Here is a 144,179-nt window from a genome sequence, read left to right on the forward strand (position 1 = left end):
CTTCAAAGCGAAGTGGAAAGCCTGTTCTTGCCCTTTCTGTGATAGCTTTTTTTTTATACATAACTGCAACCTAGTTTATGTGACAGATGTGCCACATGGTATATAAGGCAGCAAAAATCTTCAGGCTTCCTCTAAAATCAGCCAGAAAAATTGGCGCCTGCTTGTAGCGCTCTGAAATTTTCATCAAAGGCATACTTTAGTGGTGGATTTTATCTTGTGAAATTTCAAGGCATAGCTTCCTTCCTGCAAAGAAGGAGACTAACAAACCTGCCCCAGCCAATGGCAGATGACACAAACGACCGAGTCAGTGACAGTTGTACTTGTGGTGCCATCTCCTAATGAGCTAGCACAGCGGGCAGACCATCAGGTTGTCTGCTTTGGACAGAGTGCGTATTCTGCTCACTGTGTCCCTATCTGGAGATGTGCCACAAGCACAGCCGTTGCCTAGTTGGTCACCGGTGTTGTCAGCCACCCAGACTGTAGCAAACTTTTTGGTCTCATTTTCCACAGGAAGAGGGAATCTCTTTGAAATTTGACGAGGTAAAATCCACCACAAAAATACATGCGTTGATGAAAATTTGAGATTGGTATGTTCAAGCATAAAATTTTCTGGCCGATTTTAGGACGAGCTTGGTGATTTATGCCACCCTATATTCTCTAGTGCTCATGCACATTTTTGTAGTTTTGTAAGACCTTTCTTATAAACTGGCCGATAGTCTTTAGATAGGCTGAATGGATCGTCGTTCAAGGGGTCACAAAAAGGTATTTTTTTGCATCTTTACAAATGTATTATGTGCATATCTTTAATTAATTTTTATGTTGTGAATTGACATTGTGCATATTTTCCAAAATTTGTAATCTGACCTTGTTGTTGTTGTTTTTGTACGTATACTATATACATATATATACCATCTTCAATAGCAAGGCAATATTTTTCCATTGTTTACAAAAGAAACCACACCTGCATGTTATTTGCCTTATTGCAAAGTGCCATGTTTATTGTCAACAAAACTTCTGAAATAAACGAAGCATTTGCTATCCCACAGGAGCTGTACGATTCTCTTCACTGTGTCGAGAACCATTCTTAAGATCTGAACACATGAAATTGTAAAAGTCGCAAAGGACACCGAGCAAAGTCACAGAACCAAAACAGATAACAGCCATGGCGCCCTTACTTTGTCGTACGTCAAACGGAAGGCGAGTAGTAATCACAAGCGCACAAACAGCCTAGCCATTGAAGCATTGCTGATAAAACAAAATATACTGCAATTTTAGAGCGCTACAAACAGAGCTACCTACACAGTAACTGCTATTTGACTATTTAACCTCGCCTTGCTCAAATCACATCTCGAGATATCGAGGTGATATTATTGTAACACGAGCACAGAGTGTCTTATATCTTTTTCACTTTGACTAGGAAAATAATCCTTGTGAGAAAGAGAAAGAAATAAAGAAGACTGCCAAATTGGATTTTAGAACTACTTATTGCAAACTGAAGTAAAAAAAATAAACATGACTCAGGTTCAGAGATTGAGAGAATAAGAGCGTAGTGAGACCACACTATGAGGTAGTTGCCTTCCAGATCTAACTTTTGTAATCGTCACTTTCGAAGTGGTGGTGCTTACTCTGGAAGGTGTACCAAAGGAAAATGGAGACCACTGGCCCAATTGCCTCAATGTGTTCACTTCTCACAGTGAGAGAGTTCATACTGAATGTGGACTCCTCTAGTCACTTGGCACATTCGCTGCAACACACTAAACAAAGCCGTGACCACTGCAATTAAGCACTCGCATCAACCCGTTTCCAGTTCGCAGAGAACGACAGGCGTGACAACCTTTGCGCTAGCCCCACACCAAACGATTACAGATGACACCTTTCGCCGCTTCCGGGCAAACCCTACTCCGCGAAAAAGTAAAATCCAGTTGCGCTCGCGCCGAAGTGAGAATATTGGTATGTCGGCTTCTGCCCGCCGCCGAGGACGATGTAGCGATGCGAAGCACGCTTTAAAATACTTTAGCTTCTCTCGGCTTGCCGGCAGGGAAGAGATGCACGTGGAATGAGGGGCTGGCATGAAATGATGATGGAGGGTGGCGTGGGTATGGGTTCACCTGGACGCCATGTGCGCCCAGTTCACCGGGGCAAAGAATGGATGGCACCGGATGTCTTCGGACCCCGTGGGGCCATGGCCCAGGCGTTGGTGAGGGTGGTATGCCAAGAGCTGAAGGGCGGAAAAAAGGGGCACGATTAGAATGCAAGCCCTTTCTAGGATCCGGCAGGCTTTGAAAGACAGTGTAATACAGCCAGAGGGTGTCTGTGATTCTGCTCTACTAAATTAATGTGAAGTTACTTTGTAACAGGGAGTTGTTAGTTTGCACTTATTTCTGCATGTTGCGTCGTCTTTAGACTCGGCGTCGTTGTTCGTAATCCTTCGCAGCACAGTTTAATCAAAGCTTGCAACAGAAAACCAATTTATTTCATTTAACGGCATTGTAACGGCAACATTTTGCACGCATGTCCATGGGAAAATTCTGTCATTATCAGACAAGTTTAACCAACACACTCCAATACTCGCATATTCTCAGTGCTTTGGCTTCCAATTTAAACAATACCTGAGGACAAAAGATAAACTAGCAGCAGAGGATTTCGCTGGGAGAGTCAACAGATATTCACTTGTTACTTGAAGCTGAAGTGTAAACAGGGCAGAAGAGCCACCTGCAGCTTGTTTACAATTTCTATCTACCTGCTTGCATCACCTCTCACTGAGCAGAAATCCGCAAATTGCCTCAGTACATCTCGACAACCGCAACAAAGACGAAGTTGAGAATGCACAATCCCCACTGAATAAAAATGGAGACAAATTCGTAAGTAATGCTGCCGACATTCTACAGAAAACAATCTCGACAACGAGAACATTAAACTCCATTCGTTACAAAAGTCCCACAGATCTTCCGAAATGGCACAAAGCGTATGTTTGCCCTTGCAACTCAAGTTTTGGCTCGGCGTAACTCTGACCCATCACGCCTACCGACCGACACCCCTTAGCGAGCCGACGGCGAGCTTCCCCACCTTTTCGAGCAGGTCTGCTGCTTCGACGGAGACGTGGGAGGGTATGCTGAGCCTCGTGGTTGATGTCACTCCGCCGGGGTGGCACACGACCAGGGGCTGCACAGGCCGTTTCCAGCACGTAAGTAGGCCACAGAGGCCAGCACCGTGAAAATGTTCCCACACATGTTAAAAAAAAATGCAGGAGGACACTTAAAGAGACACTGACAGGGTATTTATACAATGTTATACTCGCCGAGGTTTTTATTTGTATGTTACATGTGAGAGCCCAACTACCTAAAAAACAATTCGCGGATCGAAATTCGTTTTTTTTCTGACCGAAAACAGCCGATCGAGAACTGGCCGGTTTGAGTCACGCTCGCTCTCTTCTCCCTGGCCACGTGCCGTTTTTTATGGTTTAGACCAGGGGTCTCAAACTCACGTTAGGAGCCGGGCCGCATCCAGATATCCTAGGTTCGCAAGGGCCAGCGGGGGGGGGGGGGAAGGGGGGGTAGGTTTTGCAATAGTCGCCATTCGGAAGTGTGTGACGTCCGGTTTCTGATTTTGACCAACACGGGGTACATGCCAGATACCATCACCGCTTTTGACAACAGTCGAAATCTACACCAACCATGCTACAACTCATTTACTCAGTTTACCTGCGTAAATTATGTTGCAATCCGCAGCATTACAAAGATTATGTCCAAAACAATTTGTGAAAGCCAAGATATATTTATTCATGTGGACCACAAATATGGGAGCTAAAATTCTATGAACGCTGGCTTGACACCTGACAACGCTTAGCGGCAACGAGAAAATCAATGTCCGCCTTTAACCCTTGTGCGGAGACGATCCTCATGATCGATCGCAGATGTTCGTCGGTCATCCTTGACCGAAGTGTCGACTTGTTTACCTTTAGCAAGGAAAACAGTTGCTCGCACAAGTACGTGCTCCCGAACATGGCGATTATCCTTGCTGCTTGTTGGCGCAGCGAGGGAAAGTTTACCTCGTCGAGGAACTTGTAAAACTTCGAGACTCCGACGTCCTCAAACTTCTGCTTGAGTACAGTGTTCGCTTGCAGTTCACGCAGTTCCATCTGTAGTACAGGTGTAACGTCGTCCACTCGCACTGAGAAGGGCAAGAAAAAAGTTCAATTTCTCTTGACAGGCTGCTCACGTCCTAAAACCGTTCTTGGAATTCTTGTTGGAGATCACGCAGGAGGTCCGAAAAGGTGTCACACGATTCTTGGCTGGCGTGCCCTAGTGACTGGAGCGTCGGGAAATGGTTGAGTTTGAGCAGCCTCATTTGGCGCTCCCAGAGCTGTAACTTCGATTGAAACGCCTGGATGTCATTGTCGTAATAAGTTTGTCCTTCCCCTGAAGTTCCCCATTTAGACGGTTCAGGTACAGTTAAACCCGTTTATAACGAACAGCAGGAAACGCCACGATCAGTTCGATATAGCAAGTAATTCGATATAGCAAAAGCTATTTATAACGAACGAACGTTCGTTGTAAGGCGAGAACTTCTCTTTCTTTCTCATCTCTTCGCTTCCGCCTTGTAACCACGCGCTAAAAAGTTTTTTGTTTTTTTTTTGCATACGTGCAGAGTTTGTGTTTTTAGCTTATCTCCCCCCTCTGAATCGCTTCTTTTCGTAAGCAACGGTTTTGGAATGAATTTTTTTTTGTGCTGTGCATGCAGAAAGTATTTTTTAGCTTTCTCCCCCTTCTGATTCGCTTCTCTTCGCTCAGTTTTGTTCGCAACTTGAGCTTTTGCAATTTTCTTTATTTCCTACTTTTTTTTTTGTGAAAGGAACAGGCTATAAGACGAATATTTGCGCGTTTTTGGAAGCCTTCTTGGGAGAAAAACGTTCGATATAGCCAATAGGTTGTTCGTTATACAAAGTACTTTTGACATGCATTTTCATTTAAATTTTTTGTGAGTTCGATATTGAAAATAATTCGCTGTACGTGGGTTCGTTCTAAACGGGTTTCACTGTACTCGGTGATATCCGTGAGGAATGCGAGGGAGCAAAGCCAGCTGGAGTCGGACAGTTCAGCGACGGCCTTTCAAACGACCTTTCCTTTTTGCTTTTCAAAAAGGTATCAGTCTCGTGTCGAAGATCAAAAAACCTCAGCCACCGCACCTCAGTGTGGTACAAAATTTTGCTATGCTCGCTGCCAACCATCTCCAACAGAGATACAAACTGTCGATGGTTTAACGCTCTGGAGCGAATGAAGTTTACTGCACCAAACACAATGTCCGTGACTCCTTTCATCTGCAGTGACTTGCTGCAGAGTGCCTCTTGGTGTAAAATGCAGTTGACTGTTGCAAACCTCTTGCTGATATCCAGTCCAGTGAGTTTCGTCCTCAATCGTCCGACAAGGCCGCTTTTCTTTCCCACCATTGACGGTGCGCTGTCGGTTGCGAGGCACACCAACTTCTCCCATGGCAGCCCAGCACGATCAACCACTCGTTCGAGGGTGGAAATAATATCAGCACCTGTGGTTGTTCCTTTCATTGGCACTAGGTCCAAGAGTTCTTCTGTGACGTCCAAATCTTTGTTTACGCCCCTCACAAAAATGGCGCACTGAGTGTTGTCAGTAATATCAGTGCTCTCGTCGACGGCGAGTGAGAATGCGTTGAAGCCGTTGCATCGGGTGAATAATTCTTTCTCGACGTTTTCACTGAGCTCATTAATTCTTTCTGCCACTGTGTTTAGGGAAAGGCTTATCTTCTCAAATGTCTTCTTCATGCTGGGACAGACAGTGTCAGCAACCTCAAGCAGACACTTTTTTATGAGCAGGCCATCAGTAAATGGCTTGGACGATTTGGCGATAAGCTCGGAAACAAGAAAACTAGCTCTCACCGTTTCGTCGCTTGTTTTGACCGCCTTTTGGAAGAGGTCTTGCTGTTTTCCCGGCGACACCTTAAGTTGGGACACCATGTTCTCGCGGATCTTTCCGGTGAGGACTTCATACTTCTCTTGATGGCATGACATGAAGTGACGTCGCACATAATATTCCTTTGGCACAGCATCAGTCTGATGACAAACTAAACACGCCACCTTGTCTTGCGATTCCGTGAAGAAATAGGATAGTTCCCATCGCTCTTGAAAGAGCCACTTCTCGTCTTCAACTTTGCACTTTGCAGACGACTTGGACAAAGACATCAAGATGTCTGCTTGAGAGTTGACGTCGCAAGACTGAATTGTTGAAAGAGAACGCAACAACCTGTGCTGATCAGAGCAAATCTTGGGTGCACAACGCCACCGTCAACCGAAGATCACTGTGGGTGTGGAGAAAGGGTTACCGCATTGAGGGTAAAATGCTTTTCCAAGAACTTGAAGGGAAGCAAACAACGATGGAATCCACCAGTTATGACTGAGATAAACTTGGGTGCAAAGGATAAGTGAAGTGACAATGAACACAAAAGGGAGGGGTTGGGAGAACCCAACGCTTTGACGAGGTTATACTCCGTTCACCCCTAAGGTGACAGTGCGCTGGAGGCTACGTGTTCGCCGGACCAATCTTATTGCTTGACTTCGCTCAACGCACAGGAGTGCGGGGAGAGGGGGGTGGTCACATGGTTCAAGGCCGACAGTTGAGTGGTCCAGCAGGTGTGCAGCTTCCACCGCACTGTCAGCTTAGGAGTGAACGGAATATAGGAAGAAGGTGGGGTGGAATGGAGGGGGAGATTAGTTGCCCCGGATACGCCATCCGCATGTGTGAAGGTGTGGACCAGGATTGTACGAGGCTATGCTTCGACACTCTGCGCCAAAGACTCTTGGGAGCCCTTTGCCGACGCATCGGCTACTGCGTCCGGTCCGACTATCTATTTTTAACCAAAAGCGGCCCTCTCTCTTCCACAGACGCTATTGCATAACACCGCGCTCTACGTTTGCGTCATGTATCCTGGCATATGGTGAAAGTAGAACAGCTTGGACTTTATATTTTAGCAAGCTTTTTACACACTCGGGGTAAGCGAAAGTGAAAACATCATTAAAAAAAACAAAATTAAATAATAAAAAAAATTCACATGCTTGGCTGCGTGGGCCACAAAAAAAACGCCGCACGGGCTGCGTGTTTGAGACCCCTGGTTTAGACACAACCACCAAATATAATCTAAGTCGTGGGTCATCAAAGGCACGCACACAATATTAGAAATAGAAAAGAAATATGATACCCACTTTTTTGTGGCTTCTAAAAAGCTGCAAGTGCGTTGTTTTGGGAAAAAAAGTATCACAACCACGTGACTCCCGCCATTTTTCTCTCCTCTATATTTCTCCTTCCTCCCCAGTCCAGTTTCGGTTTCGAGCAGTTGCATTTTTTTACTTTATTAAAAATATATGTGACACTGTGGGAAAATATTGATTGGGTAGCCTTCTAACACCATAATGAATCGCCTGGCAAAAAATAAACAAATTTTGGGGGAGTCAGTGTCCTTTTAAGACTGCCTACGTGGAGGAAGGCAAAAGCATTATAGTACCGTGGGTCAAATACTTTCATGTAATGTTTCTACATGTATTAAAGTTTAGGACGACGTCCTAGAGATCGACGCCAAGTACGGCGTCTAGGACAACCTCTAGGACGACATCAAAGATGAAGTCTAGGACGATGCCAAGAATGACCTCTCTGACAACTTCTAGGATGACATCTAGGACGACCTTAAGGACGACGTTGAGAACGATGCCTAGAGGACAACATCGACAACAACGCACGTCTAGGACGACGTCGAGAACAACGCCTAAAGGACGACGTTTAGGATGACCTCTAGGACGACACCAGGGATGACATCGTCCTTCAGCATGCGATTGAGCGGCTGCCTGAGTGGTCACGTAAACGTTTTGGTACCTTTCGTATCGCCGACGAGTTTTCGCTCAAGGACTTTGAAGGTCGACTGAACGATGAGACATATAAGTAGGGTTCGGAGTTTTCGGTTTAAACCGATAAAAACCGATAAATTTACGCCGAATCCATTTTCGGAAATTCGGTTTTAACCGAAAAAGGTCAGTTTGTAGGTTCGTCATTTTCGGTTTAAACCGATCAAAAAGCATCTAGTCCGTTTTCTAAAATTCGGTTTTAACCGAAAAAGGTCAGTTTTTTAGTGCCGCGTCGAGGTGGGTGGGGGGGGGGGGGGGGGTAGTGTGTGTGGGGATTCCTCTGGTCTCCCTTCCCCGATGACTGCGATAACGGCCGCGGGTCAGAACGCTCGGCCGCCTTCGCCGTGAGCTCCGACCTGTTCATGAGGCGGAGGGCCGCCTGGCTTGGGGGACCCTCCTCTCACTCCCTCCCGGGGGGACCTCTCTCCGTCCCCCCGCTCGGATGCGAATCACTGCCGACAGGCGAGGAGGTTTCGCCTCTTGTTTTCCCGCTTTTGGGAAAGGGACTCGTCCGGGTGACCGCGAAAGAGATAGGACGAGCACCGGCGACTTCTCCGATGCTTTCCTGGTCTTGGCTCTCCGGAACCCCGCGTCTGGCAGGTAAGGACCTTTTCTTACCTTGCCGGCGCGGGGGGGCATTTTGGATGGGGACATTGTAGTTCATCTTAAGAGGGTTCTAATAAATTCATTAGCGATTTAGCGAAATTTCAATACATTGAAATTTCGCTAAATTGAAATTTGGCTTTAGCATGCAAAAAAAATTCCGAAACATTTTACGGATATGAAAACTCACCGAAAATGACATTTATTTAAGGGGCAAAGTAGTCTGCAAGTTTTGCTTGCGCCCTGTTCGACAGTAGCAGCGGCGTCATACGGCGTTCGAGCGCCCAGAGCGCTTGCACGGCATCTTGCTGCCCATGCGACGCCGTGTACCTCCTCAGTACGTCCATTGCGTCGAGCACTTCCCGAGTGCTCATGATCTCGGCAGTTTCTTCAGGATGGCGTCCAAAACGTTTGCTTTCACATCCAAAGAAAGAACTTTACGTTTCCCTATGGCAGCAAGCACGTGAGTGAACCGCCCGGTTGAAAAATAAAGCTGTTTAGGCAGTGCCAATGTTTCCAACCTACACAGCACTCTTGCCCGCACAGTTTACTTGCCCCCTTGCGCCCACAGTGTGCTTGCGCCTTTGCTTTACATCACGCTCGCAAGACGATAATCGGTCTTCTCGGTCTTCTTTTAGATGGCACTGCCCGTGCGGTCGCGCCATCACGTCGCTCTCTTCCGCTGAAGTTGGCTCCCGCGCTACCCGCGGTACAGTGGACTATGATGATCAGTGAATGTCAGTGGTGGTGCTGTTATGCCGTGTTAACTTTTTGCTCGGCATTTTCTGGCCAGCCCCGCGGAATGCGCTTTGCCGCATGCCTCGCCGGCGCTACCGGCGCCCCATCCTTGGGCAGCCTAGGAACGTTGGAAGGCCTGTCCCCGTGAAGAAACCTATCAAGCGCTCGCGTTTGCGCATAATTTTTTTTTAACCACAATTTTTTTGCGAAGTTGTTCTTTAGAGTCTATTCATTTATTGCCTTCTATGGCAATGGCGCTTCGTTCTATTGAAATAGCAGCAAAATAGACTTCGTTATATAGAGACTAAAAATACATGGGGTCTATGAGCAAGAAATTATGAAAAATAAAATACTTCGTTAAATCGAGGATTTCGTTACATTGAAGTTCGTTATATCGAGGTTCGACTGTATTATTTTATGAGAGCAGGTGGGCCTCCTTTATTCTTGAGACCCACCTACCGTTTTAAGGAGGGGGGGATGTGGGGATTATTCTGGTCTCCCTTCCCCGATAGCTGCGATAACGGCCGCGGGTCGGAACGCTCGGCCGCCTTCGCCGTGAGCTCTGACCTGTTCGTGAGGCGGAGGGCCGCCTGGCTTGGGGGACCCTCCTCTCACTCTCTCCCGGGGGGACCTCTTTCCGTCCCCCCGCTCGGATGCGAATCACTGCCGACAGGCAAGGAGGTTTCGCCTCTTGCTTTCCCGCTTTCGGGAAAGGGACTCGTTCGGGTGACCGCGAAAGAGATAGGACGTGCGTCGGCGACTTCTCCGATGCTTTCCCGGTCTTGGCTCTCCGGAACCCCACGTCTGGCAGGTAAGGACCTTTTCTTACCTTGCCGGCGTGAGGGGGCATTTTGGATGGGGACATTGTAGTTCATCTTAAGAGGGTTCTAATAAATTCTCTTGGACTCTGTCCTTACTCTGGTATGTGTGTCTTCTCTTCCGCTATATTCGAGAGAGTGAGACAAGGTAGACGATCATTGGCACCGACGGAGGTGATTAATCGAACCGACCCGCTGGTAATGTGGCCCTAAACGTTTGTCCCTATTGCCGCGGAGATGTGGCGACCGCGTGCTACTAGGTTTGATGCCCCCTTTGAGATCGCCGCCGCTGTTGAGACAACCCTTTGGTTACTCTATCGGTACCTGTGTTAGTCGGTAGCTAGCAAATCCCACAAGTGGGCTTTGCAAGGTTCGAAATTGCATGACGTCTTCATGATTGACCTCTTCCAAGGTTCAACATGCAACAAAAGAGGTCTTGGATTGGACTTCGCGGGACATGGGCTAGTGTAAAGTTTTTCGCTTCCTGCACTTCAGAGGACATCGAGGAAAGCCGTTAATACCTTTCTTAACACCCTCTCTCAAAGTTCCCTTTGGTTAAAAACATAAATACAGTGTATTTTTTTTTTGCCATTCCGCTGGTTTTTTACGGTCATCACCTCGGACAGTCACGTCGTCAGAATGGGAAAGAAAAAGAAGCGCGCTAAAGATTATGCCCCCGCGAATTCCGCGATTTTGAGCTGTGTCCCAATGGAAGTTGTAGCGAAGATCACGTATGTACATATGCCGTTATTCTTTGAGTGATCACAAACATCACAGCTACAAGGATCATCTGATCCGGTGTCCAATGGACATGGTGTTTTTTAATATTCACCGAAAAAAAAACGGTAAACTTTTTTGGGACTAAATATACACCGAAAAAAAACGAAATTGAAATTTTGAAATCAACACCAAAAAAAGTATGCCGAATTTTGAAAAAATAAAAACCGAAAACACGAAACCCTACATATAAGGCCTTTGCCTTAATAAGGCGTTGACATCTAGTGGTAGCACCACACTTCCTTCACACTGCGTGACATCGGGTCATGGGGCGTCAATTTCCTCGCTAAATTTAGTGGGCAAATTGAGGTCACACGAACTGACGTCGCTTGACGTGGCGACGTGACGTGACCTCACAGCGTCAAGTTGTGGCGTTGCAATACAGTGACGTCAACCTCCCCGCTAAATTTAGCTAGCAAACGAATGGACAAACAGACGAATTTCTGGGAGCGGGGGGTTCCGTTAGATATTGCCGGTTCTTTGCCGTGTCCCACAAATCGACTGCGGCGACAGCTGAGGCGCTGCACCCTCCGCTGTACATTAACGGTGACATCGCAGTGTCACGTGACATCACGGTATCATGTGGCAACAGTGTCACCTGATGTCACAGTCTCGTGATGTCACTTGACACTGTGGAATATCTTCCCGCCAAATTTAGTGGAAAAACTTTCCCCCTAAATTTGGTAGAAAACTTTTCCCCTGAATTTAGCGGACAAATTTTCCAGGGTGTCGCACGAGGTCGTGTGACACTGTTATGCCGTGCCACGATCGACGCGAAACATGATCCAGGATCTGCGGCAAAACCTTGCCAATAACGGCTGTCGCCGTAAAAGCATTCTGTGCTTTAAAAGGTTTGAATGTTGGTCAGAATATCAACACTACACTCATTTTGCAGTGAAATCTAGGGAGTGTGCTTTCCCCATGGCACGGGTAGACTGCAGCAACGTGACACTTGCGGCGGTGGTGCAGCAAACGTTGCTTTTCCGTTTGCAGGGCGGAACGTACGGACCAAAGTCCCTCCTCCCGAGAGGGCTTGTGCACTCTGGAGAAGTTGCAACTTTGCTCCTGTGCTACGTGCAACAAAGTCTCTTTTGTTCAGACGATGGAGTCCTCAAAAGTTTTATCTCGAGGAATGCCTCGCTATCTTGACAGAGAGCCAAGGAACTCCTCCCAGTCTCGACATTGAAGCGATAAAGCAGTTGAGAAATTTACGAATCTTGTAAACAGTATAATGCACATGTACTAGAGTGTTTGGCTCATATGCATCAGTGAGTAATTTAAACTGCAAAAGAACCCTACTTAGAGGCAGAGACGCCCGAGATAATTTGGGACCTCGGGGGACCCATGATGGCACTCTGGGGGACCCCTGGGTTCCTAGGAACCTGGTTTGGGAGCCGATGATCTAAAAAGTAAACACCACTATACAGGGCATTTCTTTTTAACAGATTCGTTTAAAAAGAGCCATGAAAGCTACACTAATGTGGTTTGTGCAGGCGAGTTATACGGCCAGGGGACATAGTATGAGGGGATAACCGTAGCGATCGGTCGGCTAATTAACTGACATTTGTTAATAATGTTTTAATTATTAAAAATAAACATGATTCTAATTAGGAGCTTGCTAAGGGTTATCGAAAACCACTAAATCGGTCAATATTAGAGACTTGGAGCACGTGGAAAGCACGACGAAGCGCTAAAATTGCTACTCGTGCAGCTGGAGAAAGGCTACCGGTGCGATAACGCACCCGCATGGTTTCTCCTTTTCTTATCATCCACATTTTCTCGCCCCAGCCTGTTGAATGAGTACAGTAAGTTTAGTGCCCTACTGCGCTAGACCTCTTGCGAAATCGAAGCAATCAGTGCGGCGTAGTGCCGCGCAAAGTATCTCGGGAACCCTTTGGTCATGGTTTCAGTTTTGATTAGCCAACCTCGACTCGCGAGATCCCGTCACGACCATATACAGTCAAACCCGTTTATCACGAACAGCAGAAAACGCCACGATCAGTTCGATATAGCAAGTAGTTCGATATAGCAAAAAACATTTACAACGAACTTCCACGATGACTTCGTTGTAAGGTAGAGAGCTTCTCTTTCTTTCTCATCTCTTCACTTCCGCCTTGTGACAACTCGGCAAATCTTTTTTTTTTTTTTCTTTTTTTTTTTTGCATGCGTGCAGAGTTTTTTTTTTTTTATCTTCCCTTCTGAATTGCTTCTCTTTGTGAATAAACGTTTTGGGATGAAACGTTTTTTTTTTTTCTGTGCGTGCGTGCAGAGTGTATCTTTTTTAGCTTTCTCCCCCTTCTGAATCACTTCTCTTCGCTCAATTTTGTGTGCAACTTGAACTTTTGGAATTTTCTTTCTTTCCTACTTCTTTTTTTACGGGAAGGGACAGGCTAGAAGGCGATTGCTAACGCGTTTTCGGAAGCCTTCCCAGGGGGAAAAGTTTGATATAGCCAATATGTTGTTCGTTATTAAATATACTTTTTACATGCATTTTTATTTAAAATCTCTGTGAGTTCGATATACACAATAATTCGCTGTATGTGGGTTCGTTCTAAACGGGTTTCACTGTAGAGTGCTTGGATTTTCGAATATGCGACTTTACTTAAATTTATAATACTGAAGGTGTTGTCTACCAATACGGATAGAATGCTAGGGAACGTTTCTTGGGGGGCTCCCGACATACTAGATTTTGTGAGCAAGTAAACACACGAAGAAGTAGAAGTCTACTCGTGCTGTTCCATCGTCTCAATGTCCTAGACTTCTTAAATGATTTGGGACCCGAGAGGGTTGTGCTGCACTTTGGAGTTGTAACCAGGCCGCCAGAAAGGCATGCGACGAGGCAGGCCGTACTTGTACTCCTCGCCAAGTCGAGGCAGGTCCTTACGACCGCCGGAGGTCCGTGTTTCAAGGGGGGTTCTTACGAAGATGATTGGGTGCAATGCGAGCGCCGACTGTATTTTTATGCAGTGCTGAGATGTACTACTTCGTCATTGGGGCAATCGAAATTGAAACCATGCCACCCCTCTCCATGGCCTGAGAAGTCCGATAGTCCAATGCGCACAGTATTGCATGCAGGAATTTTCGGAAGAAGTCTCTTTCCTCATACTCTGTCTTTCGAAAGATTTAGTGGTTTTCGATGATGCTCAGCAAGTTTCTAATTAGAACTATGTCTATTTTCATGAATTAAAAAGTTTATCAACAAATTTTAGTTACTTATTTGACTTATTGGGATGTTCCCCTGGCCGCATAACTCTCCTGCACAAACTGCATTAGCGTGTCTTACGCAGCTTTTTTAAAACAAATTTGTAAAGCCCAAAAAGAAACACCCTGCACATCTGAAAGCACACTGGCCACTATACTATTCTGATGAAACTTACCGCTCCTACAAACAACTCGTATAAAATGGCCCCAAAGCTCCACCAATCACAGGCAGGGGTCACTGGACCAAGCTGGTCAATCTCTGAAAGGAACAAGCAAACATGCGACTTTGTCAGTAATGTTTCGTGCACAGTCCGATCAATAGTTCTTTCTTTCTATCCAGTGGTAAATTTTCAAATAGGTTTTTCGAATTTCTTTTTCACCTGCCTTGAGCAACAGCAGCAAGTGATGCAACATCAAGATATATTACTATAGTATCAATCCAGACATCAGAACGTCACTGAATAGGTTCAGTGCTGTCATAAGCTGCACACGCAAAGGCTAAAAAGGAGTCTTCAGTCTGACACAATTCACGAGTGTTCCTGAAGTGCTCATAAATCAATGAAAGTGAAGTAACAAACCTTATGCTGGCTCAATGTGCTTTAGCTCTGGTGATTCTAACAAGGCTAGTGTGAACTATATATGAAAGACAGCCACAGGTGCCAAATGCCGTATGCATAGTCCATTCCTCTTTGCTATCAGTCTTGCATAGACTTCTTTCAAAGCGATGGCTTTACGGGTGACACTGCAGAAATTTAGAGGTCGGCTGTCGTCGCTGCTATGAAAAACCCTTTTCTCCCCTCTTAGCGCAAAGCCAGGGAAGTCTGGTTTTCCTGTTGGCCGTGCCGCGCAAAGACAGGAAAGAGGGGAGCCCTTGCGTCCCGCCAGTAGCGGTGCAATAAGGGAGAGTCTGCTTCAATCACTTGTTTTCAAACATTACTCGTGTTATTATACGAAATCCCACTTTGGCAATATCCAGTAGCTATGCGTAATATTGGATGGTTTTAGAAACTTCCACTGTGTTCGATTTCGCCATAATGTCTCTACTTCTTGAACCCAACTCGAAATGTAAAGCCGTTCTGCTAAAACTCGTCGCATTGCAGCCACCTTCCCCGCAGAGCTTCGCCTCGTTTCTCCGCTTGCGTTCCCCCCTCTACTCAACTTCAGCATCACCCCCTCCCTTCACCGCTCAACGTCATGAGGGAAACCTATGAAACCTACGGCCGCGCACTCTTCCTAATGACGCCGGTGGTTTGAGGCTTGCATTTGCAAAGCGAGTGCTCATCCGCCCGAGTTCGCAGCGGTGGCCACCGCTGCGAACTAACACGCGCATGCAATGCCTCGCCTTAACCACTTACTTCACATATCACCGAGCACTCATGGCGGTCGTCAGTGGCATCCACGACGCCAACCACGATGACAATGAGAATTAACCACGTCGCACCTCTGTCCTCACGTACATGACGGCACCATTTTGCCAGGATTGCATGACTGTGCTACAGCTATTGCTTTTACTTCTTCGCACACTGTGGGCAAAAAATACACCTTTTTGTTTCACGGCTCTACAATTTAAGGGCTAGTTTCCCCAGGATCGTGTCCGGTACCAAACAAATGTCGACACCCATGGTACACACAACAATCTGGTCGCCGCCGTCGCTCATAGATGGCGGTACCTGTCCAGAGTGTCGTGTTTGCCGGTTGTCTGCTTGCCACGCTTGCCGCCATCGCTCATAGATCGCGGTAACCTTTCCAGCCTCGGCAACCAGACAACTGGAACTGGTTGCTGCCGTCACTCATAGATGGCGGCAACGTTTTTTCAAAGGAAGAAGAGCGGGAACGAAACGAGCGGCGATGTGCGCAGCAGCGCAAATGGTTCCGCAATCGCCGCAAGGCTGCATCGAGCACTTCAGATTCCCTTGCAAAAGAAGAGAAGATCGCTCGCCTGGAAAGCCACCGCTGAGAACAGAAGCTACAGCTCCGCTGCTCTTCCCTTCTTGAAAAGGCTGAAAACTTTTTGACTTAATTATATCTTTTTAATTACGTCAGTTTGCCAAGTGGCGTAGGATCAAAAGTTTAATAAATGAGGTGTATTCAGCTGAGAATGATGTGAAAGAAGGAAGGCCAGAAGAATAAGCACCAAATGACAAGACAAATTATGTTTTAAAGAGTTTTGTAGCGGAAATCCAGGGAACATGGCAATAAATGTCAATCAACTTGTAACTTATGGGTACACTAAGAACATACAAAGATATTGTTGTGGTCCCAGTTCATGACAAGAGTGCTGTTTCATGAATTTGTGGCTCAAACGTTTTGGCCTCAAGGAAACTAGCTATCTTGAGGAACAGTCAAGGAGGACATTCAGGAACCCTTCCCCCATCAGGGCATTCTTGCAATAAAACGGTCAAGAAGCTAATAAATTTCGTAAACAAGTTAAATTCGTTTATATCGAACTCGCAAAAGAATGTCTACCAGTTCGATATAGCGGGTTATTCGATATAAAAGTTTTAATGAATTTGACTATCAAAAATTTGCATCCTGCTGATATATTACACAATGAAATAGCCTTGCATCTTCTGCTTTTTCTTCATTGGATCCGCGATAACCATATTTTTCTACGTTATCGACAAACTCCAAAATGCTGAGGCCGCTGCCTTCTATATTCGCGCATTAGCGCCGAACTATGTCGAGAGCATGGAGCATGTCCGAGCAGGAGCACCTCCTGCAAAGCGCCGTTTTGCTCTGCAAGTTGGCTTTCCCCTACGGCATTCGGCTGCGTTGGGGGAAAAGCCAGCTAGCAGACGAAGCTGGCTTTTTTTTTTCCTCTGGGCGGTTGACCGCCCGGAAGAGCTCCCTCTCCCCGCTCAATACGCAAAAGAGATTTTTTTTCTTCATTCAAGCAATCAACGTGATTGCTCAAAAAAAAAAAAAAAAAAAGCTGGCGTGTTTTGCAAGCTGGCTTTTTCCTAAATCGGGCGCTCGCGTTGGGGAAAAACGAGCTTGCAAAGCAGAACGGCGCTCTTGGCAGTTCGATATATCGGTAGCGGCTGCTATTTTTGTTTGATGTAACCATAGTTTTTGCTATATATTATCACTGTAACATTACTGTGCACACAAATTGTTCGATATAAGGGATAATTCTATGTAAACGGATCCGATATAGTCGGGCTTGACTGTAATACATATACCAGGGATAAAAAAGGGAGTATTTGACTCAAGTATACATCGATGCATCTCTCAGCTCGCATGAGAATCAGTGACGGTCGAGGGAATTTGGCAGCCATTGTGTCTGGAAACCACTTTAAGAATATGTGCTCTACATGACCAGCAATTCAGACATGGAAACCCAGGAAGGGGGGGGGGGGGGGGGGGGGGGGGGGGGGGGGGGGGGGGGGGGGGGGGGGAGGGGGGGAGGACGGACAACACAAAGCTCCAAACAGCTGAAGTTTTATTAAGCCGAATCATCCTTAAATAGGCCAACGACCAAAAAGAGTACACACCAAACAAAAAAGAAGAAAAAGATTGAACACTTTCAACAAGCACACTAAGGAAAAAGCTATCCAAGGACAGTAACACAAGAAACCCAAAGCACACGTCACACCCACACAATTCCCAAACATAAAAAAAAAGGTCACGCCTGCTGGACACAAAGGAAAAACTACTCAACCTAGATCAATGCCCCTTCCCCCCAAACACACACACACTAAAAAAACAAAGAATAAGAATTTAGAAACGTTTTAGCAGGTTCGTTCAAGAGCACAGACATGTTACTTAAAGGCTGACATACAACCTCGGTTTTCTGCAAGGAAGATAATTATCTTAGCTATCCTCTCTCCTAAAGTGCGAGGGGAACCAAGTTAGAGCAAAGTAAAAAATGAAAAGGATATAGGAAAGGAGGTGGCAGGCAAAAGTGGAAAGCGTGGAGTGTATGTTTGCCTTTAAACATGAAATCTTGTGCTAGCTACTATATATGCAAAGAATATCTTACAACTTGTTGTTTAGTGCGTGTTCGTCAGTCATGTTTGAAGCTTTGTGTTTTGTCCGTCCCATTTTGCCTCCGCTCCTGGGTTACCATGTCAGTAGTGAACCAGCTCACCTGCACACTTGCTTTAGTTTCGGCAATTCAGGCTTGCACCTTGTGGGGCTTGTGATCCCTCAACATTCTGTCGCGTCAGCGTTTTGGCGCACCGTGGCGGCCGCGCTGACGTAGCGAGAGGTGGCGCTGCTTACCACTGTGAGTGGCTTCCTCCTCTCCCCCTTTGGGGCGATTTCCGTAACGAACCCTCGCACAAAGGAGATTGACGTGTCGCTCCTTGATTGGCCACTTCGCCCCCGCCGTTATCTTAAAACCAGCAGACAGCAGTATTTCCGCTCTCTTCTTCCTGGGATTCGGCGGCGGCGACAACGGGGAACCGTCCGGTGCACCAGTGAGCGTTTACCCCGTCCTTTGTACCTTTGTGAACGACCGTTCGGCCGTGGGCGATCTCCACACCAACGGCGTTCACCAGCTTATAGCCGCTGTGTTCTTGTTATTTGTTTCATTGTAAATAAACAGTTTATCACCGTTACCAAAGTGACTGGTGTCTGATTGCGCTCAAAGAGCAGCATGCCACGCGAGTATGAACCCGCTTCGCAGTAGAGCGTCTTGCCGCGAACGTGGTACTCCCAAAGCAGTGGCCCCAAGGAGAACCACAACCTAGACTGGTTACTTCCCAATAATTAAATGTGACATGCTATTAAAATATCTAGAATTTTTTTATTTTAAGGCTACTAAGCCAAGATAGCTAGCACGGCAGTATGTTTTTTCCAAGTTTTGTCATACGTAGAACTTGAAACTAAAATAAACTCGGTACACGGTAATGCAACGAGCGACTTTCCAAGTTGGTGAAGTGAGCCAACATCCTCTTTTATAACAGATTGTGATGCAGTACACGTGGCTTGCACCGACGTCACGTCGCACTCTTTTGACCACCACAAAAGAGAGAGAGAGAGAGGGAAGCTGCTTTTCTAGGAATTTCGAGTGACAGGTTAATCTACCACGACCTTCCGGAAGAACGGCGCCATCTGGGCAAATCCGGGAGACACGCAAAAGGGTCGTGGTAAGAGTGGAGCTCTTTCTTTACCTCCTCTCTGGCGACATTTTTACGACGTCATTGGGAGGAAATCAAGGGACCAGTTTTTTGGACGCAGCAAACGCACCCATCGGAGACGCGTTTCGGGCACCGCGGTATTGGGATACAAGTTTGTCGTTCGATCCTCCGGTAGAGCTTCGCAACCAAAGTCATCGACACGACGGGAATGGCGGGTGAGTAGTTTCGGTTACCCTGCCTCCGGTGCAAGTTTCCTACCACCGATGACGCTTTGACGTACCACAAGCCTCGAGCGAGCGCACGCGGCCAATGCGCGGGAAAAGGCAACAAGCGCTTGCCGGAGGCTGGACATCTGAAAGAGACACCCTGCCCTTCTCGTTTTACGGCCACTACAAGTGTACTTAACTGCCAAAACTCCAAGCTTGCCCCGTTCTATTTCATTGCAAAGAGTGGAGGAGAGAGAAAATGTGTCAGGAGAGCTTACCGGGGGCGGAATACTGGTTCTCTCTGGAAAACTGGCTCGGAGTGCGATCTACGCAGTTGAACTGACAGCAGTAGGTCAGGACGATGTGACCTGTTAAGAGAAATAGAAAACGATTTACCGTGTGAGCAAAAGATGTACCGAATGTGTAAAGACAATGAATTCTGAAAAATGCAGAGAGCAGAGCGAGATTCTTTTTCTTTGTGAAATTCCCCACGTAGAAGTATGGAAGGTGAGTGAAACAATCTAGTTTCTTCAAATTCAATTAGTACACCTTTCTCAAATGTTACAGCGAGAGACAGCTTGCATTATTGTTAGTTTAGGGACGTAGCTTTCTTTGGCCAACCACGTCACTACTGATACAGACCCACAGCATGATACGGTAAGTGACACTTGTGAGGGTGGACATGCGCATGACACAATTTTTAAAGCCCTCCTATATATGGATTGGATATATCACCGAAAATATTCAGGCCTTTTCACACACTTGCAACTCCTTAGAACAGAGTGCCTTAAAACCTCTTAAAATCTATAACGAAGAGAGAGTACAATGACACGCTGGCGCCATCCATGAGGTGACCCCGAAACTGCATTGCACTAGAGTGAAAGTCTTGCGGTGTTTGCGAGGTCAAATGTATGTACCACCTAAGAGAAATGTTGTTTATAACATTGACAACAGTTTTTCGGGCCAAGAAAAAAAGAAATTTATGCGAAAGGGATAGAAAGTATACGGGACCACTGAGTTTTTTACGATTTGATGCCAGATAGGTGGAGCAAGTGTGTTCTCTCGTCGTAAGAAAGTTTAGGAGGTTTCGAGGCACCGGTTTCAAGCAGTTGCAATTATGTAAATGGGCCTTTGTGTAAATCTGGCATTCTTGCATACTGCCTCGAAATTAAGCCAGTTTGTTCATGTTGGAAGCTTTGTATGACTTCGAAGACAGCTTATACTTATTGGTCTAAATAGCCTAGAGATATTTGGCTAGGATGCAGATAGAGCCAGAGCAGCAAGCTTTTCCAAAAAAAAGCTAAAGATGCAAAAAGCTAAAGGAATTTAATAAAGCAAATGTTTTCTTTGCACAAGCACTGCAAGTACTACTAACTATAAAAACTAGGAAAGGTAACAAACAAGAATAGCGGAGCTGAGAAGTAAAAAAAAAGAATAAAAGCACACATATTATACTATTGTTGTTTCAAACCTACGAACTGCCTTCAAAGGCGAGCGTTCTTTTTGCATTACAGCTAGGGTTCTGCGTTTTCGGCAAAAACTAGAGGTGTGCTCATATTCGAGATTTTGAATATGAATCTAATATTTTTCTTATTCGATTTGTATTCAATTCGAGAATTGCAAATTGGGAAATTTCAGAATATTCTGTTATGGCTGAATATTCGGGCAATGTACGAATATACAAGCAAATTGCGAATAATCTGTTTATGTTATAAGCCGTTTAATATGCCGTTTACGTCATAAGTAGAACTATACGTATTAGCTTACGACAAAGGAACAGTTTCGGTTTTTGTTTTGCCAGCCTGCATTGCGAGTCACTTTTCTAGCGACCTTATATTTTCTGCTGCAGGAGTAAGTTTATTTTCTGCTGCAGAAGCAGTTGTCACTACAAAAAGGGAATGCTTATGTGCTGAACATGTGGAACAATTAATTTTCTTGTGTGATAATTTGCAATAATTGCATTAGCAGCTGATATCCGACTTGCCCTCCAGAGCTTTCTGCGATCGTCTGTTTATATTGTTATATTGCGTAGTAGGTGGAAGGTAATATGTATACAAAGTTTTAGATTACAAAACCGTTTATTAAGCAGATGGCAGAAGAAATATATCGGGACTATTTTCTCTTGGAAGACAATCCCCCATTCCCTGCCCATCGCTAAAACTTGACCTATGGAAATGCTGCGTCCCGCGGTGAATGCAACACTTTTTAAGCTTGTTGTAAATTAGAGTTTGAGAAAAACGTAAACTGATTGTGGTGCGGGAAGCACAGTCCGCAATTATCGCTCCAAAACCAGCAAACTATGTTTTCTCCCCGCAAGCTTGTTGCTAGGGGGTGATGCGTCGGTGCGTCGGCTCGTCTGCTTCCCGGGGCGTCTGCAGGCGTGTATTTGCGGGACACATGTTCCTCCTTCCCGTGGATCCCGACTTCGAAGCCAGCTTTGCGATCCTTCCACGTCAACAAGTCAAACTTTTCCTTGTCATCTGTGGGATGCGACTGCGTATTGCAGTAGCAGTGCGACGGTGCGGTGCAACGAACGACGACTGCCGAGCACAAAGTCCGGGTTCCTTGACGACGGTCTGCGCGTGTTCGAGAGATTCCTCCGCGGGTCGGCGGTCGGCGGCGTTGGTGACGCGCAGTGATGCCGGGATCCTTCGCTTGCTATTGGCTGACGCGTAAAGAGATGCCCCTCCCGTTTTCCGGGGTCATCTCAGAAAGGGGGGCGTGCCGGGGACTTTGATAGCAATTTTAGTATAGGGAAATCCGCCGCGCATGACCGTAATTTTGTGATTTTTAGGATCCTTAGGGCCCGCAGATTGAGTTACCGCCATAAATAGACCATCGCAGAACGCTCCGGAGGGCCCCTTTAAAGGCAATTTCAATTATTTTCTTAAAAAAGGTCACTACCGGTTTGTGTGTTGCATTTTAACGCGATAGCGTTAAGGAGCTTGCGTCGCAGAAAATTCGGCATCGGCGTCAGCGTAGGTGGGACCGGAAAATCCTGATTGGTCAATAGGGTCATGACGTCCCAGCCACGTGACGTCGCACGTGGCAGTGACGTCATGACTCTATCGACCCGCTAAATTTGGCGGAAAAATTTTCTGCTAAATATGGTGGGAAAATTTAGCGGGAGTGCGTCACATGACTGTTGTGACGTCACGCATAACGTCCCACGTCACGCGGCAGACTGATTTTTCTAATGTGTGCTCATCCAAAAAATCAGTTCGCCGGGAAGCCGTCACTTGTGATTGGCTGTCACACGCCCTCCCCTGTTGCCTTCTTGTCCGACGGCACACCCTGGTGTTCTGCGCCACAGCGCAGAAAGGGGGCTGTGGCACGATCTTTGATCGGATTTTTAATAGGGAAATTGGCCGCCTTTGAATGTAATTTTGGATTTTTTAGGATGCTGAGAGCCCATAGACTGAATTATGAGAATAAATAGACAATCTCAGAATTCACATGAGTGCTCCTTTAAAGGCAAAGCTTAAGCATCCTCCAAGTTGTTTTACATGCTATCTAGACATGGCCAGTTTTGTACTCTTAATTTTGTCAATTTGTATAACTGATCAGTTGCACCTTTTGCCTGCATTCATGTAGAGTTGACAGGTGATTACTATAGTCGGTTACAAGTCAAGAAGGTAGGAGAAGCTCCACCCACAAGCGTGATGTGCCCGTTTCAAATCTCTCCGCAGTCGAAAGAAGAGTTCACTGGAAACACTCCTTGTTCCGCTTCAATGGATTCCAACTTGTCTCCAATCCCACTTTTAAGAAAGCGACCTTTGTATTCATCGGAGAGGGAACCGAGCCCCTGAAAGCAGCCTTTGTATCCGTCGGGGGGAAAGCTAATCCCCGAAGGTCGTATTTGTTTCCGTCGATGGGGGAGAACTCTAATCTCCTTCTCGTGGCTTCCACAATGCTAAATAAAAGTCGAAAGATAAAGCAAATATGTACGGAACGGCAAGACCCTCCTCGCGCGTTGTCCGCGACGTCACGGAAACGGTGGGACGCTATTGGATGCAAAGGTGGCGGAGGGATATCTGATTCCCTTTGAGGGGCATTCGCCGCTACCTTCTTAACCTGTAACTGACTATAGTCAAGGTACAATAGCTATGTTACAAGCTGCATTGTTCATATGCTGCCTAGTTAGGTAGTTTCATTTACTTGAAGTTGTTAGCATCATTTTCCCTTTTGAAGGTTAATAAAAAAAGTATTTGCATATTTTCTTTTGTTATTTCTTAATAACACACATATATTCGAAACATATTCAATATTCGAAGCTAGCTTTTTCTAGTGTTAATATTCAGTTCATATTCAAAAATTTTAATATTCACGCACCCCAGTAAAAATTGATAAACCACAAAAACAAACCCCTGAGCCGGTTTTACCAAAATCGATACAAACTGAACGACCCCAAATAGGAGCTGTCCTTGAACATCGGAAAACCCGAGCTATGCAGGAAGAAGTCATTTGAACAACCTGTGGAGCTGCTTTTTCTTCAAAACCACACACATTATATATCATTTTACGGAACCGTACAGCTTTATCTCATTTCCTTCTCTTGTCGGTACAGGAATGTTTTCGAAGTATCAGGGTCGCGCGTATGTTCCCTGAAGGCAGGGGAATCCCGCATCCGTGTCCCATTTTCTTCGACTTAAGACTCGCCAAATTCCGATTTTTTTACCAACACTAAAAGTTTATATATAAGAAAAAGAAAAAACACTGAATTTGAGGGTTAAAGTAATACATGGAAAAACACCCTTGAATTTGAAGAGAAATAAATCACGAAAACGCAAAGCCCTCAATACTGGAGAACCCTAAGCACTCAGACCCCCATGACAAACGGTCAGCATGCATACAAGGAAACATGTTTTTCCTCATTCAATATAAATTCAAAGTTGGCAGTAGCCTTTTGAACTTCTTGTAGAATCAGCAGACCTGAATGATTCCAGTAAGTTCCCCATACTTGACGGCAGGAAGTTATTCGGCCCCAATTGAATGTCTGGCATCTCTGCCGTAGTTGAGAAACTTTTGCCAGTGCAGTATCACCGCTAGCTTGAGGTCTTTCACTAGCGTCAAGCAGTGGTGATACACGATCGCACGCCGGTACAATGCTCACGCGGATCGAAATGGGCAGGGGTGATTGACAATAAAGTAACAAACTATCGCACAGGTTTCGAGTTTGGGTTTCTCGGCCACAAATCCAAGCCACTGCACTCACCGCCGTCTGCCAGGAGTACGTCGTGGGGGCACAAATCCTGCCGCACCACCCCAAGCCGATGGAGGTGGCACAGTGCCAGGGCCATCTCGGCCGCCCACTGCCGGACACACGCCTCGGGCAGGCGGCGCGGGGGAGCCATCTTCCTGGCCATGCCGTCCAGGTGGCGGAACGCTTCCGCCGCCCGGTACGACAAACGACGCTCCACAGGTTCGTTGTCTGCCGACGGCCACCTGTCTTCCCCGTCGCACTTGCTCTCCTCATCTGGCAACCTCTCTCCTAAAATGCCCGACATCCTTTCCGGTTTGCACGAAAGTAATCTTTTACTGTGCACGTTTTGCACCGAACAACAAGCGTTGTCTGCTAAGTGCATTGTTGGCTGTCCACTCGCACTGTCTTCAGCTTGCAGAAGATCCTTTCTTTTTTCCTGTGGCAACGATCTCTCGTCGGAGACGGTCATGGCTTTCAAAGACCAGTCGAGAAGCGAAGATTCTCGTTCTGAGATTGACGGCGAGAAAGTTTTATCGTCTACTGCTGTGGCCGACCCCTCTGGAACAGGTACAGTTTTGGACAAGCTTGCTGAGGGCCCCGTGGATGCGTCAACCAGAAGCTGATTAGGGCTTCTACATTCGCATGGCAAGGCATCATCCAACGACGCCCGCCCTTTGTCCACGGAACTTTGGTCGCGAGCGGGCGTAGCCGGTAGGGACCATTGGGTATCACAGTTTGCGATATCACAGTCGGAGGGCAGTGGCAGGGTTGGCTTTTCTGCAACAGACAAATTAAGAAGTCCTTAGAAATGCATAGTGGTATAACTATGCAATAAGCTGCACTTTCACCTACTTAACACGTGTTTGACCAAGCTACTGTTTAGAACACGGGTTCTCAATCTGGATTCCTAGAACACAGGGGTTCCTCAGAATACCCTTAAGGGCTCCCCAGCTGCCTCCTCAACCGTCCACGCCACAAAGTGTTGTTTCAGTTTGAGCACTACCATTTGAGAAGACCTATGTCACCCATTGATGCATCCTGAAACTGTTGTCATTTTAGAAGCAGCATCTGCTTTCAGTCACATCCTTCTGAAGCACTTCTCCATTCAGTAGTTAGGTTTGTTGTGCTACATATTGAACCTTTTTTGTTGTTCCTTTTGTATCTTGCCATGGCAATCTGCCTTCATGCTCAATCAAATGATGGCAGTGCATACAGAGGAAAAAAGAGCTACTTAATTAACTAACCAACCATGAATGAAACAGTCCCTACCCTGTACACCACTGTTTACAAAGTCTATAGGCTCCTGCACTGCTTTATCACATCAGTGCAGTGTATGGGAGGGGTTCCTCGGTAGTCGATTGAGGCAGATAGGACTTCCTCGAAATCAAAGAGCTAAAGGACCTTTGTTCTAGGCACTGAATGAGTCGATGTAAAGTTCACAGCAGTCCTCCTCAGTCCTTCTTTGGGGAACACAAAATAATCTTCAATAGTTTTGCACGTGAAACCCAAACTTTCATTTTAAAGAGATAGCTTGATAAAGGAACCCTCCACGGACCCTCCTCGCTCGCGCAGGTTCGACCGTAGCAAGCAAGGCCATCAGCGCCGGCAACAAAACACAACTCAGGTGCTGACACACTCCCGTGGTTTGACGTTGCAGCGTGCGCGACCAATGACGTCCCTCTCCTCCACCCTTTCAGACTGCATGCGTGGCAGCATTTCAGAAAACACGATGCAACGACGAACGGAAGCCCTTTATACATTCACAATCCTTTCACTGTGCGCCAGATCGTGTATCATTTCTGACAAAAAGTGCCGCTTGTTAAGAACCCCCGCATTTGACGGAACGTCTAGGCCGGGTGACCGAGGGAAAGCTCTCTCTTGCCTGAGGGGCTCGGGCTCACCTTCAGCGAGTCGGGACGGAGGGCAGGGGGACCGTCCCCGACGGGGCGAGGCACCGGCGGCCTCGTTGCCGGAGGGACGGGAGGGAGAGGGCTCCGCGGGCTCGAGCTCGTGCCGGCGCACGTAGTTGCCCAGGTAGTCCCAGAGGCGTCCGCCCGTGGCGTACTCGAGCACCAGGAAAAGGGCGCTCTCTGTCTCGTACACCCGGAGTAGATTTACCATGTGTGGAACCTCCTGCGGGACCACGCTCGGCACGGGGGTGGCCGGACCGCTTGGGCTCTTGTGCAACACCTGCGCGCCGGATTCCGGCGGGATTAAAGGGGCGCTATACTAAAGTGGTTCCTGAAATCGTCTCCATTTACGGTCATAACTCAATCTACGGGCCGTAGGCATCCTAAAAAAACTCGAAAGTTGATCGATGAGCATCCGATTTCCCCATTAGAAATGGGGTCGGGGGTCGCGACGCATACCTATTTTTGCGGTTTGGCGCAGAAACCAGAGAGCGCCGTCAAGCGTGCGATCGGCTCCCGCACACGATCCGCACGCTTTCGAAAATTCGGTCCGCCATTAGTCAAACCCCCTTGCCGCGGGGGAAGCGATCGTTCGCGATTGGCCGTCGCACGTCCGATGGCAAACCTCTGGTTTCTGTGCCACAAAAAAATAGCAGTGTCGCTATCTTTGATCCCGTTTTTAATGGGGAAGCTAGACACGTATCGATATAACCTTAGGCTCTTTAGAATGCCTAGAGGCTGTAGTTTGAGTTATGACCACAAATAGGCAATCTCAGAGGCCACTTTAGCGCCCCTTTGTTGACGGTGCACACATATGCATTTCAATGCGACTTGCTACGCTGCATCCACCTTCAACTGCTTACGATGAAAGGACGCATTGGCACGATCTATTCGGTGGCCCCGGACCACTTTTTTTCTTCGTTTATATCTTAATTTCTTTTTTCTAAGCGTCGTCCTTTTTTGGTGGGCTTCAAATAATTGTCACCTTGTGATTAGTGACTATTTCTCATAAATGGTGGTTAGATTTGATAGCGCAAATACCGCAAAACCTTCGATCTAGTCGCACGCAGATCGGGAGCGTTTCCGGGGCTGCCCGACAGGTGGTGCCGGCGCATTTTTTCATCGTAGGTGGTCGCGTGCTGTCACGACGCAACTGACCGAGCTTAGGTGCAAACATGCGAAACCGCCCTCAACGTGGCCGCCGTCAAACACCATGCTCCAAAAGTTGCCCCGTAAAGTCGAAGACGCGCGGGGACATCGGCCCGACATGAGACGTTTCTAAAGCCTTTCGAAAAACCTCAATGACAAGTTTTGTTGCGGCAGCTTTTTGGGCGCTTGTATTCAGGCAATTGTCCGCAGGCCCAGATAAGTCTAGATTCCTTCCTTTTCTAGACTTCCTTCTCCGTAATCGCCCACAAGCTGAGAACGGCAGGGAGGAGCTTCGGTCACCCTGCCTTCGGCACGAGCTTCCTACCTCTGGCGAGCACAGCGGAAGGCGTGGAGCACGTTCTCGAGGTCGAGCGTTTGAATAACGTGCCCTTTCGCCGTCATTCTGTTGGCGACTACAGACTGCCATAGGCGCCGATAAAATGAGAAGAGCAGGATGCGTCTGTCGAGCGCCTTTCCGCCGCGCTTTGGCTGCATGTGCGCTCGGGGTGTACGAGACCTTGAAACGTCGTCGAAGGTAGGGAGCTGGCTCCAAAGGCGGGTTAACCAAAGCTCCTCCCCACCATTCTCACCTCGTCGGCAACTCTACGAAGAGATTCGAGAGGCGGACCTTGATGACGACGGTGGTGTTGTGCTCGGTGTCCAGGGCCAGCAGCACGTTCCCGACGATCCCGATGACCTTGTACCTGGCCAGTTCCCGGACGGAGCCCCTCAGGGAAGACCCCAGAAACGGAAGCGGGCGGCCGCCCAGCGGGGCCCCCGAAGGCGCGCCAAGGGGCAAGGCTGGCTGGGGCACAGGCGCCGCGCTCAGGGACCACCGTCGCTCGCCGCCCATCTGCCGAGACAGCTGCGACTCGTAGATGTGCTCCGCCCGGGCCAGGTACTGCGCGGTCTTGCGTCGCACCGCGTCCCTGCGTCTGGCATTCCTGTCCCCTGCGGAGAGTCGAGGGAAGCTACAGTCGTTGCCATGGAGTCAATATAATGGTCCTGGGGGAAAGGTCCCGTCCATTGAGGCCGCTATAAGTACAGATTGCCGGCGACACTTAATATGCTAAAAGAAGCGAGAAAACATCACTCGCAATGTCTGTACTAATTGTTTTGCTAGCTTTTTTGGTACTGTCTCAGCAAAAAAAGACTGGCGTCGCGCCGTCATATCAAAAAGAAATAAAGTCAATAGGCGCTCGAACGACTTCCGAGTCGACGAGGCAAAACGAACTTGCCCAACCTATCGTCCGCTTTCTTTTTCCGTTCTTCCGTCACTCTCTTTCTCGTCCTTTCGCTCGGGAACACCAACACAAGTAGTTACTACTTGCCGCGTTCTGCTCCCGTCTTTACCCGCCTGGCCACCGACAAGGTGAGATTGATAGGGAGGATCTTCAGTTGTCCCACCTCCAGCGCAAGCTTTTTACCTTGAATGACTCTTTGGCGTCCCTTGAGCCCGAGCATGCACACGCTGCCAAAGCCCAGTGCGAGGCAGGAAGCCTGTGCTAAAGGCAAAGCATCCACTACGTTCTCAACCTGTCCCCGACTACAGTGTAGACCACATATAACGTATGTCGCGGGAGTCGCGAAAACCCGCACTATAAGCGGTACCGCGCTATAACCAAAACATCAATTTTTCAGGCCAAAATACATGCCATGAGACAACTTACCTTTGTAAAAGAATTTATTTTATGTTAGATGAAAAAGAAAGCTTAGTTTGAGGAAAGTCTTTATTTCACCAGACTAGTACAGTCCTGTCTCAAGTGTGTCACACATTTTGAAAGAAATGAGCGGCTTTTGCCTGGCGCAGCCTTTTAACGGCGTCGCGGGTTGCGGACGGACGTTGCGAGCGTTCAGGATTGGTAACCCTAATCACTTTTCTCCGGAGATCAAAAACGCGTGAAAATTTGCATCCTTCATACGGTACGCGCCAGTAATACCTTGAACTTTAGCACACGCATGAAATGCGTTAAATAAGAAATCCGGGCGATGTTCGAGGTGAGAAATGCTTAGAAATCACCACTGTAGTTGAAGTAAACAAGAGTAAATCTATACGCACTCCGGAGTGCATTTCGGACAGAAATGGCACTCTGCTTTTCTCGTATAAAACGAGTGGTCACAACCAGTTTTCTAAGTGGTGGCATGGCATAGGGGTCAAGGAGTCCGCTTCATACGCAAGTGGACGCGGGTTCAATCCGCGATGGGCCTACTTTTTTTTTTTTTTTTTTTTTTCAAACATTTTGTTTTGTTGAGGCATTTGGCGATATTTACATTTTTTTTTTTTTGCGATGAACAGTAAAAAAAAAAAAAAAATAGAGAATGTTGTTGAGAAACTTCGCAGAACTAAATGGTATGGGACTCCCTTTCCGGAGGTGCGATCGGGGACAGCGGGGCTTGGATTGCCGGCTGGTACTGGTTACGTTTTGTAATTAGCAGCCGATACTGTCGCCGCGAAGCAGCGTGAACGCAGGCGGGGGGCTGGGTTAACGAGCTCCCCAGTGATTCACGCGCCGTTCGAAAAGCGTGGCCCGAGCGGCATGATCTCTCGGAGGAGTGCGTATAGCCATTTCCGTCCGAAGTGCACTCCGGAGTGCGTATAGCTTTACTCAGTAAACAAACACGACGACACGGGCTTTTCTGCCATCTTGAGAGCGCCGCCACGACATTGCCGCACGAGTAGGTGGATCTTCCCTTCTAGTATGTGCTGGGTTACCATAGCGACACACAACGAAAATTCAGTCAAGGATAGCGCTTTTATGCGGAACGATGAGATGAACGCCGCCTACGAGGACGATCACAACCGACGCCATGTTTGCGGATAGAAGCAGCCGATCCGCGACCGGCATGCAACGCGCGCGAACACTTCTCCTCGACCTGCGATTGGTCTGTCGTTGCGGTTTGTTTCCAATGCAGCGGAGGCAGCGGAGGGACGCATGCACGTGAACGACACGTGCGTGCGTCCCTCCGTCGCTATGGTAACTGAAGCCTCTCTCTTCGCTTCTCCCTGCTCCTTCGAGCAACCTCCTTGCCCCGCGAGTGCCGCTTGCGCCGTCAGCGCCGTTATCTAGTGTCGCACAGGGAAGCGTGCTCGCTGCTCTGGTCGTCGGCGGGCTGTGCCAGAAACCGCACTATAGCCGGTATTTTCCTTTGCGCGCCTGCATTTTAAGCGGTATGTTATTACATGGAGTTCTATGGGAGGCGAACCGGTGGTTTAAAAAAACCGCGATATACCCGGTCCTGCACTATAAGCGGTTACGTTGTAAGTGGTCTATACTGTATTGAGTAGACGACAGAATGAGAAGGGCGGGGTGTCCCTTTCGGATGCCCGGCTTCCGGCCCGCGCTCCTCGTCTTCTGCCGTGCAGCTGCCGACTGCCCGCTGCATGCTCCGTCGAAGCTACATCCGTGGACGTGAAAGTGTTAAGGTCAGTGCCATAAATTCTATGTATTTAAAGGAACTCGAACTGGAAAGTCTAGCATCGTCTGCAAGCGGAGAACATACGTGCAGCAAGCGCGGTGCAAAATGACGGCGCGACTGGCCGATTCGTGCACCCGCAGGACTCCCGACAGATGGTACCCGCTGAAACATTGGCCATTTCACCGCACCAAAACGTTTTCAGGAGCGGTGCAGAATAAAGTATAAACTGCATGTAGGCGATTTGGCGAGCGACGAGACAAGCGATGTCGATCTGCTTCGCTGTTGCTTGGTCACTCGCGCGACGAGGCAAACTGCAAGAAAGCGACGGGAGCAAGCAACCCAGGCGATGAGCGACAATTTCTAGAAATTCAAAAACCGAGCGACGCGACGAGCGACTGTAGGAAATCTCGCTCGTTGCTAACACTGTCGCTCGCTTAATCGTTTACATGCGGTTCAGCCTTTAAGAAACTGGTCCTAATCAACGCCTAGGAAAAACGAAGGTTTGCGACGGACAAAGCATAAAACTTTGTTTTCGCCGAACATAACATAGCACAAACTTTTATTCTCTAAAACTACCGTTGAAACAGTGGAGTTTGATGTAATTTCATATTCGGGCAGTGTGGTGCCCCTTTAACTATCCCTTGTGGCTCTTTTTGCCGGTGGAAACGCGAGTTGTGAAAGCAACTGCGGTATGGTGCCTGGAACGGGTCCCCGACTTGATCGTATTTGCCATCTCGTTTTCAGCCCGACGTCGTCGTAAATGCGCCGTGTCATTGTCTGCTGTGACCTTGGTGGTGGCACAGCAGTTGAGGCAGATGATGCCTGTTTGGTGTACGTTGCTCTACAACATGACAGCCGATGGAAGCTTCGGCAGCCAGGAGTTGGGACGCCGTGACGACGGCCAAGACTAGCATTCTCTCGCCTTTTTCGCCAGCATTTCTACGACTTACCACCAGGATCGTAACGTCCAACGGCATGACACACTGGCTCGTGTCACGTCGTTTCTTGCCACTTCAAGATCGCTTTTGATGCATGGGCAGGATAGGTCGGTAAACAGACCGGTCAAAGATGCGTTCCAGGCACTACAGTGAGAAGTTTATCTAAGGGCCACGGTTACCACAAGGTGACCTTGTGCTTGCCTTGGGGGCACCCTAGGGCAAGCCTAGGGTGCCCCGAGCAACCCAGGGTGACCCCTGGGCAATTACGGGGCAACCTCGGTGCAAACCCAGGGTAACCCTGGGGCAGCGCACTTACCCTGCACCCCCTCCAACAGGGCGCCCACGGCCGCCTTGTAGTGGGTGAAGGCTCCCAGGAAATCGCCTTGGGCCTCGCTCGAGTGGGCCCGGGAAGCCCAGTTGGCCGCCGCCTGCAGGTACGCCGCGTCCCCCACGTCCAGGGGGGACACCGGGGTGCCCGGGGATGCCCCCTCTGAAGAGTTTGCCTCCGCGTCCACCCCGTCCTCCCCTCTCCTCGTCTCCCGAGTCGCTCCGTCGGCATCCTGGCAGTCGCTGAAATCTACGCCGAAAGGAGAAGGGGCCGCTATATTGATGTCCCACGGAAATCTTGACCTCGAGCCGGAAGATATAACGCTGCATTCAAAAAAACATAAGAGTGTTTAAGTCCCCTCTATAGACGTCGCGGGAAAACGTCCTGGCCACTCGGAAATGCCTTGCCCCTTCTAAAAAACACAGTCAAGCGCTCCTGGAGAGCCTTTGCCATGTTTCAGTGATGCAAGAACCTTGTATGGCACAAGAAAGGATTTCGAACATCATCTAAAACGTGTAGTTCACCAGAACCAGTTCGACAGAAGAATCAATTCGTGCTTGCATCATCCAAACCAGCAAACTTACGGCCATGCGACGAAAAAGTGATACGCTCGGTTTTAAACCTCACCAGAGACGGGTAAGCACACATTAATTGAACATGTCATGGTACTGCCAGTTATGCTTGCAGGTGGCGCCGTAGCGCTTCCGTTTAACATTTCCGTTACACTGGACCCGAGATCGTTGCAGCCCAAAATATTTGTGCCAAAAAATTAAAAAGGCGTTAGTGACAGCACCTAGAAACATTGGGTTCAGGCCTGCTAATAACACTCGCATTCTAGGAAAATTTATGGTAGTCCTCATTCTCAAGGCTGGTGGTCCATCTCGAAGAGAGACGAAGATACACCCCACTAGAAACTGTCCATGCTGTGATCAAATCGCAGTTCTGTTAGATTGGCTTGTAGTTTTGGAAAATTCAGAAGAGAAAAAATGTGTCTAATTTCATAACTGACATTTGGGAATTTTTTAACTTCTGTCCATTGGGAGAATTTGAACTCACCACCTCGAAATTGTGAGCCAAGTGCTTTGCCGGCCGAGCAATCCAAGGCTATTGGTCGGGCTGCGCAAATGCAGTCTTTGATGTGGCGCGCAAGGAAGCGGCCGCACGCTTTGCGGCCTTTCCTGTCATGCAGTGCCATCTCATGGCATGTGTCAGAAACTAGAGTGAATCTTCGGGAGGCGCGGTGTAATTCAAACGCCCTTCTCTTCTTTCCTGGAAGGCCTATCACACATTCTCTGCTTACCAGTCTTTGCCAGCCCAATTAAGCTTGTCTAGTTTTTTTGTTTTTTTTTTCCAGCCTGTCAATATAAATAAAACAATAAAAATTGATATGTCAAGCCTAGAATACTGATTGTTATTTTACCCGAGACCTTTCACCTCAGTCCCAAAAGCATTCCTCAGAATAAATACCGCATCAATAAGCCTGGTAAAATTTGTTAAATATTGGGATAATTAATTTTTATTTATTTCAAATACCCTCAGGGTAAGTACATTAAAGAGGGGAGAGAAAAAATACTAACTACAAAGTGCACATAGTAGTAATAGCAAGTTCAAACAAAACAACATCAGTAATGTTAGCAATCTCAGACTAGGCACCTAGGAACCCAGGGTTTCCCAAGAGTACCAGAGCTCCCACTGTTCCTCGACCACCCTTGTCCCTAAGCACTACCAGAGTCCTTCAACACGCTGCTGGCCACAAGACTTCTCCATAACACTATGAGAGTGCTCGGCACGCGACCACGTGCGGTGCTGGCATCGACAAGTGGGCTAGGAGCTGCCAATGTAGACAGCACTGCTGGAAGTCTGGCAACAAGAAAGTGTGTCGGAATTTTGAACACCCTCTGAATGAGCCACCCATAGATTGCCGTAACACGTCATCACACCAACAGCGTTTCATATTAATGCAAGCGTCTTTGGCTATGTACAACCAATCGACTGCTCAATCTTGCATATCCGCATTGATCTCCGAAATTTTTATTCCATTTTCTTTTTCAAAATTAACTTTAAATACCCCACTCATAATCAAAAATAAGTGCCGTGACAAGTGCCATCTAGTATGGGCACTGCGAACCTGTACGCTCAATTGACCGGCTCTTTTTTCGCTTGCAAAAACATCTCTGTTTATAAACAATCAAAAAAAGCTTATTTGAAAGTTTTCTCATTAGAGGTCAATCAGGAATGACCAGTGCTTGCATACAGTGATCAATAATAGGTGTAAAAAAAATGAAAGGCGTTTACAACTCCCTGTAACGCCGAATTGGAGCGCAGCTCTTGAGGAGGACGAGGGAATGGTACTGAGGGGAGGGTAGACCCCTCCTTCCTCCTTCTATCCTCATGATCCTGCCTGCGACTCCTCCAACTGCCTCAACCTGAAACATACCTTGCTGATGAGCCAGGCTTACTGAGACATGAAAAAAAGATGGGAGAGCAGTTTGCCGGGCGTTTTTGCCAGGCATTAAAAAATCCTCCTCCAACTGCCTCAAGCACTGCATGAGGCTGTCATCGCCGCCGCAGCACTCCACCTAGTTGCAAAGAAGACGAAGCATGTTTCGCGTTTCTCTAGTCGTGGGTACCTCTCGGGGTTCCTGATCCGACGGTTTTTTGTCTTAACCCTGGGCCCTGGCCACACACGAGGTCCACGATCTCGGCATCCGTGACGGGAGCGACAACCGAGATATCCGCATCCACAAGCGCACACGAGTCGAAGTCGTTTTCGGGAGTTGCACCGCCCCCCCCCCCCCCCCCCCCCCCCCAATCTCGTGCGCGCTTCCGTAAAGGTCGTCGCAGATCTCGGTGTCATCCGCTGGCACATCAAGTATGCGCGCGGGGGAAAAGCCGTCGACAGCGTTGATGCCAGGATGTTGAATTCCTTCGCAATTTGCATCATCAGTCGACCACCTCTCTTTACTTCTTGGATCAGCTTGACTTTCTGTTCCAGGGTCAAACACTTCTGCGCGGGCTTTGGCGGCGCCATCAGCAGTGAAGCAGGTTGCACGCAGTTACTGTACATGCGGCAGACGGGCTGTGCTGCCTTCGCAACACAGAACACAATATTAAAGACGTTGCCTCGACGCGCATGCAATCCGTAAATGCTGTGTAGACTCAAGCGCCGTTCACACATATGCAACCGAGTAAGACCGAGAGAGACCAGACCGGCTTTTAAGCCTCTTGCGACGTCTTAAGACGAGCTCCGCTGCAGCGCATCCGGTCTTAAGACGTCGCAAGAGGCTTAAAAACCGGTCTGGTCTTTCTCGGTCTTACTCGGTTGCATATGTGTGAACGGCGCTGCACTCGCACCGCGTTTTTGGCAACCGCTTCAGGAACGATTTTTTACAACCGCTTTTATGAACCGCTGGGCCACTAAACCAGAGGTTCCCAACCACTAATGTTTCGCGGGCCCCTTGTGAATCGGCGGATATGATGGAGGACGCCATTATTGGTGAGGGGAAGGGAAAGGTGTGCTGGAAAACATGCGAATCGCATGCGCTGTGACCAAGTCCACCAAGTCAAGCACAGTACAACCAAAGCTACAGAGGAGGGGGTGTATCCTGACCTGTTCAATAGGAAGAAAAGGAGGAACGAGAAAAACCCCGCACTTCTCTCTCATTCCTCCTTTCTCTCCTCTTGAACAGGTTGGCATACGCTCTCTCCCTTGTAGCTTTGGCTGTACTAAACGGTTAGTGAGATGGAGTTTTTCTTCCTTTTATTTTTATAGATAGCTTGGGAAGGTGCTTCCAAAGAGGGGGACGCCGGCAGGGGATGTGCTTCCTTGACTTGATTCCAAAGAGAACTGGGCCGCGGGCACCGTGTGAACTTTGAAGTGTTGGAACTGTCACTCAACACGTTGCCGCATTTCTCTGCGTGCGCAGAGCACCCGAAGTGGCGATCTCCCGCATTCTTTGCTCCCTTGACTCAGAATCGAGGGGCAGGTGCGTCACGGCTCCTAAGAGGTGGGTGCGACAGACACTCCGCATGCAAGGCACGTGCTTCACGCTCCTTGCGCATTTATAGCGGCGAAAGACGATATACCTTTCGCAGCTAAGCGTTTTTGCGCACATCTTGGAAGGGTTGCGCTGGCTTACATACTGTAATTTCCGCGGATTGTCCTTCGTATCAAGCATCTCCACATCTCTGGCCGTCGATACATTTCGAATAATCCGGTTCAAAATGCATGCGTTTCGATCGGGACCACGTCAAACTTAAAAAAATGCGATAATTCGTAAAAAGCGATTTCGTTATAACGAGAGATTACTGTACAGTAAACTTTCGTTAATTCTACCTCGACAGGACCTTGAAATTTGGTCGAATTATCCGAATGATCGAATTAAAAATAAAGGACAGTTAAAATAACTTCCTTTTATTGTCCAAGTACTCACGGATGGTCTGCTGCCATCTGCGCGCTTAAAACGGTGTCCAAAAGCATTATCACAAAGGACGTTTCAATACGCTGGTCCGGAGACCAGCGTAACAAAAAGTCACATTCCAAAAAAATTGCGCACTACAAAAACAAAACAAAAAATGAAAGCCGCTTACAACTCCCTGTAACGCCGAATTAGAGCGCAGCTCTTGAGGAGGAGGAGGGAAGGGCACTGGGGGGGGGGGTTAAACTAACCAGGGGGGGGGTCACGTTACCTTGGGGGTCACGTGACCCCCAATGCCGATGATGTCATCACTGACGTCACTGATGACGTCATCAGTGACGATGACGATGCGGGTACCGATGACGTCATTAGTGACGTCACTGATGACTTCACCAGTGATGATGACGATGACGATGCGAATGTCGGTGACGTCATCAGTGACGTCGCTGATGACGTCATCAGTGATGATGACGATGACGATGCGGATGCCGGTGACGACATCAGTGACGTCACTGATGACGTCATCAGTGATGATGACGATGACAATGCGGATGTCGGTGACGTCATCAGTGATGATGACGATGACGATGTGGATGCCGGTGACGTCATCAGTGATGATGACGATGACGATGTGGATGCCGGTGACGTCATCAGTGATGATGACGATGACGATGTGGATGCCGGTGACGTCATCAGTGATGATGACGATGACGATGCGGATGCCGGTGACGTCATCAGTGATGATGACGATGACGATGTGGATGCCGGTGACGTCATCAGTGATGATGACGATGACGATGTGGATGCCGGTGACGTCATCAGTGATGATGACGATGACGATGCGGATGCCGGTGACGTCATCAGTGATGACGATGACGATGTGGATGCCGGTGACGTCATCAGTGATGATGACGATGACGATGTGGATGCCGGTGACGTCATCAGTGATGATGACGATGACGATGTGGATGCCGGTGACGTCATCAGTGACGATGACGTCATCGGGGGGTCACGCGACATCGGCGGGGGTCACGTGACCTCGAGGAGGGGGCCACGTGACCTCAGGGGAGTCACGTGACTTCGGGGGGTCACGTGACCCCCCACGAGGTCACGTGACCTTGGTGGGGGGCTCGCGCGGTGCATTATGGGACATTTCCCATGATGCACCGCGCGGTTACGCCGACGCCGACGGCGACGCCGCTCAAGCCGGAAACGGGCCCCTAAGAGCTGCGCTCTAAAAAAAGCTAAAAAATAAGTTTGACGAGCCGACTTTGGCGCCGAACTGCCACACCGTCATCGACACAAAAAATTTAAAAAAAAAAGGGAACGAGAATTTGCGCTTTTTGGCGCGCAAGATGGGCCGCACACGATGCTACAGAAAAACGCTTTGAGAGAGCGCTCCGAGAAAGCTTTACGAGCTGACTTCGGCACCAGGCAACCAGACCGTCAGCAACAAAAAAAAAAAAAAAGGAAGAGAGAATTTGCGCTTTCCGGCACGTAAGATAGACCGCACACGATGCTACAGAAAAGCGCGCGACGTACGCGCTTTGAGAGCGCGCGCCAACGAGTTAGTTAGGCGCGCACTGTCTCCGCACCCAACCCCGTGCTCGCGCTACTCCACGCCAGATTGGTTGCGCTGGCTCGTGTCATTCACTACGGTCCATCTCAACGGTGTAGAGGAGTAGGCGCATATTTGCACACGTTCGGCTTGGCAGCGAAGGGCCCGTGTTGCACCGTACGTTGGTGGTTTTTCTGCCGTGGTGCTGTGCAATGTGAGCCCGCGCGCATTCGCTCTGGACGAATTATCCGATGCGGAGTCTTCCCAAGTTTGAACTATCAAACTTTTCCTCCCATAGAAAAATAGGGGCGTTTGCTGGGACTTTTTTACACGATCGAATTAAACGAAAAGTCGAATTAACCGAGGTCGAACTAATGAAAGTTCACTGTATAAGGCTTTCGCCTTAATAACAGCTGTCCATAGGGTATCAAAGCATTGATCTGTCGGCAAAAGTTGAAGATGTATCCATGTCATTTTGGACACAATTTTTTTCTTCATTGGCTATACAGCCTGAAAGTTTGTCTGCTGTTTGTGTCCCTTGCGCGTTTGTTTACCCCCTAACGCCCCTACGTGCTTCCGTTTACCCCTGACCTCGACCAATGATGGCACGTGCTCGGCTGCCTCGTCATTGCGCATTCCCCACACATTCTCTATGTTGCCTTTTGATTGGCAAGCTCCTCCTTGAATTCCGATGCACAAGAGACACATTTTGGAACACTTGTATAACGTTTAAAAGCCAGCATTCTTTTTTTTTTTTTTATTTCTTAACCAGGCCATCATTTTGGGGTTTGAATGTTTATTGTTGAGTGGTGGGGGCTTCAGCAACATCCACAGGTTAAGGGTCATATCCTCTTACCATTTGCCTTCCCCATATAAAGATGAATGCAGTTGCATTTAGAGCTTCTTTAGCATTAGCCAGAGTGTGCAGCACTTTTTGATTTGTTGTTTTTCAGGGGAATCCCACCACTGGCCGAGCCGATGGTTTCAGGTCGGCCACAGTGCTGTGATCTACGAAATTCTCAAGGACAAAGAACTGGCGGCACCCAAGTTGACAGACGCCTGGCTGGGGGTGGCTTTGCATTTTAGCAACTGGTGGCAGTTCCCAAACTGTGTGGGTGGCATCGAGTGGTAGCACGTCGCCATTATAAAAACCTGCAAAGTCCGGAACTGTTTACTATAACTACACAAACATATAGTATCCTTCTTTTTTCACTTGTTGATGCTAGTGGCAAGTTCCTGTATATCGATGTCAGGACGCCCAGCTCCAAGGGAGACACTGCCATCTGGCAAACCACTCCTCTTCAGAAGGCCGCCTGGAAGACACGAGCACTTCGTCTGGGCTACAACTTCCACCTGTGATCGTGGGGGACGATGCATTCCCTCAATTCATCCAACTAGATGAAGTGCTTTGGCGGAAACAGTCCAACACCGGAACAAAAGATCTTCAAGTATTGGTGAGTTTCATTACAAATCTTTAACCACACACCTGTTCAGTAAAGGTTGTCTGAAACCGCTTGGCATAGTATATTGTGATCACCTTCACGGCGCAGAGGCAATGTTTTGGCCTTCGGAGCACTAAGAGAAGGGTTCAAACTCCGGACAATCCCTTCCCCGAAAAGCCTTTGGAAAGCCGTGTATAGCCTCAGTTGCTTTGCATTGTAAAACCCCCAATATTTTTTTTTTAGTATGGTGCAATTTGTGTGCACTGAAGTTTTATGGATTACAAGCGCACAAGGGAACAAGGCGCAGTGCACACACAAGTACCTAGGTACAATGAACTAGGACGCACCCTTGTCACGTTTATCAATATTTATATTCGCTCGACTACACATCTTCTCGTTTCTGCGGGATAAGCGAAAGGAATGAAATCAGCTTAGTTGCACATACTCGTCTATACCAGACGTCTTGTCTGTGATCCATGAAAGTTTGCGGTGCACAAATTTGACAGTCAGATACAATTTCAATACAAATGATTGAAGTTTCCTTTTGCTTTATTTCTTTCGTTCTGGTTGTCCCGAGCACGTCGCATGACCGAAAATGCATTCACTCTTCTGGCCCACAGATTTCGGTTTCTCTTAACCACTGTGCAAGACCAGAGAGGGTGCGTTTGATGGTACAGGCACCATGTGTTCTGCACAATTTCCTGGAGGGACATCCAGACCAAGTGGAACAACTCGGGACAAGCAAAGCACCTGGAAAGAAGCCAACTTTCTTCAGCCTGAAGCCGTCAAAAGCTCTCCCCAGAGCACTTGCTGCAGCGGTGCGAGAAAGGCTGTGCAACCATTTCAGTGGACAAGGTGCCGTGTCTTCGCAGAACAAAGAAGCTGGCATTGACATTAGCCACCTCAGGAAGAAGGCGACAGTGTTGGTGCCTCCAGGCATAAAGGGGGACACTACCTGGGAATGTCAACTTCGAACCGCTCACTGAATTGGTGTGAAATCTGCAGGTGGGGCGTTTGTAGCCATATAGAAGGAGGGCATGCAAAGTTTCAGCCCTGTGAACCAATTTTATACCCCCAGAACGAAGTAAAGCATAGCTTTGGATGGAATCTGCTGAATGGATCTATAGTTGAGAAATGGTGTTGATAACCACAAATTTTTCTTGTGGAATTCATACTGGAATACCTTTTGCCAGTTACTATGAAAAGAAATTTGAGAAAATATGCATTTTCCAGGTAAAACATAATAAAGGAACATAAAAATGCGAAAATCTAAATTCGTAGTAACCGGCTCCATAAAATTTTGGCACATAAGCCGAAGATATTAAGTCTCTCGGCAGTTTATACTGAAACAATAGTTTAATTAAGGTGGGATTTATGCCAAAATGTAGATTCCAGGAAAACACGTTCAAAGTTCTCAAACCTCTAACTTTTCTTTAGCATTGGTGGACTGAAAATAATTTATAAAAAAATAACTATGCACTGTAAACATATGAAACTTTCTGGGAATAGTATTCTCTATATGTTGGTAGATGTAAATGGGGCATTTTTCAAAATCACTTTTTTGCAGAAATTTTTTTTTCGGGGTAGTGTCTCCCCATCCTGTTTAAGGTTGCCTTGTACAGCTCTACAAGGGACTGCAGTTCCACATAATTGTTCCTTCTTTGTTGTACATGCTACATTTTTGCTCAAAAACACGGAAGTATTTTTCAAACTGAGGCTTTTATGTGTGCTAGCACGGAGCAGAAAAAAAAGCTGAAGCGATTTGTTCATTGAAGTTTGCATACATACCAAACTTGTGTTTGTTTCAGGGGAATATATATCAAAGTGAAACATGAGCAGTACCAAAAATCGACCCTAGGCAGAGGGGGGGTCCAGCAGCTTGCAACTTACTGCAAGCTCTCTGGTAATATCTACAATAACTTACATTTCAACGCAAAGATTTGGTTATGTCATGCAATAGGTATTAGTTCACAATAATTGCTTGCATTAAAATAAAATGCAGAGGCATGCTGTGAGACGTGTTTATTCCAGGTGTACAGTGACTGCCAACAGAACCGCTATCTGGCATCTCGCCCTCGCCTTGGCACGGCCACCGCCGTGCCAAACGCAGCACTGTCATCTAGTGTTGGTGCCTCCATGCGCTCTGTCAGCTTTGCAAGCGCTTCCGTCCTTTGTTCCATAAGGGACAGTTCTGCCCCATCTTCATTTTTTTTGAAGGATCCGAAGCTCATTCTCTCTCAGCCAGGGAGGGGCTTGCCCGGGGCGGCTCCAGGGCTCGGTGCAGGGCTCTGTCCAGAGCACACATTCCGGGCTCCTCTCGTCCGAATCCCACAGCCGCATGCCAACAGAGTCGCTAGAAACCTGCACATGATTGTGTCATAAATGCAGCTGTGTCTTCAGCAATGGCCGTGGGGGACCTGTGAAGCCTGCCATATAAAAGATACTTCGATACAGGTGCAAAGTCCCAACTGTTCTGACAATACCTCCTTCATGGTTTTCTTCTTTCTGGTACCTCCATGGTACAGTAAAGCGTACAGGTATTATGACAAATGTATAAGGCAGCAAAGAAAAAGCATTCCTTCCCACTTGAGGACGTTGCAATAAGGCTGGAAGTTGGTTACTGTTTGACACTCCAAACCCGAGAAAAAGGTAAAAAAAATGTAAATGTCTAAAAATAATTGGTTGACTGTAATCACTACAGTCAAGATGTTTCGTGCTTATTCATTTGAACCTTCAGCTCTGGTTTTATTATGTGAAATCTTCCTTGCTCTCGTTTACGCGCTACCACAGTCATGCATGATTAGAAAATTTTGAACGCACAACAAAACATAGCGCACTTACCTTGCCCAGGGGTACCTACTTCCGCAAAGTCAACGCTGAAGATCCCTGTCCCTGCTCAGGTTGTCGCTCCATCCAGGAAGCGCAAGGCAGAAAAAAACTTCCATTTCCCGCTGAACACTTCTTCAGCTTCTTGGCCACTTTTTGTCTTTAAAATCTTCATTGTTCCATCCCTGTAGGCTCTTCTTTCATTCTGAAGAAAGCCTTTCAGAATATCTGTTCACGACGTGAACAGTAAAAATAATAAAACAGTTGTCAGAGCTGGGAGAACACAGGCCACACTATATATGCACAAGCTGTGACACTAACAATTTGATTAAATGGATAACCTTATAGTTAATATGCAACCTCAGGGAAACATGCTTGCTCAGGTTCGTTCGCTACCGGTGGGAGCACCTGGATCAAAAACTCGAGCTGCAGAACCGCAGGCATACCTAAGCCACAGCCGATGATAGATCTGCACACACGCTCTCGTCAAGTGCCGGAACTCGATTTCCACCCCCGCCTGTTTCGATTTGGATGAGCATCATAACAGCCTGTGGTTGTGAAATCTCTACGGCGTGGTGCACATCAAAAGAGCTTACTGCACTGGTCAAATTGCTCCCCCTTGAAGCTGGCAGATACACTTCCCACAGTCTAAACATACAAACAACAAATTTGACTACATTCAAGCGTCCTGTGAGGTTGTGATAGTGTTGTACATGTCAGCAGCCGCAGGGCCCATATGTGCACTGAACAAAGACGTCACTCACCCACTGTGTACGGCGCAAATTGCGGGAACCGCAGTAACACTTCTTCGGCAATCTTCTCCCATATTGACGCCTTGAGGTTTGTTTTCAAATAGTTTGCTGCTTATGTCCTAGAGCGCAGGAAACTCCTCAATGAGAGAAATAAAAAAAATATATGGCGTCGTTATTCAACTTTGCCATTTCATGTGGGACTACTACCACAGCACTACTATGACAGTAATGGCACAGGCGATTCCAAAAAGTGTGAAAAGAACGCGGAGGCCCCCGTGGCCATACGAGGCAAAAGAGTATCGCTAAAAGCAGCAAAATGCGAACTACTCCGCCGCCCACCTGCGGAGCTTTCGTGCTGACAGAAGGAGCCCTCCGCGTCTCCGCCACGGAGGAGGACGGCGCCGCGAGGCATCAAAAAGGGATGACGTATATTTCACGCGATGCGCGATCCACGGAGGAAGGTGGCGGATTTCTTCTTTGTGTAGATACCTCGAGGTCATCCTAGAAGTCGTCCTTGAGTTTGTGCTAGACCTCGTCCTTAAGGTCGTCCTAGATGTCATCCTTGAAGTCGTCCTAGACGTTGTCCTCTAGGCGTCGTCCTCGAGGTCGTCCTAGATGTCGTACAGGTAACAGCTTCGCTGGTCCTCCTTCACGTGAAGTGGAAGGGCTCTACAATTTTATTGAAATAAAGATTTTTTTCTGAAAAATTTGAATTCTGAGGCTATATCCTCCTTTCAAACCCTGTTCTGTCGGACTCGGTCGTAGTCGGTTGCAACAGTCCCCAAAGTCGTGGAGTGTAAGGTCAAAGTCAGTCTTCATTGAAATAAGGTCCACCGCGAACCCTCTCCTTCTCCCAGAACGTTGCGACCGCGGTTGGTAAGGCTGTGCAATGTTTCAGACAAAGTCAATGGCTAGATAAAGATTTACTGAAATGCTGCACACAGACGTTTGTAAAGCTTCCGATTTCGAGCTCTGTTTTCGTAATGCCATCCCGGCCACAGGCCACGCAGCAACGCCGTGTCAATGCGCATTGATAGCATGCCGCGCACGGACACACACACACATATGCACCAAACAAGAAAGTTGCACAAGACCCTGCTCCTTGCAATTGGCAAGGCACCCAATATTTGCCAACACGATCGCCAACTTCCTCACTTCCCAGCTTCGCTCTTTGTCGCTTCTTTCGCCCACGCGCTCGCTCGTTGTGCCTGGTTGGTTTTTGTATTTTCTTGTTGACACATTTTTTTTACGCAATTTATTTTTTAATCTAAGATCAGCAATGGCTAGGGAGCCTAATGAAGAGAACATAGCAGTTTAGAAATGTGCTCTCACGGAACAAGCGTTCACGCCGTATACTGATCGGTCGTGTTCATTGCTGTTCATCGCGTGTATGCAAGCCAGACTTCCCAATAGTAAAACATTCTTTTATCAGCATTTCTCGTATAAAACCATGCAACTAATTCAAGTTTTTAGTTTATTGTACCTCCTGTGCAGCCACACAAGATACATACATAAGAAAAGAACATTGTTCTTTTTTAGCTTCTTTTAAACGTTTTGTGCTTACCCACCGAGACATAGCCCACCTCACATTTTTTTATGAATTTCAGGCGGCAGGAGGGTGGGCGATGACTCAGGACATTACGGTACTCATAATTGCAAATATGGGGTGGCTCACTCAGGGTGAAGTGGCCAAACAAAAACGCCCTCTCCAGGACAGTGGTGCACCTGGCAGATATTTCCAACCCTGTACCGAACTTTGGCCAAAGTTTCATGATCAGTGGCTTATAGAAGGACTCTGGCACTACTTATCACTGCCTACTGTGTGGATTACTGTTCACAAGGTCTGTAGACTTCTCCTCTACTTCATTGGCAGCAATACCAAGATCTGTAGAGGTTCTTCAGTTGTCAGTCGAGAGAAATTGGCATTCCTTAAGAGTTAAGTGTTAGAGAACCCCCGGACCGGGAGGAGAGGCCCGACTCTCGTTGCCTCACCTTCCTGCAGCCGCAGCCACTCGTCGTCGTCGTCGTTGGGACTCAGGTCCTGAAAGGGCTTCGGGAAGCTGAAGGCACAGCCCGGAGGAGAGCAGGCTTCCTCAGCGAGGTTAGCGCACACTCCGGCGGCCGACAGGATCCAGGCATTGCTCAGGGACGGGCAGTCATCTTTCTCACTCCCCTGCGACTGAGGAGTCCACAACACGTTTGCCGTGTCGGCATTGTTTCGTTCGGAACTGTTGAGCATACCCGGAGCACGGAACCTTCTCCAACCTCTTTCGAAAACGGTAATATCCGTATAAGCTGCTTAAATGAAGAATAAAAAGAACCCCATTGTGTGAAATCCGAAACTTTGATAAAGAAAAAAAGAAGAAAATTTCGACTCGAAGAACGAGACAACAGGCAGGGAGACGTTCCCCTTGCCTGTCGTCTTTTCTTCTACTTGGAAGTTTCTTATTTTGTCCCTCACCACAGTCTCGGGTTTTACACAATAGGTACAGTAGGCTCGCGATAATTCAAACTCGAATATTTCATACTTCTGGTTAATTCAAACAAACTTCAAAATTTTGGTTGTCCCGCTATGTTTTGAATGTATCCATAAGCCACTTAATTCGAGCGGTGTTTTCGTGTAATTCATACTTTTTGTTCTTGTGGTCCCACTGAGTGTGCTTCTTTACGAGCACCAGCGCACTGCAGAGAGGCGATACCTGCAGAGCTTGCTTTTGTGAGCGTTGCTTCTCAGCAGTGCACAGGGGTGGAAGCAAGCTTCAGCCTTTTGGAGCAGGTCTGGGAGCAGCAAAGGTGCCCCTTTGGAGCAGCTTTGGGGCAGTAAAAGTTCAGCTTGGGAGCAGCTCAGGAGCAACAAAAATCGAGTTTCGTAGCAGTATATGCAAATCTTGGAGCTGCTTGGTGCTATAAGCACAGATGTGTTTTCCGATATACGAAAAGAAATATGAATAAAAAAGCATCTCCATGTGACGTTCCAGAACCATTTCCAAACATGACCTTTCCTTAAATATATTCCAGCCAATAGTAAAAAAGATATTTGAATGGCTGCCATTGAGAACTGTCCTGGTGGTAGCGGGTTGGTTCCTCTCATGGATTTACAATGGTAGGCACAGGCAACTAAAGAAAAACAACTTAAACCAGACGTTCCATAAGTTAAAAACAAAACCATTTCAAGCTGCAACAGTATGGTATGAAATAAAGTCCAATACTAACCACAGTTTGTCATTAGGAAATACAAATGTTTCAAGACCCTGTTTAGCAAACAAACGTATTCCAATACTCAACAGAGTTCAAATCTACTCTATCTGATAAAAGTACAAATGCAAAATATTGAAAACTTTATGATACCACCTATACCATTTCTGCTCATACATATGCACTTAATTAACCTTTACTAAAAGAGGCATCACTGACTAAATAGAAACAAAAAAGCTTGATTAGGAGTTTAATAAAAAAAAAGAAATTGACTGACAAAACTAGCAAGTAAGACCACGAAACGGAAGATTTTCGCGGAGCGCAAGTTCGTCTGCTTCTTGCACAAGGGTCGCGTGACGTCAAAATGCCGAGCTCTTATTGGCTGATTAAAAAAATAGTGGGTATATCTCAAAGCACCGAGCATTGAGGTCTACCCACTATCATTTCAATCAAAACCAATCGGAGCTCGGCGTCGTTCTGAAGTCAGCGCATCTCCCGTGCAAGAAGCAGACGACTTGCTCTCCCCATTGCTTGGATGCGTTCTAGCACAACGGTTTAGAATTTGCTTCGCTCAGCAGGACATTCCATGCACTGTTCTCCTCGTCCTCCCGCCGGCTTGCTGTTTGGGTGCCAGCAGGTGTATTCGCCACGTACGTCGTTTACAAGAAACTCTACAGACGATTGAGGCAACCAATTATCGCTTTTATATGTAACGTTTACGACACGAATGAGGAACGCGGAAGCGGTCTCAGCAAAAGCACCCCAAACATGCAAAAATAGATATATACTATGCCAAATGTTTATTTTTTATAGAGTAGTTATTGCTTTCCTCAGAAATTAGATGATAGGTAAACAAATGCCAGCAAGCTCTTATGTACATTTATACATATAACATAAGGTCCTGAAAGAATGCTCACCCAAAATGAAAAGTAAATTGTGGTGTGTGTGTGTGTGTTTGTGTGCATGCGTGCGCGTGTGTCGAAGGGGGGGGGGGGGGGGCACTACAAGCTATGTGAAACGGAAACTCTTCAACTTCAAAGTTTCTTAACTTTTCCCTCACCACAGTCTCGGGTTTTAAACATAATGATTAACTATCACCAGCTCGCCTGCGCACTCACTGCCTTTTCATTACTGATATATATCGCAGACACGGCGAACTCGCGTGTGCGAAAAGTATGTGGGAATTCGCTCTCCTGTCACGGGTACGGCAGCAGAACGCGGAAGCAGCGCATTTGCGCTTCACAGTGCGATATTGACGCAAGAACCCGGCCCCCTCAAACTCGGGTGTCACAGGAACCAACATCGCGCGCAAAGATCACCGACAAAAAAAAAGAAAATGTGGGAACGAGTTTGGAATTTGCATGTCATAGAAGGAATGCCCCGCATAGTACAGATGCTGCAGATTCGCGTGCCACGGTGCGATAAGCACGAGAGAACCCGCGGCGAGCACGCTCGTCGCGTACCAATATCGCAAATCACGCAATAAATAAAATAAAAAAAAACAAAAAAAAAAAACGGCATGTGCGATTTTTGGGGGGCGGGCGTTTGTACGAGACTTTACGGCGATTTAATCCGTGTGTGTCGTATTTCGAATACACTCGGTCGTGCTCAGTGCCACTGTGCAAAAAAAAAAAAAAAAAAAGCCAGTTGCTAAATTAACGGATGAAGAGTACCGAGAACGTAGGTGCCCCACGTTTCACATGCAACACAATTACATATAAATTTGCTATGCATTATTTTAGAAAACTATAACTGTCTGCACATCGAATAAGCAACTTAAATCAGAAGCATGTTAGAAACCTTATTTCTGGTATAAAAACTCAGTGCACCTCAGAATCGAGGGTGCGTTGAAATTGAGTAAATACGGTACTCTCTTGGAGCTTTCAAGTGCAGCATGTCTCCACTAAAGTATATAGAAAATAAGAAAGCTTTACAAAGAAGATGTGTACACCATGTAGCATTGGCTACTACCTGCAGAATTGGATCAAACATGGCAAGGTCCGAAAAAAAGAAGCCTCTTGGTGGCCGCATGGCGTTGCAAACGTTATCGTCCTCTCCCTCCGTCGTCGTGGACCTAACAGACGCGTCCGTTTCTTCCTCCGTAGTCCGAGAATCCAGACTCAGCTGGTCCAACGCCATGATCCGGTGGGAGACGGGACGTTCCGACAGCGAGTCCCCTGCTCCCATTGAGGACACCTCTGGCAACTTGGTGCTGGGGTGATAATCGAAAGAAAACAGTCAGAAAGAAGAAAACATGTTTGTCACAAATTATAATTAACTTTGGTTGGATAGCACATTATTATTGAATTAATATATTAAAGGGATACTGGAATGAAATTTTAGCACCTATTTTATCGTCTGAATGTCAACCACGTTCTGGCCACACCACAGAGACACCAATTTAATGCGAAAACATTAACTGTCCCAAGGAGTGAACCGGTGTTATCAGCTTTTGAAGCCGTGTCAAATGGCACCTAAGTTTCCCTGTCCCAATGGAGCAAAGCCTGTCGTCTGTAGCAGGGATTTAATGGATAGGCTCCCATTGGCAGGCGCACATCATAATTTCAAGGAACGAGGCTCCCGTTGGCTAGCACGCGTCATAGTTTCAAAGAACGCCACCTCATGGCACTGTGGGCCCTGCGCCAATAGAAGGAACACGGTGGCGCACGCTTGGCCACTTCTGCTCCTCTGAACACCGACGAAAATGGCGGTGCCTCAAGCATCTACATCAGCAGCGGCCGCAATTTCGGCAGTAGCAAAACCTGCCCGTCCACGCAAGTACACCACAGACAAACTAAGGGAGTGGAATAATGCAGATCAACAAGCGAGGAGGCAGGCAGCGAAATCCACCCTTGTTGTCAAATCTCTGATACACGGCGGGCGGAACGAGCAGCAGCGCAACGCGCTAGGAGACAAAACAAGGCCTTTCGAAAGCGTGAGGCTCAAGCGGATCATGATTCAAAACGTCTCATGCGGCAAAAGGATGAGGCCCTTGAACAATGCGAGGCGGAAGCAATACGTCGCAGGTGGCATGCTTTCGCATTCCCAACTCATGAGAAGTGCTTAGGTGTCCTCGGACTTCTTATTTTGTTTCAAAAGACACCAAACAATCATTATTTAAAATAAATAAATCAATTACCAGATTGCACCTGGTGGATGTTCCCAAAGCTAATTGGAATGTTGTTCTGACCCCCTCCCCACAAAAGCAGCAACACTCCGCGAAAGTATGGCAACAAGCTGCATGAGCACGTTCCCTGTCGAACTTAGCCTAACCGGAATTTCCTTCTCTTCCGCGCCTACCGTATTCAGGGGTGGAACTCATGATATGTAATTGGGAGCAGCCACGGGAGCAGCTGAAACAGCTGTTTTGGAGCAGGTTGGGAGCAGCTAAAACTACATTCTGGAGCAGGCTAGGAGCAGCTCAGATCAGTTTTCATTGCACTTCAGCTTGTGTCTTAGACAAGCACAGGAGCAATTTCAATTGTGCTTAGCAGCACATATGAACATGAGTGGTTAGGGACCTAGGTAGATGGTATAACAGTTGAACAGGTGCGAAAACTTGAACCTTTGTAAGCCTTAATGAGAACCAAAAAGAAAGTATGTTATATTTCTGAAGATAGTGTCCTTGATAATTTCTGAGTGGCTTTCAGCTGCTCAAAATGCAAACCAGTACTGCTTATCGCATAACCCACACGTGCCCGACATAGTAATTATATGTGCGAACCACGTGATGTGCGAAAGAAACGGACGAGCAGTTGCGCGGAGGAACAGGGCAACACATTTTGAGTCTATACTATTATGCAACTCAATATTGAATGAAGCAGCAGACTCCGATTAACGGAGTTATCATATTGAAAGCGATAAGCAGGAGCAAGGTTAAAGTACGCCGAGCAGATCTGCCACTCGCGTGAGAGCTGTTGGCCGGCAAGGTTTTGAATCGGACCGCGTTTCAGTTCTATCAAATCACAATTTATCTTGCGGGAATGCGGTTCCAACTTCTAGCGATGAAGTACCAAAAGGAATCGTTAACTCATTTGTTTACAACTGGCTGACGTCCGGATCCCTTGCTGCAGAGCCTTAAGCAATTGGACGCTTAACAACTCGACTTTCTTAACTGCTGACGGTTGAAGAATAACAATCCAGTCGCAGGTGGTGTGGCGCTTGGAATCACAACCCCGAGTTTTTTCACGCGCTTCCAACTCGGGATACACAGGAAGAATAAACAGAACAAAGGATTGCAGGGTCAACTAAGCTAAACGCGCTCATTGTTGCCAGTCGAGTTGACAGAAACCAAAACCAAGATAGAATAAATCTTTTTTGCGCACGTTTAGCGATTTGGTACATAAAGGTGCGAGGTACTGGCTGCGGCGCTGTTTCAATAACATGGTGCAGGATGGCGCAGACAAATGTGTCTGGTGCAAAATGGCGCAAATGGCGCAGCCGTTCCACCCCTGCGTACTCTACTCCTGTGGGGAAGAGGAAGGGGGGAGTCTAAAGAGGAGGTGAGTCACCGTATTTATTCAAACACAAGTCAACCTTTTTTTTTCCGGAAATGTCGTCAAAAAGTAAGTGTCGACCTATAATTGTGACCAAAGAATTTCGACCTACATTTCCGACCAAATTTTGCAACCCTACCGAGGGCATGGAGCTATCGAGTCACCGAGCCGGCGTTGCGGTAGAGCTGTGCCGCTTTTTGTTTCAAAAAGCTTTTGGTGCACGAAAACAACCGCAACAGCAGCAACCGACAGCCCCCCTTGACAGTGGCGGACGCGGATGTCTTCCTCGCTATTTGTGGCATGGGCTCCTAAGTATGAATATTTTTGCCCGGCTTGTGTAGCGTGCTATTTCTGCAGCTAAACAGTGGCAGTTACGACTGGTTGTTGGAATGCGCAGTCGGCTGAGGCGTTAGTCGGGTTGTCAATTTCAAGCCGTGGCCATTTTGAACGGCTGAGTCTCCAGGTCGCTCCAAAAATGTGAGTCCATCTTCTGCTCGTCGATTTGGAGCGGGTCCCATGGAGCGGAATTTCGTCTCCCTCGTAGATTTTGAAAAGTGCTCCGGATCTACCAGTGGAATTCACCATTAGAGTCGACGTAAGGCACTTTGTCAGGGAGGGGCTGAATTCTTTCTAGACATGGGCAAGGCGTAGGTAAGCTATGGAAAGGTCGTTTGGATAAAAAGGTAAGAACAAAATCTGCTACTGCATACTGTACTGCAAATAATGGAGTCTAGCATGGAATCAATGTAAAAGGCAAGTGAAGAACACTAGAAAAAATAAATATTCTCAATTAGACAAAGCGTGCACTGGTGAAGAAAAACTGTAAAGCTCACTAGGCTTCTGCAGGAACGCCATTGAACTTGGAGGGTGACTTTGCCGGAGGTGCCAGCAGTGGAGGGTCCAGGCCAGACATCTCTTGTTCAGGCTCATCGTTCACCTCCTCGCTCCGCTGAGAAGACAATCACATATTTATCAATTAATGACTCAACTGGCAGTGATTTTGAGACTGATACAAACCCTGAAAGAATTCTAATAATAAATTTAGTGCTCCTTAGGCTCTGTCAGGCAGGAGAAAAAAGATCAAGGCAAATTTGAAATGACTCTCCATGCTGTTTGTCTGCGGAGTAACTAGCAACTTCTCTCAGAGAAGTGGTACATATAGTTTGCACCTTGGTGTTAGTTAAAGGGACACTAATACCCCCCGCCCCCCCACTAAAAATGTTTTTTATTTTTTGTCAAGCGATTTAATATGGTCTCAGAAGATTACCTAATTAATATTTTGCAACAGCGTCACATATATTTTTAATAAAGTAAAAAAAATGCAACTGCTCAAAACCAAAACTGAACAAGGGAGGAAGAAGAAATGTAGAGGAGGAGAGAGTTGCTGGAAGTCAATAGCTACACCCAACTGCGTTTTCTTTTTTTTTTTTTTTCCTTCAATGTTCTGGTTGTGCGAAGTAGAAGAAAAACGTGCACGTCCTATGTCGCGCGAAAAACCCAAGACAAGCATGAAATGCTTGTCTTGGGTTTTTTCGACATTTGCACGTTTTTCAAGCTCTTACCTATTTGTATTCATAAGACGAGAGATGTCTTAAGCCAGGAGAAGGATCGGCGACTTGGCGATGTCTTCATGTGAATCAGCTTTGCGGTCGGGCGTGTCATACGGAATAAATCCTAATTATTTTGATCGGTAAACAATTTCTCTTTCAAGGCTAGACCGATTTGCCAGTAACACAAACAACAGTTCTGAAGTAGAGGTCCCATGCCTGTCGTCCAACGCCATTGCTTAGTCCGCTTCGTTCAGCCGTCCAGCCCACGACTCCCGCGATACGACCCCATGTTGAGAATTACGCAGAAAATGCACAGGGTGCTTCTGCTTTTCTGTGCAACCTTTTTTTTTTTTTTTTTTTTCCCACATATTTTTTGTTTTTTAGAAGCCACAAAAATGGGTACCACAGTTTCTTCCATTTTTGATATTGAGTATGTGCCTTCGACAGCCTGCAACTTTGATTATACTCAGTGTGTGTGTCTAAACCATAAAGAATAGCACATGACCACGGAGAAGAGAGTGAGCGCGACTCAAACCGGCGAGTTCTCGATTGGTTGCTTTCAGGCGGAAAGAAAACAAATTTCGAGCCGCAAATCGTGTTCTGTTTAGTTGGGCTCTCATATGTCATGTAAAAATAAAAACATTGGCGTGCATAAACATTCTGTCAGTGCCCCTTTAAGATGTCTTTAAATATAGTTCCAGATGGTTCATTTTTAGTGTGAATTCCGTGCTTCTTAACACATCTCTAATTGGAATGTGCCAAGTAAGATTATTATCTTGAAAGTTGATTAGTGGAAGTTAGGTAACTACCGTAATTTGCTAATGGTAACTTTACGCTTACTACCCAACATCTGCCACAGTCGATAACATTATTTTGCAGGAATTGCTTCTTTGTTTCTAGTGTTCTGTCTCTTTTTTTTTTTAATTATTGTCTTCTTAGAAAAAGACTATTGTATATCCATTACCATTGAGACATTTATATTGAATATTTTGTCAAATCAATAGCGCAGTTACCCCAGTTAAGGTTACCCTCACTTTTGACCTCCAAACCAGTTGACATATGCACATTCTTTTGTAACTGAGGTATGCTTACAAGGTACTCAGCACGTGGAAAAACGGAGCAAACTGCTAATTTTCTAGAATACGAGTTTCAGGGAAAACAGAAACACAATGCAATTTAAAATAAGCCTTGAGCCTCTTCGCACACAACATGGCCAATCACAAGACAGCATTATGAAGACGCACCACCATTAGGATTATATCCCCACACTCTGTCTCAAATGTTGAATTCCTAAGATTTAGCTACCATAACTGCCTGCCCACCAAAACTAATACACAGGTCCTAACATTTGCTATGCATAAATGGATTTACAATCCATTTATGCATGTTTTTCAGTCAGACTTTACGCAAGTTTTTCAGTCAGACTTGGTATTATTATTTTCTTTTAGTTAATCGCTAGCGGACGTTCCTTAGTCAGCTAATGATCGGACTAAGGCACGTCAGTTGCCATCATTACAAAATTAAGAAAAGTGTTTTCAATCAAAATAAATTTACCCGCTGCCTTTTAACACAAAAATAAGCAGTATAGTTTTTGCAGTGAAGCCGACCTGCGGAAACTGCGTTTGGCCGTTACGAGAAAGTGGGAGCGATTTCAATCACTTCTAGAAAAGATACAACAAAAAAAAGGGGGAAATTGCATCAAGCCAATTGAAAGTTCATATGATCAACAGCAATAATAAAAAATTAAACAAAATAAAAAATGGCCTTTTTCGATAAAGTGGGTTCAAAATATAGGTTAATCTCAGTTTCGACAATATCTCAAATTTTATATAAAAAAATTCCGTGAAAATGAAATAAACTAAACTTATGCCCATCGATAGCCCATGTGTAGGGCTACACCCGCATAGTATTTGGTAAGCGACAAATATAATAACTCATGAATTACAAGGCTCTGAAGATGCCACCGGATTGTCAAAGAGACAATGTTTGGCATTTTTTACCACAATAAACAAAAATACAAAAGTACATTTCTTTGAACTAAAAAAATGGTTGAAATAAGATATAAGTGCACAAAAAATAACTGTGAGTTTTGTATGCTTTCTGTATTCATACCAGTGTACAGAACTGGGTACAAAAATCCCGGAGTAAAAAACATACTTTCACCCTGGCTCCACCTATTATTTTTTTGTGAAGCAAAATTTTTTTTTTTATTTGGAAAGCGGTTTTGTTTTTAGCAGAAAAGGGGAAATCACATATATATATATATTTTTTAAATCAAAAGACCCACACCGACAAGGCTGTTCGATTTCAAATGAAACCACCCATATACACTCCGTGCGGGAACTATAGGGGGCGCTTTGAAAAACGCGCGCAGCGCCGCTAGCGGAGGAGCTGGCGTTCGACTGTGAGGCGCGTTCAGCAGCCTGCGGCGACTTTTCGCATGCCAAGCTGTGGCGGCGGAAGCGCGCACGGGCGAAACTTTTGCTTTTTGAGCCGATAAGTTGAGGGTGACGTTGCATGAGTACTGGGGTAGACCTAAGAAGGGCATCTAGCTGTTCTCCACTTCTTATATATTGAGTTTGAGTCGTTATTAGGGGTAATTTCTCTAGTTGCGGCCGAATTCCGAAAAACAAGACGGCCGCCACCTTGATTGCTCTGGGTGGGAAATTTATTTCGCTCGTCGCTGTAAACCTAGAACTGCTGGAACGATGATATTTGGAGGCGAGTGGGATGTTCACTAAGTTTGTGCAGGAAGAGTGCCAAGTTTCTTTAAGACAGCAGGTGTGAGAGTTAAGTTTCTAATGAATAAAGAAACAAAGCTGTACGGGATATCCATTATTCGACCCAAAATGTTGTGTTATAGCGGGCTGTGTAAAGCGCAGATTTGGGCACACAGGTGCTTGGTCTTGACAGTAACATGATACAGCACTTATTATAAAAAAAAAAAAAAAAGGTGGCATAGGGAAACCAGGTGAAATGGTTTGGGCGGTGTAACTCAATGGGAACCGGTTTTGGCAATGAAAAGGCTGTCAAGAGAATATCACTGGTCGGGGGAGGTGGAGACTTTAGAGGTAGGAAGGGACTAGGGTGGACTGTACTTCCAATTGAAACAACTTTACGAAAGGTGGTTCCAAAGCCGAGAAAACAAAGTTGTCGACCAAAACACGGTTTGGCCGCCAAGGGCTTTTGCGGTCTGCTGTTGTGTAATAACCTGTTGTGCGAGGTCCTGATTTTCGGCGCACAGGTATTTTGACATGACCGTCACTTGGCACAACACTTATTATAACAAAAAGAGTTGGCATAGCGAAACCAGGTGGAAATTTAGTTTGGGCGGCGTAACTAAATGGGAACTGGCTTTGACCGTCAAAGGCTGTCAGATAATACCACTCATCGTAGGAGGTGCACACATTACAGGTAGGAAGGGACCAGTGGACGGTAATTCCAGTTCGAACCACTTTGCAATAGGTGGCTCTAAAGCCGAGAAAAACAAAATTGTTGTCTACAGAACTCGGGGTGTCAGCGTTTCCACATCCAAAAGGAGGCTGATCAAGAAAGAAAGCACACCACATTAACTTCCATACTCAAACGTTGTATCTCCAGTGATTCCGAGTTTCATTGTTGTTTTCTTTAGATTTATATTTGTCACTTTTTTTACCGTTTGAATTTTTCTTCATGAAGTACAGATTGCGTGCCATAGTTGTCCGGAAATATCATCGACACGGACGATGGGGACGAAACTTCTTTGGAGGGCATTCCTCCAACGAAATTGGCACTGCATACCCGCGAGTGTGGGATGGCGTTTCAGTTCGTCCCATCGGCGCTAACATATGTAGGCGTTACTGGTACGAAAACAAACGCAGAGCGCAAAGCGGAAGTGTAGCTAGAACATGTCAGCCGTGCCGACAGAGTGGCACACATGATCGGGAGACCAAATTTCTCGCGTCGTACGGCACGGCTACATCGTTGTCGCTTTTCCACAAAACATCGGCGAGGTGAAAAACTGTGAAACTTTGTCTCCACGAGATACGATGCATAACTATTGAAGCACTTAATGACGCAGCACAGGCAGCAAGCACTTCATGCTGTGAACTCAGCGCAACCGCACCACTCCGACTTCAATGCGTACCAACGTACGCGGCGTGGTTTCGGTTTCGTTTTCTCTGGGGTACTCACTGCCTACCTTCGGTACCGGCCGCGCGGCGGCGCGCCAGTCGCGTCGCACGGAGTGTATAGCAAGATTAAGAAATTAAATTAAAGGTTACCTGCCTGCAACCTGCACCATACAGCTTAACCATGTTGAATATACCTGAGACTGGGGTAGAAAGGAACATAAAAGTCGAAGAAACAGAAAGGGACAGGACGACGTCTCAAACTCAGCTACCAGGTTTATTTAGTCCTCCTCCTTATATAGCCCACAAACAGCCCCTTTGTGTTGGTGGTGGTTTGTTGCCCCTTTGTGTTGGTGGTGGGCTGTTTGTGGGCTATATAAGGAGGACTAAATAAACCTGGTAGCCGAGTTTGAGACGTCGTCCTGTCCCTTTCTGTTTCTTCGAATTTTACGTTCCTTTCTACCCCAGTCTCAGGTATATTCAACATGGTTAACATGCACCAGCTCGCCTGCACCCTTACTATTTTATCTCTGACCATACAGCTTGAAAGTTAAAAAAAAAAGAACCTTGCAACATGGTTATGATGGGACTCACCTCAAAGAACTTGACAAAGACTTGGCTGTTGAACAGGACGGGGTACTTGGCAGCAAACTCCAGGAGGTGCAGTGCAGACTGACGGCGCTCTTCGACCACATCCTCTTCAAAACGACCTTGAGGTAATAAGGGAGGTAAAACGAAAACATATCACCTCGTCATTGCCTCACATACAAACATCAATGGGGTACTGAAGCCATTTCCAACATTTCATTTTTTAGTTATCATTACATGGTTGCAACATGTTGCAGAGACATTGAAGGTGATAAAGACAGAAATCAGTGCATGAGCTTTGAAACTAAATCCCAAAGGACATAGTAGGAGCTTCAGCTGCTTCGAATCAGTAAGTCCTTGATACATAAACCTAGCTTTTCCGTCAGCACATGTGATGGCACGAATTGTGCTTACCTACAATTTGATGAGAACTGCAAACAGTGGCATTGGAACAGAGAGGGAAAGGGGCAATCCCCCCCACCCCAAAGAAGAAGAAAAAAATTCCACAATGTTTCTTTTTGCTACTTCCTCATCTTCTGAACCGTTCTAATGCCACTGACTGCAAAGTCAAATGGGCTTACATATTAAACTAGCTACGCTGACACTAATACACCAGCCACAAGGTAAAATTTAAGATCAGTTCCATCCACTAACGTCTGATCGACCAATCAGTGTGCGTCACTCCTGGCACTGTGCAGAGCATACACGACGTGTGTAGTCAGAACCACCAAGCTGATTTCAGATCACTTAAGGTCAGTAGATGGAACCGACGTGAAATTTTACCGTGTCGCAGGACTATTGTCATTATTAGGAACAGAACAAACATGACTGAACAGCATGGATAATGATGCTCATACTAAGAAGAGATAAACATCACAGTTCCTTACATTGCCAGTTGACAGACTCAGATTCACGAGAGCAATAAAATATGGAACATGACAGTGATCTCATTTTGATGTCCGACCACCTCGTACAGTACTGCCAGACACAACTGGGAAACCAAACAATGAGCACCGGGCTCACTCACCAAAAAATTGGGCTTTTGCAAACTTCGGAAAGTTTCCCTTTAGGTGAAGGCCTTGGTAAATCAGTAGGAGAGCCTTGTAGAGCTTGCTGAAGTCGCTGTATCTTTTCCACACAATCACCTAGTTCAACAACAGAAAAAAAGAGCAGACGATAAAATACGATTTGTGTAAAATATTGAGACACGCTGTCCACCGTTGACAAGTCGCTCAATAGAATTGCTTACCTGCGATGCAGCTTCCACTGAATTTTTCGGGAAAACCTAGAACACAACATATATGTACGTCAGAAATGACACAGTGCATCAACGGTGGCTCAGAATATCGGCGGTGTAACCCAAACGCGCTAAATACTCTCTTTCTAAAAAAAAAAAGAAGAAAAAAAAAGGGCAGCGTAATTTATTGCCTAATTGCATGCAACCTCATAACGCGATCTTGTGCTGCGAAAATCTTGTTTGCAGTTTGCGACATTAAATTAGGATGCCGAGTCAGAGAACGTCTTTCCTGCAGACGCTGTTGTTTATACAGACGGAAGGCACCATTGAGGAAAATTACCGAGTTTCATAACAACCTAGATACCTCTCGGACATTAAAAATGAGAAATAAACAAAATAAAATAATCGTTCGGCCGCCAAACCGAAAGGCTGGAACGCTTTGACAAAGCAACGCGAGTTCATACCTTTGAGACAACTTTGTAGACGGTGTATCCCTTCTTGTGGAGCGTTGGGTTGGATACGTAAAAGCTTCTGACCCAATCGTTATGGTCTGGGAACCTTGACATGTCACTCCAAAGCACGCATAGAACGGATCAATGTGCGTCAATGTGCGCTAAGTAAAGATGCTGCTGACATGATCACACAACCGCTCGACGCTCGACCGTTCTCACGCGGCTACAGGGTTCCGCTGTTTGCTTGCCTTTGTGCTCACAACGTAGAAATTTACCGAAAAGCTTAGAGATTTCGGCTTAATTCTTGGAGGAGTCGACAAACACAGAAAAATCTAGTCTATTCGAAAAAAATTACAGTAGCTTGCGAGTCGATGAGCTTCCACCACAGAAAAGCAACAAAACAAGGAAATCGCTAGTCACGGATTGGATTGGATTGAATACTTAACTTCGTCTTCGTCTATTTCAGTATTGGTCTGACTTTATACTTTTATACTTTAATTCCTTAAAGAAGTTAACGTCCACTTTGAGACGCAACTCATAGAACTGTAAAACCAAGGCGTGAAACTACAATTTATCGCTGTTTTACAAATAAAACCAATAAAACACCACGGGCGCTCTTTGCGGCCTAGTTTCGGTTTGAAGCCGCGGTTTCAAGGATCACATTTCTCGTTCAGTAGCGTCCACTACGAAATGTTTAATCAACCGGAGCGTCTAGAGTTCTGTCCAGACGGAACAGTAGCAGACGCAGTAGAGTTCTTTCCAGACGGAACTATAGCAAGCCCAGCAGAGTTCCGTCCAGACGGAACGAGCCTCGTAGAGCCCAGTCATGGGCACGTTACCTATAAAATGTAAGTGTTACAGTCACAGTTACTCAGGGAAAAAAGTAACTTTGCTACAGTTACAGTTAAAAAATTGAAAGAGTAACTTGTTACAGTTACTTCGCTAAAGTAACGCCTTCTTCGTTACTTTACAATAAATATTAGACAACATTGACCCCGTAAGTGACTACGTCACAACATGGCGTCTGGCTCAAACAAATCGTTGCTAGGGACGTTGCTATGGTGTAATGCATGGAGGCTCCACATGAGGCTAGATTTTTGCTTACAAGTAGGTAAATATATATATATATTTTTTTTTTTTGTAAGCAACCTAACTTCTTGATATCTAATTATGAAGATGTTCTTGTCGTCTCAGTGTCGTACTGCAACGATGAAAGCCATTTCTGAAGTATTGCACTCCGCATTGCTTTGGTAGCAGACGACGCGATAGATTTGCTGGCCTCTGTTGCAGCGGTAAACGAGCGACAAAAACAAGTGTATCGCCATGGCCAAAGAGGCCTCCGCAATGTGCGCTTTTTTCTGTGAAGAACCCAGCTTAGTTCAGAGGGGTGAAAATGCCGTAAAATCAAACCACGTCATGCAGATCAGTTACGACGACGACCTGAAGTGCATTACCGGCGTAGTGCAGGTCAGCATGAGAAACAAATCGTACGTCGTCGAGGTAAGTCGTTTGGTATTATTATTGGTGTTGATGTCGCTGGCCTGTAATAAGGCGGAGCCTCCTGAGGGGGCGGTTCACCGAATGATACTTTAGCGAATAATTGGGCGCCGCAAAGCGGCGTTTACGTGTGGGCCAATACACACACACATGTGGGTTTACATTTTTTGTAATGAGCCGCCTCAGACTGTCGCCGCGAAGCGGCGTAAAGCGCAGCGCGACGGATGGGTTAACGCGCGCCCCCGTTGTTGCCCCGGAGGCTCCGCCTTATTACAGGCCAGCGACATCAATACCTTATTATTATTGAGGTAGTCAGGTTATTAAAAAAATGCATGTCTATCGCGATTTCGCAGTATTTTGATTTTTTTCCCCTTGGTATACATCAAATTTCGTGGACGTGCTCTTTTCATGAAGATCTCCATCGAACCCGCGATGCGAGTACAATCTGTAATAAACTCACCTTATGTTTTTTATCCAGTTCTTTCGCGCTTTGGGGTCTTGCGGAAATCTGAAAAAACTGCAAGAATCTTTCTCCACGCGATGATTACAACCAGGTACGAAGCACCCTCCCACAGCGCAAATCCCCAAACAAAATTTGGGATCTCAACCGATCGCCTGAAGTGCTTTTCTCACGGGTGCAATGCGATCTTTTGCAGACGATCATCTCAATCGAGCCCGGACTTTCAATAAACCATATTTTGCATCGCACCCCACTATGAATTCTTATAAGTGTCTTAAACTCATCATATTTCAAACAAATGCAATATCAGAATATCGTCTTTATTCACACAATTGAGACGCCAGCGCCGGCTTGGCCGGCGGACGTGTGGGCAGACGGCATACTACTTGCATTCGTCGTCTGCTGCAGGCATCTTGAGGACCGGAAGTTGCAGTCGTAAACATTTCAGAAACAAGCGATTACCGGCACACTTCTGTCGGAACATATATGCCATTCAAGCTTTCTATATCTGTGATTTTTAGAAGTTTAAATCCTACTCCTGATTTTTGAACGGTCGGGTTTTCGTAGCGAAATATAGCCACATGTATTTGTCCATAACAACGACCCTAGAAACGGTTTGTTTGGACCCATGACGTCTTACTTACGGAGTCAATTAAAAATAAATTAGCATAGAATAGAAAACAATAGTTTTATTTCCAATACATACATCTTTAAAAAGTGCAATGATGAGCCGGTGTAAGCCTCAAGAGCTTGTGTACCTGACTCGGCGCAGTAGGTGACAAATTCAGTACGTGTAACATCAGTATAAAATGCCCATTCACCTTCGAAATAACTTATTCAAGGTTAAGCAGGGACCAAGAAAAACAGATCGAAAGACGGCATCACACTGCAGAACAATACGCACTGTCCTGAGAAAAAAACAATCAGAGGGAAAAGAGTAACCACCATCTAAATTGTTTACTGGTCTAAATTCCGTAGTGCTTCTTTTAAGTTTTTGTCTTGATGTGGCAGCAAATAGGGATTCTGGCATGCTGTTGAATCGGGCGTGTCCGGGTATGGTGACCAGAATGACGTCACGGGAAAACTATGCAGAGTTAAACACGAAGTATAGGTGCATGCCAATCAACAGGCAACCTGAAGAATGCGAAGAAGAGATGATGTTGGGGCCGCAAGGAATTGCGCCGTCACTGGTTGAGATGTAGGGAAAATAGCACACGCTTGCCTTCCGACAAAATTCGAGGGTAAACAACTGCACAAGGTGCGCAAAGAGCAGACGAATTTGCTTGCTGTCGCATACTTATCAGGGTTAACAGACTGAAGTGCCAAATGTTTACGTAACTTACTCTAAAAATGCCATATTTGAGCCTGTAAACCACTGATTTCTGCTATTAACCCAAGTGCTTTGAGGCATTTTGGTGTGCCCGGCACTGGTCAGAATTAGCCTAATACTAGCCAAATAGCCAACTGCCATTTTTTCCCGCCAACTGCAAAATAAAACTAGCCCAATTTGGCTATTTATAGCCCAACCTGGCAACCCTGTCGGTTATCTGGTTTAGTTTACAACGCAGGAATACAGGTCTCAGATAGGTACTTCCGCCCACAGCCCCGGACCGGAAGTGTGTCCGACGCGCCACCACCGCGCCGTGACGTAACAGAGATGAGTTCGTGAGAGATGAGTGTTACGTAACGGCGCGGTGGTGGCGCGTCGGACACACTTCCGGTCCGGGGCTGTGGGCGGAAGTACCCATCTGAGACCTGTATTCCTGCGTTGTTTTGAAAGGAACCAGACAAAAACCTGCCTTCTTGTCCAAACGCTGCGACTGGGGCTGTACCAAAAGGGTCGAGAAAGGTTTGAAGGTCAGTTTTCTTGCCCTCGGTTCGTCCAAGAACGTGGATATGTGCCGTGAAAAGGGAAAACCAGACGCCGTTGGACCACGATTGCTTGGGCGGGAAGCATTTTGGGTTGAGTTCACGGATACTTCTGCCCATCAGATTTATTTGTTTTGTTCCAAAATGAACGCCGGAAAACCGTCAAGTTGTACGGACCATCTGCGGACTACGCTCAGTGCGTCTTCAAGTTCGAACGGTCGCCTGATCGTTCGAACTGTCGTCTGCTCTTTCAAACGTTTCAGTGCTTGTCGTCTGCTCTTTTAGAGGACACCGGCCCGCAGACCAAACGTAGGCCCGGTACTTGCGATAAGAAGTAAGTGCAGGCCTCAAAAGACTTAAGTTTGAAGGTTGGTAAGCAGGCTCGACGTAAACAGTAGATACAAGGAGATGTTGATCATTGTTACCAGTGGCCGTCACCGACTTGTTATGCCTGATTCACTTGGTTAGATTCTGCTTGCGATTTTCAGTATCGACGTCGACCATCTCAGCTACGGTTCACGCTTTTGCAGTCCGAGCGACGTCGCTACTGAAAATTACGAGCGAAACCTCATCATATGAATCAGGCTTTAGCGTACATACTGCGGCGTCCACGCGGAATGAATCGCCGCATGTCAGATTATTCACGCGAAGTTTTGCGGTGTAACGAGCCTCGTTAATTTCGCTGACGCCGCTCAAGTAGTCAGACATCGTTAGGAGGACGTATACTCAACAATTCCAACGCGAAAATGAGCGCGGGGGCTCACACCGAGGCCGACAACATCGCATTTCAATGGTTTGTTTATGGGCGACGGCGAGCTTCTTGCCCACACCCCCATCGCGCATGCGCGGCGCCGGTGGCGTCCGCTAGGGGTGCTCCGGGCGCTCCGGTTTGTTTGTAAACATGAGTTGGTGTATAGGGGTGTCGCGAACTTTTGTCGAACCAGAATTTTAGGTCGACCTTTCGGGGTTCGACTGGATCGAACCGGTTCGACGAACCTTCGAACTTTTCACCAGATTCGACCGGTTCGAGTTTGTGGACAGTGTGGCCAGACCTTAATACAACCATGTCTAAGTTTGGAGAATTTTTTTTTATACAAAGGGTTATTTTATTTTATAAACAGTTGCGATTAAAAGAAACTAATTCTAATCACTGAAGAGGTTAATAACTTAATTTTTTGTACTGTATTAACTGAAATAACCAATCAGCGGTGCCTTTACTTCATCTCTTAGCCATCACCATCTAATCCGAAGCCAGATGGCCAGCCTGTCGCGCATGCGCACACGAGTCGAACCTCAATACAAGGTTCGTCGAATTTTTCACTAAAAGTTCGAAAAAGTCAAACCTGGTCGAACTCGAACCTCGGCCGGTTCGCGACACCCCTACATTTCCGGACGCGGGAAGCCGCGCCCGGAAATACGAAACTGCGCAACTACCAAATTTTCGAGATTTCGACAGAAGGGAAGTTATTGCAGCGTAATGAGTATGCTGCTTTTTATAAACCTTAGAATAGCTCAGAATTTTGTTGCAACGTTAAATTATCACTGTTTATATTGCTGAGAGTTTTCAGTCTTCGCGATTACCATTGCGACTGTCGTCCTTCAGCTGGCAACATTGCTTTCTTTCTCTCGTGTTCTGTCGCTTTCTTTCGCGATCTTTCACTCGGGACCCAGGATGTCGGCGCGCGGGATTTGCCACTCCTCCTCACCCACCTTTACCCACCTGACCTCAAGGTGAAGGTGAAGCCCATCCAGCTCTCCTCCACGCTATGGTGCCTGGAACGCGTCTCCGACTGGTGTGTTTACCGCGGCCAAAAAAGTGGTCCCTCGATTTCCGCCTGATGACGTCATAAAAGTGTCATGCTGTCGCCGGTCGCGACCCTGGCGGCGTCTCAACAGTTGTGATAAAAATGGCAGACGCCTGTTCTGCTGCAGGTCGCTTTCCATTGTGACAGTTCACGGAAGCTAGGGCAGCCGGAAGTTGGGACGCCTAAAGCGACGCCGTGACGACAGCGACACTCGCGTTCGCTCGTGCTTTTCGCCAGCATTTCTACGGCCAACCGCCAGGATCGCAACAGGCAACAGCATGACACTCGCGTCATTTGTTGCCACATTGGGACCACTTTTGATGTATGGGCGGGATAGGGCGCTAAACACACCAGTCGAAGACGCAATCGAGGCACCATATCCACGCTCCCGAAATGCCGAGAGAGAGAACAAGTGGAAAGGATGTGCACTACCGACTAAATCGCGTCTAGCGCCGACAATATTGCTCTAAACAAGTTTGTTTCTTTTTTTTGACACGCGTGTCCTAACCAAGCTGTCAAAAAAAAAAAAAAAAAATAATAATAAACTTTTTTTTTCTTTTTGGGGGCCCTTTAAGATCAAACGGGTAAAGCTGCATTGTCATTTTTCAAAACTGAGCAGGTTTCATTTACAGGAACTCGCGCGTGGTGGCTCACTGTTCTACCGTCGTCGTAGTTGCGGCCCCCCAACTTTAAAAGCTTCCTCACAGCACACAACTCCCCCCGCTTTTTAAGGTACCACTGCATTACCAACACGTGAAGGCCAAACAAAACACAAAGATATCTATACTGTCTCAAGAAATAAAGCAGCAAAAGAAACAAAAAAAAAAAAAAAAAAATCTTGACGCTGTAAAATTAGAGCAAAAATCAAAATCTATTATCCATTAAAGGTTTAACAAATTCGTGCTACAGAACCAGATGCCGAAGGAAAGAACGTCTTATCCTTGCTAGGCCGCTTTATCTTGCAGCGTGATCCAAAGACAGCAGCAGCATATCCTCGGGGTCATGAGAAGTCATCAGTCCGAACTCGTCGTTCCGTCATTCGGAGAAATGACATGACACGCCACACACAAGCACGCAAAACGCCCGCCGAGCGTGGAAATGAACTTTACTACCCATGCGCCTATGCGTAGTGAGAATATGAAGGCTCTTCGGAGTTTCTGATGTTCCGTGCAACGAAAAGATTGAACTAATAACGAATTGCAACGGATGCCACCTCGACATGCAAAGCAGAAAGCAAGACGGACCGTCATCGCATCCGTGAACGACTCGATGGAGGAAAATTTTCATAAAGTGAGGGAGACTTCGCCAATAATAGGGAAATTTTAGGCGTCCAATGCCCGTCAGGTCTGCGCTACAGGCGGTCGCCCTCTGTCCGGAGGCCCTATTTAAGAACGTCCATCGTCTACTCAAGATCCTGGCGATTCTGCCCGTAACAACGGCGGAAGCTGAGCGCTCGTTCTCTTCACTACGGCGGTTAAAACCATGCCTGAGAGTGACTGCTCGGTCTTGCGCTTTTGAATGTTCACCGCGACATTGAAGTTCAAGCGGAGAACGTTTTGGATATTTTTTGCCGTGAACGCAGGCGGCTGCATCTGAAATGATAAAGAGAGGCTGTAAATTGCTTTCTGAAATAACTAGTCAAAGTTATCTTTTTATTCGCGGTAATTTCTAGTCGAAAGCACGTAATTCTGATCAGCACTCGTTGCTTACAGTGCAGTTGTTTTTACAATTAATTTAATATTCCTTAAATCACTGACATTGTTTTTTATCATTAACATCTGTTCGATTTATGATGTTCACTTTGGTTTGATTGAACTGTGCAATTCAGTAAATATAATTTGTTATACTTTGCCTTGAAATTGCCATCCTTCACCCCACAAATGTTTCGAAATATCTATGTACTGTGATCTATGTACTGTGATCAAGTTCCGTCATCATGATGGATTCATCTGGGCTCGGGAGATTTTGTTCGCAGATGGTAGGTGTTTCTAGTGCGCCGATTTCATATTTTTTGTTGTACCGTTGGTCCCGCAAAGTCACTTGCACCCTGCGGAACGTGCGTTCGGTGCTTTTGCCCCCAAACACGCCGAATGTAAGGATCTCCGTCCCGATTTGTTTGCAACCGAGTCTTTGGGACAGCTCCTCCGTAATGAAGGAGCGCTGACTGCCGCTGTCAAAAAGAATTCGGGCTATAGTCTTCTTCTGTTTTTGTTCTCGGCCCATGCGGTCACCGTCTGCAAGAACACTGCTGGCTTGCTGTTCTTTCCATTTACGTGAAGACTGACTGGTGTTTTCTTTTCCTTTTCTGTTTTGTTCGCCGCGAAAGGTCGTTCCGGTACGTAACCCGGGTCACAGATTGTAGGCGCATGCCGTCCCCGACACCTGGTGCAACACGGCGTGCTTCGGCACATTCTCGCCTTGTGGTTTGCTTTCGTGCAACGAAAGCACCTGTTGTCAGCCTGCAATCTTCGTTTTTTCTCAGTTAGTTCAATTTCGGAGTTGCAGTCAGGTGTGGCGTGTTCCTTGAATATGGAGAACAAACATTCTAAGCCTTCAGTCCTGCCATACAATGCCGCCGCGGTAGATTTTCGAAGCATCGTGTAGTTTGAAAGTTTCTTCGGCAGCTCTTGTTTAGGGAAACGAATTGCAGGCTTACCGTCGAAGTCGTCCTCTTGTTCCTCTGACGTCCTTTCCCGGCTCTCGACTTCAACTCGAATATATTTGAGTAGAGTCCGTAGGGCTTTCAGGTGGACGTCCTCTGTTGGAGACTCGGGACCGGCGCCCGTCGCTGCGGTGGCGTTCCCGGTGTCTTCCGACGACATCTTCCGGTTGTAGTCCAGGGACATATCGCTCGGTAGTGCTCGGCGAAGGACCACGTGGAGCATAGCGGAGTAAGATTCCTCGCCCACACCCAGTGCTCAAGTTCCCGGATGTGCGCCTGAAGACTCTCGTACAAGCGACGCAGTGCTCGGGCATTGCCTTGGGTACCTTCTGGATGTCCATCAGACTTTTCATGTGGTCGTGTACCATGCAGAGCCTCTCGCTTGCCGAACCGCTGCTGGAGATGGTCGATCGCGTCCGCGTAGCACTGAGTGGTAGCAGCTGATCCATCTCCGGTAAGCGATGATCTCAGGTAATTAAACTTTTCCGATGGAGTCAGTTCCAGATTCTCGTGGATTGTGGTTTCAAACTGCTCCCAGAATGCTTGCTAATTCTTCCGGTGGTCGTTGAAACTGATAAGTTATAATTTTGGAAGCTTGACTTTCGCTTTTACGGGTGTTGCTCTCCGATTGTCATTCCAGGAACCGCCTGCTTATTGGCTGCTCTCGACGCCCTTCGCCTTCTTTCTGAGCTTTGTAAGGCATCAGACGATCTTGTATAGTCTATTACTTGCGTGAACTCCATTTCCGCGTCTCTTTCGGCAAGCAAAGGCTCGATCGCTGCATCTACGTGGCTAAGTTGGTCCCGAACGAGGCTTATGCGCTCGATCAAAATTTCTAGGCTATCGATGACCGCCGCAGTCAGCTCAAGTAAGTCCTCTGCCTCGCTGAGGAGTTTTGTTACTTGCGTTCGCAGAGTCTTCCGTTTCTTCTTGAGGGCGTCCACGATCTTTCAGTCTTGCCTCGATGAAATGTTGCTTGCCTCTGTCGTTCGATAGGTATTGCTTCGGTATACCAGATTCCCTTCGCTGAGTTGTTACGTCCCGGGTTTTGGCACCAAATGTAGGAACGTCTGGTAGTCGTCGTTGGTTACGTTAAAGCAGACATTTATTTACACTACGCACAAGCAACAAAGCAGTTCGATCTGACGTGTCAATCTCACCTGTTCCGAGGCACGAGCCATCGCCACGCGCTCCCCGGCCACGAGTTCCTTGTCACGAGCTATTTTCCAAAACGTCTCTGGCCCATTTCCTCGTCTTCGGTCTCTGATCGTTGGTACAGTACGTGTTTTCATTTTCTTTGATTCTCGAATTGTTTGTTTTTCTAAAGTCAATGCGCAGATAGATTGTGTGTTCACATAGCCTCAGAGAGCACCAGCCAATGTCATTAGACGTTTTTGTTGTTTTCTTTTTTCTCAAACCCAGAGAAAAATTTTAATATATGTTTTTGCCTTTGCTTGTAACGCCTCTTGTAGCCGCCTAACTTCTAGCAGGACTGTCTCGCTAAAGTAACGCCGTTGCTTGTAGCTCGTTGCTTTTTAACACAGGATGTTCTTTTTAAAGGGATACTTCAACGAAATTTGAAATATTCCCGTCGTGTTCAAAAATAGGATGAATATGATCCACAATATCCGTAAATGACAATCGCCCGTTTGTATTTTGATCCTGGTGGCTGTATTTTTCGTTATAAACGGCCCACTCTGGCAAGCGTTCGGAGAAGGCCCAGCTTAGAGCACGTGACATCCAACGCAATCGTGACGTAGGTTGTCTCAAGACGAGCAAAGCTACGGCGAGGCTGCCGTCGAGAGGATGGCCTAGTCGTTCCAGCTACCGAAGCTGCTGCTTTTGTACGAATTTTGAGTGACGGGTTAATCTTCTATAATCTTCTAGGGGGACAATAGCGACTTCTGCGACACACAAAAGGGATTCTCGGGAAGAGGGGAGTTCCTCCTTCCCCCCTTCTCTCGTCGTGGCCGGAGACGAGACAACCTCCGTCACTAGCTGTCAAGGTTCCTAGACGAGCATTACAATCGAGGCGTTAGCGACATCCACCAGGTGCTCTTTGCTAATCGTTTAATTCGTTTTAAAATTCCTTTTTGAGGCCGTTTTAACAAGATATTGGTATGCTCCATGTGATACTGCTCTTTTGAACACATATAGACCAAAAAATGAGCGCCGAAATTTCGTTGTAGTATCCCTTTAAAGCATCAAATGCTTTTTAACACCCCCCCCCCCCCCCCCCAAATCCAAAAATTTTGGCCGTCCGCCCGTCCATACATTTTCCGCTAAACTTAGCGGGGAAATTGACGTCGGGTGACGTACATGTCAATTCAGTTTCCCCGCTAAATTTAGCGGGCAAACTTAGGTATTTGATCTAAATACCAATTCAGTTTCCCCACTAAATTTAGCGGGTAAATTGACACCACGTGACCTATACACCAGTTCAATTTTCCGCTAAAGTCATCGGGTGAAATCGACGTCACGTGACCAATTCACTAATTTAGCTTCCCCGCTAAATTTAGCGGGAATATATACGTCACGTGACCTATCAAATCCCTCCCCCCATCCCTCCCCTTATTCCGCGAGCAGGCTACCCCTCAAGCTCTATACCTTCTGCTTCAGGGACACGGCCAAGCATGTGCTGGACCATTTGCCTCTTGACAGAGGCAAATGGTCCAGCAGATGCATCCAAATGTGACACCCAATAACCTGCGGACACGTACCACCTCCTGTGGAGCTGCCCTTACTACAAAGAAACCTGGGACAAGTTTCAGCCCAGCCAAGCTCACTCTTTGGACTACTATAGCTCCACCCACTAGAGCCACCTGACAGATAAGACGCGTTGTGGAGCCTCCTCAACTTCGTCTGTGAGGCGAAGCTATAGAAGTCTCCATCTAGAACAGGGGTCTCCAAACCCTGGCCCGCGGGCCAGATCCGGACCGCGGAAGTCTTCCAACTGGCTTGCGACTGTCCGCGATCCTTCCAATGAAGCTCGGCCCGCGGCTACTTCCAGCAGACCCGCTGCTACCGGCGCAAAAGAAGTGCGCGTAAAGAAATTGCGCCGCGGCGCGCTCCAAAGGCGCAAGCTAATATACCAGAAGTAATGAGAGAAGCTGCATCGTAACGCGGGTCCTCTCGCCATATTATTAATTGAACGTTGTCATCATTGGCATAGCCATCCGTAGTCCTCTGCTTCATGCCTCTGTCCTTTGCGTTCTCATGTACGCTGTGCAAAATTTTCCATGCGCTTTGACGTTTGTCTGGTGAGTTTTCTTGGTTACAAATGTTAATGTCACGTATGGCTAAATATAAGTTTTCAGATTGGTATACGTATTCATCCACCTCACAGCTTGTTAAATGCTTACTCTAATATTAATTTCTGTGTTTAAAAGTTTGTCTAGGTTTATTTATGTTGTTTTTCCTCGTTTATGATCTCTTTTTTTCTCGGCCCTCGAAACTGCGACAGTTCCCTATCCGGCCCCTTAGCCAAAAGTCTGGAGACCCCAGATCTCCTTCCCGTGGTGTCGTGCCGCGTAGGTCCAGGTCAATCAAACCACCGGCGCCATCCCCCCTCCCTTTTTCTTCCCATCCTCAACCCCCTCCTAGGCTGTCCTCCCCATCCCTTCCTTCCCTTTGCTTTCTATCCCTCTAACCCCCTCTCCGCTCCCCCTCCCCACCCACCTCCAATTACCAACCTCTCTCTATCTCTTCCCCCCCCCCCCCCCCCTTTAGTGAAAAATCCTATATGTATAAGAAATTTCTTGGTCCAATAAACGCATATGATCAAGTAAGATCACATAAGAGCATGCAAGAACATTATAAGAGCATACAAGAACATTATAAGAGCAAGGTCAATCGAGTTCAACATTAGACTAACTTTTTGTCAGCGACTCTTTGGTGCGAACTTCATACAGCTGCAAGGTAATGCCCGGAATCTCTGATCATTCCATGGTGTACTTGTCTCTCCCAATTAAAACTCAACCGGTTAGAGAACGTACGGTCGTTACGTACAAAGACTTCAGTAGAGCGGATGATGAGGGTGTGCTCGATAAACTAGAATTGGCCTTCGACGAGTTTAAGGTTTTGAGTGAAAGTCGCACATCGCAGATTGATCACCTGTGGCATTTCTTTACGAAACTAGTTGTAGAGTGCCTTGATAAGTGCGCCCCTACCAGAACAAAAAAGAAAGCTGAACACAATCCATGGATTAACAGAGAGATTATTCAGCAGAAACAAAGAAACTCACAATGTACGTCATGCTCAAAAAAAAACAAAAAAAAAACAAAAAAAAAACGGATCTTTGCAAACGTGATAGCTTACGGCTACTCAGCAGAAATCTCAAATTAATGATTAAAAATGCTAAAGTCACATATTATAACAAAACAATGGAACATTTTATGACTTCGTCCCCTGGTAAATTCTATAGGAAACGTTCACCCCGAAAAATCAGTGTTGAAATGATATCGAAGGCCGTTCGATACAGAATGAAACTGATATTGCTAATTGTTTTAATCAATACTTTTCGAGTGTGTTTTCTAGTGATGACGGAAATTCACCCAACGTTTTCTTTACTGGAAAACGCGCCTCCCATTGCTGATTGCATAATAACAAAAGAGGGCATTTTTAATTTGTTATTGAATCTTGATACTACTAAATCTCCAGGGCCCGATGAAGTTTCTAACGAATTCTTGCAAAGATATGCAGAATCGATTAGTAACTAACTACCTTTTGAGAATCTCTCAAATGTCATTTCGTCGGGGGATAGTACCACCTGAATGGAAACGGGCGAAAGTTATTTTGATATTAAAATCTGGGGCTGCATCTTCAGTAGAAAACTACAGACCAATATCATTGACATCAACTTGTGGGAAACTTTTGGAACACATAGTTGCTGCACATATACGTCCTTTTTTTTTCTTATCAGAACACCCGATTGCTGGACGACAAACAAGGCGGGTTCCGGCGAGGCTTATCAACCACGACGCAGCTTGTAAAAGTGGTTCACAATTTCGCAGAAGTTTTGAATCGAAGGGGATAAATGGACGTCCTTTTTCTCGATTTTCAAGAGGCGTTCGATAAGGTCAACCATGGGAAGTTGCTAACGAAACTACAACTGATGCTTAAGAACCCTAAGCTCACTACATGGATTAAATCGTTTTTAACTGAGAGAACGCAGTTCATATATAGACATAAAAGGTAGAAGGTCGAAAATGTGCGAAGTTAGATCGGGGGTCCCTCAGGGGTCCGTGCTTGGGCCCTTTGTAGTGTGCTGTAAATAATCTAGATGGCGTTTTCAGCTGCATTTGAGATGGTGCCGCGCGCCGCGTGCTTGACAGCGGCACGCGCTGATTGATGTAGATATTGGAAATAAGAAGAGTCTTCACAAAAACTCCGAGCTGGTGTGACGTCTCTTCCTTTCGTCGGGGTTCCCGCCTTGGGCCCCGCACCTCGGCACCCCGCTGCCCACGCGCCGGCAATGTAAGCCTTTCCAGCATCTCTACAGGTCTTTCGGGGCGCTGTCTTTATCGTAGCTTTCCCTGTCTCTTTCCACCCATTCGTAATGGCCCCAAGCGACCACAACATCTTGGCGACGAGCTATAACCACTACATTTTGGCGACGAGGTATTTTCTTGCATTTTTTTCCATTTTCGCCCTCGTGAGTTTTTTTTATGTGAGACTCCGTGCCGGAGATGAGTGGTGGCAGCACCGGCACGTATAGTTTTCTTTTGTGTGTTAGGAAATATTTGAACGTTCGAAATGTAAGGAGGTCCTTTTGAATATTCCCATCCACCACATCTTTTGCATATGTAGTACATGAAAATACTGTCGATGCATAGCGACATTTAACGTTCCGTTTCGAGCGGCAATGGTCCATTCCGAACGCCAGTAGGGTTAGGCGTAACGCTATCCTTTGTTCTTTTTTTTCGAACGCCGTAACGGCCGTTCGAATGGTTCTTTTTCTTTCATGCAAGTAGTGCGCACCGCACGGAAGCGTCGTTCTTAATTTTCCGAGACTCGGAGAAACTGTCTCGTTTCCATTTCGGTGGAATTTTTTCGGATTTTCACCTTCGTTTTCAACTTTTGTCTCCCAACCATAGCCATAGTAGACGATAGCGTCGCTATGTTTCATGTCCATGTAGTACATCCCAATTGACTTTAAAAGGCGAAGTGAATAGATATAATAGATATTTTGTCCATCAAATATGCGTGTGTAGCCATTGGCTTCACTCATTCATAAGTTCCAAAAAAAATGGCAACAGCTTCTTTCCCGACACCTCCACCATTTCTTCCCACGCCAGGTGCCCCTGTGCAGCCTTGGTTAAATTGGAAAGCGTCGTTTTTAAATTATCTTGTGGTCCTAGAGGCTGATGAAAGCTCGCCGAAACGTAAGCGCGCGTTGTTGTGGTCCTTGCTTGGTCTCGAAGGCCAAAGAATAGTTTCAACGTTTCCATCCACGGCCCTCGCACATAGCGAGACCGTTTCCGAATTTGACGTTCTTATGACGTCGCTTGATCAGCACTTCGCAGCCAAAAAGAATGTTGTTGTCGAACGGAGGTTATTCCTCACCCGCGTCCAGTCGCAGGGAGAATGTGTCCTTGAGTACCTTGGTGCCCTACGGCACCTCGGCTCTTTTTGTGATTTTGGGGAGTCTCTTGAAACCCGCATCGCGGAAGTTTTTTTGGCTGGATTATTATCATCGGAGGTACAAGATCGGGTAATCCGAGAGTCTGCGGAAGCTGGACTACCCAGCCTCGAACGTATCGTGCTTCTGGCACAACAGTTCGAACGGGCTGCTCGAGATTGCGATCGTTACCGCCAAATTTCATCATGTCTTCCGCGTTCCGAGTCGACACAGGCCGTTGAGGCAGTACAAAGGGTTCCCGTTCGGCGTGAACAAGATGGCCGACGATCGAATTCGAATTTGAACATCCAAGATCAAAATGGAGAGCGGCGGCATGCCATTTCCTGCTCCCCCGCAAATGTTTCCTTCTCGCCGCAGCACCAGTCGCGCGAGTCGCGCGCACACACCCGCACTTTCGTGAGCCGAGTACCGCGTGATGCTCCGCCGGGCGCGCGCGCTCTTAGGCACGGGGCAGAGTTATGTCATTTCTGCGGTCGCCGACCCCATCCACGTGAGGAATGTCTTGCTTCAGGAATGTCTTGTTTTTCTTGTGGCAAACTAGGTCATTTTTCAAATGTTTGCCGGAGTTCTCCTCCATCGTCCGCTGCCAGCGATCGTCGTCAGCTGGCCTTTCCGCCGAGACGTGGTCGGGCCGCCGGTCGCCGGTACCAGCGGCTTGGAGTTGGCCGTAACCAGACAACCAGCCATGAAAGCGTGGCATTTTCTGACGAAGAGGAGCAGCAGCCGACAATTTGCACCGTCGGGTCACCGGAAGTCCTTCCAAGTGGACGCGCCGACAGTCGCCCACGGAATTTCACCGCTGATGTTCAGGTGAATGGATCTACATTACCATTACTCATTGATACTGGCTCCGAAGTTTCAATACTTTCCGAAAGCATGTTTAATAAAATTAACTCCCAGCAGCAAATCCGGCTAAGGAAACCACCGCGCACTCTTTGTTCACTACCTCCGAGGGTCCATTCCAGTCGTGGGATGTTTCCAGACCAAAGTCGGCTTCAAAGAGCGATCCGCCGAGCTACTTTTCTACGTTGTTCGCAATGGCCGATCCCTGCTTGGGACAGATGCCGTGCATAAACTTCGTCTCATTTTGTCGGGTGCTCCACTCAAATGTTTCCATGTCAATTCTGCGGACTCTTGCGCAGCCATCCCGGGACATGTAAAGTCGGCTGGAGTCCCGCAGCCCCCATGTACGGTGGAGCCCAGTCCTCCACCGCGTCCTTCAAGTGCTCCCTGCAAGCACCCTTCATTATTGTCCTCTGTTCATGGCACTCAGCCATCCACATCGTCTGAATACTACTCCAGTAGAGGCGTCTTCGGAGACCAGCCTTCAAGGGATCCGTCGACGTCGGGACCATCTTTGCAACCTTCATCGGTGAGCGATGCATCTAAGTTACCTTCTGGTTTTGAAGAATTTGAGGATCTCTTTTCTCCTGAGTTAGGGTTAGTTAAAAATCAAACTCACACAATCACTGTCCGGCACCATGTCCCGCCGGTACAGGCTAAACTTCGCCGCTTACCCATCACGTTGCGTGATGCCGTCAGTGCGGAAATTCAGAAGCTCGAGCGCCAAGGCGTTATCGAGCGCGTAAACGCGTCGGAATGGGTGTCCCCCATTGTAGTAGTTAAGAAGAAAGACGGTGGAATTAGTATGTGTGTCGATCTGCGGGCGCCAAATCAGGCAGCCGTCATTGATTCTTTTCCGCCTCCGCATATTGAGGAGCTTCTGAACTCCCTCAGTGGAGCTTCCCATTTTTCTAAGTTAGACCTTGCGTCTGCTTATCATCAGGTCCGTCTCGACCCCAAGAGTCGCGACTTAACAGCATTCATTACCCATGAAGGGCTTTTTCGTTTCGAACGAGTTTGTTTCGGGCTGGCGTCTGCACCAGCGGCCTTCCAACAGGTCATGTCCAAAATATTAAAACATTGTCCAGGAGTCCAGTTTTATCTGGACGACATCATTGTCTATGGCTCCTCCCAGAAGGAACACGATAATAATCTCAGACAAGTCCTCAAATGTATTAGAGAGGCCGGCATGAAACTAAATAGAAAAGCCGTTTTCAATGTTTCTGAACTGTCATTCCTTGGTCATCGTCTGTCTGCGGAGGGTCTAGCACCCCTTCCGTCGAAGATAGACGCGGTCCTAAATTTTCCAGTTCCATCGGAACCTTCGCAGTTGAAGGCCTTCCTAGGTCTAGTAGAATACTACAGTAAGTTTGTCCCCCATTGTGCTACTCTGGTAGAACCCCTCCGAAGTCTTCTGCGTAAGGGCGCATCTTTTGTCTGGTCGACCAACGTAAGGCCAGTTTTCAAAGTGTCAAGTCCTGCCTTCAGCAGGCTCCCATTCTTGCAATGTTCAATCCAAATCTTCCAGTTGTCGTCTCCACAGACGCGTCCAATTACGGACTAGGTGCTGTTCTCCAGCAGCAGCATGGGAAGCAACTAAAGACTGTTGCTTTCGCTTCCCGCTCTCTCTCCGAAGCAGAGCGGAAGTACTCAGCAGGAGAGAAAGAAGCTCTCGCAATCCTCTGGGCTTGCGAGAGATGGCACGTTTATCTTTGGGGTCGACATTTCGAAATTCAGACAGATCATCAAGCCCTTGTCACACTAATGTCCACTCAAGGGACAGGTGTTCGTCCACGACGCATCAGTCGTTGGACTGCTAGACTTTTCAACTATAATTTCACAATGAAGTATCGTAAAGGTAGCGACAACGTAGTTGCCGACGCTCTGTCTCGCCTTCCGGTCCCAGATACCGAAGAAGGTACGTCTTTTGAAGAAGAGGTTGTTTCAATTGTCTGTGCATGTCTCACACAGAAGGAGTTCAAGGAAGAAACTCTAAAAGATCCTGTATTACCAGTTATTAGGACATACCTTTCAAACACATGGCCCTCAGAGGAAAAGTTGCCTCCAGAATTCAAGCCGTATTTCGTTGTAAGAGACCAGCTCTCAGTCACCGATGCCTTGTTGTTCCAAGGAGAGAAAATAGTGGTTCCGTCCACTCTCCGCGATCAAGTGATTGATGTAGCTCACGAAACCCATCAAGGTATCTCGCGCACCACCAGTATCATCAAGGAGCTTTACTGGTGGCCGCATTTAAGTCAACATGTCAGGACGAAAGTTCAGAACTGTTCGGTATGTCAGTCGACAGACAAGCCTGCAAAGGCATCTCCAGCACCTCTTCAACCAGTTGAATTCCCCAACCGTCCATGGGTAAAACTGGGCATGGATATAGTAGGTCCCTTTGAACGAGCCCCAGCTCAAGAGAGGTTTTTCATTACACTGGTAGATTACCACAGTAAGTGGCCTGAAGTGGCACCAGCCCACAACGTCACGACTGCTACAGTCACTAAGTTTTTGAAGTCTGTCTTTGCCCGCGAGGGTTTGCCGCAGGAGATCACGACAGATAACGGCCCTCAATTCATTTCGAAGGAATTCAGCGATTTCTTGAAGATGCATGGCATCAAACATGTGAAGTCATCCCTTTACCATCCCCAAGCTAATGGACAGGTAGAGAGATTCCATAGAGTCCTTAAGTCTGTTATTCAGTTGGCTCTCGTCCAACATCGTCCGCTTTCCGAAGCCATTACAGAATATCTCGGGGTATTATGAAAAAACCAGCTGAACTAAGGAAAAGGTAGAGATAGAAAGAAAGACACCCGATCGCTGGTGGGTGTCTTTCTTTCTATCTCTACCTTTTCCTTAGTTCAGCTGGTTTTTTCATAATGAGTAACCAACTAGCTCAGATTACACCAATCGTTATCTCGGGGTATACCGGAGTACGCGCCATGCCGCGACTGGAGAAACGCCAGCTTTTCTTTTACACGGTCGCACCCACCGGACGCGACTGCATCTTCAAGGGCGAGGGACCCCAGAGTCCGCCGTCCCTCCGCAGGTCGTTCAGGAAAAGCTTCCTGATAGAGTCAAGGCCTATCAAACGAAGATGAAACAGTATTCCGATGCCAGGCGAGCAGTCAAGCACCCTGTTTTTGCTCCTGGGCAAGCAGTAAAGGTTTTCAAACCTAACATTAGAGGGAAAATGCGCAACAAATATGCTCCACCGCAACATATACATGAACAAGTTGGGCCAGCCACATATAGATTAGATGATGGAACCATATGGAATGCAGACAAAATGACACATACAACATTGAAACCACCCCAACGTCAGCCGTGGTGGCTTATGGATGATGACATACTACCTACTTCAACTAATGCGGCTCCAGCTATAAGCCTGGGCCATGTGCCACCTGAGGGTCCGGCACCTGCAACTTTGCGTGCTGCGGCCCCCAGCGTCACTCCTGTCCGGGCGGCCCCTGTTGCCGTTCCTGCTTTTGCGGCCCCTGTTGCCGTTCCTGTTTTTGCGGCCCCTGCTGCCGTTCCTGTTTTTGCGGCCCCTGCTGCCGTTCCTGTTTTTGCGGCCCCTGCTGCCGTTCCTGTTTTTCCTGCCCCTGCGGCCGGTCCTGTTTTTGCGGCCCCTGATGCCGGTCCTGTTCAGACGGCCCAAGAGGTCGTCCATGCCACTGCAGCCCCTGTGGCCGCCCATGCTACTGCGGCACCCGGCCCCGGCCATATTGCTGTGGTGCCTGGTGCCTATAGTCAAGCGACCCCTGGCGCTGCCCATGATCCTGCTGTGCCAGGCATCGTTCCTCATCATACGGCTCCTGCAGCCCATGTAGCTGTGGTCCCTGGTGCTGCCCATGTACCGGTAGTACCCGGTACCCTTCCTGTCCCTGGTGTACCCGGCACCAGTTCCGTGGTACCCTGTACCGTGCAAGATGCGGTGGTTTTCGGTGGCCTTCCCCCCACCGCAGTCCCCGGTGCCGTTCCTGATTCCGGTCTCCAAGCGGCCTTCCGCGCTGCTGTACCAGTCCAAGCCAGCAGCCAGCCACCAGTCCCGCCGGCTGCCCCGGCTGCAGTCTTCCAAGAGGCCTCCAGGCTCGCTTTCCAAGAGGGTCCTGAACCTTCCGTTCCTACAAGCGGTGCGATATTGAGCACCGCATCAAGTTCATCTCAACTGGGACTCGGGTATTGGAGCGAGCTGCCGTCATCTAGCTCCGTAACGGTCTCAGCGGAGTCCCTGCACTCCGTTGGGCCAAAGACCTCCATGCTTTCCGAGCCTTCAGTGGCTCCTGGTTTAGCAGAAGACCTGGATTCAAGTCCCGAGGCAACCCAAGAATCGACTTCTACATCAGGTGACGGTGGTGCAGACACACCACCAAGGACATATCATACTCCACCACAATCCCCATCGGACACTCCACCACAACGCCCCACGCGGCGTAGACGACTTCCCGCAAAATTTCGTGACTTTCAAGTGGATATGTACTCCAAAGACGCTCCTTAAAAACTCTGGGACTTAAGTCATAGTGGTTTGCAATTTCATAGTGTGCACTGTATTTTATGGGATAGATGTGAACAGATAGTTATTTTTGCATTTTTCATATGTCTTCAAATGTCAAATTTCCATGTTATGGACATGGAAGTTTTGGATGAACTGCCTTAGGTATATTTTCATGTTTCCATGTTATGTACATAGTGGTTATGGTCAAAGTGTTAATCTTTGTTTCAAATGACTCGTCAAACCGTGAGCTTTTTGAAAGTGTTATTTGTTACGTTTCTAAGGTCTAGTCATTCATTTCACTCGAAGAGGTGAAAGTGTTATTCGTGTTTCAAAGGACTCGCCAGTGACTTTTTTCGTTGCAGTGAAGAGAGCACTTTTCAGTCTGACTGAAAAGTGCTCGACATAGTACAAAGTGTATCATTTATGATTGTATCTTTCCAATGTATTTCGTTATCCTTATTTTCTCCGACCACTTCACAATTATTTTTGCTTGTACTGATTGGTTGGTAAGAATTTTGTGTGTGCGTGAACTTTGTATTTTCTTTAAGGAGTAACCTGTTTCCTTCTCTTCCCTAATAAATTATCCAACATTTATTTTTCTATTAAGGGAGGAGAAGATGTAGTGTGCTGTAAATAATCTAGATGGCGTTTTCAGCTGCATTTGAGATGGTGCCGCGCGCCGCGTGCTTGACAGCGGCACGCGCTGATTGATGTAGATATTGGAAATAAGAAGAGTCTTCACAAAAACTCCGAGCTGGTGTGACGTCTCTTCCTTTCGTCGGGGTTCCCGCCTTGGGCCCCGCACCTCGGCATCCCGCTGCCCACGCGCCGGCAATGTAAGCCTTTCCAGCATCTCTACAGGTCTTTCGGGGCGCTGTCTTTATCGTAGCTTTCCCTGTCTCTTTCCACCCATTCGTAATGGCCCCATGCGACCATAACATCTTGGCGACGAGCTATAACCACTACACCCTTGTTCTTCTTGATGTTTATTAATGACTTGGTTTCCAACTTAACTGTACACGCCAGGTTGTTCGCTGACGAATGCATCCTTTTTACCGAAGTAAAAACTGATTTGGATCAACTTAATTTCAACAGATCTCTAGCTCAGATTGGTTACTGGTGCCGAGTGGCAAATGTCACTAAATAATTCAAAGACTGTGTTTATGACTATTACTCACAAAATAAAGACCTTAAATTTTCAGTATAGTATAGACAATGAACCACTGACCCGTTTTAGAGTGCGAATACTATAGTGTTACAATATCTCATGACCTTCGTTGGGGGGCTCACATGAGCAATATCATTAGAAGAGCTAACTCAAAACTGTGATTTCTGCGACGAACCTTGAAGAAAAGCTCGAGTGACACCAAATTAACAGCGTATAAGTCGCTAGTGAGACCACTATTAGAGTATGCGGGGGAAGTTTGGGATCCTCACGCAAAGAGTGACGTGCTAAAACTGGAGAGGGTGCAGCGGCTGGCTCTGCGTTTTATTTTTTTCCAAGTTTCGCAGGCTGAACTCCCCCACCCTGAGCTGTATTCTAAAGCAAATCTCCCCTTACTAAAATATTTACGAAAAAATAAAAGACTGAAATTCTTGTTTATGATATGGAATAATCTGCTTTTGGTTGACAAAGATAGTTATTTGACACCGCATAAGTCGAGGATCTCTAGAAATAAGCACAGTCATACTCTACAACAGTACCGGTGCCTGAAGGACTGCTTTATGTATTCATTTTTTCCATTGACTATCAGCGATTGGAATCTGCTCCGCGAGGCGGTGGTTTCCTATGATTCCTTATCCTCGTTTTGCGCTCGAATCATGGGCGTACCAACCGCCGAGGGGGGGGGGGGGGGGGGTGGAGGGAGGGGGGCAAGGGGGGCGCTTGCCTATTCCAGTTCCCAGAGTGGGGAAGCAAGGTTTGTGTTTTGCCCCCCCCCCCCCCCCCCCCCCCCTTCCCCCCCCCCCCCCCCCCTGAAACAGCTGCCACTGGGCAGGGCAAATACTGGTCGGCGGCGCCCGAGAGATGCAAAGGGCCAGAGTGTCGAACCGGAACCGAACCGTTATTTTTAGCTGAACCGGTACTGAACCGAACCGAACCGAAATCTTCGCCGTCATCTTAGAACTGAAGCGGAACTGAACCGGAAAAAAATATAACGGTAGCCGGTTCAAAACGATTCACGGTAAATGTTTTTTTATTACAAAATAATGAGTGTCCGAGAAGTAAAACTTGCCAGCTGTATTTCTATGTAGTGATCAAATTGTCATATACTGAATTGCAATGTATAAACAATTGTGGGATTTTGGGGCAGTTTTGTATTGGGCCTACGATTAATCATGTGTCACGTGGTAACGCAACGTCATGGTGTCAAGATATGCGGCCAAATAATGTCACGTCACGTGGCCTTGTGACGTAGTCGCGTGACTCACCGCGGTCAAGTTGACTTAAATTGAGTACGCCACGTAGCAACTCAAGCAGGTAGGGCGAGGGAAAGGAAGGCCGGGGAGAAGGAAGCAGGCGGAACGCGGGAGAGAGGAGGAGGTTCCCCCTCTCTTTTCCAGCGTTCCATCTGCTTCTTGTTGACAGCGTGACGTCACATGCCATCACGACTTCTCACCGCGAGTCACGTGACATTTTGACGTACTCGATTGTCGCGAGCACGAGTCGAGTGCTCGGGTTCTTGTCAATCACCATCGCCAAACATTCGTGTTGGCTCGTGTTCAATCAAAGATGAGAATAGCCGAACTCTAAAGGCTAGCCCACATGGTGCGCTTTTCTCCGCGTCTGCGTCGCGTCTGCGCCTGCGCTTTGACGTCACTTCCGGCGCCGGGACGAAACGCAGCGTTTTTTGGCGCATCCCGGCGTATCTGGAGGAGCCAGATATTTTGCGTCCACGCGTCGCGTCTCGCGCTGCGTCCAGAAGGCAACAACCAATGAACCGCCGTGTTCACTAGTTGCACGGAGCGTTTGAATTTTCTCCAATGTAGGACTGTAGTTTTCGCCACAGACCTCGCGACGAAGGCGATAATAATAATAATAATACTTTTTATTTGCACATATTGCGATACCCACTCGGCAGCGTGCGAGGCTAGGCAAAAAGGTCGAGACCCTTACGCAGGTGGGCCTGCTAGCCCGCCGCCAAGTAGGGAAAGGGATACGGGAAAGGAAAATAAATAAAAACACTCAAAACAGAAAGATACACACAAATACGGGTAGCAGCCCTGTGCCATTCCAAGGCAAAGCGCACGCGCACACGCACACACACATACCCGCGCGCGCGGAGTTTACAAAATTTGCACGCTCGCGGCCTTAAATAAAAACGGCTTTTAGGCCCCGCCAACGCTAGCAGCAGGGCGAACATGGGTCGTTACGTCCTTCCCCCCGCGGATATCAGTTTATCATACCTTTTACACAAGTCCAGGGAATCCTCTCTGCTCCGCGGGAGAGGCTGACGCTGCTTCAGCGGAACAGAGAGGACCTAGCGAAGTACAAAAGCGTCCTGCACTCTGGCAGGCCAAATGTAAAGAATACAAGGACACCGAGAGACAAAGGTACAAAATTAATACTACCGGCAACAACCGCTACAACGTAACCACTGTAGCGGCCAGCGGCCAGCTGTAAATGTTTTGGCGCGGGCGATGGGGATGCCAATGGCGTATCGAAACGTGGATGAGGCGTACGCACTAAAAAGGATGAAAATTAGTGAAATTGAGCTTCATTGCGATTGCTGTAATAAAAATGAGTGCTTACTATTACTAAAATTAAATATTACGGCATGTAGCCATCATTTACCGTGCGATTTATATTTAATGTTTGCTTTTGTTTCTTAAGCGCGTCTGGCTACGTTGGGCAGACGCTTCGGAAACGCAGACGCGAAGCGCTGCACGGTAGCGCTGCGTGTGGTTTGACTGGGCGCACGCGTCCTGCTTAGCGCGCGCGCCAAGCCGAGACGCGCGTCTAGACGCACTGAAAAACGCGCCATGTGGGCTAGCCTTAATACTGGCGGTATACAATTAGCGTCAGATCACATCGTCGCGTGTTCTAATAGCGAGTGCGGAAAGGGAAGCTATTTCTTTCCTTTATTGCTTCTACATCTGCCATTGAGCGGAGATAAAAAAAACTAATGAGTGTTTTTGCAAACTATAACGTCAGGGATTATTAGCTCTAAGTGGTATTTACTGAAAGTACAAAAATTGTTGCATTAACCATTTTACATGTACACATCATTGAGGCAGCCAAACATGTTTTCGTTGTTGCTGAACTGTCTCATGAAAGTTGTCCTCGAGAATAGAAGGATTTAAAGGACTAAATCTGGCTTATTAACATGAGGATAAATAAAACTACAAGTGTGTACGGCAGGGATACCTGAAAAGAAGGATTCTAGTGGCCTTAGAGGCAGCCGCTCGAACTCTCGCAGGTTTGTTTAAACTTCGCAGTTTTTGGGTGCAAAACAAAAGAAATAGAGGGTTACTGTTAGCAAATGATAGAAATATAATTGTCGAATTGGCACCCCCAAGCGGAGGAGGGAGTGCCACAGAAACAAAAAGTATTCTCTAGAGGAGCATCGTAAAACGAAAAAAAAAAAAAGGGGGGGGGGGGAGTTTTAAAACATACTGTGTTGTAACGGTTCTCCTCTACTCCGCATGTTGGGCGCAGACCAGACAGCGTGATCCCGCAAAGCTACTTCGTTTGCAAAATCACTCCTGCCAGAAAGGGCGTTTTCGTGGTGCCAGGCGCCTGCGCTGTTCCTCACGACGCCGCACCAAGAAAGAATACTTTTTGTTTCTGAATACATGAGTTGCACTGAGCGCGAACCTTCTGCAGCGTGCAATGTGCACCACGGGATTGGATTTTCTCAGCAAAAAGAAATTTCTGACCGCAAGCATATAGTGCGATGATGTCACGTGCAAACCATGCTAAACAGTGCAGTTTTCTGGTTAAATGGGATGTTCTCAACACAATACTCGGTTTCACTTTAAGTGTAAGTGTAGCAGAAGCTAAAAGAGCGAGCTCTGGGCTTGCAACGTTCTTGCCAAACACGCGCGCTCCTGCAGTGCAAGCACTGGTCAGGACCACATGCTCGCGCTTGTAGCATCGGCTGCGAGTGGACTTGAAGGGGTCCTGCAAAGCGTTTCTGGCCATTTCTTAATTCGCGTGGCGTTCGCTCTAACTAGTGAGTGTGACTCCAGCAGCACATTAAACATAAAATAAAGAAAAAACTCTGACGTATTTTGAACATAATAGGTGAAAGGAGTTCAGAATTTTGAGCACATTTTCTTTTGTTGATGACGTACTTGGTCTGAACAAATAGAGAACCGAAACGACAAGAGCGTGCAGCGCCCATGCGCGATCCTCCTAATCCTTGGAATTCACATCCAATTACTAAGATGTGAACGCCCCACCAATTTACGGGTGTTCCAAGCAAAAATTTGAGGGAGAGTCACGTGCTTGAAGGGATCAGAATATTCAGCCAGTCCTTCCTCTAGAATTCTATGTCGTCGTTATCTGACGCTCTAGACCAACGTCTTCACTGAACGCTCGTGTATGGTACTGATGGGCACGCCTTTTGAAGCAGCATTTGGTTTACTTCGTCCTTTTGCAATGCCCCTTTAAGCTGAAACGAAGTATAGCAAGAGGGGATGTCCAAATTGTAAAGTTGTGCTGTATATATAGCAGTCTCGCGATGATATGCGGTAGCCTAATAAAATGTTAGAGCGCGCATGACTGATAAAGCCCAGAGTCGTCAAATGAGGCCCCAAAACAAGTGCACGAAAAACCGAATAAAACTTTAGCCTCCAGAAAATGTATCCTGCGAAGTTTCGAGCTCGTGCAATCCGATGTCCAAATGTGATTTAAATTAGAAATATATTGTCTATTCTTCGCGATATTTATGTATCATTAGGAACATCGTTGCACGCACCTCTCTTAAATAAATCCGGACGATAACCAACCAAGTCCTGAACAGTTAAAAGTTCAACGTTTCAAAACCGGTTCGGTATTTTCACCAGGATACACTATTTGCACGTGGAGAGCTGCAGCTTCGTTTCCGTCTACGGTGTGTAGTTTGCTTCCTTCACTTTTAATGCGAAAGCATTAGAAGTGAAGGAAAGTGTCCCATGAAGCGAACCGACGTCATCAGCTTTGAAGCCGCACCAAACGGCGCCCTCCCCTGTCGCAATTGTCGCGTGTACCAGGAATATGATGGATAGGCTCCCATTGGCTAGCGCGTGTCTTCGAGGAACGAGGCTCCCATTGGCTCTCGTGCGCGCAGTTCTAAATAAAGACACCATCAGAGAAGCCCTCTTCATAGCGTCGCAGCGCACGCAGCAGCCCGGCCGCCGTAAAGAGGTGCGGCGGTGCGAGCCTGGCCGCACGGCCCGCTCGGGCAAACTCCGAAGTGGTTGCACGGCCGAGCTCAGCGCGGCGACACCACTTCACGAGAGCGCGCGCTCGGCCGTCGGCCAACGAAATGTGGCCGTACACGCCACTACGCCGCAAAAGAACGATATTCATGATTGCTCTTTCAAAACTCACAAAAACTGTTTAGGTGTCCTCGGAAGTTTTATGTTCTTCAAGTGCCCTATACGCATATGGTTAAGTGGCTGTCGATCTGTTGAGCCCGACCTATTAAAACGTCGGGCTCCTAAATGTTTTGAACTTGGTTGGTGAAGGTCTGTATTTTTCAAATTTTTGACCCAACCAGACGGAGTTCTGTCAAACGTGTTTACGCTTAAAACCCGCATTTCTATTCATTTATTTTACAGTAAGGCGTCCTGTATGGGATTATTTAGAATAATACCATTTAGTATCTCTCTTTCTGCACATTTTGTGTATTTGCCTTCCGATCTATAATGTGAGCACACAGTCGTTTTTTTGCGTAGCCCGCGACCCGGCGTTTCCACACTGCCGAACAGCAAACATAAAAACACGTTTCCGGAGACTCAACAGGTGGTGTATTCTCGAGTATCATCTTCCCGTGTCGGTCTTAAGCGGTTATGTGAACCTCATACCGTCAAATGTATTAATGACAAAACAAATATTTTATTGCTGCCTGAAGACTTGACAGCATAAATAAAGGGCCGATCACCCTAAAGATATACATCATAAGTAAATGCACCTCCAAATTATCTGATATATGCTCTGCAAATCTTTTTCTGCGTATTTATCCTCGATTGGCACGTCTATAAGTGGTTTGGGAGGACATTAAACAAATGTTTTATTTTGAAGCTGATTTAAATAACATATGTGCCCCTGACGCATATTCAGCTTCTCAAACATATAGAAGTCTGTTGCTCCTTTTATGGGATGAACATGAATTTTATGTGTCTGGGGGCTGGACGAAAACAAAGTACTCAGTGGCGCATGGTGGAACAACGACGATTGCGCACGCAGACCGCCAGAAAGTCATTAAGTAGCTGTAATTTTGAGCAGGGTATAAAATACTATTTTTTTATTTAACAAGAATGTAAAAAAAAAAAATAGCGAGGGTGATGTTTATTTGCAAATTAAATTGACCGGCATTTTGAAAAAAAAACAAAAAAACAAATACATCAAACGTTATGCTATGTCGAAAATGTTCAACACGGTACGCGCTATTTTAGGCCAGATCCGATCTGAGTACGAAGGTCATTCTTCTCTGCATGATTATTCACCTGCATCACGGTGCTGAGTGTAAACAATATTGGCCAGGAAAGCAAGCGTTGTGATTGCTGCTCAGTATTTCTACAAGAAGTAAACTGAAAGGGTTTGTCCTAAAAAAATTCCGGGCATTTTGAAAATATCGCTTTTAGCTTAGTTGCGTCGTCATCATATTTATTGTAAAACGTATTTTGTAAACTAGATTTCAGAATATATATGGTGAGGACGTGCCCATTTTAGGATTGTATGCACTGCAATTAATTCCTAGGTTCAAGAGCACAGCAGCATTCGACTTTGAATTTTGCGACGCAAAGTTGTAGCATTAACGGGTATTTTAGGCGACCTGCCAAACTGATAAGCTTTAGATTCAGGTAAAATATATGTGAATGAGCTGAAAAAAAAAAGAAATAGATGGTGAGTCATATTTGTTAATTTAGCTTTCTTTTACTGTTTCATCAGAATTAAATAACGGAATTAATATTTGTACCCAAAAATTTAAAGTAAATTCTGCTAATGATAAAAAGCTATATGATACTCGTAGCACTGTTGAAATAGTGCCTATTGCCAAAGAGACGCGGAAAATGTATTCTTAGTTTCGCGGTTCAAACCGGTTCGAACCGTTTTTGTTTCCTGGAACTGAACCGGAGTTGAACCGAAAGCCGTGAATCCGAACCGGAACAGAACCGATAAAAATTTCGGTTCGACACCCTGCCAAGGGCGCCGCCCCCGGCCCTGGGGGGAGGGGAGGGGGGAGAGGCAGGTGTTCTGGTTTGCCCCCCCCCCCCCCCCCCCCCCCTTCCCACTCAAAAACAAGTTGGTGCGCCACTGGCTCGAACTGATATGTACAATGATGACTCTGTATTTCTAGGATTGTTTTTCTTGTGTCACGGTCGCTAAATATTTGTACTTTGTGGCAGACTTGTACGTAATCCGTTACAAGTAACGAAATTACTTGTAATCCCTTACATTTATCGGTAATTTAGTAACAGAATAATTACATATTTTCTAGAGTAATTTTAAAGTAATTCCCTTACATTTTTTACGTAATGGATTCCTTGTAATCCGTTACATTTTTTTGTCAGGCCCAACCCCCCCCCCCCCCCCCCCCCGCGCCCTTTCTAAATAAAGTTTTTTTTTTTTTTTTCGTTTTGGTAAAGTTGAGCGCAGTGACACTGTCACGCGAATTGACCAGTGCAAAGGGAGGCTTGCCACTCCTCAGTTCCGCAAAGCCTTTTTTTTTTTTTTTTTTTTTTTGCAACACCAAGCTTCTGAATCTATTAATTGTTTTAGACTCTAACAACAATGTCGAAAAATCCAAATGAACATTTCTACAAAAGAAAAAAGGGGGGGGGGGGGGGGGGGAGGGGGTTGCAGGTTATTTCCGCTTTTTTTTTTTTTTTGTCCTTTTTTTTTTTGCGATCGAAGACGGGGGGAGGAGGACACCAAGTTATTGTGTGCCTCTTCGGGAAGCTCGTGGTGGTAAGTGCACTGAAAAAGATTAACAATGTCCTTCCCGGTTATAGTGACTACGACCGTTTTCATAATGTCACCACACGAGACAACGCTCCGTCTACCCTACCCTTTTTTGAGTAAGCTTTTTGCGAGCACTTAGAAAATGGTAACAGTCTTCCTTTCTTCTTCTTCCGGTTTTGCCCCAGCAGGAAGCATCTTATCTCGGGATACGGTCCATTCGTCACATGCGCACTCGTCACAGGACGATTGGTCACAGGACGATTCGTCACACAGGAACATTCGTCATAGGATGACTCGTCACGCGGCCAACCGGTCCTACAATAGTTCGTCCCCTAAAAATGTATTGTTCAATTTGGTTCGGGCGCGGACAACGTGCGAAGAATTTGTAACAAACGTTTTAGCTTCTGGTTCGGTCCCGAACATTGAATGTTGGTTCGGCTAGAGCACTATATAGCTCCTTCGGAGCAGAGTAGCGCAATCTAGAACGCCGTCTCTCGGCGACTAGCGGCGAACGCCCGGAGGTTCCAACTGCGGTCAGAAATGCATGGAGAACGTGAGAAAATCGTTGTTTCTTCAGTTTTGTGGGGATGTGCGGAATGGAAATCATTTTTGACGTAATAATGAAACATTTTAGAATAATATGCGATAAGTTTTGTGCCATACAAGGACGTAACTTTTTTTAAAAAAATTGCCTGAGCGGCATCATGCAGCAGACGACACGGCGACGTCACACCATTCACGTGACCCGCTCTGGCCAACCCGAAAAGCCCATCTCCGCTGCGAGCAAAAATCGTCTGCTTCAAACGCCATTGCCTTGGAAATTGCCTTCTCAAAATTTGCACACGCATCCGATATTATTAAAACTTTGATGAAGTGTTTAGCGCTTTACTAACTTCACGACAGGTTAGTTTTGAAAAATGTGAACTCGCCGTTAGTTTTTTAATCAGCCGTGTTATGTCGATCTCCATGTATTCTCCCATAGGGCAGGCCGCCTCCTGGAACCCTGAGTACCACGTGACTCGCACCGAGCCGCTCTGTCGGCCATGTTGTCGGCAAAACACGGGGTTCAAAGGATTGCGCTACTCTGCTCCGTAGGAGCTATATAGTGCTCTAGGTTCGGCCTGACAAAGTGGGTCACCTCTTCTCTCAACACGTCTTTCGCTTCTCAAGGTCGAAGAATTTGTAGCAGACGTTTTAACTTCTGGGTCCGTCCCAAATGGTGAATGGGGAGGCCATATAAAAGCGACCATTTTCGAACTCGGGCTACATTCAAAAGGATGGAGGTGATCGCCACAGAGAGAGGTGGAGCCATGCACCTGCACGAGGGGTACTCGTACACAGGCATGCAGCAGAAAGAATTCCGATACTTATTGGTTTTCTCGAAGAGGTGTATGCAAGGCAAGGTAAAAACTTATTTGGCTGCCAGTCGGGTTATTGCTCGTTCAAGCCAGCAACTTAGGTCAACCTGCTGAAGAGTCGTAATATGATGAAAGGATAAGCGGATGAGTATCGTAAGATTAGTTTTTCTCACTATTGGTTTATGTCACAGTGGGAAGTCGTGAAACTCCTCATCAGGGAATGTGGGCGGTTGTTGAGATTTACAATTTTCTATCGTCCCCTGCCAGATCGATGTGACCAGTTGCCCGGATGACGAGTCATCCTGTGACGAATGTTCCTATGTGACGAATCGTCCTGTGACCAATCGTCCTGTGACAAGTACGCATGTGACGAATCGTCCTCATCCCGCATCTTATCTCAAGCGGATATTTTTACAAATAAAACATAATGGTGGCTGACGTAGACTTGATATTCTGGGCTTGAGGAGAGTGCGAAACTCGTGATTGGGACCATAGCGCAGCTTACTTCTCTGCCCTTCGCTGCTCGGGATACGGCCCATTCGTCACATGTCGATTCGTCATAGGGCAACTCGTAACTGGCCCGTTCATCACAGCGGAACATTCGTCATAGGATGATTCGTTACGCTGGCAGTTCGCCACACATTGACCCCAAGACTGTTAAACTTTTTTTCTTTCTATTTTGTTTTCTTAGGAAAGTTACGAAAGTGGATCACTCAACCAAATCCGCGCAAGATCAGTGAGGTTTATTACTGTACGAACGGGAACAAAAACATGTCGCTGCTCGTGGCATCAGCGGACGTCTATCTGGAGAACACCGGAGTAAACTGCAGTCGGTTCGTGCTCCGTGCATTTTTGAACTGCACCAAGAAAGGTGCACACGGCAAACGTGCGTATACATTTCCTTGTTTTAACCGACGTTCTAATTAATTGTTGTTATGAGTGTCCTTCTTTTTCTTCTATTACTTATATTTATATACTGGAAACTTTTTTTATTCACCAACGTCTCAAGTGGGGCACGAACTGTTCAGAACCAAAGGAACAAGAATATCGAGCCAAAACTGTTCAGAACCAAAGGAAGAAGAATGTCGAGCCAAACCCTATTTATTATTTAATTATCACCTCACTGTTACAAACTCTGTTTTGCTATTGATGACTTCCACAGCTTCGCGATTTAAACAATGGAGAATTTTAGTAGCTCGGTCCGATGACTCCGATAACGATATCCGATGCTTCGCCGTCGTCCTTGCGCAGCCATTATATCGTTATCGCGGGTATCGGAGGTATCGGAAGGATCTACTAAATCTCTCGAATATCAGACAACGGCTGCAACGACGAAGTTTTGTTCTATCTTCGAGGTAAATAGTACTTGCCTTGCTTCACTGAAAAAGCTCAACGCAGAGCATAAAACATTCGTGAGGAACAATTTGGCACTCCCATCCAGTGCCTCAGCTCAAATGGTGTTCAGCGTAACAGTCGACATATTGAGTAAGAAATACCGCAAGATGTTTGACGAGACTTTCGAGAGCCAGCTGTTGCTCAAAACACTCAAGGTCTTAAATGGAACAGGTTGCAACAATAAGAACTTGAATAATTCCTCTTCCCTTTGTTTCTTACTTGAGGACAACAATGTTGAAAGTAACGCCACGAAAGTAACGGATTACTTTTTGGGGTAACGGTCAGTTACTTTTATGGGAGGGTAATTGTAATTGTAATAAATTACAATTTAGCCTTGAGTAATTGTAAATGTAATTCCTTACTATTTTTCAGTAACGTGTACAAGTCTGCTTTGTGGTATTGTTGTAATAGCTGAGTGGTGATGTGTTGCATAGTTGTTTTTATGTATTATTTATTAACCCACACCTATTATAGTCCTACATAGGACTGATATTATGTGAAATAAATAAATAAAAATAAAATATAGGATTATATAAGTATAAGTAACTTTTTATCAGCTTCTTATGACTTCTTGTATAATCTCACATTGTTCTTTTATATTCTTATAATGTTCCTGTGTGCTCTTATATGATTTTATTTAATCATATGCGTTTGCGTCATATGCAGATAGAGATGCGGATGATATCCAAATGAGACCCGTAAAATATGTATTAGACTTAGTCGTGCATTGTTCAACTCATATATTTAACTTGTGTTTCTCTACAGGTATATTTCCAAAACGTATGCAGATCGCCAAAGTGTCCGTACTGCATAAGAAAGGTGATAAGAATGACATTAATAACTATAGACCTGTTTCAATATTTCCCGTGTTTTCAAAAAGGCTTGAAAAAACTTATTCATGTGAGATTGTCAAACTTTTTTGACAAGTATCAACTCATTACAAGGTCGCAGTTTGGATCTCGAAAACAGCGTTCTACGGAACTTGCGTTACTTGAAGAAAAAGAATTTATCTCACGCAACTTAGAGCACAAGAAACTTGTTTTTGGGTGTTTATATTGATTTTACTAAAGCTTTTGATTATTTAAACCACGAATTATTATTACAAAAACTCGAATTTTATGGTGTTCGGGGGCAAGCCTTGCATCTACTACGGTCCTATCTCGAAAATCGGAAACAATATGTGTGCTGCGGTAACTTTTGTTCTAATATATAACACATTTTCTCAGGGGTACCACAGGGAAGTATTTTAGGGCCCTTTCTTTTTAATAAAGAGCAACTCCACTTCATTGTTAAAATTTCGGGGGTATGATCTGTTAGTCGAAGTCGGCTACCCTGAATCACGAAATATAATTTGTTTTTCGGTAGTGTGTATTGTTTTGTAGGTATCGGGAATCTAAGTATCGTTCCAGCGGCACGGCGAAACCGAAACTACCGGCTGAAGCAGCCTGGCAACACTGATATTAGTGGCGCGTCGTCGGCATGACCTAGTTCTCGTCCCGCGCTTCTGAGCTGACGCACCGACAATGTCGCTTCAGTCGCACGCGAAGTTTAAAAACAGAACGTAAGTTGCACATTTTCTTTTTTACCGCTTCACTTTGTTAATATGCACCAAATGTAATAAGTTTTAGGGCGTATTTATAAATTTGCCGGCTGAAAAGCGGATCCGACTGCTATAAATATGACGCGGTCATGCCGGCGCAGCGTAATTTGTTTCTTGCTCGCGGAACGAGAGAAAAAGAAATAATGGGACATAGATGGGCAGATGCATATCCACAAGCGGTCTAAGTTGTTAACGCTAAGGTGCCTTTATGTGCACGCTAGTTAGATCAGCCGCGACCTGCTGCGTCCGGCCGATCGTGCTGGAGCAGCCGGCGGAAGATACGCGAACAGCGACGGCACCGCATCGTTCTTCAAAGACGCATGTTTCGTGGAGAAACCCGCAACAGTCAGCAGCCGCAGATCCCGTGTGTAGGTGTCTGACGTAAAGTGCTGGGAGCAGAGCTTCGCGTTGGAGCTCGGAGTCGACGGTCTTCCGAGGACCGAAGTCTATCCGGCGAACGGCGCCGACCCACACCTTGTGCCTCTTCCGGTCTCTTCGGAACTGATGGAACCGCAGCTCCGGGTTGCGCACCGGATTGTTGGCGCAACCCACAGCACTACAAGTCGTGCTCGACATTGCCCAACGCGAGTCCGGCGAGTCTCTCCGGCTCCACGACACGCGCGTGAGCGAGCAGCATCGCTTCGCTCTCTTCCGCGCTGTTGCGGAAGCAATGCTGGAGTTAAATGAACAGCCCGGACGCTAATAAAAGTAGGAGAACACAGGATAACGCGGTAAGCACCTCTTGCCGTCAGCAGAATCGCAGGAGGCCACGGGAAACGAAGCGTCCGCGGCGTCCCTGCGAGAGCATTGCCCAGTGCTGCTTCACTATAGCTCACCCGGTGCCAGCGTGCTCATCCGCTTTCGGGCCGCTAACCGAGCCGAAAGAACATTTTTAATATTGGTTTTAATCGGTAATGCGGCGTCGGCGTGACGTGATATTTTGGGTATGACCGTATTTTGACCCTCTAAAGCGATATCAGTCATTTCGATAGGGTCGACTTTTTGAGTGGAGTTGCCCTTTAACGTCTATGTAATTTATATAGTAAATATTGACCAGTCTATTAAATTTGTAATGTATGCAGACAATACAAAACTTTTTTATGTTGCTGATAATGTGAAAGAGCTCGTGTCAAAAATTAATTTAGTATTAGATAAAATATCATCATGGACCGACAGGAACGTTTTAAAAATAAATACTGGCAAAACTAAAGCTGTTATATTTCGGGCAAAACATAAATCTATTCCATCAATATGTAGAACAACCTTAAACTCAGTTGACATCGGATTGGTAGAGGATTTTAAAACACTTGGTGCAGTGTTTTCTCATAATATGACCTGGGACCATCATATCGCGTATCTAAATAAAAAGCTATCTAAGGTTGTAGGGCTGATATGCCGGCATCCCTACAACCTTCCTTCAAACAAACTTCCAACATCAATTAAACTCTTGTTATATAAATCGTTATTTTATTCTCATTTAAATTACTTTTCCTTTGTCTGGAGTACAACTACAATAACAAACTTGGAGAAAGTACACTTAATTCAAAAAGAATGCTAAGCACTATTGCAAATGCACCATATTTGTCGCATACAGAAAACTTGTTCAAAATTTATAATATGCTTAGTATCAAACATATGTATAGCTATAGACTATCCACAACGTTTAAAAAAGAATTGCAACATAACACCTCTTCCTTGGTAACATTGTCAAAATTACAAAAAAACATGTTTTAACGTATCAAACTCGTAACCCCGATTATTGGCAAATACCAACGTGTCGATTGAATGTTGGCAAAGAAATGTTAGCCTACCGAGTCCCAAGACAATTCACTAATTTTTCACAACATTGATATAGGTAAATGGAGTTTAAATGAATTACGTACTGTCATGTATAGCTTTGATGTAGTGTACTGATATTTGATTTTGTATATCTCGGATGTCGTATCTCTATGTGTCGGTAAGTTGTTAATAATTCCTCCTCATGTCCATGTATTTCTATTTATTATGTAAACGTAGATTTTGTACATTTATATGCTTTGAAGATTTACAAGGTAATTGATATCCGTTGAATGTGCTTGTTCTTTGATTGAATGCTTCCGTATTTTATTTTGTTCCCTCTGACTGCTGCAGAATGTCACTGGGGCCGAGAGCTTGTCAAGCCGTCTGTCACGGCTTTTATTCTCGGCCCAATCATTACCTGTAATGGGAAATTAAAATTAAGCTTATTATTTATTTGACCAAGAAATTTCTTATACATATAAGATTTTTCTAAGGCCTTCACCCTCCATTTCTCTCCCCATCTCTCCCCCCTTTGCCTACGGTCCCACCCCTAATCTTTGTGAATTGCCAGAATGGCGCCCAAGCACGCGCGTCTCCTCGAGCTTGAGTGCACATCAGTTGCAGGACGGAGGGTGTGCGGCAATCGTGGATACACTACTGATGGCGTTAGAGGCGGAAAGACGCAGGCATTGCCTTCTAGACGGTATTGGCTCAACTCCAGGAGATGTCAGCAGTCGTGGCCGAGTGGTTAAGGCGATGGACTAGAAATCCATTGGGGTCTCCCCGCACAGGTTCGAATCCTGTCGACTGCGATAACTTTTGGGTTTTTGTTAGGCGCGGCTTTTGACGGACTTGTTAATTGTACCGCGCGCCCACGAATCCGCCGGGAAAGCCTTTAAAGCACCGTATAAATCTGGTTACGTATCGAGCTACGATTTATCTTTTTTTTTTTTTTTTTTTTTTTTAAAAGGGTAATTCAGCGCAAAAAGAGACGGACAGGGAAGATGTACACTCTATTAAAATGCGAAACCAACTAGCTCAACTCACCACTGTGCTATAATTTATCATAGAAGTGCCCGATAAGCGGGGTCACACTGCTCATAGATCCCACAAAAGACAGTCTGCAAACACGAGTCGCCGCAATATTCGTGGTTCTAACGCCGCGTGCCAAGTTTTCTCCTTGAACTCATTGCCATGCGACATTCGAAGCACGGATCTCGCGTTCGAATATGTATGCAGGTTGTCTTTTGTATGATGTATAATGCCCGTGTCCCACTAGAGCGACAGACAGAGACAAAAAGACAGCGACAAGCCCCAAACTCATGCAGCATGCTTGTGATGTCACCTTTGGCAGGCGTTTAGTCATTCGGTGCTCGCGAAGTAAGCATGAGCGATTGCAAGCCTGCCAAAGATACCCTCGCGTGCATGATGCTCGTATTTGAGCATAGCCTCCGTTAATCTACAAAGCGTCTCAAATCGCGATGGACTCTGGTTTGAGGCTTGTCTTTGTCTTTTGTTTCTGTATGTCGCTCTAGTGGGACACGGGTATAAGCAGTGCGACGGCGGCTATAATAGTAATAGCAATGCATCAAATAAAAAAAAATCTTACTTGCCGTTGCCAATTTGTCGGTTGTTGCGCCAGTCAGAGGGTGCGTGGATAGCAGACAGGCGCCGTAGGAAGGGAATATCAGTTATTGTTTTAGAGCGCAGCTCTTAGGCGCCCGTTTCCGGCTTGAGCGTCGCCGCCGTCGTATACGGCGTAACCGCGCGGTGCATTATGGGACGCGTGACGATGACAATGGCGTCATCACGATGACGTCACACGTGACGTCACAAGGACCACCAGTAACGTCATCGTGATGACGTCATCGTCATCGTCACTGATGTCATAAGTGACGTCATAATATCTCAATGTAGATCAGGCTTATAAAGTATTGTGGATTGCACTTCTTTTCTTAGAGCGCAACTCTTAGGCGCCCGTTCCCGGCTTGAGCGGCGTCGCCGTCGGCGTAACCGCGCGGTGCATTATGGGACGTGTGACGTCACTGATGACGTAAACGGTGGCGATGACGTCACGTGACGTCACAAGGACCAGCAGTGACGTCACGTGTCGTCATTGTGATGACATCATCACCATCGTCATTGATGACGTCATCAGTGACGTCACCAGTGACGCCACGTGTGACGTCACTAGCGGAAAAAATTTCCGGCTAAATGTAGCCGAAAAAATTTCCCCGCTAAATGTAGCGGAAATAATTTCCCCACTTAATTTAGGGGAAAATTTCCCCGCTAAATCTAGTGGAAAAAATCCCCCGCTCAAGTTAGGGGAAAAATTGCCCCGCTAATTTGCCGCCAAATTTACACGCGATGCTCTTCACTAAAGATGTGCATTTTCTGCGACTTGCGTTAAGCACACGTCGATCCACACCCATGTTAGTAGTGGGGGACTTTCCACCTTCTCCCCCAGTACCCTTCCCTCCTCCTCAAGAGCTGCGCTCTAATTCGGCGTTACAGGGAGTTGTAAACGTCTTTCATTTTTTTTAAACTTTTATTCGGTTCAGTTTGTTCTTTGAAACTTTGATGCGATGCTTCCACCCAATTCGGACACCTCTGAGGTAATTCGTAGCGCGATACGTCACCAAACGATTTATGGGGTTACTTTAAAGGCTTCCCCCGGATTCGAGAGCAGGCGGTATAATATAGTCCGGGAATATGTGAAGCGATACAGAATCGCCTATAATATCTGGGAAGACACTGATCACTAACACACGTATATCCGTGTTTTGGTTCACGCTGTTGGCTTCGAAGCAAATTCGCACAGATAGTATGTACACTGTGCGGTCACGGGAATCGGAAACCACCAAACGATGCCATAACACAAACAACTTCGATCTCTATGAGACTTCTCACCATGAACGGCGGGTGGTAAATCTTGTTACATTTTATTTTTCTCCCTGTAAACGGCGAAGCGTCGGGGTTCATGAAATACAGTTAATATTCAGAATATGATTAGTATGTATCTGGGAAAGAGATCTTTCATCAGATGGCTTGGGTTTATAAGGCGTTTCTCAAGCTTTAGTCCCGGGACCTCTTTTAATGGGCCTCTTTCAAAACCACATCAAGCAACATTGGCGGTCGCCATTTCTTAGGTCTTTTTAGACTTAAAGGGACCATGAAACGATTTTGAGATCGAACTTCATTCGCCGCACATCGTAAAAGGTGTGAAAAGAAACACACACAAAAAAAATCTTTTGCTATAGAACCTTAAAAACAACAAAAAAAAAACGGACTCTTTTACACCTTCTTTCCTTCGAAAGCTATCTGCCTTTTCACTGCGGTGCATCCGCGGAACCGTAGCACGTCAGCCAAATCCACGTCGCCTATTGGGTCAGAGCCTACCTCACCAGCACTGCTATTATAAACAATAAATAGTCGGCGAATGTTTCCGAAAAGTTTTGTTAAATATTATTCAGATGTACATTTTATAGCATAATTAGAGATGTGACGAAAATAGCCGAATTTGATAATGCTCAGAGCCAAGCGCCATCTATCGAGTGGTAAACGAAGCAAGAGAAAGGACAGAGCGCAGTCAACTCACGCTCGTGGGTTGATTGCGCCTGCGAAGTCAACCCACGAGCGTCGTCTGCTGAACGGGTTTGCTCCTGGTCGCGCTTTCTTCGCAGAGCAGACTTTCGTTTTCTGGCTGCTCGAGTAGTGTTTACATTGTTTGTGATCGATCGCTCGGTCGCTATGCCGAGATGTTGCAGTTTACCGAAGTGCCCGAATTACAGTTTCTGCAGTCCGGTGGTTAAAAAGAAACAGTTGCAGTTTCACCGCTTGCCACTCGATGATCCACGTCGAAGCACTTGGTGCAGGCTCATTGGTTTAATGGACCCCGGGTCAAAGGTCATTCGTGTATGCTCGGAACATTTTGACACCAAGCGTGATTACATCCACATCCCCATTGTTCTCCGCGAATGCGGGCAGGTTCCAAAAGCCCTCCGCCGATTCCGACGAGGAGCTGGAGTCTTCGTCGGAAGACTCGTTGCACTTTCCAACAGGCGTACTGGCATATGGGATCAGTCCCAAGCTGTCGCTGTAGCGCAACATATCTAATTGAATTTCGCTAAGCTGCGATGTGTCCATGGCTATCGCGGCAATCGGAGGCATCGATTCAGAAAATATGTCGGTGGCATTAGCGCATTGAGCGCAGTAAAACCTACCGGCACGCCGCCAACTCGGCGCCGCTAATGCTCCCATTCTGCTACTGCCGAGAGAACTTCCGGTTCCGATGTCGGCGGACGTCTCGACCGTCAAAATACGCCGCAGCTTGTTTTGCGGTAAATTGGAGAGGAAGAAAAAGTTGATATTTCATATTTTGTTTTTGTTGTAGAAGTTAATAAACCGAAACGAAAACGGATGCCTGTTCGGCATTCAGTGAACATTGAAGGTTTAATGTGAAAGTTATTTGGCAAATGTAAAAAAAGGTAATTTCATGCTCCCTCTAAGCAAGGTGGCGCAAGCTACCGCCCGTTACCAAGGGTATAGTCACTAACATCCATCCATCCATCCATTAGGCACGAAGCGTGCGACTGGATGCGAGACCCGGCGAACGCTGACGCAGCGCTCGTGCCCAATATATGCTCAGGGTACGTGCCCAAACAATGATGGACGCGGATAATTGAAATAATGCGCACATTACTTTTGATGGGGTCCGTTGCAATCGTCAATACCGACATCACCCTAACACAATTTGTAAGGTGGCGCTTGTTTACGCACGATGTCATTTCGTATAAGGAGGCGTGGAATGTTAATGAGCAAGCCCAATTTAATAGCTGTCTTTATAAAGTACAAGCCTGGTGCTGGACCTGGCAAACGTCGTAAACCCCGTAAAAAAGTGTTTATATACGCATATCACGCATATATAGTTGAATCCCGCTAGCCAGGTGTAGCCTTTTATCTTCTAGTACACGTTGGAGAGTCATGTCCTTCGTGAAGTGCTTAGGAGTTTTTGTTTTATGTTGCAATAATACACTTTGGAATGCACACATTATACTTTTAACTCATGTCAGAGTTAGGAGTGAATAGGTTTGCTCGCTACTGATTAGAGGTGATCTAAGCGAACCAAAGCGATTTTTGGCGTGTGTTCCTATAACACTCACCGAAGTTTATAATGCAATTAAATGCAAAGGTGCAAGCGAGCTGGACAAGAATAACGAAAATAATCCCTGGAGAAGGGGAACAAGGGGGACAAAGGACAAACAGGAATCTCCAAACGCAGCTAGGTGACTGGTGCGCGACCGAAAAAATCCGCCTGGTCCGGGTATCGAACCCGGGACTTCCCCTTTTTCAGTGGTTTCCCAAAACGACGCTATGGCTTATAGAAATTTACCATAAGATTACCTAAAAACGAAAATGCGTACCATTTTTTTACATATAAGATCTATGACGGAAAAATAACGCAAAAATAAATAATCAATGACCTCATTAGCGCCACATTGGACAGGCGCTAATGAGCTCATTTTTTTTATTTTATAAAGCATTCACTCGCTCAACATATTTACAGGATCCTGAAAATTGTCGATTGGCTCGTCTGCGTGGCGACTGGAAGAACTGGAAACAGTGCAAAAATAACAAAAATCAAAAAGGTTTAGACGTGACAAGGGCTGGAGTTCAACTGATTATTACAGCGGAGCTGTTAAGGGCTAGTTTCCCCAGCATCGTGTCCGTCAGCAAACAAATGATGACACGAAACTCTGGACAGCTACCGCCATCTAGGAGCGACGGCGGCAACAAGACAACCGGCTTGTCGGTTGTCTGGTTGCCGCCGTCGCTAATAGATGGCGGCAACCTTTCCAGCCTTTCCACTCTGGCTTGTCGACTTGCGGCCGGCCATTACTTCATTCCCACCATAGTACAGCTTCGCTGGTCTTCCTTCTTCACCAGAGTGGAAATGCTGAAAGTTTTTGAATAAAAGGTAAAACATCGAACTAACAATCCACATCACTGTCGTATGGAAACGTGCTTTAAAAAAGCCACCTCATTCTTATAAGCTAGCTTTTTTGAAGCACGTGTCCAGCGTCATATGAAGAAAGGAGCATCTGAGAAGATACAGTCAGTCGCTCTTACGGCAGTCATGCAATCGACTAGTTCGGAATCGGCAGCTGATGTGAACGGTCTCGACAGTGACCTCGAGGAATCACGTACTTCTATCATCCTGAACCCATAAGAAACCTCACTCCCAATATCGTGTTTCCTTATTGCTCAAACATGTTAAAAAAAAAAGAAAAAGTATGGACAACTTTTTATGGTTATCTGGAAAGAGGAGGAAAGCGCGTGCACAGAAGCGGGCACACCCTCTTCCCTGCTGCTGACTGCATTTCCACAGAACGGTGTCCGCGAGTATACAACTCATTCGTATTCCATTACCATTAAAGGCCCCCGCCTACATCAGCCACGTAGTCTGTGCCACCTTTGCTTGCTGGAGGTATAAGCTATAGGAGGTCTTCAGGCAGACACCAGACATCGTGTCATCTCCTACCTTCAACACAGTAGCACAACAAACCTGTACTCATGCAGCTAAGCATCCTCGCCAGAGCTTAATCCAAACATTTGGATTAAGCTCTTGTGCTACATGCGTAGCACCATTCAACATGCTTTCAATGGTAAACCCTACATTTGAGGTTGTGTACAAACCATAGCTGCACATTATGCCTTTTCACAGCACCCTTTGAACATAATTTGACGTTCATGGTTGAAGTAAAGAATACTGGAAAGAGATTAGAGGGCCGTTTGCAACGGCTACAGCAGCAGCTGTACGGCCTCTTTCCAGACACTATACACCGAAGGCCTTTTCCTTACTAAAATCAACAAAAAAGATGTGCTACATTTGAGCCCAAACTTGGACGCCCTGAATTTTGAAAGCAAATGAAAAGCGAAACATGCAAATTTAACATTATAATATATATAAATATATATTTCTCTCTCCAAATGATCTTAACAAGCCTTATTAAACTAATATTTTCGCCGGATTTTCTGAATCTGCAAGTTAAAGCAGAAAAGTCAGACGTTCCTATTTGTGCCCTGATTATATGACCCTTCGCACTGCTTCAGTAATTCTGTCACAAACCCCAACTGCGAACTGTAGTTGAGAGTCGACAGTATACGTCTACTTTCTCTTAACAGTTTTGAAAATGACTGCAAAATCAAGAAGTGCAGGGTGGCAAGTTGTGTTTATATGGTCTAGACCGAACTACAATACCTCTGGAATACATTTTAGCGCTCAAAAAACAGGGACAAAGAGGCGAGAAACAGACAGCACAGTGCGCTCTGTTTCTGTGCTGTCTGTTTCTCGCCTCTTTGTCCCTGTTTTTTGAGCGCTAAAATGTATTCCAAATTCCAAAACCAACTAGCCCAACAATCGACTCTACAATACCTCGCGATGAAAATAACAACACACTTTGGATTATACATTTTGAACTCCTTTATATAATACGTAGCCCTTCACATTCTTTTAAGATCCAGTGACAAACATTTATATATATATATATATATATATATATATATATATATATAAACTGAGAAGAAAAAAAACCTTTGGTGAAAACAGCAACAACGGACGATTTATTCTTCGACGTTTCGGCCAGAGTCCGGCCTTCGTCAGGAATACCTTTCACAGATGAACGCAGGTGGTGTTCTACTCGGCATTCTCATCTTGGTTTTGTTTTTCACATAGCATTTTCACGTCTTTCTAGTGGATCCGTTAACCGGTCAGACGAAAAATCGTTTTTTTTTCGGGTAATATTTCTTTTGCGATGGTTTCTATTTAAATTTGTTGAACTTCCTCTCTCTATGCCACTGAATCGCCTGCTGATATTGCTCCAGTTTCTTTAGTATGTTCATATTCATAAAAAATAAAGTAACGAGTAATTACACTAATCTGTTACCAAAATTTTGTAACGAAAATACATTACAAATTACTGCCGCAAAAAAGTAACGTGGCAATTACTAACTTACTTGAAAAGGTAACGGATTACAAGTCATCCGTGACATGTAACGGATTACTTCCCAAGTCTGGCAACAACCTCTCTCCTTTGCTTGAAAACAAGAGTATAGTTTCTAAACGAATGAGCGTCTGTGTACTCGTGGTGATGGTTTTGTTTTTTATTATTTTGCCCACAAGTTACTTTTTTTGCTAATATTCAATACAGTGGAAACATCGGATGATCATTATAACGATAGTTGTAGCAAGGTACAGTCGGACGCACTATATAACCACTCATTGACCGAGGGAGTTCCAGTGACAAGCGGGGCCCACTTTGGCTATACAAACTTCATTTTAAGTGGGAGAATGAAACGAAGGTTAATTTAGTCTCTGACTCAAACAAATGTGGGCTTGACCAAAGCGACTCCAACAGAGCCGCCTGGCACTTCCTCGTTGAGTGGGCTTTCCATGTTGTGGGAGACCGTACATTCATAATAATTAGGATCTAAAAAAACTGGGCTGCTAGCGCTCTGTGGTGTCTGTTCTTCCTCTATCCTTGTCTTAAAGCGCAATCATGTTTTTCTCATGTAATCACTGTTCGTACCAACTGTTTCAGATGTCCTGCTTCAACCGTTTTCCGTGCACTGACCGCGCAACCATCGGGACGCGTATTGGAAAATTTTATTTTTGGGAGCACCCGATAGAGACGGTGACAGGGAGAAACGGCGAAGGGTGAAGGCAGCGGCAGTGGACAACAATGCTTTCCGTGGATCTCATGATGCAACTGATCATATTTCTGAAACTTAGTTATAGTTATAGTGACAGTATCTTAGTTATGGTTATAGTTTTAAAAGTTTAAGTTTTTATAAACTTAGTTATAACGACGGTTTCTTGACCAGTACGCACCTAAGACAACGTGTTGAGCCGTTTCATGCAGCTTGGGCTGTTTTCGAGGCAGAAATAATAGCCGTACATCTTAAAAGGACAATAAAGTAGTTACTTCATTTCTTCAAGCATTCCTGCCATGTGCTTTTAATGATAAGCTAGTCATGAATTAATAAGTGTTTTTTTCTTGATCTTCTGGTTTTGCGACAATGAACTTATTTATTTATGTACTCGTCAGATGCTGGGACACCACAGGGGGATCAGGTCAAGGAAAAATTACAGGGGCACTTCCGGCACGTTTCGCTGCAAGGACCCGTTACGAGAGCCGAGAAAAGGGAAACATGGCTGTCCTTTTTTTGGTTCGCACAGCGGCTCTTCGCAGCGGAATGTGCTGGCGGTGCAGCTCGGCCTAGCACCGATTCATGCTGCAAAAGAGCACCGACCCTTAGCCGGCTCCAGTCAAAATGGGCGAGCAATGCCGATGCAGGTCCCAAGCAGGCACAGCGGTCTGTATGAGCTCCTGCCTGGCTACGCTTCTTTTCGGCGAAACGTGCCGGCAGCGGAGTCCGGCCCGTAACCCAATCGTGTTGAAAAAGCGACTCCGGCCCCGAGCTGGCTGCGCATGAAAAGGCCGAGGCCAAGTCGGCCCGCAAGGCTGTGCTACCGGGGGTGTTGTCAAATCAATAATATATACAAACTAAATTAATGCCATCATCCTTCCATATGACTCTCAGATGGAATCCTCAGGATTAATGGCAAGCTGGTAGCGGGCAGTCGATATTGTCGTGTCGCACGTCACGGACCGAAATAACCACACGTGCGCAGTATCGACTTCCAATAAAGACACGCTTGCCGTATACATTCGAAACGATTAACTTCGATAGCATCTCGGGGTCTCTCCGTATGGCGTATCTATGGTACGCGCTGGGCAGAGGTAGCCTAGAGATTTAAGAGAGGGAGCAATTCAAATTGCGGACAGCGTCTGCAATTCAACGGTGAAAGCCACCTGCGCAGATTGGGGGCATGTGCCCATGCGTACGTTGTCGCGTGGCGAGAAGGATAGCGAGCGGACAGGCTGAGCAAATTCCTGGAGACGCTTGCGGACGATCGACGGCTCCTCCTCGCAGCTTGCATTGCAAACGGGGTAGACAAACCACGTGACCTCGATCAAAAAGTTGGAAATAATGTCAATTCTGGGCACACTAGTGCGGCACGGGGGCACCGTATGTCGCAGAGTCTCGACTTGGAAGCGTCGGATACGGTGCTGTTCGCCGGATGTCAAACTATAGTCTAGCCATCGTGCACCCCGCAGCTGCATGAGTGGCGCATCATCTTCTGGTCAAGGTATGTTGCAGCGTGACTTATTTCAGCGTGTCTATAACAGCAATTTCGTTTTCTGTCTTGCGGAAATAGGGAAGCTCGTAGACTTTTTTTAGCATTAATTAGCAAATGGAACAGAGAAGCAATGGGATGAGGGAAATACAAGTATGAAGAAATCGAGCCAAAATAAGCGGGAACTGAATGAATCAGGAGCGGACACTTTTTAGCCCTTTCTATTTTTGAATACTGGGCGATAAACGGGAGCGTCTTGACATCGGTAACTTAAACAAAACAAAAATTAAGATTTTTTTCTTGCTTGTGGTGTTTTAATGATCAAGTTTCCAATTCTGAACTTGTAGAATGCGGTTGAGGTTTTCAGCATCTCTGGAAAGACGATGGAAACGGTTATATCTGTTTTAAACTGCTCCTAGCTTACAACGATATCGTTATTTATGTTGGAAGGAATAATATTACGATTATTTCCCTTCTACGTTCATATATGCGATAATCGAACCATCTTCAAATATTTCGGAGTTCTGGGCCGGCTTGCTAGAACAGCGTTTCAGCTGAGACTGGGTGAAAGAAAGCACTGCAAGGGCTGGGGCGCGCGAGCGTCTTGAGACGCGGTTTGAGTTCCGCTCAGCTCTTGTGCTGCCTTTGGCAGTGCTTTCCTTTACCTATTTTCAGACGAGACAAACGTTACTAGATTACTTCAGTTGTTGAACTCCCTCAGAAAGGGATACCCCCCCCCCCCCCCCCCCCCCCCCTCACTCACTTCAGTGCGCCTCCCGTCGCTCGAAGCGCCATCTACTTTTTCGTTTCATAACTCTCTGTTCCATTGAATACAGAGTAACGCCATCCAGACGCTGTGCCTCGAAACGTACGTATTCCATAAAAACACTTGAGTCGGTCACCATAGCAGCCATCCGGCGTGCTGAGCTACGGCAGGCGAGTCGTGGTCAGTGAGGGGGGGGGGGGGGGGGTACTGCTTGTGGAAAGCAGCGTTTATGAGCAGTTCCGTAACTGAGCTGCTCTAATAGCGTTGGCTGAGACGCTGTTTCTAGCAAGCCGGCCTGACGTTTCTGGCTTAACTTTAATCTTTAGAAGGGCAATGTGGAAAGATACTTTGAGGTCCAGGCTTTTTCCAAAGCGCGAAAAGTACCTACACCGAAAAATGTGGGATGGTGGATACTCGGGAGATAAATGAGGGTTTTTAAAGGCCGCCGAAAAATTCCGAGAGATTCGCCAAGAGTTAGACAAATTGGCATCATTGTGTTCCGAACTGAAACTGAGGAACATTGCCAAATGTGAGTAAACAAATAGCAGCAAAGTTAGAAAAAAAAATTGGGGGTTCCAATTTACGTTGTGAAGGGGTCAGCGAAGCTGTGGTATCACCTGCAACGATTGCCTACTGCACTATACGAAATGCCGCCGCCGGTCGCAGCACGCCGCCGCTGGTCGTATTGCCGTTCCTTTCCCCTTTCCGCTCATCGTATTCACGCTGCTCCTCGGGAGTCCGAACTATATGCGTGTCCTATTCATCGCGGTGCTGCAGCAACAAGGCAATCAGTTGCGATACTCCGTTTCATCTTACGTTTAAAGGGATGCTGAACCGAAATCTGGATTCCACAAAACACGGCGGCAAAAGCGTGCAACGGGATGCTACAAACCCCACAACATCACTGTTTCAATATCAAGCAATAGCAATATCTCGAACGGACGACCGTATTTTCTAAAAAAAGAGGCGCATTTGACGGATACCTTTACGTCCTGTTTCTCCGAGAAGGAGAGGGAACGGCCTCGCGTCTTCTCCGCCTCGACGCCTTGAGGGGGCAAAGCAAAGAGAGGAGGAGGAAACGAGATATCTTGACGTCACGCGCCTCCTCGGCCTCGTTCAATCTCGACCTCTTTTTCTAAAAATACGGCCGTTCATTCGAGATATCGCCTTACGAGTAGTGTTGTAGGGATTGTAGCATCCCGTCTACATCTCCTACATTGTTTTTCTGAAATCCAAATTTCGGTTCACCACGCCTTTTAGCGTAGCAGATGTTACGAGCCATCGGAGCCAATCGCGGGCCGTGTGAGCGTCACGTGACCTTAGAGAGGGGGCACAGCGACGCGTGGAAAGCGTATAATGGGCCACGTCCACAGAACGGCATTGGCTAAGATCACTCTTAGCATCCGCTGCGTCTAGACGTAAGGTGAAACGGGGTATAGGCGGGTTCTTCTTTTATATATGAAAGGCTAGTGACGTCACTCCTTACGTCGTAAGCTGCCGTCGCCGCGGCAGCTTGGGCAACAGTAATCTCCACCGGGAACGTATGCGGTGAGCGCTACGTGCTTCGCATTGTTTTCAGGAGCTCCTTATCATTCAGTACATGGTTAGGATGTTTGTTTTGTGCTTATTCTTTATTGAAACGATTGTTGTGCTGTATGTTATATGCGTGGTGTTTGTAATTTTCGCTTCAATCTTCTGAAGTATTTTTTTTCCGTGAGAACGTCGACACGAAAACACTCGCGGGGAGAAGGAACGCGCATCGCATTGTTCGCAGGCGCCACTATCATCCATTATGCGGTTTGCACTTCACTCGAGGGCTTTGAATGACGTCAGCCCCTTTCGAAGCAGCTGAAAACCTAACCTTTACCGGAACGCGTAGGAGGGTATTCCTACTGTTCACACGGGCCTCATCATCCATCATGTAATTTTGATGCTTGTTTTGTGGTTTTCTTTATTGAAACGGATACCGGGCTGTATGCTGTATGCCTGATTTCAAAGGAGATATGCTGTTTTGCCGTCAATTGTTCGCCGGGAGTTTTTTGCTTACACCGCCGATGGCACGAAAATTTCCTTGGCTGGTGGAGGTATACAGCTTCGCTGTAAAAAAATAGAAAAGCTGACAAACATCATTGGGTTCCTTGCACACACACACGAACGCACAAAAATGTCTGGGAGTTGCCTTTTTGCAGGACAAGGGACAGCCAATCACGGCAAAGAACAGGATCATCCCATCGAATAACGAAACTTAAAGAACGACCAGACAAAAAATATATACGCATACATAACGAGCATGACTTCTAACTTGCTCATTGTCCCTGTGCTAATCGTACTATTCATATATAATCGTATTCTGAGCTTCGTCATTTGCTGGGATCCTTGTGTTGTTTCTCCTTCATTGGCTGTCTTTATATCCTGCACACTCGCAGACTTTTTTCTCGATTGTGCTAACTGTGGTCGCTGACAACCTAAGAAGCGCAGGAGTTGCCTTATTGATTCGTTTTTCTGCATTCTCATCGGCTAAGGCAGCAAACCCATTGGCTAAGGAACAATAGCAAGACGCCCGGGAGTCGCCACACCCTGCGTGTTTTAAAGGGCAACTTCGGTCCATACTTTCGATTTTGGGATTATGACTGTTTTTTAGTGCAGTCAGCGTCCCTGAATTGCAAGGTGTAATTTTTTTATCGTTAGTGTGCGTAGTTTTAAAGATATCGACGCCTCAAAGTTTTGTTTGAGGCGCGGCCAACAAAACCGAAACTAGCCGCTCGAGGCCCCGGCAACACTGGAAATCAGCCGCTATGTGAACGTGACGTCAGGATCGTTCTCGTTCAGCAAGTACGCAGGCCGAGCGGCACCTACCTCTGTTGCGCGAGCCGTCTAAAGATAGGAAATAAGCTGATTTTGGTTTAGTTCTGTATACGTGGTAGTTTCCAGCATATGTAGCAAAATAAACGCTAGCAACTGGAAAAACCCGTGAACTCGTACGGTGCCGTACTCGGCGGCCGCTGACGTGTGTGCACAATGCCGTACTCAACGCTTGTGTACCCAAAATCTAGCGACTGGAAAACGAGTAAACTCGTTCGGTGCCGTACTCGGCGGCTGTCGCCGTATGTGCGGTCTTCCGTACTCGTCGCTAGGCCTAAATTCTCATCGGGGCTCCGTGGATGGAGCGGCGTTGCTCTACGCCGCGCTGCCAGTGACGTACAGTACTGGGGCCCTCTCGCTTTCGCGCTGGGGGTCAATCCTAGACACAAAGCTTTGAGGCACTCCAGCGCGGGCCGCGGCTCCCGAACGCACGTGTGCTGGGCTGTGCACGTCTGTTTTTTCGTTATTTTTTCCTCGGGCGCGTAAAAGCCGAAGTCCAAAGTCCACTCGTCGAACAGCGTTCACCCACACCTTCTCCAATTTCCGGTCCGTTGGAAACGTGTAAAAAAGCCCCTCCGTGTTGCGCAGCGGGTGGTTTGAGCAGCCCACAGCACTACAAGTTGCACTCGGCATCTTTCGAGGACCAGCTGGGCAGTCTTGGGCGCACAGAGTTGTTCGCTAAAACGAGTCTTGGAGTCCTCACAAGGCAAATAAATAAAAGGCTATACCGAAGCTACACGGGCTACAGATAAAAGCAACGGCTAAACACGCCAATCACAAGCCGAAGTAGCGGTGGTAGCGGCTCAAAGAAGCGCACTCCGCGCAATGCCCGGACCGGAGGAAAAAAAGAGAACGATACTGACGTCACGGTTCATTGTTGCTTTAGCGATCGGCAACCCGCTGGCCGCCCGCTAAGGAGCAGCGGCTCGGGGCGGGTCGCATTTTTATTATCGGCATTAGTTGAGAATGCGGCGTACCCTGGACGTAATATTTTGGCTGGGGTCCTATTTTGTGTCACTACAGCGATACCAGTAATTTATTTCGTTTTGAGTTTTGGCCGGAGTTGGCCTTTAAGTTATCAATGAAAGTAACAACTGCGTAGTAGCGGCTGGTGAGTTTGCAGGAGACAGTGGAAACGCTCTGAGCTTTCTTATTTTAAGAATGCCTTATAATTAGACCAAGGTAAGAAAAAGATGTGCAAATAGCAAAAACGTTGTTTTTTTTAAATTTTTTTACAGGTTTAGAGATGATAAACAAGGTTTCTGCATGAGGTATATTTTCAGTTCCAGTAGGAGAAAAAAAAATTGATCTCCAGTATATATGTTTGCTTTCTCGCACAGAAGAAAAGTATTGGGACAGCGAGTCACATAAAGTCAAGGACACTAAATTTGGAAAACTGCAACGCTTTACCTTGTCATTACGTCCGAATGTTCTCAATAGCGAGTTTTCCTAGATCGTTTTCGCCGTCCCTCAGCGCACTCCGCAACCAGCTACGACACCCGAAACTCTAGTCAAGGTCATCGGCGCGCAGGCGCAATAGCGGCTTCGTCGTTGCGGGGGGCTTGCAGAGGGGGAAACGCGATCTACGAAATTTTCTAATTTTCGTGCGCGTCCTGCCGCGTGACTATATCGTCCCATTACTTCTAAATCAAGGCGAATGAACGCCCATGAGGTGCATATTCGAAGGCTGCTTGTGAGAGCACCCTTCGTCCCAATTCACTTCTACGCAAAAGCGTCGAAGCAGAAATAAAAGCACAAAGCTAATAAAAAAAGTAAATAAAATTATGATATATATTTGGTTCCCTGAAAAACAAAACCCTTTCATTCACCCCTTCTACTCATGCCGCACAGAGTATTTCCGAGTTTCTCTTGTAACTGCTTAGGGAGGAGCTCGCGAATGTATACATATAAAAAAAGAAAAGGAAACGGCTAATGGTGTTTTTTCTTCCTCTTTCTAGTTCTTAAGCTGATTGATTATACGGGAGGTGGCCATAGTGCGGAAACAAGGAAATTCGTACCGTTCCGGCGAGGAGCAAGAAAGAAGTCCGAGATACATCAACGATCACAAGTAAACAAAAAAAAAAAAAAATTCTTTCGTCGTGAGGGGAACAGGTTAAGCTTCTCTCTTTCACTTTCTCTCTTTCCTTCCCCGTCGCCTCAAGGTCTTCACGTAAAGTTGCCCGTCCCCAGTCACCGGCAAAATCAAAAACTGCGGCATTTCGTTGGAGGCCCGGAAACTTTCCACTCCAAGGTCGGAATCGCCCGAGTTTATTCCGAACACGTAGCTCAGCTGACCGGATGGAACTTCATCGCGGTCGCGGAGTAAGTCCCCTTTCTTTCTTCGCCTCTATTATACAGTGCTGTGCCCGTTACAGAAATTAAGTAACGATATAGCGTTGCTCGTTAGTTAGTTTAAACTTAAAGCGTTGCTGAAATTCGTTACTTTCCTGCAAAAATATAACGCGTTACGGCTACATCAAAATCTAACGAACATTATTTTTGCGTTACTCTGAATTTCAGTGTTTGGCAACGATAAGGCGTGGAAGCGAATTTCAATAGCAATTGAAGTGTACAAAGCGGTTTCATAATATTTTTTTTTTAATCTTTCGGTTGTCAAAATTGTAGAATACAGCGAGGTACCGATGGCGAGTCGGACCTTTAAATGGGCCAAAGATGTGACCAATTTCAATCAAGAGTACGACGTAATGAGTGACGTAATTCGATAAACAATATCGCATAATAGTAACGTAATCTTTTGCTCGTATTTTTTTTGGATTTCGAGGAGTACTTTGGTAGGTTACTGAAAAACCTAACGCGTTACGCGTTACTTGTTAGGCGTTTCTTCCAACACTGCTTGTATAGTACAGGAACCGTGTGAAGTGTACTTTTATCGGTGCAACCACAGTGCTCATACACTTTGCGAGTACTGTACTGCGTTGCATTTTGAAACCCCATACAGGTTTCAGAGTGACATGTTCTATGGATAAAATATGTAAAATGTAAGGAAAACAAACAAACAAACAAGGGTTAGACCCTTTTACACATGTTCTTATTATTATTAAGAATATGCTAAATTTATTTTAAAAAAGCGAGAAACCTTGCATTTGGCTGCATTATCTAAAACTAGTGTGTGCTGGTCTAGAAATGGGAAGATTTGGTCTGTTTTTGGTATGTACTTCATAATTTGTATACGTTTTTCTCAGTATATTGGTCATTTCGCGATGTCTCTTGGTCGTAATTGACTTTAAAATAACACGTACGTTATGAGATTCGAGATCGTAAAAAAAAATCACTTCAAGGCGACGAGCAAACGATGTATAAAGTGAGCGCACATGTGACTATCGAAACCAGTTCTAGATAGGTCGGGTAACTTGTTCATAAAGCACAAGAAGCTGGTCCCCGTTGGACCATTGCGGAAATATTACCTAGGTAACGAAATCATATGAAGGGAACTCTTGGGGCCACAGAGGCGCGAAACATGACCACAGTTTTCTAGCATACGCTTAACTAAGATATAGTATTTGACAATAACTGATAACCATACTTAAGCGTGACTGCGGTTTAGGATGCACATTGGACACTCTTCACCGCAGTTAAACCTGAGTCACACTTAAGTGGGGTTAAGGGTGCCCGTGTGATTAGGGTATAAGATGTTGTAATGACAGTTACGGAAATGTTGAATTGTCCGCGCTTCAAGAGTCAAAGACAGGTTGAGAACCTAGGGCATGCTTCGCCCTCTAACGTAACGCGTCCGCTCGGAATTTGAGATAAATAGCGCGTCCGATCTGCTGAGCGACGTAGTGACATCGGAAACATTGGTTTCAGGCGCGAGCGGAAAGAGGCGAAGCCAGCACCAGCTGGAGTAATCAAACCCTGTGCACTAGAAGTTTGACGCCGTCAGAGTGAGACCGGGCAAAGACACCGATTGTAGACGAGTACTGCGTCAGCGCTCAGTTGGGTTTCGTGTCCAATAAACGTGTCCAAAGAACCTCGACATCGGGCTCGGGTCCAATTGCTAAGTTGGCGCCATCTCACCACGATGACGTACTATAAAAAAAGGGTGGGGTGGTCTAAGGCCTTTGTTATTCTAGGTGGTGTTGGCGAAGCCCGCTGGCGATCGAACGGAGGCGCCACATTTTATAAGCAAATACTGCGTTGAAGGCGTAACTTTGGGGCCTCTCTCGCTTATTAAAGACCACAGAGGAGCAGACGAAGTCCTGTGAGGCAGCACGGCGGTGGTGTCACTCGATCATCTCAAACACCTTACCGCGGCGTCCAAATCACTTTCACTTTGCTCCACAGAAACCACCGCAAGAAACGCTCATACCGCGTGAGTCAGGGATGAGCAGAACATCCACGAAGAGATGCCGTCGGCGCTCACAAAGCCTGGCGGCCGCAGCCTTGCCTGTGGGCAATAGCTTGAACGGCTCGAAGAAGCCGGCACTCTAAACACTTTGACGGCGACACGGCCTTTTGTGATTTTCACGTCGTCAAATTGAAACTACCACAAACAAATGCGGATTCCCGAACGACTTTGCGACGTAAACCCTGGTGGACAAAGGGCCGGAGAATCATTGCGAGAACCCGGCGTCCTTGGCCTTGGCGTCGCGTCACCGACCGCTCTCGATACCGTCTTGAAAAAAAGATAGTTCGTCAAGCCATGACGTCAGTGGCGTCAAGGAAATGGGGCTGGCGGAGTGATATGAATTCTTTTGAGGAGAATTCGCTGCTTGTTTCTTAAATTGTCGCCGTCTGTACAGTGCTTCCCCAGCCTTGTAATTCGACCCTTCAGCAATACCTTTTCACAACGGTCGCCGCAGAAGAGCTTTTATGGAGCATAGATTGTGTTTCCTTCATATTTATAAAGCATTCGTTGTACTGTTTGTGTTACCAAGTTGCGTGACACAAACTTCTCCAATGCATATCAGCAAGAATGTTGTGCCAGCGGTTATGGCAATGCAGAAAAGTCAGCTCCTAATATTCTGCCGCTACAAAGTATTTTACCAGTTGAACAAGCAAATTTGACAGCTGCCGCCACGTGAAATTTAGTGAAACGTGAAAACAGCGCAAAAAATTGAACGAAGGACAAGTGAACGAAGTGCACGGACAAAGCGCTGACTGTCAACTAAAGTTTAATTTTCAGGCGAACCAGAAAAATAAACACAGAGCAAAGGAAAGAACCAATAAAGACACAAAAAATTATACAACCCAACCGATAGGATTTCTACCACATCATCACCCTCACACGTGCCTGCCGTCCTCCCTGATAAAAAGGACCTCATCATCCCCCAAGTGCACCGACGGTGCGCTCACACGTTGCCCTTCCCCTTTAGATAAAATGAAAAATGTCTCTTCAATCTCCCTGGCGGTCTTACTTTTATTGCGCGCCAAGATCGTCAAGTCATGAAAAACAGGTACGCAGCCGCACCTACTGCAATGTACCGCTAAGTGGCCAGCGGGGGAGGAACGGAAAGAAAGGGAATGCTCCCTCGCCCTCACGTTCACGCAGCTCCCCGTTTGTCCAATGTACACCCTATCACATGTGAAGAGGATCTGATACACAACCCCCACTGCGCATGGTACAAAAGGAGTGCGGTGGTTGACATCACATTGCAAATCACTGTTCCTCCCTCGGTCGAGAGCAGTGCACAGGCGTGACAGCTTCTGGTGTGCTGAAAACACCACTGGCACGTTAAACTTATGCGCCACTCGCTTGACCTGATGAGAGAGGGCGTGGAGATAAGGCACCACCACCGGTCTTGTTGTCGGTTTTTGTCTAATCTTAGGACTGGGTCGGCCCCTGAACACCTTTATGAGGGACTCTGCCACGCCCACAATCAACGTGAGAGGGTATCCCGCCGATCTCAGCCTAGATACCTGAAACAGAAGACTGTTCTCACACCTATGATGGCATGACTTCAGCAGAGAAGCCCTCATACACCCCGTAGCAACCGCCCTCTTCACAAGCTTAGAGTGCGCTGAACCGAATGGAAGAACACCCTTCTTTGAACGTGGCTCATAGGACCAACACATATGCGACGGCTGCTTAGTTAGCCTCAGGTCCAAAAACTGTGGTGCTCCTGCTGATGGTGTCTAGAACTTTAAGGATAAACCGGGGGAGCACTTCGTAAAGCAGGCTAAGAAATCCAAACACGCGCCTTGAGGGCTGAGGCTCTGGTTGTAATTGTACAGCACTAGGTAGTCGTCCACATACCGAAACACTCTCAAAACCCGACACCCCAAAGACAGTGCAATAGACCCGTCACACCTCGCCAGATATATATCACTGAGGACCGGTGCCAAACTCGACCCGATACAGATCCCACTCTTTAGCAAGTAAATTCCACTTTCAAATGTGACATATGCGGAGCTCAAGTAAAAACTCAATAATTCCAAGAAAGGAATCCACCGCAACACCCGTCGAGTTCATGAAGGCAACCGAACCACTTGCCTCTATGCACTCTTCCACAGCTAGCATCAATTCATCATAAGGGATCGAATAAAACATGTCCTCAACATCGTAGGACACGAACTCACAGCCTCCCAGATTTTCTTTTTTTTTTTAGGAAATCCACAAGGGCATCAGAATTGCGAATGAGAAAAGGGTCGTCCAACTGAAGCAGAGACAGGTGACGCTGAAGAAACGACGATACATGAAGCTGCCCAAGAATCTTTCTGGGTAACAATCGCCCCGAACGGACTGAGCTCCTTGTGGGTCTTTACTGTGAAGACCTCGAGATTGAGGCCTTTAGCGCCCGTCACAGACTTCTTAAGGTTGTCCAACCCAAGCTGGCCGCAAAGCCTCACGGCCCGCGCCTTAACCTTCTTCAGCTCCACCCCCGGCACACCTCTGAAATTCTTCAGCACTGCCTGTCTCACTCTTTCTTGAAACAAGCCTTCAGGCACTACAACAAAACCTCCCTCTTTGTCCGACTGCAACAGTTTCAACTTCGACTCATTGAACAACTGGACCACGGGTCCAAGCGTCATCCTAGGTAAAGGCCTTCGGTCTTTCCCCTTTATCAACCCTTCCACACATTCATGAACACACCGGTCCCTGTTGTCCTCTGACGTCTTCGCAGACACCTGCCGCACCAGGGCTAGCAGTTCCGAAGGCCTGACCGACGGTTCCGTGGCGAATTTAGGACCCTTATCCAGAATGTTCCTCACCGGTGTCGGAACGGTGGCACCTCCCAGTAACACCACGTTGTCCTTGACTCCCGGTTGGCCTTGAAGCTTTTTAGGCAAAAAGGCGCGTTGCCGCTCCCACAGGAACTCGGTGACCCGCACAACCTCTCACTTGCATGCTCGAAACTTTCTTTCCGCCACACCCGCATCCACCGCCGTTCGAAAGCACCAGACTTTTAAACCTTCTTGTAGCAGTCTGACTTGCCTCCACGACTCCGAACGAAGAATCTTGCATACGCGCTTGGCATGCCCGGCGGATGGTTGCACCATACGAAAAAGGCCAACAACCTCCGGAGGGAACATACCTTTTCTGGCAGCGAAACCGTAGTGACGAGCCTACATTAACGTGATGGCGTTAATGTAGAAAACGTCTTGATGGGTTATAATTGAAGCACACAAAAAAGGGCCCGATGTACAATAAATGAAGTTCAACAAGGCGGTAAGTTGGGCTAGTTGTTTTAACATCGTCAAATTTTTTGCGCTGTTTTCACGTTTGACGATGTTAAACCAACTAGCCCAACTTACCGCCTTGGTGAAATTTAGGCAGCACAATGCGTGTTGCCAATCAGTTACTGCACATGCACGTGCCATCCTCAGCCATATGTTGGAAGAATAGCCTCCCTACCCTCGAGCAACCAAGCTTTGTAAGAGAAACCAAGCGTAAATTTCCTTAGAAAATAAAGTGCTGCCATGTAGTTTCACGCAAAATCAGCAGTAATCCGTGCAGCGTTTACCCAACAGTGGGCGAAACATAACCATGCAACGCAGTCATAGCTTTTTAACACTCGTCCAACGATGTCGCAGGAACGGTGACATAAATGTGATTGACCCTGCAGGTTTCCGCAACACGCTTTTAATTGTCAACCAACATATTTTTTAAAGTCTCAGAAGCTTTACACTCAAAAAAAAAAAAAAAAACAACAATTGTGCGTCTACTTTTCCGCACAACACTCGTAGAGCCAATCACCGCAACTTACGGAGGCAACTCAGCAAACGACGATGCTGAAACATATGTTTAGACCAAAAAACGGAGTCGTGACATTGTGTTGTTTGTGACATTGTTTGTGATATTTGTGACATCTGACAACAGAGTTGTGACATTAAGCAATGCAAAACGTCACGCTTGTTTTGTTGTTATGTAAAAGCTTTACATTTGAGTTTCTGAGAATGAACAAATGGGAAGACACCGATGGTGTATTACCATGTACATAAATTTGCTAAAAAGCAATATTAAAAAAAGAAAAGAAAAATCAAGCAAACGAAGAGCGTTTACGCAGTCGAGTCCGTGCTCCAACTTGCTTCGTCGCAGTGATAATTATTGCTCTTCAGTCGATAACCTGGAAGACCAGCAAAATTGAGAACAATTTAAAGAAAAGTTGCCCATCGGAAAAAAAAAAAAATGTAATGAACATAAAAAGGAAGATCCATTGCTGAATCCCTAGAGAATGCTTTAGCATGACCCTTGAAAAACGCCACACACGCCTCCCTTTGGGTAACGCTGAAGCTGATCCCTATACTTTTTTGTCATGGCTTATTTTTGGCTTTCCCTTTTGCCTCCTCAATATTATGCTGCCTCTTTTCGGTTTTTTAGCGCGATCCAAACCAACGCGTTTTTGTGCGCGCGCAGGCCATGCAGCTCTTGGAAATTGTGTATTTCGTGACGTCGCGCTGATCTCATGCGCCTTCCGGGAGCGCCTAAGAAAGTTGGATAATTTCAACTTTTTCTGAAGGCGCACGAAAACGCGCCGTGACAACGAAGGGCGCTCCTCTCCCGGCCAATCGGTGGAGAGCATCGGTTCCGGCTCCGGGTTTCTTCGCCGTCTGACGCAGATGCCCTCCGCTCGCCCGAAGCCGCACCGTTCTAACCAACGCCCATGGTTGTGACTCAGAAAGCGCCCCGGAAACAGCAAAAACGTGACGAAATAAGCAATTTCCGGGAAGCGCACGGCCTACGCGCGCACAAAGACGCGTTGGTTTGGATCGCGCTATGCGGTGTTGCAATCGGCAACGGCCGCGGCGATGTTTCGCTCACGGGCGGTGCTCATCGTCTCATAATTCACCGCCGAACTAACGTGACTTCGAGGCGTCGAACCGGCCGAATGTCTGCCCTTCTTGGAACCCAAGCGAGATATCCGGGCAAGGTCAAGCCAGCGGACCTCGGACACGAACATTACGTCAGGATCTCGTCCAGCCTGCCCAAGACACCTGGAAGGACGACGCCTGCGAAAAGACTGGTGCGTTAACGTATGACGCCATCGAGTAAGACGATCTCTTCGGTGCGGTGTGCGTGGACTTGTGACGTAACTTGGACAGAGGGTCCTTCCGAGAAGGCGTAGGTGACGAAACTAGTGCACCGCCGCGGTTGGTTGCCACCCGACCACATGGCAACCGAAATACTTTAAAAGGAGCGAACTTTTGTAGCTCACGGAGCTCGCCGAGTCCAAGACTTATAGCTGCTGCTAGCTGCTGTAAGGTCAAAGCTCAATGCTCCCTGACGTGTACATATGTAAATAAATGAGACTTGTAATTATCGTCATCGTTGCCTGCTGAGATTCATGGCCGGAACTCCGTCCGGATCTGGACTCCAGCCGAGCCTGGTCCACCCTGGGGACTCACGTCGGCCGCGACAACGGGGGCAGTGTTAACGTTTTCCAAAGGGGTACGTTTGCGGCGTTTCCCAAGGGTCAAGCTAACGCATTACCCAAGGATCCACCGTTGGTTTTTCCTTTAATATTCGTGGCACCAACCAAGGTACACGCGCTCCACACACCTGCATGTTCAGACTCGCCCCAGCATCTGCGCGCGCTTTGGCTTCCGCCCCGAGACGTCGCTTCCCTCTCGCCTTTGTCCTCCACTACTCTCCTCCTCTCTACCCGACGCGCTTCCCTTTCCACTGTTTTGTCCACAGACAACGTCGTCAGCTTTTCCCTGTCATGTGGGTATTCGTAAGTGTGAGCTACAGAAATAAAAGGGTTGAGGAATGACAAACAGAAATTGAACAATAGAACTCAAACCCGAAGTCTATAGGATGTATCCAATTACAGTCACCTACAAGTCAAGAAACGCTAGGCGTGGCGGGTTTCGTGCATCTTATTATCGTTCCGCAGCCAATAAGATCGCGGTATTTGCCACAAAGAACGCCGAAGAACGAGTCACAAAGAAAACAGAAGTGAACATCATAAGCCGCCACCTGCGTTTCCCAATTAAGCAATCAGTGACTAACATAACACCATAATTATTTTCCGATAAATATTGGAGTCGCATTGCTTTCGATATATCAATAACTGTGGTCATAGTATGTGCTCGATTGCTTTCTAAATCGCAATTTGTTTATCGAGTGTCGTCATTATTTATGCTGTATAACATAAACTCTTTCGTGACTTTATTTTTTTTTTGCCTTTTTGAAGTACGGTCCAAATATTCCCTGCCTTCACTTCTAGATCGTTTTAAGGTGTATTTTATGTTATCGTTTTAGAGTGTTTTTTTTATTGTCACTACAATAGTGTTGCAATACTATTAGTGCATATTGCACTTCCGGGGATGTATTTTGTGACCTAATATGTATATTGTAGTACGGTGTGTTCGGATAAGGACGGTCGTGTGGCGTAGAGAGGATTTTATTTCGGGTGATATGCTTTCAGAAAACAATACTCCTAGCGGTTGTGTTGCTGCGTGAATTAAATTAGCGTCGTTCCGCTTTTTTGGAGACTTGGGAAATGCACAGCTTGCACAGCTTTATTGACCGGTCTAAAAAGAATTGCGTCAGATTTTCTCGCATTAATGTTTAGTCCGTTGACTTCTGACCACGTATGAAATTTATTGAAGATCGTATACTTGCCGCTTTAACGAGTTCATCAGCATCGCTGGCAGAGAAAAAAAGGGTCGTCCGCATAAATTATAATCCGCACTTCAGCGTTAGTATTTAAAATATCATATACCGTATTTACTCGAGTAATAGCCGCACTATTTATGAACGAGGGTCTTGCATTTACTTTCCCGCAGAACACATACACATCCAATCACCGCGTTGCGCATAAATAACAGAGCGAATAACTAGATCGAGAATACGATTCTCCATACCAATGCAGTCTTCACAAATGGTATCCTTGCGCAAAGACGTTATCTCTGTCCTGGAAACCGCTGCAATCATGTTGTCGATCGCGGTGATTGGCAATCCACTTGCTCCTCGGAAAAGCGAACACTCAGGTTTTCTTCATAAACAGTGCGGCTATTACTCGAATAAATACGGTATATGAACAGTGACTACAAAAGGCAAAAAAAGTCTTGTGGAACACCGCATGCAATATTTAAAAAAAAAAACAAAACAAAAAACGAGGAATGTTGACCGTCATTATTTACACACTGCTGGCGATCATTTAAGTAAGTAAATAAATAAACAATGTTCAGACGTCTACCGTCCAGCTGCACATCAAGTGAGCCCCCAAATCATGGAACGTGATGTAAATGAGAGTACACCACTTTCTAAGAAATGCCTCCGCGTCTGCTTACCCCCAAAACACTTGAAGAGCCAATCTGTGCGATCTACTGAATTAACTCAGTGAATGATGAGGTGGAACATCTGTTTAAGCCTCAAATATCACTCTGAGCTGTGGCATTATGCAATGCGAGCATGAAGCTTTGCCTTGCGTAATGCCGTAGCGTAGACTTCATTTTTAGTTCTAAACGGATGTTCCGCCTCATTAGCTGAGTTGATTTCGTAGATCGCAGAGATTGGCTCCTTAAGTGTCTTGCGGATAAGCAATCGCGCAGGCATTTCTTAGAATGTAGGACAAGTCACTGACAGATTAGGAAACTCGATTAATTCGTGGCTTATAAATAGGGTTCCGCCTTTCCAGGTAAATCTGATAAGATCAGAAGGAAACTCGCCGGTAACATTTTCTTCAATTCGGAATTATCCGAAAAACTCCAAAATTTAGAATCACGATGGCCGAAAAAAGAAAAGCAGTTTTCTACAAATAAGTTTGTTCAGAGCAAAGGTTCAGCAGTTATGAGGAGATGCCTCTTCAGATTCCTTCAAAAGCTCGCAGTGACCAAAGAAGGTTCACCGTTTATCCCGTCAGGATTCGTTCCAGACAACTGGGCCTTGTAGTTCTGAATAACGACGCAAACCACTGTTTTTGTTCCCAGATTGAACTTCTTGGAGGAAGGTAGGGTTTCGATTTGATAACCATAAAAATATGTAAACTCTTAGATTTCATAGGGGACAGCTTAGGCTTCTCTCTCACCACTCCACCCCGCGCAGCCGCAGGGAGAAACACTAGAATATGAAAAAAAAAAAAGCTTTCCTAAAACTACGTCAAGGAGTACAGTGATTTTAGTGTGTGTTTTATAAGTTCTGTCGTGGGACAGTTAGTATTAGTAATGGCAAATGCGCCAATGTCACCTGGTACATGTGCGTTCTTATAAATCTAGGGCAGGGATATACCCGCCGGTTAATATATACATTTACTTTCAAGAAAACAGCAAAACTAAACTCCCTACTTCCGAGAAACGGGAATCTAACAAAAATAAACTTCGGTAAACTCCGAATATTTGGCAAAAAATAAACTCCAAAAAACACCCTCGGAATTTCACGAGCAATACACTCTGAAAACACGGAATCCTACTTTAAACACGTGGCGTGAACTTTACAAGTTATAATGTTCACGCTTCCCGTTTCGGGCTTCGTTCTTTATTGAACGAAGATGCCCGGAAGGTGTCAGTGGCTATGGTATGTTTCTTCTTCTTCTTTTCTTTATTAAATGACAAAAAAAAACAAAAAAAAAAACAGGAATTGGAGATGTTGGCTGCCGTGGAGGCATGGCCGGCTACTCCACATTCAGTTACTTGGTAAGAAAAAAAAATGAGAACATCCCACATGACCCCATATACATTCTCCCCCTCCCCTCTCTTCCCCCCCCCCCCCCCCCCCCACACACACACATACAAGTGTTTTTCCGCGGACAAAAACAGTCAATTATTTGGTTAAATTGAGTCCACTTGAAATGTCACGATCAGTCAAACAAGTTCGGTCTTTTACATGTCACATTCCTCATCACACCACAATTTTCAACGAGCATGGAAAGTTATTCAATATCTATCACTTGAACAGATATACATATGTATTGCATTATATAATGCATCCAACATTAGTAACTATTTACAATATCAGTCTCTTCCAGGAATTGTCTGATTGCCGAAAATGCTTGTTTCTCTGATCTATGGTTAGGCCACGGTCCTAGTACTTTGTTGAGAGAAAATGGTCGGTTGTCAATGATGTCCAGTCGTACTTTCAGTCGTGATCGATTCTGGTCGAACCGAGGACAATCCATGAAAATATGTTCTATTGTTTCTGTCGTGTGCCCACATTCACAGCTAGGGTCATTTATTCGATTAATTTTATACAAAAATTCATTCGTGTATGCTACTCCCAAACGAAAGCGGTGTATTAACGTTTCGATCTTTCTTGGAAAGCAATTTTGAACTGGAAAAAGAATATTTGGGTCTACTTGATATAATATAGAGTTTCTACCTCGATCATTAAACCATATATCCCATGATATCTCTTTGGAGTGATTCTCTATCATAGATTTTATGTCGGTACTTGCATAAGGTATCATTTGGACCCTGTCACAAGTGTGTGCGTTTGTAGCAAGCTTGTCCGCCTCCATATTTCCTTGGATGCCACTATGGCCTGGAATCCATTGTAACTTTATTGTTTGTCCAGAATTTAGGCAGTCATTGATGGCTTCTATAATTCTATAAACGAGTGATGAGTTTGGGCTTTGAGGGTTCATTGCATTGATAGATTTAAGTGCTGCCTGTGAATCTGTACATATGAGCCATTTGTTTGAACCGCTTGTCTCTCTTATATGCTCTACTGAAGAGAGGATAGCGTGTAGCTCTGCCGTTGTTGATGATGCTCTGTGGGAGAGTCGGTATGAGTTTTGGACTTGAAGTGTTGGTATGATATATGCCGCTGTTGATCCGTTTTCCTTTGTGGATCCATCGGTGTATACATGTATATGATCAGGATATGCTTCCTCTATATATATGTAAGGGCGCTTTGAGCAATGACCAATGCGGTCGTTGTTGCTTTTGATTTGAAGTCTGGTAGATCTATTTTGATATCTGGAGTCTGGTATATCCAGGGTGGTTTGTTAGGTTGTTGCACCCACACCGTGTAGTCGGGTAGATGAAAAGTTGATGTTGCAAGCGCATAGCTAGTGCAGGATTCGCTTCGAGTCAATAATGCGTCGGCAAGTGGGTGGTTACAGTGCTGCGTCAATACTCGTAGGAAATTACGCAGCAGTTCCCGTTCACGTAATGACGATACTGGTAATTGCTTGGCCTCTGCTAATACAAGGGTTCCCGACGTCGGACGCGGTACGCCGAGACAAACTCGCAAACTTCGAGCCAGCATGAAATGTAGTCTATTCTCTTGTGTAGCTGATAAACCAGATAGTGCTGGGATTGAGTAAGCAATTGTTTGTCTTACCAGAGCTGAGTGTAAAATTAACTGGGACTCTGTTGAGCCTCCCCAGTTTTGCCCAGCAAAATGTCGAATGATGTTTATTGTTCTTTTTATTTTGTCGACCAACATGTCCACATGTTTGACCCATCTAAGACATTGATCCATGATTACACCAAGGAATCGGTGGCATTTTACACGCTTAAGTGTCTGCCCCTTCATTGAGACTTGAAGTCCTTTGAGGTGTTTCTTGGTGAAAGGGAGCACCACTGATTTGATAGGGGCTATGTCCATTCCTCGTTCATTTAAGTATTGCTAAATGATGTTGAGTCCAGTTTGAAGTTGTCTTCGCAATGTTTCGACACAACTATCTGAAATCCATATACAAATATCATCTGCATATATTGTGACGTTAATTGGTGATGGAAGACGACTTGGTAGTTCAGCCATGACTGTATTAAACAATGTTGGACTGAGAACACTTCCCTGCGGAACACCGTGTTTGAGAACGTGTCGTCTGGTCTCTCCATTTGTTGTCTGCATAAATATAGTCCTATTTGTAATGAAGTTTTGAATCCATCGTAAAATACGGCCTCTAACTCCGAGCTTCAGAAGACTGTGTATAACGTGTACATGACTAACAGTGTCGTATGCTCGCTTAATATTTAAAAATACGGCAACTGTAATTTTTCCAAGCTTACGTTCGTGTTCCACCGAAGTGACTAAGTCTAGAATGCAGTCCATGGTGCAGCGTTTTGAACGAAACCCGGCTAATGAATCGGGAAGGCTTTTGGTAGTTTCAAGCCACCATTGTAAGCGTTGATTAATTATTTTTTCAAACAGTTTACCAACGCAGCTAGTGAGGCTGACTGGCCGGAACGAAGTTAGTTCCATTGGGGTCTTTCCTGGTTTCAGAAGAGCCGTGACTTTGGCTGTGTTCCACTGTTCAGGCACAGCTTCGTCAATCCAGATAGAGTTAAACATTTTGAGAAGGTTGTTAGTTGCAGTCGGACCGAGATTCGCCAGTATTTCCCATGTTATCAAGTCGGGACCGGGTGACTTCCGTTTGCGAGTTGATTGTAGGGCGCATTGCATTTCTCGAAGCAGTAAAGGGCGATCCATTTGTGTATCGGAGCCATGTAAATCGCCGTCAATGGCGTTTTGGGCTATTACACACGATGCGCGGTACCTTAAAGTCTGAGCTGCATTGCTAGAGTTTACCAGTAATTCACAAAATCGCTCTGCGATTACCAATTCTGATACTCCTCTTGATAACGCCATTGCGCGAAGAGGATACCTCTGTATTACTGGTGAACGGAGTGTTTTGACTATGTTCCATTGTCTTGTGAGATCTCTCACAGCTGCCATCTTGGCACAGAGTTGTCGCCATCGATGCCTGGATAGCTGTTTCAGCTTGCGGCGGATAAGGTCGTGGATGTGCTAAGCTTTTCTGTATTCCTCTATCATCCCCGACCTTCGATATTTTCTTTCTGCTCTACGACGTATTGACCTAAGTTTTTCATATGATGCATCTATTCCCGCATACCCTTCGGGGGCAGATATTGATCGAGTTACACGATCAAAATTTGCCTTCACAATCGAGGTAAACTCTTCTAACGTATCCATATTTTTGCAGTGCATTGTATTCAGTCGCCGGAAGCTACGCCAATTTGTCATATTGATCTTCCTTTGTTTCCGGTTTAAAGACTTTGCTTTTGAATACTGTATAAGAATGGGTAGGTGGTCACTCCCATGCGTTTCAATGTCTATGTGCCAAACCATATCAGAAAAAGTATCTTGTGAGCAAATTGTTAGGTCCAGAACGCTTGAATAACTGCATCCTCGGATGAAGGTTTGTGAGCCATCGTTTAACACACATAAATTTTTTTCTCAATTATGTCTTCTATTATTTTACCGCGCTTGTCACATTGCACACCTCCCCACAGTGTATTATGTGCGTTAAAATCGCCACACATAACGAACGGACTGTTAACAGCATCTAAGATGGACGTGACATCTTTTTCGGTAATAGCTATGGCTGGTTCAATATAAATGCTAATTACGCTCAATACATTCTCGCCAAACCTGACTTTGCATGCAACATATTCTGGTCCATCAGATGAAGATGTACATAAAAAAGTCGAATCGTATTGTTTGTTCACACAAATCAGGGCTCGACTTGGACCACGTGGACGTTTTGAAAAGTATGAGACATATCCAGCGAGTCTGAATTGGTCATCCGTGTGTCCTTCAGATATTGTAATAACAGGAAAATTAAATTCGGCGACGAGCTTACGGAAGTCACCCATTTTTGTGCGAAGAGAATTGGCGTTCCACTGAAATATTGTTGTTCGGCGATATTCTTCATTCATCTATATCGACCTATTCGAAGCCAGTAAGAGAGGCTCCATAGCTAGAAGTGTTTTTACCTCGGAGATGTTCAGTGCATCGGGAAGTGATTTGATGATTGCCTTCACTGCCAGAAAGACCAGTTGGAGAAGCAATTGCTGATCGATCCCTTGATATGGTGGGGTGGCCGATGTGCCTGCACCGCTGATGTCTGTGTCACAAGTGGTCGACGTTTTTGCATGGGAAGTTGAGGGTCTTGAATCTCTGCCGGCGACAGATGCAGTAGGCACCAATGACCCCGACGGTTGAGATGTTCTCTGTGAAAGTGGTGCATAGGTCTTTGGATCACATTGAGCTGAATCACTTGTGGTATTTGCCTGTTTCTTCGACGGTCGTTGCAAAGCCCGTGAGTACGTCCGGTCTTTCTTAGGCGTTGACGTTTCTTTTTGACTTGGTGTTTCAGGCTGGTGTACAGTCTCTGGATTCGAAGGTGGCGATCTACGATTGGGGGCGCGACCGTTCAGTATATCCTGTTTCCTCAGCGCGGTGGCAGCTTTCTTGCTGGAGCATCCGGCATATGTTGCTGCATGACAGCATCCGCAGTTTGCGCAGTTAGGTTCAGAGCGATAGTTGCAGTCCTTGTGGTGGTGTGGACCGGCACAGATCTTGCAACGTCTTGCACTCCGGCAGTTTTGTGCGATGTGTCCAAACCGTTGGCATTGGTAGCATTGAATTGGGGCGCCAAAGTATTCCTCCACAGGGTGGCTCGTGAAACCTAAGTACAGACGATTTGGCATCGGACGGTCTTGTATAAAACGAAGAATCACGCTGTCCTTAGGGTGAGGCGTTGAGTTACCGTCCACTTGTCTTCTGTATGCGACCTGCCTTTGGACGTACGTAACACCTGCATCATGTAAATACTCCAGAAGATCGTTGTCTGTGTACTGTAGTGGAACTCCTTTAATTTTCCCCATGTTCTCTGAGTATGACTTTGGCGTGGATGGTTTTACTTCGAATCCCATGAGAGAAGTTGTCGCTAGCAATTTATTAGCTGCAGGTAGTGAAGCGACACTCACTGCGAGACTACCATCCTTAGTGATTTTGTGGGACAGAATTTTTTCTTGTGCGATTCCAAGCACCTCATTAGCCAGTGAGTTCGGATTTACTTTCCAGAACGAGAACTCCTTGGAGGTCGTATAAAATATAATTGGTATTCCTGTCGACCTGTTTTTCTTGTAAGTTACCTGGATGAATCCGGTGTCGTCATCTTCAATAATGTCTTCATTCAGCTCGTACGTGGAAGTAGCACCTTCAGATGAAGGGTCGCTCGTTGATGTCTTCATGTGTTTGTCTGATATATTTACCCGGCGTTGAGCCTCGGCGTTGTTTGCAGTGACTGTTGTTTGTCTGCTTTCAATTAAGGTTCCAGGTCCTTGTAAAGAGGTAGATTCGCCTTGTTCTTCCGGGAGGAGTTGAAAACGGTTGGCAGTTGGTACCTCGTTGGTCGGTGGGCCGACATCTTGCGCTGTCAGCCCGCCGCCCGCCGAGGTGCGCTTCTTGCAGCTCAGATTTGCGGGTGGAGGTACGGCGAGGTACACCAGAAGGTATCGTTTGCGACGATGCGATGCTGTGTTTTGTTAATGTTGTCTATTTCACGAAAATTGAGGAGTAACAAAACCACGAACGTACCGTTCAGCAGCTTCGTCGTCTTCCTTTCTCATGGTATGTTTCACATTTTGTTCATGTTCGTATCTTAATTCATACAATATGCACATTGGTCTGGACCGTATTCAACTCCACTTGGTTACAGAACTTTCCAATATGAGGTCTCATGAAACCAAACACCCAGGAATGTAAGAGATTCAACGTTTCCTAGCTTGTACGAGTGAAACAATGTCAATGTTAGAATGAAGTATCTGATTTCTTTTTGTACGAATAGCATATTTCCATTTAAATATACAATTCCCATCATTTATAACGAGTCACGTATATAATTTAAGTATTAAATCGCTTTGTGTTATCTGAAGATGTCGGGATTAGAACGGGAAAATAACATAGGAGTAATGCGTGTAATACGATACCTCTGCATATTGGCAGCTATTGACAGAATCATTAATTAGGGAGTAGCGCAGTATAGGCCCCAAAACGGATTCTCGCAACCCAAAATATGACGTATAATAATTGTCACAGCTTCCGTTTCACGCAGGTGTAAATAATGACCCGAGACTGAGAAGTTAAAAAACTGCCGTCGAACTTCAGCAGTAGAAACTCTCTACTACATTTCCCCCAATGTCCAGACGAAGCCGGTGCTTCGAGCTGATGGGACCAATCAGACATTGCCAAAAGCGCACCATCATGGTGTTCGTCATGTTTCTGTACGTGTTCTATCTTCGCTGAACCAATCATAAACAAAAAAAAGACATAATGACTCGCGCTTTTGAAGCTGCTTGATTGTTCCCATTACCTCGTAACGTCGGTTGCGCCTGGACTTAATTTGAGACGAAGCATAATATGAATGCTCAACAGACGCCATGTGAGTGGATTGTGACCTCAATGAAACTAGCAAGCGAAATAACTTAGATACACAAGAGCTGTAGAAGTCGCGAGTAACGCGACTTCTACAGCGATAACAATTTAACAAATTTCCGGAATAAAATTCCGCCATGATGAACCAAGACAAAACAAGAAGGTAGCTTTACGAAATTTAAACGTCTTAACTTTGTATTTAAACACGGTCTAAATGCACTAAAAAATAACGCAGCATAAAACCAGTCATACTGGGAAACCTTGAGACCAGGAACAGAAGGAATGAGGACAACACCGTCTTATAACCAGCACAAAAATGATTTAATTAGGGACAGTATTCTTCCTTGTTCTCTAAAACACATCCCTACATCATCTGCAGTTCTACATCGTGAAAGTCTTAAGCATTCAACCGGAGATATAAAGGCAGTCTGAAAAGTTCGGCGCACACCAACAATTATAAATGGTGAAATCATGGCACCCAGAAGTGATCGGTCTGGGAGCTTCATTACAAAAAGAAGGCAAGCACCACACTACCACAGGACACAGAGGGACTGCAGGCGATGTGGAGATAAAGCCAGCAAAGTGAACAAAAAATTATACTAAGCCGGATGGAATTGAAACTTCATACCGTAGCCGCGGAAAGGAAAAAAATTCGCCCTATCTCTGGTGACACACACAGACACGCACAATCCACACAGACACACACACACACTATACATATATATATATAGCTTCCGTTACCGGACAGTTAAGATGTACCACGTCTAAAGATTAGTTTTTATTTTATTTTGCGCTAACTGTATCAGACCGATAGAATGTGGCTAACACCAACGGCTTTCATATTTTTTTCGCCTTTTGTTCGAGATTCTTGTTAATCGGACGATGCTACGACTAAAATGAACCACCCGGTGATACCGAGATGGTCAGGATATGCCGCGCTCATACGTTCTTAGTTATTGAATGGCAATTATAACTGAATTCGCCATGTTCCGTTACCATTCCTTAGTAGACACCACGGATGAAACAGGAGGTTGGCCGAAGACAGCGGCAGTCCGAGTGGACGTCACGATGACGTGGCGGTCCAAACGCCGAGGGCCTGACGGGCCTCGTTCCTGGTTCGTGGCCTGCGCTGCCGGATGGAACATCCTCTGGCTGAGCCTGTTGAGGCGCTCGGGCGGCGTGGTGTTTGTGGCCCTTGTGAAAAGCTACGGGGCTACCAGGGAGGAGGCTACGTGGACCATCAGCATCAGCTTCAGCATAGCCTGCATGCTTGGTAAGTATTCCATCGCTTCCGATGTCTGTTGAACTGCACCTGAAGAAAGCGACATGTTCTCAGCTGTCGATCATAAACCCTCGCTTTTATATTCTGCTTATACAGGTACAGAAGTCGTACAATCTTTCGCGGACTGCTTTATTAACGTGTCTGGTCACTGACAACTAGCGAATTTCGGGGAGTTGCTTATTATGTTTCAAATTTTTACTTCTTGGTTAGTCCTGTGCCTGAACCAGCAAATTACAATCTCATTTCTACCACCAAACCGAGCAAGAGCTTTTGTTTTAAGCGGTTCGAGTTAAACTGAACGTCGATCGGCAGCTTACTGATGTGCCTACCGCGGTTGTGCATCTCAAGCAAAACTTGGCACGATGAACGCTTTCCTTGTATGCTCTGTTGTGCGCTTGCTGATGATGCTTGACACAGATTTTAGAAAGACACACACCACACCTTAGAATAACGTTTTGCGTTTCTTTATTCATGAATGAGGGAAATAGATGTTTTTCAAGAATTAATTAGCTCTGCCTCTGACTTTCTTTTCTTTTTTTACCGAAAACGACAGATCAATTGGGCAAATGACACAGGAGAAAACGAACGGCACAAAGCGTATTGGGCATCGAACACCGAAATGGTTGAAGCATGGAAGTTTGGCACGGAAGTTTTTACATCTACTTATTTGATGCGGCTGCTTTCAACAGCATGAAACTCAAAATTAAACGGGTCATTCGAAAATATACCTCGTGTGTAGTGTGAAAACCTTAACCTACTTGGCGTGCGGTCACCAGTCGCAATGTTGTGCTCTTTAGGCGCAAATTAAGCACCGCTTATGACACTGACTATTGCTTGTGACTCCCACCTAGGCCCTGTTGTCGGGCTTCTGACCAAGTATCTGGCACTCAGGACGTTGTCGCTCGTGGGCTCTTCCACCTTGGCCCTCAGTACCATACTCTGCTTCTTTGCGGAAGACATGACCGCCGTGTTTGCCCTCCTCGGTGTTTTGAATGGTGAGTGTTGTCTAGCGTTCCTTAACAACATAATAGGTCCGGCATTTTAACACTAGAAGTGCACTGACGTGTTTCATAGCTGGGGGCAAACCGATCGAGTAATCATTTGGAAGCAGACGGGTTAGTAAAAATTTAGCACCTTGAGCTAGGGCAGACAAAGAATTAAGTTAGTTTACCCTTTGTCACCAGTCCGTGTAGCAGAATTCATAGGTCAACTGATCAAGGAAAAATATGCACAAATGCGCTTTGAAAACCTGAAGTAAACGCATTCAACGACTACCCTCCGGGGATTTCGTGAGCTATCCCAACAAACTATATTTTGGAATCTTCGGCCTATACTCTTTCCGGTATGCTATTTTGTAATGAAAAATTCAAAATAGTTTTTTTTTGTATGTGTGAAATTGGCAAGTGAAAATTATGCCTAAACCAACATTCATATATACCCGCGCTTTTCAGTGTCATGACGTCAGGAAAAGGCAGGCTTGCAGGTTAAAAATAACAATTTAAAAGTAGACTATGCCGAGCATTTGTTTCGTTCTGCTGCGCGGGTGATTAAGCGGGTTTCCAAAGCATCCATTTGACATCATGAAACTGCTTGTAATCAGTTGGGAGCAAAGTCTACAGTCCAAAGAGTGAACCCCTGCGTTCCGCTGAAATCATTTTTTCATTGTTGCCGGTAGAAACCTTCACTTAAAAAAAATATTTAAAAAAAGAAACACGGCGAGGACCCAAGATTGTCCATTCAATAACTTCGCGAAAAAAATATTTAGCCCAATATTTTGGTGACTATTAAGCGATGTTTTTTGGTGTGTTTAGAAAATTTTCAAGAAAATCGTGGACTATGGCGAAAACGCCAAAGTAGCCCTATTAAGTGCAGTAGGCACCCAAAGGTTTTTAGAAAAATAAAACTACATAATTTTGTTTTTGTCGTCTTGCTCTATTACAATGCAATAACTGCAATCATCAAATGCCGATTCTCTGCATATAACAATCCACATCATCTGCAGTTTATATTATATACTCACTTTTTAAGTGATGTGCCTCGGTACAGTAACTTGTAATCAAAATATTGAATGCCGAATATCACGGGATAAGGGCCATTCGTCGAAAGACAATTCGTAATAGGGCAACTCATAGTAGGGCTGTTCGTTACATAGGACAATTCGACACAGGGCGATTCGGTTCGTCGAAAAACCGGGAAAATTGCTTGAAGATCTTGTTACCCGCGTACTGGTTTTTACAGCGAAGCTGTATATGACTCACAGGTCGGATATCTAAAATGTTAAGTGTTGTCGTACTGACAAAAAGAAAAAAAAAAGAAAAAAAGAACACCTTCGGCGATTGAAGCGAAAAGTGCACATCACGCATACAACATACAGCACAGTATTAGTTTTACTAAAAAACACGCACAATACAAGCATCAGAGCTAGATAATTTGTGATAATGCTCTCCTGATGACACTGCGAAGCACGTAGCGCTCACCGCATACGTTTCGCGGTAAATATTACTGTTGCGCACGCTGCCGCGCGACGGCAGCTTGCGACGTGGGGGTGACTTCACTAGCCTTTCACATTATGACCTTTTTGCAGTTTACAAACATGAACTGCCGCTTGCGTCCCAAGCGACTTCCGGTCGCTCTGTCTTTGCAAGCCTCTCGAGCTTGCTTACGTCACCAGTGCTAAAAAGCATAAATGCTACACGGAAAACAACGTTGGATATTTAACGAGTGCCTTCGGCTGTACAGTTTAATGTCTTGGATCAGGGGTCGGCAACCTTTTGCAGCTGCGAGCCGAGTCGTCACGAAGCCGACACGGAGGGGGCCGGACGGCAAGTCGCGAAGACGGGGAGAGGGGGGATGGCAGAGAAAAGAAAGGCAAAAAAGGAAGTGAAAACGTTTTCTGCCCAAGCAGGGGGATGCCGGACAATGCCAATTGGACGAGCCCCTTCTTCCTGTCTAACTTCATTTGTGGTCCTAACTTCTGTGTGGCGCTTGCACTGCAGGGAGGGTCCCTTTCTGGGGTCGCGCCGGGGGCCACATAAAATTGCCTTGCGGGCCGCATGCAGTTCGCGGGCTGTGTGTGTCCGAACCCTGTCTTGGAGGATTTAAGTTGGTTTACAAGAATATTCGAAAATTTTTAATAGATATCGCGCTTCTTCGTTTTCTTGGCGTTCACCTGAACAATTGATAACGCTTCATCAACGTTTCAAGCAGTAGCAGTGCAGCAACAGTGTTGAGGTGGGCATTGTTCAATATTTTTATGAACCGGAAGTTCCCTGGGACGTCAAAGACTAGGAGTGTCGCCTTGTGGCGTTTGCCATGAAAAGGGTCTATGTAAACACTTTTGGTACAGTGCATTTACTTTTCTTTCGTCAATCATATGGTATAGTGCAGTGTGCAATCGTTGCAGTTGATACAGCAGCTTCACTAGCCAATCACCTTCACAGCGTATAGATTGGCGCCCCGACATTTTTTTTTAGCGTTCGGTCGCTTTTGGGATTTAGCTTCTGTGAAGTGTTTTCTTTAGAAAGCTTTTTTTTTAAATGTTGGTAAACATTTTAGTTCACTTTGGAAGCGTAGAATATAAATCTTTTAGGGGCGCGACATAGATACTGCACATGCTTGACCCAAACTGCACATAAGAGGCACGGAGAGAATGTAGCTCATCCACCTGCGTGGCGCAGACCGCGCATGCGCAACAAAGATAACGCTTGGGCGGCACGGAAAGCGACCGAAACGTTTCACGCAAAGCCCCACAATTGCATAGCAATCTGAAATTAATTTGTTTTCCATTAGTGACAAAAGAGAGGTGCCAAGATTCTGATGGACATGACGTAATTAGTCATCATCCATTAGAAAATAGTAAAAAAGCCGCCTTCTTGTGTCAAGAAATAAAATGAAGGGAGCGGGGTTCCTGGTAATTGTACTCTCTTGGAATAACTATGCTCGGTGAAGGTCAGAAATGGTACGATAATAAGGAACATCTGTTAATAGTTTGACGAATTGTTATAGAGACGAACTGCCCTATGGCGAATCGCCCAATGTGACGAAAAGCCCCGCTACCAGTTGACACGTGACGAATTATCGTTCGGCGAACGGTCCTACAGCCGAAAGTCACATCATTTCTTTTTATGGTCAAACCAGGCATTGGCATGGGAATCGTGATGGTGACTAACGACGTGGTGATTGGACAGTACTTCCTCCGCTACCGGGGTTCCGGCTTCGGCATCTACTACACGGGTGGAACTCTGGCAGCCTTCGTCTTTCCTCCGCTGATGGACATCCTCATTCAAGCGTACGGACTGCGCGGGACCTTCCTCATCACCGGTGGTCTAGCCTTGAACGGCCTGGTTAGCTCGCTGTTCTACAGGACTCCGCCATGGGTGTCCGTGAGGGCTTCCAAGGTGCTTCCAGTCACCGACAAATTTCCGACAAACGTCGTCGGAGCTTCTGGTGAACCTTCTGCGAATGGTGGACAACTGACAGAATACGACGTAGAGGGAGCTCTCCTCAAGGACGGAGAGACAACCTCTCACGACGTTATTCAGCCGATGAACACGATTGAAGCTTCTTACAATTCGGCAGTGAATGGCGGCCGACACGTCAGAAACTCCCTCGACAACAGCAGCGGGACTGCAGAAATCAACTCTCACAGCACGAAGCGGAAATGGACATCGCACCTCTCGTTCCTCAAGGTGCCCGTCTTCTACATGGTGGCGGTGACGTGCATGTTCTCCGTATACGCCACACTAGTCTTCGTGATACTCGTGGACTTAGCAGAAGAGAAGGGCTTCAGCAGACAGGACGGTGCTGTGTTCCTCTCGGTGTCCGCCATTGGTGACGCCGGTGCGCGACTATTGTCGGGCGTACTCTCCGACAAGGGTTTCATGGACCGACGCGCCATGATGGGGCTCAGCTCCGTTCTCCTGGGTAGTCTGGTGGTGTCACTGCCCTGGGTGCACTCGTACCCGGCAGCCCTGGCCTTATGCGCGCTCTTGGGGTGGGCGTGCGGCACCCTTGTAGTACTCTTCGGTCCTCTGCTGGCCGACCATCTTGGTGTGGAGAACCTTGGCGTCACCATGGGCATATGCCGGTTCGTGATGGGTGCCGCCTACTTTGGTTGCCCCAAGATCACAGGTAAGTATGGCCTACAGTCAGAGACAGCATAAGAAACGCTTTACACTTCTTGCTCGTTGATTCGCCCGGCGTTCTTATCAGGTTAATGCCACAATCCCATTGGCTGCGCAGCGATAATAAGATGCTCGGCATTCACCATGCACTCCGTTTCTTAAGTTATCAGTGATTACAACGTGTATGAAGGCTGTTTTGCATGAACCTTGTCACGACCAATACCTGTTCTAAAGGAGTCACAGTCAACTTTCTCTGACTATAACCTTATGCATCTATCAAATGTTTATTGATGGAGAGGAAACTTCAATTACTTGCGAAGGACATTTACCGCATCAAGTAGTGGATTCACTGCCTATAAGCGCGCGCATCAACTTTCCAACGGAGCGCATATGGAGTTGATCGATGAGTTCTTAGTAAGCCTAGGTTGTGATAAAGATACTCCACGTAAGTTCGATCTGCGTAGATAGCGTTTCCGTCCGAAGAGGTTATCTCCGCCCCGTAATTGCCTATGGGTTGCTTCTGTCGATTGCGATGATTGGCTATCCGTATGCTTCGCACGAAAATGTTCGCACATGTTTGGTTATAAACAGCGTATCGATTATTCGAGTTAATAAGAAATTTCTTTGATTGTGTGACATCTGAGACTAATTAGAGTTATAGACAATCTCCATCCCCATGAAAAAAAGTGTTCTGGGGTTTAAGCTTTTTTTTTAAACGCTCAATACTTACAACGACTACTAGTACTACTACTACGATAGAATGACTGCCATGCTGCCATGCCGAAACATGTCTCTAGCTTACGTGTCAAAACAAACAAACAAAAAAGCTGTCTTTCAGCGTGCCCGCGACGCTCTGCTTTCTTCTGTTCCCTTTTTATTTTTGGGCACAAGTTCGCCCCATTAAACGTTTAGTTTATGCACTTATTATCGCCTCATCACTTGTCATTCGTGACAATATATATACGAGAGGGTAAGGGGGGGGGGGCTGCAGAAGTTCACCATAGGGAGAGTAGGGGTGGGTGTAATGTGGGAATACCACCACTACGAAAATAATGACTGAAAGTCCATCATCCCCCCCCCCCCCCCCCCCTTCCAGTTTCGAAGTAACTATGTTTCAACGCTGGTTTATGTGAAATAACTTATAAGCCATACAATGATATATTAATATCATTAACGTCACCCAGGGGAAAGCTACGCAGGCACTATGTAACTCTGCCGATTCTCGGCTTTAGAATGGCCAGCTGGCAGCATGAAAGTAACAACACAACTTTGCAAAAGACACTCGTAGGCCGCCGCCATGTTTTTGATAATGATTCAACTAGCGCCACTCTCGCGATACCTAGTAGCTAGAAAGTGTTTGCCACCATCTTGGGCTGTTAAAACCTGATTAGCTGAGCTCTGTACCTGAGTCGTGCATTCCGAGTTTGCCACCTTTCTTGGAAGTTGTGACTTTTTTTGCTTTATCTATGCCTACGTATTCCTTTTGCCTTCACTTCCACGGCACAAACCAGCGGTAATAACCTGATGTTTCCAATCCAAGCCTTTCTGCTCGAAATTGCAGGGATACAAACGAATGGAAAAAGTCAAACGGCCCGCGACACATGACGCTGCGAACAATGAGAACAGTTTTCTGCCAAGATAATCAACAGAGAGTTCTTGACCTTCGCCATTGATAATTAATTGAATTCGGGTAGGAGTCACGGGTAGTAACGTTTGTTCTTTAGCTTTGGTGCTTTGCAATATGAAAGCTCTCTCCAAACGTGACCAGATTCGAGTTCCTATTGTATTCCGTCTGATCGCCGTGAAGTGAGTTACGTCCATACAGTTGACTGGTGACGCTGTGTTGTTTGAGATGTTTATCAAATAAACCCCCGTTTAGATAACGCGGCATCGTGTGGTACATAGAATATATTATTTGAGCGTCAAGACACGGATATATGAGACCTGTCGTAAAAATCTGTAAATGCATGCGTAATCTGTGCGCAGCAAATACCCATGCCTTTGGACTTATCATCTGTTGTCAATTGTTTTTGACAATTAAGAACTTTGCCGACTGAGAAGGCTGAGCGGGTGACGGTGTCAGCAATTACGTAAAATGAAACAAACATTCCAGTCGCATCCTTTCTGTCGTGCGCGTATACTCGGCAAAAGTAACTTAGAGTTACTTGTTTTTATTGGCAAAGAGGGTATACAATGCTTTCTTAATTTCCTTAAGAAACTATATTCACCATTAAACGCAAAAAAGAAAAACTCGATTGTTTTGCAATCAGCAGTGTCTGGAATGGCACCTACGTAGGCTGCAATAAGAGCCCCCTCGGTTAGGGTTAGCAGGGACACCGTGGAGAGACGAGCATCCAACCCAGTGAACATGCGGAAAACGTTATCTTGGACTCGAGCCTATCTTGGAAAGATGCATAGTGACACGCTGAGAACCGCAGGGCGTGTCTTTCGAACGTCTGAAAAAAAAAAAAAATCCTGGTTACAACCAGTCATGGGTAAGTTACTTTTAAAAAGTAATTCGTTACAGTTACAGTTACTTTTTGTAAAAAGTAGCGAAGTTACCGTTTCAGTTACCGCAACAAAAAAGTAACTCGTTACAGTTACAGTTACTTTTAAAAAGTAACGACGTTACTTTTCAGTTACTTTTCTATAACACAAAAAATTTAGAAAAAATCAGAAAACGCCCCTCACAACGTTTTATTGCATAAAATTAAAAAGTACGCTTTTTACTTTATATTGTAACTTAGCAGCAGTTGCCTCTCGAAGTTAGTGTTTGAAAGTTTCCATGCCACAGTAGTGGCGCAAACCAAAATACGAAACATGCGCAGTGCGGAGTAGTGGCGCTAATCAAAATACGCGACATGCACAGTGTCCTTCCCGTGTATTGTTGTTTCACAGTTGATTCCCCCGATTAAAATACGTTTGCAGAGAAAAAAAAACACCACAACATCAGTAGTGCTTCAAGACACTAAGATGTAAGTGTTGAGTCACAAAGTACAAGCGCGTGCGTAAAGATAACTAGATATTTTTTCATTAAATGTATACGTGGCTATATTTGGGTCGTGACTCGCGAGAAAGAACGTATTCACAACTTTGTGCAAGACCAACTTGACACTCGAAATGTCGGAATAGACTATTTGGAAAGTGCAAGGAATGGCTAAATTGCACTCGTTCAGTGATATAGTATTCATAAAACACTGGAAAGTAACGACAAAAGTAACGTCGTTACTTTCATCGTTACCTCAGAAACAAGTAATAGAACTACAGTTACAAGTTACATTTTTAAAAAGTAACTCGTTACAGTTACAAGTTACCAAAAAAGTAACGAAGTTACAGTAACGCGTTACTAGTAACGCGTTACTACCCAAGACTGGTTACAACATTGCCTTTATCACGCGCTCCATGCCTACCGCCGTGCATCGGCTACGCGCGCGAACTCGAGGTGCACGAGACGGCGAAGCGTTGTCAAAGGTAGGAAGCTCGTGCTGGGCGCGGGACAACTGAACCTCCTTCCTGCCTTTCTCGTCTTTGCAGTGATTATATAGGAAAACAATCCTAACAATTTTTGTGATATGGCGCTGTTGCTATGTATTTGATATCTCTTCCGAATTTGGCATCGTCTAGCGCTCGTAGTCTCTTCGTTTTTTTACTATTTTACTCTTGTATTGTTCTTGACATATTCTATCTTTCTTATTAGAACGCCAGTTAGTAGTGTTCGCGACTAATTTATGCGACATCTTTCTGCATCTTCCTTGTGCAGGTCACTTCAAAGATCACGTTGGTTCCTACGATGGACTCCTGTACATGATTGGCTCCGGGTGCTTTCTGGTGGCTCTCATGTGGCTCGCTGAACTCTGCCACGTCTGCGTCAAGAAACGCAAGGACCGTGCTGCGGCCGCGCAATAAACGTGTAACAACATTTCTCCGAACGAAGATGCAGGTTCAGTGAGGATTTTCTAAATCGGGCATCGTTGCATCAGTTTTTTTTTTATACTCCGTTTCACACCAAAGCCGCAGTAACACCACACATTCATCGTAGAAATGGAAGTGTGCAGACACCGTCCGAGGTGTGTTTCTTTCTTACGTGACGGTCACACTTGTCGTAGAAAAACTGCCTGCCGAGATGTTTCAAGAGTAAACATGGAAGCACGAAGCCAACATGCGCGTCGAACGTATGCTTGAGGAGTGTCCGCAGGTAATAGGGAGTTTTAGGGAACCGTTTTTGCCCATCCGATAGGGTACGATGGGCCCTCCGGTACGAACTGCGCATATACAAGTCTTCTGTGGCAGCGCATGCGCAGTTCGTACCGGAGGACCCATCGTACCCTATCGGATGGGCAAAAACGGTTCCCTAAAACTCCCTAATCTTGTCATCGTGTCTGCAGACCGTGTCTCTTGTATGATCCGATTCCAACAATCGCTCGACTTAACTACCCTTCCCGCGGACTGGAGGTTCGGGAGAGTTTCACCTATTTTTAAGACCAGGAATAGAAACGACTCATCTACTTATAGACCCACATCATTAACTAGTGTGCCTTGCAAAATTAGGGAACATGTCGTCTACTCCCACATCGTAAACTATATGTCAGAAAATTAATGATTATGTAATAATCAGCGTGGTTTCAGGAGGGGGCGTTCATCCGAGACTTAACCTCTTTAATTCGTTTCGGACCTGCATATCAACTTTCACTCGTCTCACCCGACTGGCGCCATCTTCATTCATTTTTCAAAAGCACAAGACACGATTCCTCACCAACGACTTCTGTACAAACTTTCTGAACTAAATATTCACCTTTCTATTATTCACTGGATAGCTGAATTCCTTAATCACCGTAAAGAGGCTGTCTGCCTGGGGCAGAACCAATCACCGAACTCCCCCCCCCCCCCCCCCTTTTCCACGGTAATACCACGTGTTCAGCAGGCCTGCGTTTTGGGTCCGCTTTTATTTCATATGTATATTAATGACCTTCTCTTCCATATAACGTCATCCACCACGCTCCTCGCATATGATTGAATCATTTATCGTTAAGAAATGCGGAGCTCGCGCATTTCTCCGCGTGCTCTGATCTGCGGTGCTAGAAAACCCTCGGCCAACGATCCCCCACCGTCCTCGGCTTAGCTTAAAGTGAGCTAAACGAAATGAGCCACGCTTACAGTCTTTCCCCGATATTGTTGTGAGCGCCGCCATCTTGGTGGTTAGTATAAAGCAAACACAACTGCCAATCGTCATGATTCAAAAGTGCGACTTCCTCAGCATTAGTTTCAGTGTTAGGATACTCACACAATATTGCTTTGCTTTGTCGCGAGCTGTTTAAACACTTGTGGAGTACAGAAAAGTGTTTCCTGTGATTTCAGATAAAGCTTCAGATAACTGACAACCATCATTTTAAGCACCAAGGTGTGTATGAAGCGTAGCGTATTTAGCATACTTGTATGTCGTTTAACTACTCTACTCAAGTTACTGTAGTTTAACTACTTTTCTGAGTAGTTTATTAACTTTCAATTACATTTTTATTTCGGTAATTAGTAATTTACTTTAATTACTTTTTATGGGTAACTTCTACACGAGTTACAAATTACTCTCGAATTTTAGTGGTTGTTTTGCCTATCAACAAACATTCATGCACAAAAGAGGTAAGATGTTGGAAGAGCAGCTGATATTTGCAAAGAGGGGGAAGCATGCGGCGTAGGAAAAGGGGGGGGGGGGGAGAAAATGGTTTGGAGAGTCTGAAATCCCCCAAAATTTTCACGTCTCCCCCCCCTCCCCCCACTGCAACAACACCGCTGCGAGGCGCGGGGAGTGAAAAGACACGACGCAAGAGAGGCCGAGTAACTGCGGGATTAGCGCCGAATACTGGCGTTTCTCTGTGTCCCGAAGCTTAAGGAGACTTGACGCATTTGAAGAAAGGGCTTGTCCCCGCTTCTCCTCAACGTAGAAACTCTTTCCCACTACAGGACGTGCACACACTGCATCCTCACTGAAAGGAGGCAACAAAATGCAGTACCTGCTCTGAAACTCATCTGTTGCTCCCGTAGTTTCTGCTGTACTGGAAGAATCGCGTGCTAAAGGGGAAAGCAAAGATTACCTTTTTGCGTCGCCTTTCCTCCCAAAACTCAGAATTAGCAGATCTTCAAAGATTCGAAGATCGTTCGAGAAACCTGTAGTAATTCTCCCGACGTTTTTATATAAAAATAATAAACAAGCACTGTTGGGACGTTTCTCTATGTACATGGTACTTAAAGTACTACTGTTTAGAAAAATTGTACTTTACTTGAAGTGAATTATCTGAACATGTACTTGTATTTTCCGAAGAAAGTAAAATTCCCGACTTCAATGCACATTCCCCGAATTTGAAAACAAAAAATGGCGTATCGTCGTGTGAAAACGCGCTCTTTCAAGACGTCATCTGGTTATTTCTCTGAGTGAAGTAATGGCGGCTATAAGACCGACACAAATAATTGCCTTATGAATTGATTGTGTCAAATAGCTCGTCAGCGAGAGTAAAACAACTACTTTCTGGCGACTTGATCTTATACAATATATGCTGCCATTTTCGTAAAAAACTGATGCACCCCCGATTACCCCTGGAGCAATGCATACCAGTTAAAAAAACACTGTACAGCGAATGAAAGGGCATCATAAAAAATTGTGTTAAAAGTGCTTGTACTTTACCTTGAAATATGTTGTATTTATATACCTTACTTCAATTACATTGCACCGCGGTGTACTTACTACTTTACTTGAAGTACATAACCTCTCATTTACTTTGTACTTCCAAGTACTTTTTAGATGTACTTTACGCAACACTGTAAACAAGCAAACACTGTCTAAAAAATCAAGCTCAGACAGTGCTCAACCTCAAAGTAGAAACGACACATTCGCAGTACATCATTGACCAAACAAACAAGAAAGTACAAAACAATTAAGCATTCAAAAGCAGAACCAGCTATTAAAACATTTCTGTGAAAAAAAACAAAAACGATTAACATGTGGTTACCAGAATTTCGCTAACGGATCAAAACCTCTGTTCTTTCTTTTTACCATAAAAACCTATAGAAAGTAACTTTAAAAAGTAATTCGCTACTTTTTTACGGTAATTAGTAATTTTCTTCTCAATTACTTCTATTTGAGTAATTTCTACTCTACTGAAATTACTTTTGACTTCAATACTCAGTAACTTAACTTAATTACTTTTATGACGAACTTGTACATGTCTGTTATTTAGTGGCTCTAGTTTAGCCCGATCGCACAGGAACAGAAAGAGAACAAACTCCGTGAGCTCGCGCTCTTGGCACTGCTTCAGTGGCTTCATCAGACCGTAGCGTTGGCTGCGCTTCAAACTAAGGAAGCAAAGCAAATATTCAGATCTTAGGGTTTTATGAGCCAAACTAACAAAAATCACTTAACACGCCCCAAATCAAAAAAAAAAAAAAAAAATTGCGGATGGAGATCTTTTGATGTGCAACCGAAACCTCAGACTGGCCTCCGTCAGATTGCTTGCACCTCGGCCGATATTTAAACCCGGCAAATATGGATACATGGGCCAGCGCGTTGGATCAAAGACGCTGAAACGTTTTAATGATTTGTGTTTTGTTTTAATAATATTGCCACCTAAAAGCCACCGAAGTAATTTTTGAAACAAAATACAGTCGAACCATTCCGACAAGCATAGTTTAGTTGCGAAAATTATTTTTGCAGGTGATAAAGACATTCAAATGTTTTCGTATACGCGGCATAAATCAAAATGGCGAATTCCCTTTCATGGCGCCCATTTCTTTGGATCGCGTCAGGCATGCGTACCGACGCACAGTAGAACGCGCGCAAAAGCAGCTGTAGTGCACACAGAGCCTGGCGCTTGTTGCTCTGAGATCTCTGGCTTGCTCACTGCTGGCATCCAGGCATCTGACACCCTGACATCTGGCTCCTTTTTCCGTCTTTCACGTGGCGTTCCAAGCGGCACACGAGGGAAAATGCACATCAATCTATTCTTGAACTCGTGTCGCCATCTGTATTTTATATTAGGAAGCTGCAATTCGCCGTAACTGAATCGGAAAAGTTTGAGGTCCAGTAACGTTCTTAACGTGTAATATATAAATATGGAAGTTCTGTAGAATGGAATATCGAAGGATTCTTCAAAATTTAATGTCTCGTAATTTGGATTAGTTGACGTGATTTCGTTTTTATAACACCATAAAATAACACCATTTGAACTTTTTTTATCTTGAAATATACATTATTAAGTACAGTTAATTGCTTACTCTATTAATTCATTATATTCAACCGAACGCTCACGGAAAATATCGTGGACGACGGGATGCTATAACTCTAGAAATAATATTTTCAATATTTGAGATTGTGGTCTATTAAAAGCTGAATAATGAACTAACAACTAAAATTAATCGCAATATTGAGACATTAAAGTATCGTTGAAGAACAGCTTTCTAATTTGACATTAGCTTTATAATTGTACAATACTTAGAGAGAAAGTTATAAACCGCCAAAAAAGCACCAAAACGTCATGCACGGTGGGGTTGCACCTTAAGGTGGAACCCCACCCTCACTTAGTATGATTTTAAAACAAGAGATGGCGCTCGCATCGCCATCCAGACCTAGACATGAGCAGATGAAGTCGTGTATAATGGCGCCGCGATAGAGTGCATTTTGCCTTCTCTTTGATTTTGTCTTCCCTGGTCATTGTTTAGTTTCTCCAAACTTGATGATTCTACGAGGTGCGATCCGGTTTGTTTGCGGTGTCATGCAGATGAAGGATTTGATAACCGACGGCACCGTGCGCCCAAGAACGTCACTTTTTTGTTTTTCATACTTTTTTGTGTTTTGTTTTTACTGCCCTTTTTGATGCTTCGATCATCATCTTAGGGACCTCTATAAAAAAGATATACAAACTTTATTTTTGGCAATGACGCGTCGCGCTTTCTTTTCCTCGGCGAATCAGCCTGGAAATAAATTACTCGCTCCAGCGAGGAGCGTTGCTTTGTCGCACGTCGATAGACTACGCCGACCCTCATGCAGCGGAAGCATCCGTCCGACTGAAATAGAAAGAAAACTACAACAAAAGCGTCGGGAAGTCGTCCAAAAATGCGAAACGCCCCACTGCCCTAATATGGCAGTGTTGCGGAACGGGCACCCCCATTCCAGTCCAATTCCATTCCGGGGAATTCGAGCTTTCGATAATTCAATTCCTTTCAACTCCTAGGAATGGAGCCACTAGGGCCATTCTCACTCCTGGAATGGCTGAATCGTTACATTCCATTGCTTTAAATCCTAAACGTAAAAATGGGCACTTGACAGCTGCATTCTGTTGCCGGCATAAGCAGCATAAAGCTGACATCAAATGCAGAGACAATTGCAAAAAAAAAAAGCTAAATTCCTCAAAAAAGCACTGATTTTACCAAGCGGACTGCTGGTGGCACAAAGTGTTTATTTACAATGTACTGCAAACATCAAGAAAGCCGCTTGATATGTCAATGCTTGTTTAAGACATCGGTCTCGAGACCACGTGGCTTGCAACAAACATCAAAACTTAAATCCACTCATTTTCTTTTCTTTTTTTAACTGTTTTGCATTTGACTTTTAGGACATACGCGGCCAGCGTGTTTGTTTGATAAGACCATAAAATATCCAGTTCGTGCGTAGCGCAGAAATAAGCTATATTACTGTATTCTTCAAATGCAGCAACACGGCTAGTACACTGCTAGAAGCGACACCATGTACAGCGGCAAGAACACATCCTCTGACAGAATGCAACCTGGCGCAGCACGAGGGACCGTACAGACCATATCAGGAGACCTGTTTTAAAACGTATAAGTTCACGCTTGCTTTGCGAATCTCGATATTTTTTATCATATTCAATTAATGTTTTTGGCTCGTTCACCTGCCCTTTAAAACCCTTCGCCTACTCATTCTCGTGTTTCCTCTTCAGATGGCGAATAAAGTTCGATGATATACGCCGACTGCA

The 144,179-nt window shown here is 46.0% G+C and overlaps 2 protein-coding genes, 1 non-coding gene and 1 pseudogene across 3 annotated transcripts; 3 read left to right on the forward strand and 1 right to left on the reverse strand.

The window, feature by feature from the left end:
• Nucleotides 1-968: 968 nt before the first annotated feature.
• On the reverse strand, nucleotides 969-59,514 carry LOC8041688 (ribosomal protein S6 kinase delta-1). The gene is made up of 15 exons (XM_029987866.4): nucleotides 58,929-59,514; nucleotides 58,477-58,512; nucleotides 58,255-58,372; nucleotides 57,234-57,349; nucleotides 51,814-51,929; nucleotides 48,456-48,696; nucleotides 45,282-45,468; nucleotides 32,282-32,542; nucleotides 28,239-28,561; nucleotides 26,453-26,741; nucleotides 24,564-25,328; nucleotides 19,627-19,716; nucleotides 14,235-14,317; nucleotides 3,067-3,162; nucleotides 969-2,218 (listed from the first exon to the last, which is right to left on the reverse strand). The coding sequence occupies exons 1-15, from the start codon at nucleotides 59,028-59,030 to the stop codon at nucleotides 2,105-2,107; spliced, it is 2,937 nt and encodes a 978-aa protein (XP_029843726.2). The 5' UTR covers nucleotides 59,031-59,514; the 3' UTR covers nucleotides 969-2,104.
• Nucleotides 59,515-73,374: 13,860 nt separating this feature from the next.
• Nucleotides 73,375-75,098, forward strand: LOC121836155 (annotated as a pseudogene).
• Nucleotides 75,099-95,164: 20,066 nt separating this feature from the next.
• On the forward strand, nucleotides 95,165-95,246 carry Trnas-aga. Its single transcript has one exon. It is a non-coding gene; the product is annotated as a tRNA-Ser (tRNA).
• Nucleotides 95,247-128,720: 33,474 nt separating this feature from the next.
• Nucleotides 128,721-138,146, forward strand: LOC8042093 (monocarboxylate transporter 9-like). Its single transcript, XM_029987853.4, has 4 exons — nucleotides 128,721-129,070; nucleotides 129,931-130,074; nucleotides 133,217-134,209; nucleotides 137,963-138,146. Exons 1-4 carry the CDS (start codon nucleotides 128,758-128,760, stop codon nucleotides 138,106-138,108), a joined length of 1,596 nt encoding a protein of 531 aa, XP_029843713.4. The 5' UTR covers nucleotides 128,721-128,757; the 3' UTR covers nucleotides 138,109-138,146.
• Nucleotides 138,147-144,179: the final 6,033 nt, after the last annotated feature.

Source organism: Ixodes scapularis, unplaced genomic scaffold (assembly GCF_016920785.2).
Source record: "Ixodes scapularis isolate PalLabHiFi unplaced genomic scaffold, ASM1692078v2 PGA_scaffold1__304_contigs__length_218370807, whole genome shotgun sequence".
In the NCBI taxonomy this organism is placed as follows: Eukaryota; Metazoa; Arthropoda; class Arachnida; order Ixodida; family Ixodidae; genus Ixodes; species Ixodes scapularis.

Coding starts and splice junctions, on each gene's coding strand:
- LOC8041688 (XM_029987866.4), bottom strand. CDS start 59,030: ATGTCAAGGTTCCCAGACCATAACGATTGGGTCAGAAGCTTTTACGTA. Junction 3,163..14,234: donor ACGAGTTGTTTGTAGGAGCG/GTAAGTTTCATC, acceptor CGGCCTGTGCAG/CCCCTGGTCGTGTGCCACCC. Junction 2,219..3,066: donor CAGCAGACCTGCTCGAAAAG/GTGGGGAAGCTC, acceptor TCCGCCCTTCAG/CTCTTGGCATACCACCCTCA.
- LOC8042093 (XM_029987853.4), top strand. CDS start 128,758: ATGGCAATTATAACTGAATTCGCCATGTTCCGTTACCATTCCTTAGTA. Junction 130,075..133,216: donor CCTCCTCGGTGTTTTGAATG/GTGAGTGTTGTC, acceptor TGGTCAAACCAG/GCATTGGCATGGGAATCGTG. Junction 134,210..137,962: donor TGGTTGCCCCAAGATCACAG/GTAAGTATGGCC, acceptor TTCCTTGTGCAG/GTCACTTCAAAGATCACGTT.